General features: G+C 49.9%; 6 protein-coding genes across 44 annotated transcripts in view; 2 read left to right on the top strand and 4 right to left on the bottom strand.

Moving 5' to 3' along the window:
* Positions 1-1,205, bottom strand: part of NUP210L (nucleoporin 210 like) — a 65,828-nt gene extending 64,623 nt beyond the window's left edge. The window contains 1 exon segment of the mRNA XM_075610025.1: positions 1,000-1,205. Within this exon segment, the coding sequence (XP_075466140.1) occupies positions 1,000-1,193 (194 nt within the window). The 5' untranslated portion in view covers positions 1,194-1,205.
* A 4,601-nt stretch (positions 1,206-5,806) lies between these two features.
* Positions 5,807-51,342, bottom strand: TPM3 (tropomyosin 3). 12 transcript variants are annotated; one of them, XM_075607987.1, is made up of 10 exons: positions 50,914-51,342; positions 49,730-49,855; positions 23,815-23,948; positions 22,753-22,870; positions 22,085-22,155; positions 20,719-20,794; positions 18,839-18,901; positions 17,953-18,022; positions 15,770-15,848; positions 14,027-14,786 (listed from the first exon to the last, which is right to left on the bottom strand). In XM_075607987.1, exons 1-10 carry the CDS (start codon positions 51,325-51,327, stop codon positions 14,783-14,785), a joined length of 1,155 nt encoding a protein of 384 aa, XP_075464102.1. In that variant the 5' UTR covers positions 51,328-51,342; the 3' UTR covers positions 14,027-14,782. The 12 variants fall into 12 exon arrangements, with proteins under 12 accessions (XP_075464101.1, XP_075464103.1, XP_075464110.1 ...); XM_075607989.1 differs by lacking the exon at positions 20,719-20,794 and adding an exon at positions 19,714-19,789; XM_075607986.1 differs by lacking the exons at positions 14,027-14,786; positions 15,770-15,848 and adding an exon at positions 5,807-7,554.
* A 21,734-nt stretch (positions 51,343-73,076) lies between these two features.
* Positions 73,077-81,016, bottom strand: CFAP141 (cilia and flagella associated protein 141). Of its 3 annotated transcripts, none has more exons than XM_075607982.1 (5): positions 80,903-81,016; positions 79,113-79,169; positions 78,978-79,018; positions 78,015-78,144; positions 73,077-73,338 (listed from the first exon to the last, which is right to left on the bottom strand). In XM_075607982.1, exons 2-5 carry the CDS (start codon positions 79,161-79,163, stop codon positions 73,237-73,239), a joined length of 324 nt encoding a protein of 107 aa, XP_075464097.1. In that variant the 5' UTR covers positions 79,164-79,169; positions 80,903-81,016; the 3' UTR covers positions 73,077-73,236. The 3 variants fall into 3 exon arrangements, with proteins under 3 accessions (XP_075464097.1, XP_075464099.1, XP_075464100.1); XM_075607984.1 differs by having other exon boundaries at positions 80,917-81,015; XM_075607985.1 differs by having other exon boundaries at positions 80,890-80,994.
* A 2,094-nt stretch (positions 81,017-83,110) lies between these two features.
* Positions 83,111-87,928, bottom strand: LTAP1 (lipid transport auxiliary protein 1). 3 transcript variants are annotated; one of them, XM_075607979.1, is made up of 7 exons: positions 87,784-87,928; positions 86,308-86,409; positions 86,114-86,231; positions 85,961-86,014; positions 84,512-84,678; positions 84,063-84,121; positions 83,111-83,990 (listed from the first exon to the last, which is right to left on the bottom strand). In XM_075607979.1, the coding sequence occupies exons 1-7, from the start codon at positions 87,844-87,846 to the stop codon at positions 83,777-83,779; spliced, it is 777 nt and encodes a 258-aa protein (XP_075464094.1). In that variant the 5' UTR covers positions 87,847-87,928; the 3' UTR covers positions 83,111-83,776. The 3 variants fall into 3 exon arrangements, with proteins under 3 accessions (XP_075464094.1, XP_075464096.1, XP_075464095.1); XM_075607981.1 differs by lacking the exon at positions 87,784-87,928 and adding an exon at positions 86,595-87,760; XM_075607980.1 differs by having other exon boundaries at positions 83,112-83,975.
* Positions 87,929-88,001: 73 nt separating this feature from the next.
* UBAP2L (ubiquitin associated protein 2 like) lies at positions 88,002-129,530 on the top strand. 23 transcript variants are annotated; one of them, XM_075607955.1, is made up of 30 exons: positions 88,002-88,111; positions 92,065-92,194; positions 92,316-92,393; positions 93,409-93,519; positions 94,988-95,156; positions 95,671-95,766; positions 96,288-96,333; positions 96,549-96,655; positions 97,760-97,834; positions 100,339-100,391; positions 100,982-101,067; positions 101,156-101,327; positions 102,633-102,828; positions 103,313-103,575; positions 104,656-104,831; positions 106,983-107,181; positions 107,454-107,508; positions 108,305-108,482; positions 108,908-108,974; positions 109,846-110,044; positions 111,362-111,450; positions 111,915-111,968; positions 112,184-112,265; positions 113,323-113,540; positions 115,413-115,472; positions 116,418-116,523; positions 118,868-118,987; positions 120,587-120,654; positions 125,295-125,492; positions 128,966-129,208. In XM_075607955.1, exons 2-30 carry the CDS (start codon positions 92,105-92,107, stop codon positions 129,059-129,061), a joined length of 3,507 nt encoding a protein of 1,168 aa, XP_075464070.1. In that variant the 5' UTR covers positions 88,002-88,111; positions 92,065-92,104; the 3' UTR covers positions 129,062-129,208. The 23 variants fall into 23 exon arrangements, 22 of the variants coding, with proteins under 22 accessions (XP_075464070.1, XP_075464072.1, XP_075464074.1 ...); XM_075607957.1 differs by having other exon boundaries at positions 88,045-88,177; positions 97,760-97,819; XM_075607959.1 differs by having other exon boundaries at positions 88,045-88,177; positions 109,846-110,026; positions 111,921-111,968.
* A 1,069-nt stretch (positions 129,531-130,599) lies between these two features.
* HAX1 (HCLS1 associated protein X-1) lies at positions 130,600-141,479 on the top strand. Of its 2 annotated transcripts, none has more exons than XM_075607978.1 (7): positions 130,600-130,856; positions 133,749-133,981; positions 137,710-137,870; positions 138,141-138,189; positions 139,127-139,242; positions 139,941-140,064; positions 141,285-141,479. In XM_075607978.1, the coding sequence occupies exons 1-7, from the start codon at positions 130,807-130,809 to the stop codon at positions 141,392-141,394; spliced, it is 843 nt and encodes a 280-aa protein (XP_075464093.1). In that variant the 5' UTR covers positions 130,600-130,806; the 3' UTR covers positions 141,395-141,479. The 2 variants fall into 2 exon arrangements, with proteins under 2 accessions (XP_075464093.1, XP_075464092.1); XM_075607977.1 differs by having other exon boundaries at positions 130,610-130,856; positions 138,138-138,189.
* Positions 141,480-141,718: the final 239 nt, after the last annotated feature.

Raw genomic sequence — 141,718 nt, 5'->3', positions numbered from 1 at the left:
TTAGAACCGGTTTACACGGCCTGTATCCTTAACCCCTTCCATGCCCGATCAGACCTACAGCACATCGGAATGGGACATTGGTCCACGCCGGCATTAAGCTGCCGGGGGACAGGCCGCCGCCACTGGTCGATTCTACAATAAGGTAAGTATTAGGGTAGGGGGTTAACTTTAGGGTGTTTACTGGTTGAACACAGGCTGAACCACTCCCCCCTCTCAGAACACGGGCGGACCCCCCCCTCCCCCATCAGAACATGGGCAGAACCCCCCTCCCTATCAGCGCAGAGACTGACCCCCCCCCTCACTGCACAGGCGAAACCCCCTCCTCTCAGAACACAGGTGGACCCCACCTCCTCCTCTCTCTCAGCACACGGGCACTCCCCATCCCCCCTCTCAGGCATGGGCAGACCCCCTCTCAGCGCACGGGCTGACCCCACCTCTCACTACACAGGCTGACCCCCACCCTCAGTGCATGGGCAGACCCCCTCCCCCTCTCAGCACACAGGCTGACCCGCCCCCCCCTCAGAGCACGGGCAGACCCCCTCCTCCCCTTACAGGCTGACCCCCCCTCTCAGTGCACAGACAGACCCCCCCCCTCTCAGCGCACGGGCGGACACCCTCCCCCCTCTCAGCGCACAGGCGGACCCCTCCCCCTCTGAGCCCGGGCGAACCCCCAGATCTTTCAGCCGATTGAACGAATGTGAAATGGCAAAGTGGATATTAGATTTCAGGTGTCAATGCTTCAGCATCATTGGACTGGGCAGATATCCTGAGCTCCCACCGGTCACTACCTACTGACCAGTATTACTGTATGGACAACCCCCAGCTCTGTATCCTTTTAAGAGTCCAGCTGTTTCTCCAAGTGTCCATAGAGCCACAGAACCAGAATACACAGAGAGCAGCTCTCCAAAACGGGCGGAACATCTCACGATGACATGGAGCCGAATTGGGAACAGCATGGAGTACATGCTGAGGATATCAGGACCCAAACCCCATACTCACCAGGCGTAACATCCCTCCTCGGCCCCCAACAGGAACTCGACATTGTTCTCCTGGCAATACGGCAACAGCACCTTGGGCGCCGAGAGCTTAGAGGCCGCACCAGTACCTAGGGTCGAAAGCAGGAGGCAGAGGAAAAGGAGGGGGCAATCACAGGTGGGAGAAGGGAAAGGCAACTTCGATGGCAAAAAGCCCATGAGAGCATTCCCTCTTACACCTCCTGCCCCCAGAGCAGTCCCAGCAATCTCTGCCGCCTTGCGGCCTCTTCATGCTCAGTCTGTGACCTCACAGACGGAAGCTCCATTGTAATGACATCATTGACTGAGCCACCGGTGCTGAGGCAGGGATGTATGTCGCTTAGTTTCTCTCCGGCGGCTTCTGGAGACGCGTCGCCATGGCAACACGGAGTCACGGAATGAGGCCGCCAACGCCGGAGAAAAGGTAAGGGGGGCGGGGGAGGGAGCACGAAATATGCAGGTACTGCATCTCTACATTGGAGACCTGCAGTCTTACCCATAGGGTGCCAATGTCCTATGATGCTCCACCCATAGGATTACTGGCGCTGTGCTCCTGTAACGCAGGCTGTGCAGATAAGCTGTGTAAGGCCTCGGCCAGGGTGGCGCTGAGCGGGCGGGCGTGAGCAAGCGCTTTTAAATTTGTCGCCCACAAGCACGTCAAGTGAGTGGTTCACCCAATGAGGGCGAACCAGCTCCGTGACATCATGGCCACGCCCTCTGAATCATCCCCCCCCCACGCGCTCACCTAGCCGGCCACAAATCTCCCAGCCGAGCAGGGAGCGTGACGTCACCGTGCATGAGCGCCAGCGCGCTCGCTCCCAGCCTGGCCGCCGCCTTAGGCTAGGTCCCAGCTGCAGCCGGCGGCGATTGCGTGCGCGTCTCTCACCAGTCACTTACCACCACTGTAGCTGGCCCCGGTGTCACCTCGCTTCCTGGCGCACTTGATACTGTGACGCGTCAGCCGGCAGGGGATACAACTGGATTGTGTTCCCATGCGGCGACGCGTCACGTGGTGCGCCAGGGAGCCAATCAGAGACTGGATGTAATGTACATACACTTTCGCTCCATGCAAGTTCATGTGTCCTCTTTGAGAAATGTAACTCGTTCTCCCCAAATACATGTAAATGGGAGATGAGCGTCTTAACAAGCTCGATTTTGGAAAGCTCAGTCTTTGCTTGTACGTGGTCGGCTCTTTCCAGTTATTTATTCGGTTTGAGTACTTGAAAAGCCATGCAACCTTAAGTCAGAATGGTTTGGTTCCTGAAACATTATTTAATTGGGGGAAATGCTTTACTCTCCAAGTTTACATATTGAACGAGTGTATAGTGTGCAAAGATAACTTCTCATAGCCCCCAAATTATTTTTTTAATTCCCTTGCACCGCTGCTTCCTGTTCATTGGGAGCCCCTGTCATGGCCACGCCCCCAGCCCATTTGGCCACGCCCCCCACACCTAAAAAAAAGCTGCCTTCAGGTCGCGGTGAAGTGCCTTGCATGCACCGCCACGACGCAAGGCGGATGTGTAGCCGCGTACAGTGAGGCCTTAGCTTAATGTGGCAGGCAGAAGCTTATAGGGGTCCATGTTAAAATGGATACGAAGAAAAATGGTGATTGTCTGCTCATTTGCATGTCATTACCCAGAATCCCTGGCGGCAGTGGCAATAGATAATGGTGAAAAGCAAGGTTTCCGACCTGTCTGAGACATGGTAATATCTCCATGTAATTCGCCCCCACAGTCAGATCCATCACCATGTCACCGACAAGACTAAATCCAGAGACCTGACCCCAACCAAGCAAGCTCTCAATGCACCCAACCCATAACCCGACCATAATGTTCCCACCACAAACACAGTAACAATTACTCTATGCTCATCACATGAAATTATACACAGTCATGTGAAAAAGAAAGTACACCCTCTTTGAATTCTATGGTTTTACACATCAGGACATAACAATCATCTGTTCCTTAACAGGTCTTAAAATTAGGTAAATACAACCTCAGATGAACAACACATGACATATTACACCGTGTCATGATTTATTTAACAAAAATAAAGCCAAAATGGAGAAGCCATGTGTGAAACTAAGTACACCCTTACTTCTTCCATAGGAATTAAGATGCTAAGTAGCAGACAGGTGCTGCTAATCAAATGCCCTTGATTAATTGATCCTCAGCAAGTGTGACAACCTCTATAAAAGCCAAAGTTTTAGCAGTTTGCTGGTCTGGAGCATTCAGGTGTATGTTAACACAATGCCAAGGAGGAAAGACATCAGCAATGATCTTAGAGAAGCAATTGTTGCTGCCCATCAATCTGAGAAGGGTTATAAGGCCATTTCTAAACAATTTAAAGTCCATTATTTTACAGTGAGAAAGATTATTCAAAAGTGGAAAACATTCAAGACAGTTGCCAATCTTCCCAGTAGTGGACGTCCCAGCAAATTCACCCCAAGGTCAAACCGAGCAATGCTCAGAGAAATTGCAAAAAAACCAAGAGTTACATCTCAGACTCTACAGGCCTCAGTTAGCATGATAAATGTTAAAGTTCATGATAGTACAATTAGAAAAAGACTGAACAAGTATTGTTTGTTTGGAAGGGTTGCCAGGAGAAACCTCTTCTCTCTAAAAAGAACATGGCAGCACGGCTTAGGTTTGCAAAATTGCATTTGAACAAACAACAAGACTTCTGGAACAATGTCCTTTGGACAGACAAAACCAAACTGGAGATGTTTGGCCATAATGCACAGCGCCACGTTTGGCGAAAACCAAACACAGCATATCAGCACAAACACCTCATACCAACTGTCAATCACGGCGGTGGAGGGGTGATGATTTGGGCTTGTTTTGCAGCCGCAGGTCCTGGGAACCTTGCAGTTATTGTGTCGACCATGAACTCCTCTGTATACCAAAGTATTCTAGAGTCAAATGTGAGGCCATCTGTCCGACAGCTAAAGCTTGGCCGAAATTTGGCCATGCAACAGGACAATGATCCCAAGCGCACCAGCAAATCTAAATGAGAATTGCTGAAAAGGAAAAGAATCAAGGTGTTGCAATGGCCCAGTCAAAGTTCAGACCTCAACCTGATTGAAATGCTGTGGCAGCACCTTAAGAGAGCTGTGCATAAACAAGTGCCCACAAACCTCAATGAACTGAAGCAACGTTGTAAAGAGTGGGCCAAAATACCTCCACAACGATGTGAGAGACTGATAAAGTCATACAGAAAACGATTACTTCACGTTATTGCTGCTAAAGGTGGTTCTACAAGCTATTGAATCATAAGGTGTACTTAGTTTTTCACACATGGCTTCTCCATTTTGGTTTTATTTTTGTTAAATCATGACACGGTGTAATATGTCATGTGTTGTTCTTCATCTGAGGTTGTATTTACCTAATTTTAAGACCTGCTAAGGAACAGATGATTGTTATTATGTCCTGATATGTAAAACCATGGAATTCAAAGAGGGTGTACTTTCTTTTTCACACAACTGTATGTATGTATGTATATATATATATATATATATATATATCCCTTTGTTTTACTAACTAGCACGCAGCACCGTGGATTAGGGCACCATATAAATGTTATAAATAATAAATGTGCTCATAAGCGTTTTTTTTTTTTTTTTGCTGAACCCATGGGGGGGAAAAAAAAAATGAGCAGGATTCGTTGATTAATCACGGCTTTCCTATCCATGGCCGGTCTTACGTTCTCTTCCAGCCGGCAGGTGGTGTAGCCGCTTCATGGGAAGCCCCAGTATCACCCAAATGGAAAAGAGTATTTGGCAGGTCATGTATGGAAAAAGTAACCCGTTTTATGAACTATTCCTTCCCTTAATAGAATGGGGTCTGGGGAACCCTGGTGTCGACAAATGGCTGACACAACCTTCGAGTACGTATACAATTGCCAATTATTGCTCTATAGACCTTTTTAGCATTCACGATCCTGTTCTCGCCCATCTAAAAGTTCTAGCTTGGATGAAGTGATGCTTTCTACTATTGTATTGTCTAAAGCAGGGGTGGCCAACGCCAGTCCTCAAGGGCCACCAACCAGTCAGGTTTTAAGGATATCCCTGCTTCAGCACAGGTGACTCAATCGAAGACAGCCACCTGTGCTAAAGCAGGGATATCCGTAAACCCTGATCTGTTGGTGGCACTTGAGGGCTGAGTTGGCCAGTCAACAACTGATCCACTGATTGATATCCCTGCTTCAGCACAGGTGGCTCATCAAAACCTGACCGGTTGGTGGCCCTTGAGCACTGGAGTTGGCCACCAATGGTCTAATGCAGGGGTGCACAAACTGGGGGCGCGTGATTTTTCTGAGGGGGCCGCAGCAGTTGCAGAGGCCCCGCGCTCTTCCCCAAGGCATTTAAATTAAATGCCGGGGGATCGCGTGAGGCCCCTGCAACTTCACTTACAAGGATCCAGAAGCTCCGTGACGCATGACGCCGGTTGCCAGGACAGCAAAAGAGATAAGGGGGGGGTGCAGCTCAAAAAATTTGCGCACCCCTGGTCTAATGCATCTGCTGGATAACACACACACACACACACACGTGTGTGTGTGTGGGGTGTATAAGTGTGCGAGTGCGCTTGTACATACATACATACATACATACATCATGTCATAGGTATACTGTTGATGTCTGACTGTACCAGTCACTTGTCTGCATTAATATCAATGCATTAAAATAAAGGACAAATAAAACGCTAGGACGCAGCAAGTAGTGAGAACACACAGAAATCTCATTCAATTCATTGGAGCCCAATCGCAGAAACCACGGAAAAAAACAGAGCCGTGGCTTTCACGTAGCAGCTTTATTTTATTGGAGTAAATCAAAGCTTAAAAATGTTTTGAAAACCAGCCAGAGGAAACATACTTTCATATCCCCCCCCCCCCCCAAAAAAAAAACAGATAATGGAAAACATTGTCACGGTCCAATAATTAATTCTCCATTACACATGATTTTAATCTCCAGGTTTCCCCCCCGCCAGCCAAACTGGTTCACCAATGGGGAGCGGTTTCAAAAGTGGCACATGAAAATTATTTATTTGTTCTAAATTGCACCCAAGCAGATCCCAGATTGCCCCCCGTCACACCCTCCCCCCTACACCCATCGAGCAAGCAGTCTGACATCTAATGAAGGTAAGCCAGGAATATGCAAAGCCTCTGCGGATATGGAAACAAACATGGACGTAAAAAGCGGTGATATTCAGAAGGACTCGGGCAGAAGAAGCGTTTGCAATGCACAGACATGTCAAATGCAAGAATGTGCGGAGGCAAACGACCCTATTAATCCTTAATTAGGGGGTTTGCTATCAAAGTTTACAGGTTGCAAAAATAGCACCAGTTAAATTGAAGGGAAAATCCCAGTGAAAGTGGCAGAGTTTATTCTGCTCTGTACCCAGTACTGCCCTAGTTTAAAAGCCAGGATACTTTGGACAGACCCAGAACATATTGTGATGGGATGTACAAGCATGTGATTTTGCAGAGGTCACGTACTGAATACCACTGCTCGATGCCCTACACTGGCAGAGGGGTCTGTAATGCACAACAATAAATGGAAGGACTTCATGGGCAGTTAAGAGCTGGTATGAATACACAGCAAATCCCAAGCTCACTGCAAAGTCACATATAGACAGTGATTGGTTTCACACGGTGCAAACATGTGGGCACAGAGCGGCCAGTGCATGCAGCCGGAGCTGGGGGACAAGCTCCGACGTCTCCATCTAAACAGAAAACTTGCTAGTGAGGAACACGGGCATGACCACAGGTCCAATCCGAGGAAGAAATCCCTTTCTCTAACTTACCTGCTCACAAACCCATCTCCCACCGCAATGTGCACTAACAGCTGTCTAATAACAGAACAACACTGTAGCAAAGGTTATGAATCCCCCTATACGCGGGGTACCACGATCCCCCTCTACACATGGTACCACGATTTCCCACCTTTACACGTGGCAACACAAAGCATCCAGATGGACACTACAGAAAACGTAGCAGCAGCGTTATTTGGTCCATTAAAAAAAAGCAGTCCCCTGTCTGCAACCGCTTGGAAAAGTTCTGTAACTGTGCTAAACTCGGGGGAAAAGCTTTATATTTATTTAAAAAAACACACGGATGGTCCCATTCATGGAAAGTACTAGACAAGGAATGACATAAAATCAGTATTAGGCGCCCGACAGGTTCAGAATATTTTCCCCTCGACTACATAAAAGGAAAAAAACAAACAAAATCAAACTGAACGTTTACATCTCCGGAGGCGCTTCAGCTCAATTTACATTTTATTTCCTTTATAAAAACAAAAAATAAAAAAAAAACACACCCCCCATATAGGGCTTGACCGTTAACGGTTATGAAGGTCAATTGGCAGAGCGACAGGCTGGCAGAATTGGCAACATACAGGACTGTGCCCAGACGGTGGGAGGCGCGGGCGGTCGTGGAAACGGGTGGCAGCGAGACCAGGTCTACAAGCAGTGCAGCTCCTGCATGGTGTCGTCCAACATTCTGTGCATCTTGGCGTTCTCTTCCTTGGTGCATCTCAGCTTATCTGACAACGGCAACAAGAAAAAAAAAAAGGGAAGGGGGGGGAAACGACAATGAAGAGGGGGCAGCGTGACAGCGAGTGTGTAACACCACGGGAGCAGAGCGCCAGACTCTCTGGGCAAGCGGGTGTCAGCGAGAATAGGGGGTGAGGTGCGGAAGCTGAGGTCTGGCACGGTGCAAGCAGAAGGGCGCTTTGTATGGGGCTTTTCATTAAAGGCTCTCAATGTAGTGTCCCTGAACCAGAAGCCTTACATGTATGGGAGAAAGGTTCCTACAGCACGCCATCAAAATATATCTATTGTATAATACAGGGGGGCTCAACTCCAGTCTTCAAGTGGGGCTCAATTGTGGAAGGGTGGGTGTGTTGAAATGTTACAATGTAGCCAAGTTGAACTTTGCCTATAACAGAGACAGTGCAGTAATGGAGGGGCAGGACCCAATCCAGTTGTTTCCAACCTTTTTTTGTTAAGGAACCCTATGTGAAATTCTGAGGAACCCCCAACCCTCTCTAATAGCGCGTCTAAGATCAGATGCATTGTAAGGGACCCCAACCCTCTCTAATAGCGTGTCTGAGATCAGATGCATTGTAAGGAACCCCGACCCTCTCTAATAGCGCGTCTGAGATCAGATGCATTGTAAGAAACCCCAACCCTCTCTAATAGCGTGTCTGAGATCAGATGCATTGTAAGGAACCCCAACCCTCTCTAATAGCGCGTCTGAGATCAGATGCATTGTAAGGAACCCCAACCCTCTCTAATAGCGCATCTGAGATCAGATGCATTGTAAGGAACCCCAACCCTCTCTAATAGCGCGTCTGAGATCAGATGCATTGTAAGGAACCCCAACCCTCTCTAATAGCGCGTCTGAGATCAGATGCATTGTAAGGAACCCCAACCCTCTCTAATAGCGCGTCTGAGATCAGATGCATTGTAAATTCTTATGTATTTGGTACAATTTCAAAATTACCTGAAAATTACAGGGAACCCTTTAGGGATGACTGGGGAACCCTGGTTGCAAAACACGGCTCTAATCGCTCTGCAATGCATCGCCCCGCTGGCAGTGAAAGGGTTTAAGGCAGAGACCCTAACCAGAGTAATGTTGATCTTTGATAAAGACGAGGAGAGCCGGGGCACGGCAGAATTACACGGTTACTACCAGCTTCCTGTAGGTGTTTGAGCTCCAACGTTTTATAGATATTACCCTAAACATTGCGCTCTTGCAAGTGAATATGAAAGCATGGAGCTATATTTTCAGAGTGGCTTGTGTCGGACGTCAAAACGATATATACCGTATATATATATATATATATATATACAGTGGTCGACAAATCACCAAAAAATCTACTCGCCAAACAAAAAAAATCTACTCGCCACCTAGTACCACACGTGTGCATCTTGGGCCAATAGGAGCTCGCCACGATGTTAAATCCACTCGCCCGGGGCGTGCAAATGTATAGGTTTGTCGAACTCTGTGTATATATATATTTTTTTTTTTTAATAGGTTGGCTAGTGGTCAATGTGCCTCGATCTGCGACAGTGTCCTGTATATCAATCAGCCTTAAAGGGGATCGTCCCTCCTGGGACCGAAGCAAACTAATTCCAGGAACATGTTTAAGAAGTCTCACCTTAGGGATGCATGCCCTTTTACCCATATCTGTGACACACACACACACACACACACACACACACACACACACACACACACCTTTATAGTGTGACATGGGAGGGGTTGGATTTCCTCTGGCCGCTCCCCTATTGCTTGAGGTATGTGTTTTCAGCCAGAGCCCCCTCTTTATTAGCTAATAAGGACAGGATAAGGGGGCTCAACTCCAGTCCTCCCATTCTCCCCCCTCCCCCCAACAGGTCAGGTTTTCAGCACAGGTGGCTCAGACGACTACTGCACCAGAGGGTGTCTGGGACTGAAGCTACCTCCAGACAGGAGATGGAGACACTACAGCCATTCCAGTGGATGCTTACACCACGGATCACCTTAAATACAGATGTGCCTCAAATCTACTTACCTCTGTAAGTGTTTTTAACCGTTATTTTATAGCATTAAACCAAGATACTGCACTATGGGTTTTGCGCTTTCTTCTTTTTTTTACCACTTGTGCTGAAACAGACCGATACAGCCACCTGTGCTGAAGCAGGGATAGCCTGAAAACCTGACCTGGTGGGGGACGACGACTGGGTGGGGACGGAGTTGAAAAAGCCATTCAAGAGACCCTAAAACAAATTCAACTTGTAATTATCAAAAATAAAAATTGAAAGCAGACATTTTTGCTATTAGCATGGTTAGATTAGTTTTAGGAAGTCTATGATAAGATGTAGTAAAGTAAGTCTGATTTGTGACAGGCCAGGCGGGATTGCACAGTGACCTGGGGATAATCTCTTCCCTGCGTATCTGCAGAGGCTGGATGTACACAGCAGGCAAAGGAAATCTGCTCACACCATCTTCAGAACATGTTTTTATTAGCCTGGTACATCCCAGTCCAATGCTTCAGTGCACAGCAACATGCAGCAAACAAGGTATAACCACACGCAGTGATACCGCACAAGGCACAGACACTAGGACAGCCATAAACACGCGGGAACGTCTCAACTGAAACCATTACCCCTCGTTTATAGGACACGGCTAGAAGCAGCACAGGATGGCACATGACAAGAGGCAGCGCCGAGTGCGACGGTGGCATAGTGAGCGTGGGCGACGGCAGGAGAAGAGACGCAGGGTGTGTGAGGGACGGCAGCAGAAGCAGGGTGCGTGGGGGACTGCAGTAGAGGAGGCGCAGGGTGTGTGAGGGACTGAAGGAGAGGAGGCGCAGGGTGTGTGAGGGACTGTAGGAGAGGAGGCGCAGGGTGTGTGTGGGAGACGGCAGCAGGGTGTGTGGGGGACGGCAGGAGGCGGTGCAGAGTGTGGGGGGGACGGCAGGAGGCGGCGCAGGGTGTGGGGGGGACGGCAGGAGGCGGCGCAGGGTGTGGGGGGGGGACTGCAGGAGAACCGGCGCAGGGACAATAACACTCAACAGCAACCTTGCAAACATTACATCTTTAACCCCTTCATGAGGGTCTGCAATGCTGGGCATGCCCACTTTGGCAGAGATAATTTAAAAGGTACAAGTTGGCTGAAGATTAACCGCTTGCCCCATTAGCTCAGCTAGAGACCCGGCGGGTGTACAGCGCACTCGTATGTACGGAGAACCTCAGTCACAGAGGTCGTGAAGGGTGACCTTCAACTCGCAAGAAAGAAGCCGGTTTTTCTCCATTTGGCAGTAGAGGCGCTCTGCGAGAGTGCAGCATGGAGGGCAGGAGAGAGAAAGTAGAGTATTAGTGGGGAAGAGGAAGGTCACGGGTTTTAAGGAGAAGAAAAAAAGAAAGTGTTTCAGTTAGTTCCTCGGTTTGCAGAGCGCGTGGAAGTGCGTGTGCCAGAGCGCGTCGGGAGAGGCGACGGTCACTGCTTATTTGGGATGCTGGAAAATGCTCAGCGCATGAAGCCCGCCAGCCTCCATGTGCTGGCCCGGAACGGAGAAGGTGACAGAATTAACCCTTTCGATGTTAGCAAAAGTTAAAGGCCCCTACAAAAATGTTTCTCCTGCACTGGGCTGGCAGTCACCCCGGACGTTCACACCCCATTTACAAACCACTTCAACTTGCAATACTTCCTATTCTTCCCCCTAGAGGAGCTGGTCTCAGAACAAGGCGTTTCCGATAGCCTCTTCCAAGCTATTTGCAGACTTCTGCATTACTCTGCTGTTTCCGGAGATGCTCTTATCCGGCACTACACACTGCATCGGAAACCATGCTGGCATATTGCACATCACTTTGGGGATTATGTGGAGACACACTGACACACGGACACACTACGTGCCAAAGGATGGGACACAATCACACACACAGTCCCTAGGGCTACAGAGGGGTTAATTACAGCACCTGGGTCACCTTATCTCATCAATGCAGGGTAATCAATCAGCAGCCTGTGTGTTTAGGAAGGGAGTGTGTCACTGCATACTTGGCATAGCCGGAGCAGATACCTATTAGTCCTGATACACATACCTAGCAAACCAGCCCCGACAGGCCGCCCCCTCCCTCCCCAGACAGCATTTCTACTGGCTCCAATCTGTAGTCTAGGTTAAAAAAAAAAACTACTCCTGTAGAGATAAGGGCAGATAAGAGATAGGACTCCAGCCTCCACTACAGGAACAGCCAGGCCCATAATTAAGCCCTCGAAGGGGCTAGAAGGGGTCATTTGATGCCGGGAAAGCACTGCTTAATAAATATGGGCCATTAATCATTAACAAAAGCAGTTACAGGCAGAATGAAATGGAAAGTGAATATACGAAACCGGGTCAGCAGCAGCAGGTCTGCACAATCCCTGGGATAGCGGCGGGAATTATATTGTACATGTGTTGGGGGGAGCACCCAGTGCATGTTGCTATATTCCAGCACCCATTATTTTAGATGCAGCTCCCCTTTCCGGTCATCTCTCCAGGGCAGCAGGCGCTACGCCCAGTATTAGGAAACACAGACACACAGACACACAGACACACAGACACACAGACACACAGACACACAGACACACAGACACACAGACACACAGACACACAGACACACAGACACACAGACACACAGACACACAGACACACAGACACACAGACACACAGACACACAGACACACAGACACACAGACACACAGACACACAGACACACAGACACACAGACACACAGACACACAGACACACAGACACACAGACACACAGACACACAGACACACAGACACACAGACACACAGACACACAGACACACAGACACACAGACACACAGACACACAGACACACAGACACACAGACACACAGACACACAGACACACAGACACACAGACACACAGACACACAGACACACAGACACACAGACACACAGACACACAGACACACAGACACACAGACACACAGACACACAGACACACAGACACACAGACACACAGACACACAGACACACAGACACACAGACACACAGACACACAGACACACAGACACACAGACACACAGACACACAGACACACAGACACACAGACACACAGACACACAGACACACAGACACACAGACACACAGACACACAGACACACAGACACACAGACACACAGACACACAGACACACACACGGGAAGGCAGTACGAGCATGCTGTCTAAGTATCACACCTCTCCAATAACACCTGTTTCCTATTAATAACTGGTGCACTGAGGCATTGTAATACAGATTGTTATAGACGCAATGTGTTGTAAAGCAATGCTTACATGTTTCAAACGCGCTGTATAAATGCAGATGATGATCTATAACAGGGGCGGCCAGCGCCAGTGCTAAAGGGCCACCAACAGGTCAGGTTTTCAGGATATCCCTGCTTCCGCACAGATGGCTCAATTGAAGATTGCAACCCGTGCCGAAGCAGGGATATCCTGAAAACCTGACCTGTTGGTGGCCCTTGAGGACTGACGTTGGCCGCCCCTAGTTTACACAGTGCTCAAAACCTGTGGAACGCTTCAAAAAAACAGTCCCCAAAGCATTATGTAAGCGAGGGAAGGAGGGGAAGTTTCAACTCATAGACCTGCATTAACAGAGGCCTGTACCAACTCCACTCCCCACACATCAGGCACCAAGGTGGCATTTACATCACAGTTTGGGAGAGCAGCAGGGGGGAAGTTTAGTAAAAGTAGCCCGTGTACATCAAACATTCCTCCAAGTATCTCATCTTCTGCAGAGAAAGCCAGCCCTTTGTATGGCGCAGCCCATGTAATTGAAGGTTTCTGCCACTTCCCATGAACTGCAGAACACATTCAAGGAAATAATAATAATAATAATCTTCAAACCCCTGTTGCGTTGTGAAATCCTAGGAATGTCGCCCATCGTAACACATTCTCCAGATATCACAGAAACGCGGCGTTCTTGCAAAGACAAAAGCAGAACGGCGTGTCAATCACTAGCAGGGCTCCACATTGGCGCAGCGAGTGAAGGCTTATGGGTGATTCTTGATGTCACCGTTTGGGGAAACGGACTATGGGTGTCCAATATTTTTTAGCCTATAACGGAAGATTGTTACGTGTTAACCCTACGAGACCTGCAGGTCAGACATCGGGATAGGAACAATTAGGCGTGGCGTTGGATGGGAGGAGGTGCGACAGACAGAGATGCCAAACACTCTGCTTTCCATTGGTAGGGCCTTGCACAAGGCTGCATACATTTGGTCTTAACCCTCATCATGGATACACACAGCGCCTTGTTCCTGGCTCCGGCTATTGGACCTGTTCCTCCTCGGTGCAGGAATGTGGTGATGTAATCCGATGAGGTCATTCTTCCAGGGTGCAGCCACCCACATACAATACCTTTCCCCCGCGCTCAGCAGGGCATAAAAAAAAACTACTTTGTAAGGAGTCTGCCTCCTCCCCTTAGAAAAACTAAGTCATTCTAAAGAACACTGGGGAAATATCTTTAAACAGGATAAAAGTAGCATTTAATCACAGCTACATTCAGATACGAAAGGACGAGGCAGCAGGGTGCTTCGTCCCTGAATGAAGCTTTGATGCAATAAAGAATAAATACTTTATATTACAGGTTTGTGTCTTTATGACCTGGTATTAATACCCCATGGATAGCTATGTACCAATAGGTTATTGTGAGCACACCTCAAACGGGAGCCTTTAAAAAAGTGACAGCATGGGGGGGGGGGGGGGGGGAGGTTCAGAGGCGGCTATGGCATGCAGGTTCGGTTCAACTTCAGCCCCCCCATATCAGGTCTGGTTTTCAGGATATCCCTGCTTCAGCACACGTGGCTCAACCAGTCCTTGCTTCAGCACAAGTTGCTCAATCAGTCCCTGCTTCAGCACAGGTGGCTCAATCAGTCTTCGACTCAGCCACCTGTGCGGAAGCTGGGATATCCTCAGAACCAGACCTGTTCAGGGGGGCTTGAGGACTGGTGTTGAGCCCCCTGGGCTACAGGAAGGAGGTCAGAAGTACAGAACACACAATATCACTTTACAATTCAACTTGGTTTCTTTTTTTTTGTTTGTTTTTTTTTGCTTTTTACACGTTGTCTGCTTCAATACGTTTCTATACAATCCCTCGGATGTTGAAATTGGATTTAAATGAGAGAGAGACAGAGAGAGAGAGGGAGAGACGAGAGAGCGCAGGTGGAGACCAGCAGAAGACGTGTCAGCTCAGAGAAAGCTGGAGAAGAGTCACAGGATTTATCTGCATGAAACAGAGAGTGAGAGAAGCATTGGTTTGTCACAGTACGTGGTACTGGGTGGGGGGGGGGGGGAGGGGGCGGGTAGAAGAGAGCGAAGTCCATGCAAAGGATCTAGTGGATTCACACGAGTTAGTCAGTGAAGAGCACAAACCATCGGTTAGCTCGATATGCCCGACAAACAGGGCCCTGTCACACACCCAACCCACAGGCATGCAGGCCACACACACACACACACACACACACACACACACACACACACACACACACACACAACCAGGCCTGAACACAGACGTGCGGGCTACACACCCAACCAGATCCGACCACAGGCGTGCAGGCTACACACAAGCAATGTCCCAATGTCCATGGAGTCAGTGTACCAATACCAAGCAGTTAGCAGCAGGCAGGGGTGTGTGTCTAGATCAGGGGCGGGGAACTGCAGTCCTCAAGGGCCACCACTAGGTCAGGTTTACAGGATATCCCTGCTTCAGCACAGGTGGTTCAGTCGTAGACCTGTGCTAAAGCAGGGATAACCTGACGGCTGTTGAGGACTGGAGTTTACAACCCATGGTCTAGACCAGGGGGGCGCAAACTTTTTTCCCTGCGCCCCCCTGGCGGCGGTCCCCTCACTCCCGCACCCCCCTAACCCCCACTTACCTGCACTCCGGCGTCATGACACCACGTTGCCATAGCAACGTGACGTCACATGACCGTGCGGCGTAATTTTGACGCTGCGTTGCCATGGCGACGCCGGAAGGAAGCCGCCGGAGCCTAGGTAAGTAAAGGTTTACAGAGGCCCTGCAGCTCCTCCGGCACTTCATTTAAGTGCCTTCGGGAAACGCGCGGGGCCTCTGTAAACCCCGCGCCCCCCGCCGGCAGTCTCGCACCCCCCAGCCCCCCTGTTTGCGCACCGCTGGTCTAGACATTAAACAAATCTCACAGCAAAACGCAGCCAGCTCCCCCTCCCCAAAGCGCACACGGTATTTACATGGAAGTCATATCATTGAGGGCGTGGTCCAGCTCCTCACTAATCGCTTTGTATTTCAGCTTCTGGCCATACAGCCCATCTGGTTAGGGAGAGGGGAAGGGGTATAGGAGAGAGGGAGAGAGTGATCAGGAGAGAGACGCTGCATGCAAACCATCTCACGACTGTTCTCCCAACGTAGCGGGAAGGAAAACGGGTCCGAAGAGCCAGAGCCCAAGAACGTCAAAGGGAAAACCCGCGTACATCCCAAACCGACCCCATTCCACCTGTAAATATATACAGAGTACCCCACCAAACCCGCGTACATCCCAAACCACCCCCATTCCACCTGTAAATATACACAGAGTACCCCACCAAACCCGCGTACATCCCAAACCACCCCCATTCCACCTGTAAATATACACAGAGTACCCCACCAAGCTACAACTTAAAAAGGTGGACACGTCACCGCCACCCCAGCCACCATGTTCTATTTCCCCAATGTATTTATAAACGCTACGAAACAGAACATGCGCTGCTTCAATGGCGCGGCCGGTAGCGGAGAATGGAAGGAGGGAATATTATCCCAACATGAACCAAGACTCAAACAAGGGAGATGTCACGAGCCTCTTTAATGCGTCTTTCCTTGCTTGCCGAGCAAGCCGGACATGCGGCCTATATTCATTCGGAGTGAAGAGAACACACTTCGAACTGTACAAGCAGGTAATATGTATTCTGTCTCCATACTAATCTAGAACTTTGACGCTAGAACCAAGAACCCAACAGGAACCTGGAGATAGAACGCAAAACGTGGCCGAGTAACCTCAGGATGCAGTACTAAAGAGTGCCGAGTAACCTCAGGATGCAGTGCTAAAGAGTGCCGAGTAACCTCAGGATGCAGTGCTAAAGAGTGCCGAGTAACTTCAGGATGCAGTGCTAAAGAGTGCCGAGTAACCTCAGGATGCAGTGCTAAAGAGTGCCGAGTAACTTCAGGATGCAGTGCTAAAGAGTGCCGAGTAACCTCAGGATGCCGTGCTAAAGAGTGCCGAGTAACCTCAGGATGCAGTGCTAAAGAGTGCCGAGTAACCTCAGGATGCAGTGCTAAAGAGTGCCGAGTAACCTCAGGATGCAGTGCTAAAGAGTGCCGAGTAACCTCAGGATGCAGTGCTAAAGAGTGCCGAGTAACCTCAGGATGCAGTGCTAAAGAGTGCCGAGTAGCCTCAGGATGCAGTGCTAAAGAGTGCCGAGTAACCTCAGGATGCAGTGCTAAAGAGTGCCGAGTAACCCCAGGATGCAGTGCTAAAGAGTGCTGAGTAACCTCAGGATGCAGTGCTAAAGAGTGCTGAGTAACCTCAGGACACAGTGCTAAAGAGTGCCGAGTAACCTCAGGACGCAGTGCTAAAGAGTGCCAAGTAACCCCAGGACGCAATGCTAAAGAGTGCTGAGTAACCTCAGGATGCAGTGCTAAAGAGTGCCGAGTAACCTCAGGATGCAGTGCTAAAGAGTGTTGAGTAACCTCAGGATGCAGTGCTAAAGAGTGCCGAGTAACCTCAGGATGCAGTACTAAAGAGTGCTGAGTAACCTCAGGATGCAGTGCTAAAGAGTGCTGAGTAACCTCAGGATGCAGTACTAAAGAGTGCTGAGTAACCTCAGGATGCAGTGCTAAAGAGTGCTGAGTAACCTCAGGATGCAGTGCTAAAGAGTGCCGAGTAACCCCAGGATGCAGTGCTAAAGAGTGCCGCGTAACCCCAGGATGCAGTGCTAAAGAGTGCTGAGTAACCTCAGGACGCAGTGCTAAAGAGTGCCGAGTAACCCCAGGATGCAGTGCTAAAGAGTGCCGCGTAACCCCAGGATGCAGTGCTAAAGAGTGCTGAGTAACCTCAGGACGCAGTGCTAAAGAGTGCCGCGTAACCCCAGGATGCAGTGCTAAAGAGTGCCGAGTAACCTCAGGACGCAGTGCCTACATGTGTACAAATTAAAGCTGCTGCTTCTTGCGACCAAGGGTCTGTCTATACACTTCTTAGACTAAGTTCTACAGGGACGTGTGTGTGTTAAAAATGGTGTACACAGCACAACTAATCAAATCCAGTGTGTGGTGTATGTTTGGGTGTGCAGATACGCAACCTGTATGGTTATTGCAGGTGGCCAGACCCCAGGGCTGAATGTCAGGGGAGCGGGGGGAGGGTATATTACAGCCCAGAACTTACCTTCCAAATCATCAATGGTCTTCTCCAGTTTGGCCACCGACCTCTCAGCAAATTCTGCCCGAGTCTCGGCCTGTTAAGAGGGAGGAGAGGAACCTAGTCACAACAGTCTCCCCCTCTACAAGGCAGCCTCCCCCTCTGCAAGGCAGCCTCCCCCTCTACAAGGCAGCCTCCCCCCTCTACAAGGCAGCCTCCCCCCTCTACAAGGCAGCCTCCCCCCTCTACAAGGCAGCCTCCCCCCTCTACAAGGCAGCCTCCCCCCTCTACAAGGCAGCCTCCCCCCTCTACAAGGCAGCCTCCCCCCTCTACAAGGCAGCCTCCCCCCTCTACAAGGCAGCCTCCCCCCTCTACAAGGCAGCCTCCCCCCTCTACAAGGCAGCCTCCCCCCTCTACAAGGCAGCCTCCCCCCTCTACAAGGCAGCCTCCCCCCTCTACAAGGCAGCCTCCCCCCTCTACAAGGCAGCCTCCCCCCTCTACAAGGCAGCCTCCCCCCTCTACAAGGCAGCCTCCCCCCTCTACAAGGCAGCCTCCCCCCCTCTACAAGGCTGAAAAGCTGATTCAGCAATAAAAGGGGTTATAAGAGCCCGCTTCCCTCGCAGAGGCGCCTGCAGCACATTCCCACAAGGCCCTGTTAATGTGAAGCGTCCCCTCCTTGACATGAATATCAAAGCGAACGGGAGTAAGATTTGATAGAGGAGACGCCACGCGTGGAACGCCTCCCAGTGCTGGTGGCAGGTACTTCCAGCGCGGAGCACTGATATAGCAACTAGGGAATGTTTAGATTCGCAACTAAACGAGTGGTACTCATCAGCACTCTGTACTGTCACACGTCAAACAGAACAGCTGGTTCCCTGATAGCGGCCGAGTTAGCAGCTCGCCCGGCGCTCACCTCTTTCAGCTTGTCCGTCAGGATCTTGATCTCTTCCTCGTACTTATCTTCTTTCAGAGAGTACTGCAGGCAAAAAGAAGAATACATTATATATCCATAGTGTAAGAACACGAGGCCGCTGCATCAAAGGAACCGTGCAGTGACGCGCTGCAAGATAACAGGGAAAAGCAGCTCGGGCTGCAGAACAGGTCCCATTGTGCAGAGCAGGACTTCTTTAGAGGCACATGTGAAGATACATACGGGATATATAGTAGTGATGCATGCGTGTCATTTATTTACACACAACAGATTGGTGAGCTTTTAGCAATCCTGTGTGCACCGGAGTATATAATGTCCGTGCCGACCCCACATGCCTCCTGCACCTTCTCCATCCCCCGCTGTCACTGTGACACCAACGTAAAATACACCGCGGCCAGTGGTCAATCAAAATGTCCAACACTTCAAAACTAGCATTGTTTTCCCCATGTATATCAGCCCAGCTGCACACGGCCGGCCCCTACTCTGGCTGATCAGTTGTAGCCTCGGCAGTCCCTGCAGAGAGGGTCCGAATACTCAACACCCAAGGGCTTTACAGATACATACTGATTTTAGAAGACACCCTTTAGTCCCACACAAAAGACGGGTACGAAGTGTCTAGCACAGGGGTGGCAGACGTCAGTCCTCAAGAGCTACCGACAGGTCAGGTATTCTCCATATCCCCGCTTCAGCACAGGTGACTCAAAGACAGACCGGTGCTGAAGCAGGACATTCCCCACCACTTGCTTTCGCTATAGCATGTGTCCACGTGAGAGAGGCGCCTGTCTGCCTCCTGACATGCAGCATACTGTGCGGGTGATGATGGGGGCCGGAGACACCCCGCGTGCAGCCCCCCTTACCTTCTCCGCCTGAGCCTCCAGGGACTTCAGGTTGTTGGTAACATTTTTCAGCTCCTCCTCCAGCTCTGAACATTTGCTGAGGAGGATCGCAGGTCGTTGTTTAAGAGAGTAGAGGTGGAGCGGAAGAGAAAGGAGGGAGAGAAAGGAGAAGAGGAGAGAGAGAAAGAGAGAAGAGAAAGAATGAGAGGAGAGAGAGAGGAAAGTGAGACTAGCTAACGCGACATGGTGGGAAAGTTTGAGATTGTCGAGTGGTCCCAGAAGCCTTCACTTGCTGCACGGGGACATGCTCGGCCTATGAGGCCTTTGTCAAATACACTCAAATCTGTGCATGGCGCGAATTACACGCAAAATACGAATATCTGCACCCGAACCGAACACAAATTTAGTGCTGTAAGGGAATCCAGCACACCGCCTCCGGCGTCTGTGCGTTTAGAAACCGTGCGACATTCAAGTTACGCAGGAAACCCTGGGGTTTGGGGGTGCTTTTCTATCATTGGTGCACAATACTAGAGTTATTCAGCATGTTCTATTTTTTCTTTTTAGATCAAATTTAAAGCAGCCACCCCCTTTATTTTTGCAACATTCCCACTGCGTGCCGGGCCCCCCCGCAGCTCATCCCAACAATTACATTACTTTAAGCCTTCCACCTAAAGGGGAGGAACAAACAATACCAGTAACTACACTGGCATCGAGAATTAGGGGCCACGGGGAGGTCCGGAGCAGCTAGTAGGGCAGCTCACCTCCAAACAAGCTAAACGCTGTCAAAAATAAAGAAATAATTGTAGGCGGGACTGCCGCTTTAATACATTATACTAAAGATCAAGCGCAGGTTCCTGGGGGCTTCTGGGAAGCGTGTGACACTACGGAAGCACATGGCATGGATCACAGCTGTGCAGCCATCTGGGACCGGAGCAAGAGGGAGAAGAGCATCCAAAACGCAGAGGACAGGGAACAGCCAGGAGATGGAGGAGAGCGCAGCACACAACGGGAGGAAACAGTTAGTACCTTCTCCTCGGAGGCATTCAAACCCTTCAGGTTCTGGTCCAGAAGTCGGATCTGCTCCTCCAGCTCACGGGCCCGGCTGAGTTAGTGGCCACAGGGGAGAATGAGGGGAGAGCCAGCAACACAACGCAACACACAGCCGTGGGAGGGGGGGACGGAAGGGAAAAAAACATCATATTCAGGACATGCGAGTGACCATGGGAAGCACAATGAGTAAGCGATGATCAACAAGGCCTGAAAACGTGGCAGGGGCAGCACTCTCCCCACACTGGGGGTGTGGGCTCTCAGAAAAGGCACCAATCCTGTCCTGAGAGGTTTTAATTCCCTGGGGAGCTCACGGTATTTAAACTTATTCCCTGCCAGTTACGTTTGGGCGTCTCTGCCACCAAAGGGGCAAAACGTAACTTCGGTTCAACCTCAGCTCCGATGTAACGAGACTTTACTCCAGCACAGGGATTCGGCTGCTGCCCCTTCTTCACGACGAGATTTGGGGCAGGTATGAAAGAGGGTGGGCATCTACCGCAGGGGCAGCCAACCCCAGTCCTGCAGGGCCACCAACAGGTCAGGCATTCAGGATATCCCTGCTTCGGCACAGTGGGCTCAGTCACTATCAGCATCCCCTTGTGCTGAAGCAGGGATATCCGTAAACCCTGATCTGTTGGTGACCCTTGGGGACTGGGGTTGGCCTCCCTTGCTCTATGGTGAAGCAGGGCTCTCTGACATAACGATGAAGAACGCGACGCTCTCATGATGCAGAGATGGAGTTCCCTACAGATCTTGAACCTGGAAGAGACACTTAAGGTCTCTGCCCCTTCCAGTCATTAAAGCGCGTCGTCACCAAGAACGTACAGGACATTTCCCAAAAGATGTGCTGCAGACTATTGCGCCTCAACTGGAACACCCGGGAGTTTCCCCCAAAGCATTTCGTCTACAGATTAATAGAAGCCGCTTCCAAGACCCCTGGCCCATTTACATTGAAACCCCGCCGCTTTCCCCGACATTCTCCGTGTGTCCTTCAGCTCCCCCTGACTGGGAGGCCAGAGTGGACGTGCTGGAGTTGCCTAGTGCAGGCGGACATCTTGGAAGTGACCCATAGTATTGGAATGGTTTCTGTTAACCCTTTCACTGCCAGAGGGGCCCGCAGAGGTGGTGTCCTCTTCTGCGCTCTGCATACAGAACATGCCACCGTGGGACTGCGAGGTCACTGCTGCCGGCTATTACTAAGTTAAGAGAACTGATCCAAGCTATAAAAATGGTCAGCACGCCTGCCCTACAGGACAGAGATTAGGCAGCCCTGGCTCCCCCCTGCCTGTTTCAGGCCTTGTGTAAGGCATGTGCAGGCAGACACGGGGACACGGGGGATACTCACGACTCTGCCAGCTCTGCTCTCTCCTCTGTGCGCTCCAGGTCACCCTCGATGATCACCAGCTTCCTGGCCACCTGGAGAGGGGGGGGACGGACACAAGTGTGGTGAAGTGTCACACAGGCAAATGAACAGGAAACGCATGGAGAGCACACGATTACACACAGGAAACGGGAGAGAACAATGTTTTACGTTTCTATCCGCCCCGAGAAGAAAAAAAAATTCAGAACAGAAGGAACCAAAACGGAGCATTATAAGAATCCAATCCCAAAAAAAGAAAGTCCAGCCCGGACGTGCATGTAACCCTGGGGTGCTAAACTCCAGTCCTCACCCCCCCCCCCCCCCCTGCAACAGGTCAGGTTTTCAGGATATCCCAGCTGAAGCAGGTACTGTGAGCAACCTGTGCTGAAGCAGGGACATCGTGAAAACCTGACCTGTTGGGGGAAGGCTTGAGGACTGGAGTTGAGCACCACTGATGTAACCCTTTCACGCGGGATGTACACCACTCTGGCCACTAACAGGTTAACCCCGTTGTCTGGCTGTTATACGCATTAGCAGCTCCCCGGCATGTAATCACTGTTTACTGTGTCCCTTCGGATAATAGCCATACCCACGCAGCGAGTCGCGGGAGCGCATGTTTGGAAGGCGGCCATTAAGGGTTCCCAGCTTCTCACCTCCTCATACTTCCTGTCGGCTTCCTCTGCTATGTGCTTGGCCTCCTTCAGCTGGATCTCCTGAAGCTCCATCTTCTCCTCGTCCTTCAAGGCCCTGTTCTCAATGACCTTCATCCCCCTGGGAGGGGAGATCAGATCTCTGGGTCAGTCCCTCCTCCACACGGTGCTCCCATCGCTCATCTGCCCGCTGACCTCGCGTACACACACAAATATACATCTATGTGCAGATACACATCTATATTTCTATAACCCCTTCTCTGAAAGATGAACCAGGTCAGGTTTTCAGAATATCCCTGCTTCAGCACAGGTGGCTCAACCAGTGGCTCCCTGCTTCAGCACAAATGGCTCAATCTGAGCCACCTGTGCTGAAGCTGGGATATCCTTAAAACCTGACCTGTTGGGGGGGTGGGGACCTCTGTATTAAGGGCATCTTTGCAAATGGAGTATTACGCACAATATTAGCTGCACTTGGCATAGGAGAGTTACCTGGTTATCAGACAACGCATCCCTCACGTACAGGAGAGTCAGAAGGGAGACACCCACTTAACCCCAGTAATATTTACACAGCGCACTGCTCAAGCGCTGGGTGATTCAAGAACAACAAGTAGGCAGATAATGCAAGATAAACAGAAGTTCCTGATCCCGTAACCCATTTCCTGAAAAACAGGAAAGCGTTAAAGGGTCAGGCGCATCCTGGCCGCACATAAAGCGCGCATTTATACCAGCGCGCGCAGGCGGCAGTGGCATTTCATGGGTTAAATCTCAAGGAACGCCATTTTAATCAGGCAAGCACGTAACAATGAGCCCTTAAATGTCTACAAGCCCACCAAATACCGGGGGGATTTCTATAGTTCTGAGAGACGCTGGCGATTCTTCTTGTAAAGACTTTTCGCAGCGGCTATCGGCCAACGCAGAAAGAACGGCGCACTAGAAGCATCCGATAACTATTGCAGTGTTCCCGTTGAGAATAAAGCGTTAATTTTTCACAAGACAGTGTTACTCATTTTGCGCAAGGGGCTGGGATGGTGGGGGGGGGGGGGGGGGAATGGTTTGCTTACTCACCGCTCACTCTCATCCGCCACCTTCTCAGCTTCCTCAAGCTTCTGCAGCGCGGTAGAGAGGCGCTCTTGGGCGCGGTCCAGCTCTTCCTCCACCAGTTGGATGCGGCGGTTCAAGGAGGCTACCTCTGACTCGGCCTGCGGAGAAGACAGAGCATGGTCAGGGAGGTGACAAGGAACAAACTGCCTTGGGACGCTGATAATTCACATCACCACAGGTTTATATGTACAGCGCCGGGATGCGAGTACGGTAGCGGTAATATATTATACAGATATGTCCTACACCCACCATGCTTTGAACACCAATATATAGCACGGTTACGCGCTACCAGCGAGTTCATGCCGGGAGCTACTAAAACACTCGGCACATTTCCCTTACAAGATTTAGAAGTTATTTCACAAAGAAGGAAAGAAAGGATTCAGAAAAACTACAATTCAAAGACCCACTGCCCCATTATGGGTGCTGCTAGGTGTGCTCTGTTAGGCTGCTCTTATAGTGCCGGCGACAGCGACAAAACAAATGCATTGTCGCCGTCGTGTGCGCTTATAGTAAGTGCGACGGATTGGTCGCGATCGCTGGAAGTCATCTCTATTTGATTTTCCAGCGACCGTCGCGTCACTGGCACTATACGCGTAGCCCAAGACTCCAAATGCAAGTAGGTACCGCACTGAAAAGCAGGAGTACAAGACACGCGACACTACTTTCTGCAACGTGCGGCCGGGTCGGGGAGCGGGGTGAGGGTAAGTGTCGGCGCTTGTGTGCTGCATTTTACCTTTATCCAGGCAATCCATTTGGGGGGGGGGGGTATTTAATGACCACGTTTCTATATATTGCGCTTTAATCCCAATGGGACTCAGCACTTCAGTTACAAAAAAAGGGAAACAGATGAGAAACTGAACACTAAGGAAAGATACAATACAGGATGAGGCGCTGCTGGAGTTATTACATACCAGGCAGGAGGCAGTGGGTCGTTAACTTATGCTCAGCTTAGTGGCTCCGGGGTTCCACGGAACTTAACCACGTGGATTCCATTTCCAGGACCCCCCCTAGGTGCTGCTAAATTAGCCCCCAGGACAAAATGGCTGCTGGGTTGGCCTCGGCAAAAAACTAAAGATATAGCCACTAGGAGCTGCCTGGAGCGGGGGGGGGGGGGGGGGGAGGAGAGAGATCCTGGGACCAGTGTGGCTGAACCCCCCCAAATATCTCAACAATCCCAAAGCAAAAATGGTTTTATTATTGGTTGAGGATTTAAATAGACTGCAGCCCCGCTTCCCACCTCCCGCTCCCCAGCACAGCTCTGACGTACGGCCTTATTATAAGCCATTAAGACAGAAAGAAGAACTGAAACCCAGCATGTGTTTGGCTGTTACAACACTCCTGCCAATAGTGCCCCAAACTCCTGCTCCGATCACTCCCACCCCCCAGGTCTCTGTAAAGCTCAAAGCAAGTACCCCGCCCGTCCCATAAAACAGGGATGCATTCCTCCCATCGCCATGGAAACTGAAAGCCACAAAGAACCCCAGGCAGAGGGGACCAGGAGGAGGGGAGGCCTCGGTTTGGATAGGTGAGTGGGTGGGGACGGGACCAGGAGGGGGGAGGTCTCGGTTTGGATGGGGGGGGCTCAGTTTGGATAGGTGGGGGGGGGACCAGGAGGGGGGAGGCCTCGGTTTGGATGGGGGGGGGGCTCAGTTTGGATAGGTGGGGGGGGAGGAGACCAGGAGGTGGGAGGCCTTGGTTTGGATAGGTGGGGGGGGGGGGGGGGGGGACCAGGAGGGGGGAGGCCTCGGTTTGGATAGGCGAGGGGGCTGGGGGGGACCAGACGGGGGACGCCTTGCTTTGGATAGGTGAGGAGGGGGGGGGGGGGGTTAGGTGAGGTCCAGGCTGGGTTTAACCGCTCGCTGTCGGAACGCAGCCTTACGGCACAGACCCAGCATGGCCACTTCCTACCGGCAACCCTGCCACATAACTCTCCTAAAACCACCGGCATCTCTCTGAATCGGCAGTGTGAATACAATGCATTCATTCAACGGCGTTCAAATAAGCAATAGGATTATATATAAATATATTTATTTTTGTAAAGGTGCAATCCAACAGTCGGCCAGCTGAGTTTCTTAGGGGGCTCTGAGTGACCCCCACCCCCTCTGTCCTCATCAGAGAACAAATAAAGATAAAGGAAGGGGGGGACTGGCAGTGACATCACACAAAAGGGAGCAGCCAGGAATCAGACTCCTCCCAAGACTCACTTTAAAAAACAATTAAATGTACTTATGCCAGATTTGGACAAAACAAAATCATTTCACTGTAATTATTTCACTTTGGTGCTAGGAGGGACTGTCCCTTTAAACCCAGCCCCGAAAGTCACCGAGAAAACCTCCCCGCTCCCCCAGTTCAATGTCTCGGAGAGCGGGCAGCTAACCCTCCGCCTCCTTCCCCACTGAACTTCCACTCGGCAAAATACCACATTCCTCCTCCTAAAATGGAGCCGGAGAGATCCCTCGGCCCATCCCCGGAGAAGCATTTAACCCGCGGAGTGCCGGGTCTGCAGACTCGCCTGGCACCGACCACATGCCAGCCAGACAAGACCCGGACACAGCGAGGGAAAGCCAGCCACCCTCATACTGTGACTGGCGTGGAATGGAGACGCGTGGCTGGAACACGAGCACGCAGCGGCGTGTGCACAGGGAACCGCGCCACGCTGCTCAGACAGGACTGCACGCTTAGCCAAAGCCAGTCCCAGTCATTTCCACCAGAAAACCCCAGGAGAACGGCTTCTAAAAGGAATAACAATGGGAGCAGCTCCGTGGCAGCGGGGAGGCGCGAGTATAATTCAGTCTTGGTTACTGTAATATGGAAGGTAACACACACTGCCAACATAATGACAGGAACCTGTTACTGATCGGCAATCGTGCAACAAGCAAAAAGCAATGCTATATAGTGGGAGATATAACTGTGGCAATTGGACTTTGACAATTTATCATTTTATACTTTAACATTAAAAATTCAATCGTTTTTAAAGTTCAATTTACCAGGCCCCCGGCTGCGCTTATAGTCCCGGCTATGGCGACGCCGCCGCGTCAAAACAAGGTCATGTAATCTCTGAAGTCAATAGAATTTGATTTTTTTGGCGAACCGCTCACGGCCACACCCCCCCGGTCACCCTCGTCTCCTGCACGATAAGCAGGAATCGCCATTACAATGGCGATGGATGACGACACGTTGCCAGGACTATAAGCGAAGCCGACACAACCGTTACTCGAAACTGGAAGAATTGGAAAGCCCAGCACAGAATGCTGTATAAATGTCACACCGTAGTGTCGCCGTGACACGCACCAGTGTCACACTCACGTAGTGTCGCCGCGGCGCGCACGCACCGGTGTCGCCGCGGCGCGCACGCACCAGTGTCGCCGCGGCACGCACGCACCAGTGTCGCCGCGGCGCGCGCAAACCGACCGTAGTGTCGATGGGTGAATTCAGTGCAGACTTGGACCACTTGGATTCATTGCTAGTGGCAGATTTATGCCTCTTTGTTTGGAAACCTTGGAAGAGGCGAAGAATGTTTCTGTTCAGGGAAGGCCAGGGCGAGAGCGGCAGGGAAGGCCAGGGCGAGAGCGGCAGGGAAGGCCAGGGCGAGAGCGGCAGGGAAGGCCAGGGCGAGAGCGGCAGGGAAGGCCAGGGCGAGAGCGGCAGGGAAGGCCAGGGCGAGAGCGGCAGGGAAGGCCAGGGCGAGAGCGGCAGGGAAGGCCAGGGCGAGAGCGGCAGGGAAGGCCAGGGCGAGAGCGGCAGGGAAGGCCAGGGCGAGAGCGGCAGGGACTCCTAACTGCAGCTTGTTACAGGAGCAGGACTTAAAGGAAACATTCCTATTGATAACAGAATGGTTTGTGTATTTTGTAACAGAACACACACACACAGCCTTGCAGGGATGGGGTTAAATGACAAGCCCCCTGCTTTGCCACCCAAACACCAACCTACTCCCCACTCTTTTAGCTACAGTATCCCCCCCCCCTCCCACTGGCACAGGACCCGCGCATACATGTGTAATAAGTGCTGCCCCCAGATTCTATGGCTGAACGCTAGTGACCAGGCCATGAATCGCGTTCCTGATCCAAGCCCCACACAACCCATCACTGAGCCCATTGTGTGAAACAGCTCAGAACTGCAGGATACTGGGAGAAGCCAAGCGCTTCCTGGCAGGGAGCAGCGACACCGCGGCACACCCAGAGAAGCAAACGCCCAACACACACACACACACACACACACACACTCCCAACCACACCGGCAGCTCAGTCTGCCACAGCAGGGTTACCTTAAACACGGTTGTGTCACCGCATCACAATTAAAAAAAAGGTGTTTAAAAGAGAGACACCCCATGGTTTTAGCAATATTAAACACACTTAAATGCGCCTTAATTACGTATACTAGAGGTTTTTAGCTTCATGATCAGGGCGAAATACGCCTTCCACTATACAGAGGCGAACACATTACAGTGATTTTTTTGTTTTACACACAGAGTTTATACCACCATGTACCAGGCATTAGCTACACAAGCGGTTCTCAACACCAGCCCCGCCAACTGGTCAGGTTTTGAGGATATCCCCGCTTCAGCGCTATGCACATTAATGGCGCTATATGAATAAAGACATACAATACAATTCAGCACAGGTGGTGCAGTCGAAGACTGAGCCACCTGTGCTGAAGCAGGGATATCCGTAAAACCTGACTAGTTCTGGGCGGGGGGCTTGAGGATTGGAGTTGAGACCCCTGAATGTTCTAATACCCATCCCTGGCCCGAAATGATCCTCTCACTGATAATGATGCAGCTTTTAGGGGGGTGAGGCACACAGTAATGCTAACCCGGCAATCGAGACGGATTAAACAAGGGGCGTGTATGCAGACCGTGCAAGCTGAACTTTGCACACGCAGTCTCTGCCTCGCCTGTAACATGTGTAATGTGAAGGGGCCTCCACAGCTGCACTTCCAGGTTACCAAGAGTGTGAGCGGGTTTCTTCCAGGACTGGGGATGCCCAACTCCCGTCCTCATGGGCCACCAAAAGGCCAGGTATTGGGGACATCCCTGCTTCAGCACAGGTGGTGCAGTTGTCGACTGAGCCACCTGTGCTGAAGCAGGGACATTCTTTAATACCTGGCCTGTTCGTGACCCTTGAGGACGGATGCCCTTGTGTGATATTTTGGGCAGCGGTCTCCCTCTCTCAATGTATACTTGTATTTAGATCCGTATTGCACTAGTATTTCCTGCGTACGAGAGGGGGTGGGGGGTAGCACTGGCGTGATGAAAGTGTACAAATATTACCCCTAAAAAAGCCCTGCCTATTTTGAAAAGTACCATGTAAACGACGACATACATGTACACTGAATATCCTCATTGCCGTTATGGGTGTTGCAGAAAAACCTGCAGATTAACAGCAGAGATCCAAACAAACGCAACAGCCCCGGTGAACTGAAGTATTAACCCTTTTATACACGTCAGACGCGCTAGTCCGGCGACTTTAAATCCCAGAGCAGCCTTTAAACGTATGGAGTGTGGATCCCCAGGCTGCGTGTCCCACATACATAAAACATCGCTGCGGTGGGGATTGCACCTTAATCTGGGAATTGGAACGTTACAAATGACATCTAAACCTTGTGAATTAGTCAATTGGCAAAATCCGAAATGCACAAACAGCGAACTAAAAGTGCGGATGGGAGAGACCGGTGTGAAATGTGCCAGCGAGGTAAGTGACTTGGGGGAGGTATTCAGCAGCAGGACTCTACGTGATACTCTAACCCCAAGAGTGAATCAGGGCAGATCCCAGACCTACTTTCCTCAGTATTAGAAAGAGGAAAAACTAATTCATTTCCAGTATTAATACTATATACCTGGCCCGTTCCATGGATCACACCCTGCAGGGACCCCTCTCCCAACACTGCCATGTCCCTTCTCCACACCACACTGCCTCCCCCCCCTCTCCAGCACACTGCCTTCCCCCCTGTCTCCAGCACACTGCCTTCCCCCCTCTCTCCAGCACACTGCCTTCCCCCCTCTCTCCAGCACACTGCCTTCCCCCCTCTCTCCAGCACACTGCCTTCCCCCCTCTCTCCAGCACACTGCCTTCCCCCCTCTCTCCAGCACACTGCCTTCCCCCCTCTCTCCAGCACACTGCCTTCCCCCCTCTCTCCAGCACACTGCCTTCCCCCCTCTCTCCAGCACACTGCCTTCCCCCCTCTCTCCAGCACACTGCCTTCCCCCCTCTCTCCAGCACACTGCCTTCCCCCCTCTCTCCAGCACACTGCCTTCCCCCCTCTCTCCAGCACACTGCCTTCCCCCCTCTCTCCAGCACACTGCCTTCCCCCCTCTCTCCAGCACACTGCCTTCCCCCCTCTCTCCAGCACACTGCCTTCCCCCCTCACCACCAAACTTAATCCGCTTCTCACACCCAGATTTTTTCTTTCCCAATCTCACCACCTGGTTCTCAATCTCCCTCAGATATCCCCTTTGTCCTCCCCCCTCTCACCCCCCCCCCACCAGCCCTCGGCCTCTCTCCCCCCCCCACCAGCCCTCGGCCTCTCTCCCTCCCCACCAGCCCTCGGCCTCTCTCCCTCCCCACCAGCCCTCGGCCTCTCGCCCTCCCCACCAGCCCTCGGCCTCTCGCCCTCCCCACCAGCCCTCGCCCTCCCCACCAGCCCTCGGCCTCTCGCCCTCCCCACCAGCCCTCGGCCTCTCGCCCTCCCCACCAGCCCTCGGCCTCTCGCCCTCCCCACCAGCCCTCGGCCTCTCGCCCTCCCCACCAGCCCTCGGCCTCTCGCCCTCCCCACCAGCCCTCGGCCTCTCGCCCTCCCCACCAGCCCTCGGCCTCTCGCCCTCCCCACCAGCCCTCGGCCTCTCTCCCTCCCCACCCGGCCTCTCTCCCTCCCCACCCGGCCTCTCTCCCTCCCCACCCGGCCTCTCTCCCTCCCCACCCGGCCTCTCTCCCTCCCCACCCGGCCTCTCTCCCACCCCACCCCACCCGGCCTCTCTCCCACCCCACCCCACCCGGCCTCTCTCCCTCCCCACCCCACCCGGCCTCTCTCCCTCCCCACCCGGCCTCTCTCCCTCCCCACCCGGCCTCTCTCCCTCCCCACCCGGCCTCTCTCCCTCCCCACCCGGCCTCTCTCCCTCCCCACCAAGCCTCTCTCCCTCCCCACCAAGCCTCTCTCCCTCCCCACCAAGCGTCTCTCCGTCGCCAAGCCTCTCTCCCTCCCCACCAAGCCTCTCTCCCTCCCCACCCCACCAAGCCTCTCTCCCTCGCCACCCCACCAAGCCTCTCTCCCTCGCCACCCCACCAAGCCTCTCTCCCTCGCCACCCCACCAAGCCTCTCTCCCTCGCCACCCCACCAAGCCTCTCTCCCTCGCCACCCCACCAAGCCTCTCTCCCTCGCCACCCCACCAAGCCTCTCTCCCTCGCCACCCCACCAAGCCTCTCTCCCTCGCCACCCCACCAAGCCTCTCTCCCTCGCCACCCCACCAAGCCTCTCTCCCTCGCCACCCCACCAAGCCTCTCTCCCTCGCCACCCCACCAAGCCTCTCTCCCTCGCCACCCCACCAAGCCTCTCTCCCTCCCCACCCCACCAAGCCTCTCTCCCTCGCCACCCCACCAAGCCTCTCTCCCTCCCCACCCCACCAAGCCTCTCTCCCTCCCCACCCCACCAAGCCTCTCTCCCTCCCCACCCCACCAAGCCTCTCTCCCTCGCCACCCCACCAATCCTCTCTCCCTCGCCACCCCACCAATCCTCTCTCCCTCGCCACCCCACCAAGCCTCTCTCACCTGTTCTCTCGTCCTCTTCTCTCCCTCCACCTCCCGCTGCAGTCTCTCCGCTCTCTCCTCCGCATCGTCCGCCTGCTGCTGCAGGACCTGGATCTTCCTCTTCACCGCCTCGATACTGGTCATTCCGCCTGCCATCTTTATTCCTCCCTCTCTCTCTGTTTGTGTGCCTGCGTCTCGCTCCCTTCCTCCCTGTCTCTCCCTCTCTCTCTCTGCCTGTGCCTCTCACTTCCGGTCCCCGCGCTGCCTCACTTCCGGTGAGCCACTCCCTTAGGTCCAGCATGGGCTGCGTGGGAGAGCTGCCACCACGCGTCGGCTTCTAGTACTGCAACGCTACAATTAATGATGCAGTTCTCACAATATGACAATTTAAAAAAATAAAATAATCATTTTATTTCAAATAGTTTTTATTAGTTTGCCGCATAGTACTCATCACAGGCATCGGAGCTCCAACAAACAGCTGAGCGAACTTTCTCATACATTGAGTAGGAATAGTATCAATGAAATACTCTAGAATAATCATACAAACACTCTTAACTATGATACAGACAGTCCTCGGTTATCCAACGGAATCCGTTCTGGAAGTAGCGTTGGATAGTGAAACCGTTGTAAAGTGAGTCCCATGTTAATCAGTGGCGGTGAGCGTTGGATAACGCATTCCGGCGTCGAAAAACGGCCCTTAGGGAGGCATTGTAAAGCGTTGGATATGCCATTCGTTGTAAAGTGAAACATTGGATAACGAGGACTACCTGTATATATATATATTTTATATATATATATTCTCGTTATGCTTAAATTGTAGATGATTTGGCATTAAATCCACTTTAATACGGTTACTGTTGGAGGCTCGGTTCTAGCAGGGTGATTTATATACTATGTGCGGGGTAATAAGAACAAAGAGGAAGAATATAGAGAGAAAGAGGAGAGAAGACAACGGGGGGGAATAATTTTAAAGTAAGTTCCATATAAGTTACCGCAGACATACGTCACCTCTAAATATGTCCACTGATTTGGTTTCAATCCCACTGACGTTTACCATCAGTGCCTCATAGAGTTGAAAAGTCTCATTCATAAGGCCTTGGCCATGTTTACCGCTTGCTGGCGGAAGCGTGCTGACGCGCGCTCCCGCTCAGCACTGAGCCCTTACAGCCGCAATTAGAGCGGCTTTAGTAGGGGCTCACCTGCGCTTCCGCGCGCTTGCGGAAGAGCAGGTCTTAGGGGAATTTAAAATTCCCCCGCTTGCCGGCGCGACAGGCCGGTCACGTGAGCGGTTCGCCCAATGAGGGCGAACCAGCTCCGTGACGTCACTGGCCCGCCCCCTTACGGCGAGCAGGACAAGCAACCGCAAGGCCAGGGAAAGCACCCGCTTTCCCTGAGCCTCAGCACGCATCAGCACGCCAGCGATAAGCATGTCCAAAGCCTAAGGCTGCGGCCCCGCTGACGCTGACCGCGCTCATGCTTGAGAGCGGTGACATCACCAACTCTTTAAGCATGAACGCAGGGTGTCTTGCCTATTTCGCAAGCGCGGACAGGGGGCTTTGCGGGCAAGTTGAGCACGCTTGAAAGTAATTATTTTTTTGTTTACTCAAGCGCCAAGCTTGGGTGAGCGTGCATGCCCGCGCACGAGCGCACAAGCACGCGTGCACAGCGTGAGCAAGGACTTCCACATATAGACATATGTAAGTAAAAGCGCCAAGCGCCGCCCGCTCAGTACGCTCAGCGCCAGCGGGCACGCAGTGACCGAAGATAAGCACTCAAGCTCATGCTCTGTTGCTATGTGATAATGATTAAAATTTAATTTTGTTAATACAACAAGCTAAAATAATGGGTGTTAAAATGACAAACTAAGCGCGTGCTGGATCCTATTACTGAGTGCAGTGTATGCTCAGGATCCTGGGGATAGTAGTGGGTAACCATACATAAACAGATAAACAGTCCCTTATAGGGGTGTGCTTAACTTAAAGATAAGGAAGGGAATGTTCTGCTATTGAGCAGTGTACACGTAACCTTGTTGCTCACTGAGGAAATGAGGGCAGATTTGTATGTATCTGACAAAACACATGAAAATAAATCTTTATTCAAAGTGTCTGGTTACATTAACACTTTCATGTATTATCGCGTGTTCATTTTGTACATGATGCAGGAAACTGATCTCATGCGAGGTAAGTCCAACAGATCTGTTTTCACAGGGTGTTAGTAAATGAACAAGACCGTGCTGCAGCGTAGGAGAGAAAAACAGCTCGTTAACCCTTAATGTCAGAGGGCTGCAGTAGGTACACCGGCTTACCCTACGGGTAGTGTGGCCTCGGGCTATGGTAATTGATAGCCTGGCTTATGCTTTCCCTAGGTATGTTACTAAGTGTGAACACATAAGCAATAGATCAGGGGAGATGTGACCCGATGTAACCCTTGGGGTCACAGGATTGTAGTAATAGTCAGATAATTTTATCATAATCATGGAATTTCCACCTGTGTGCTGGGTGACCACCTAAGGGCGCACACGCTTCCTCTCTGCAGCAGGAGCGGCCAACTCCAGGCCTCAAGGGCCACCAGCAGGTCGGGTTTTCCGGTTATCCCTGCTTCAGCCCAGGTGGCTCAATCAGTGGCTTAATGTTTGAGCCATCTGTGCTGATTCAGGGATATCCTGAAAGCCTGACCTGTTGATGGCCCTTGGACACGGAAGTTGGCCGCTCCTGCTCTGGAGGAAGTCGACGGCGGCCATCTTTGATTTGGAAAATGTCTAATTTCTTCCCACTAGTGACAATGAACTCGTTGTGTTTTTTAGGTGTCACCGTTAGGCGTGTCAGTCACTGATGCTAGTTATTAGGCGTGTCACTGATCGGTGTTAGTCCGTGGGGCGGAGTGACTGAACATTCATTGGTGTCAGTCATTTTGCGCAGAGACGGCGAATCCGCCCCAAATTGTAAAATCCGCAAACGGATTTGGGGCGTTTTCAATCCGCGCGGATTCATCAAAAATCCGCCATTGGATACAACCCGCGGTCGGGATTTGTAGAAAGCGCAGATTCAGCAATCCGTGGCGTGGATTCTTACGAATCTGTGGATTGGGTTCCACGAATCCGTCCACGGGCTGCGGAATCCGCGGAGTGTATTGGTAAGAATAATTTTTAAATCCGCAAAACGCGACTCGCCCCCTTTTTCGGATTCACCTGCGGGAATCAGCAGGAACCAGCCGATCCGCTGCGGATCCAGATCCGTCCCCCAAAATGCGCCCACCTCTAATTTTGAGCGCGTGTTTCTCAAACCACGGTAATTCACTTATAATGTCCGGTCCCTAAATCTCACTCCCTGTCAGTTCTCCGAGGCCTCCCGTCTCATCCATAAACTCAGCCAGGAAGTCATCAAGCCGCTAATGACTGGCAGGTTTACAGCACAATCAATTGTTCCACTTCCAGAAATCAGTTGCGTGTCTGAGTGCCACGTGGGATTCAGCCAGATCCCAGGAAGCAGGACCACGCAGTGACCACATCCAGCTGTCACATTGTATTAGAAGACAGAGTGGGGGACGGAGGTGTGTGCAGTGGGATGACAGCGTAACACACACTTACATTACACACAGAAGACAGAGTGGGGGACGGAGGTGTGTGCAGTGGGATGACAGCGTAACACACACTTACATTACACACAGAAGACAGAGTGTGGGACGGAGGTGTGTGCAGTGGGATGACACAGCGTAACACACACTTACATTACACACAGAAGATAGAGTGTGGGACGGAGGTGTGTGCAGTGGGATGACAGCGTAACACACACTTACATTACACACAGAAGACAGAGTGGGGGACGGAGGTGTGTGCAGTGGGATGACAGCGTAACACACACTTACATTACACACAGAAGACAGAGTGTGGGACGGAGGTGTGTGCAGTGGGATGACGGCGTAACACACACTTACATTACACACAGAAGACAGAGTGTGGGACGGAGGTGTGTGCAGTGGGATGACACAGCGTAACACACACTTACATTACACACAGAAGACAGAGTGAGGGACGGAGGTGTGTACAGTGGGATGACAGCGTAACACACACTTACATTACACACAGAAGACAGAGTGTGGGACGGAGGTGTGTGCAGTGGGATGACAGCGTAACACACACTTACATTACACACAGAAGACAGAGTGTGGGACGGAGGTGTGTGCAGTGGGATGACAGCGTAACACACACTTACATTACACACAGAAGACAGAGTGTGGGACGGAGGTGTGTACAGTGGGATGACAGCGTAACACACACTTACATTACACACAGAAGACAGAGTGTGGGACGGAGGTGTGTGCAGTGGGATGACACAGCGTAACACACACTTACATTACACACAGAAGATAGAGTGTGGGACGGAGGTGTGTGCAGTGGGATGACAGCGTAACACACACTTACATTACACACAGAAGACAGAGTGTGGGACGGAGGTGTGTGCAGTGGGATGACACAGCGTAACACACACTTACATTACACACAGAAGACAGAGTGGGGGACGGAGGTGTGTGCAGTGGGATGACAGCGTAACACACACTTACATTACACACAGAAGACAGAGTGTGGGACGGAGGTGTGTGCAGTGGGATGACACAGCGTAACACACACTTACATTACACACAGAAGACAGAGTGAGGGACGGAGGTGTGTACAGTGGGATGACAGCGTAACACACACTTACATTACACACAGAAGACAGAGTGAGGGACGGAGGTGTGTGCAGTGGGATGACAGCGTAACACACACTTACATTACACACAGAAGACAGAGTGTGGGACGGAGGTGTGTGCAGTGGGATGACAGCGTAACACACACTTACATTACACACAGAAGACAGAGTGGGGGACGGAGGTGTGTGCAGTGGGATGACACAGCGTTACACACACTTACATTACACACAGAAGATAGAGTGTGGGACGGAGGTGTGTACAGTGGGATGACAGCGTAACACACACTTACATTACACACAGAAGACAGAGTGTGGGACGGAGGTGTGTGCAGTGGGATGACGGCGTAACACACACTTACATTACACACAGAAGACAGAGTGTGGGACGGAGGTGTGTGCAGTGGGATGACACAGCATAACACACACTTACATTACACACAGAAGACAGAGTGAGGGACGGAGGTGTGTGCAGTGGGATGACAGCGTAACACACACTTACATTACACACAGAAGACAGAGTGGGGGACGGAGGTGTGTGCAGTGGGATGACACAGCGTAACACACACTTACATTACACACAGAAGACAGAGTGTGGGACGGAGGTGTGTGCAGTGGGATGACACAGCGTAACACACACTTACATTACACACAGAAGACAGAGTGTGGGACGGAGGTGTGTGCAGTGGGATGACACAGCGTAACACACACTTACATTACACACAGAAGACAGCGTGTGGGACGGAGGTGTGTGCAGTGGGATGACACAGCGTAACACACACTTACATTACACACAGAAGACAGAGTGTGGGACGGAGGTGTGTGCAGTGGGATGACACAGCGTAACACACAATTACATTACACACAGAAGACAGAGTGTGGGACGGAGGTGTGTGCAGTGGGGTGACAGCGTAACACACACTTACATTACACACAGAAGACAGAGTGTGGGACGGAGGTGTGTGCAGTGGGATGATACAGCGTAACACACACTTACATTACACACAGAAGATAGAGTGTGGGACGGAGGTGTGTGCAGTGGGATGACACAGCGTAACTGTAGACGGACGCTCACAGAGGTACACAATTGGAGACTTTTGTAAGGTGAAATTATAACAAGGCTTTATTGTGCCTTTTCCTTAATATCAGGAAACCATCCAAACACAGTGGGGGGAACAAAGCTTCTATTCACTTGGGAGTATTTCTAGAGAATACTATGCAATTAATTCACAACTCCCTTAGGCCTCGGCCATGTTACGTGCTTGCTGGCGGAAGAGCGCTGAGGCGCGCTCCCGCTCAGCACTGAGCCCCTACAGCCGCAATTAGAGCGGCTTTAGTAAGGGCTCATCTGCGCTTCCGCGCGCTTGCGCGCAGGTCTTAGGGGAATTTAAAATTCCCCCGCTTGCCGGCGAGACAGGCCGGTCACGTGAGCGGTTCGCCCAATGAGGGCTAACCAGCTCCGTGACGTCACTGGCCCGCCCCCGGCCAGTGACGCGCCGGCCCCCGGCCCGCCCCCTGACGGCTGCTGACAGTGCGTGCGGTAAGCAACCGCAAGGCCAGGGAAAGCACCCGCTTTCCCTGCGCCTCAGCGCGCCTCAGCACGCCAGCAGGTAACATGGCCGAGGCCTTAGATAAGCATGTCTCCCAGCCCCAAACACATAGCATGAAAATAAGCAGATATAAGCAGTCTCTTAATAATGAAAGTCTTATCTGTTAGCTGCTGTAGAGTAAGCTTCTCTGCTCTCCTGGAACCGCACCCGTGTGTGCACAGAAAATGTCAGCATCCAGGTTTAGAAGTCTTATTTGTCAGCTCCAGAGATCTGTGTTCTCTTGGTCAGTCTCTCCTGGGAGACTCAAGAACCTCTGCTCTGTCTCCAAAGTTCAGCTCACAAGTGAGCTAAGGAGTCACTTCCTGTCTCAACAGACAGGCTTTTGTAAGCAATCTAAATCAGGCAGGTGGTGTTTATTAATTGACTACCAGCAGTTAACCACCACACTGCTAGATTAAAGGCACATTACTTGAACATGGATTACTCCCCTGTTACAGTAACACACACTTACATTACACACAGAAGACAGAGTGGGGGATGGAGGTGTGCAGTGGGATGATACAGGGTAACACACACTTACATTACACACAGAAGACAGAGTGGGGGATGGAGGTGTGTGCAGTGGGATGATACAGGGTAACACACACTTACATTACACACAGAAGACAGAGTGGGGGACGGAGGTGTGTGCAGTGGGATGATACAGGGTAACACAGACTTACATTACACACAAAAGATAGAGTGTGGGACGGAGGCGTGTGCAGTGGGATGATACAGGGTAACACACACACATTACACACAGAAGACAGAGTGTGGGATGGAGGCGTGTGCAGTGGGATGATACAGGGTAACACACACTTACATTACACACAGAAGACAGAGTGTGGGACGGAGGTGTGTGCAGTGGGATGATACAGGGTAACTGTAACAGGGGAGTAATCCCTGTTCAAGTAATGTGCCTTTAATCTAGCAGTGTGGTGGTTAACTGCTGGTAGTCAATTAATAAACACCACCTGCCTGATTTAGATTGCTTACAAAAGCCTTTCTGTTGAGACAGGAAATCCTCCTTAGCTCTGAATGAGAGCTGACCTTTGGAGACAGAGGAGTGTTCTTGAGTCTCCCAGGAGAGACTGACCAAGAGAACACACATCTCTGGAGCTGACCGGTCTTGAGCTCTGCCCAGCATAGCTGATTGCAAGACACCAAATAAGACTTCTAAACCTGGATGCTGATATTTTCTGTGCACGCACGGGTGCGGTTCCAGGAGAGCAGAGAAGCTTACTCTACAGCAAGAAACAGATAAGACTTTCATTATTAAGAGACTGCTTATATCTGCTTATTTCATGCTATATGTCTTGGGGCTGCGAGACATGCTTGACTTAGGGAGTTGTGAATTAATTGCATGGTATTTTCACTAGAGATACTCCCAAGTGAATAGAAGCTTTGTTCCCCCCCTGTGTTTGGATGATTTCCTGATGAAAAGGAAAAGGCACAATAAAGCCTATTATAATTTCACCTTATAAAAGCCTCCAATTGTGTACCTCTGTGAACGTCCGTCTACAGTAACACACACTTACATTACACACAGAAGACAGAGTGTGGGACGGAGGTGTGTGCAGTGGGATGACACAGCGTAACACACACTTACATTACACACAGATCCACTATCAGTAAGTTCATTTTAGATTGTAACCTCCTTGGGGCAGAGGCCTCAGTTTGTCTTCATTTATATGTGAGCCTCCTTATCCGGCTCTGAAGGAGGTCACGTGAAATTGGTTATACATGTGTAACGGGTTTATCCCCCCTCAATCTCACATTGGCCCGGGTACTCTTGATAACCAACTCCCATTACGTGTGTGTGATGGTGCACCTGTAGGCAACAGAACTCCTGAGTCTCCCGCTTGATGGTAATAGGGGATTATCAACAGACAGGTGGCTGAGGTAGTGGGTGCGAGTTCAACTTACATCATGTGCAGCGCCTCCACCTCATCAGGATCTATGCTTCCGCAGGGAGATGGTCCTGGTGAGGAACTCCTTCTCGGTGGTGCCATCCACTTGCGAGTAATCTCACACTCACACAGTGGGGGTATCTTTAAACAGGGCATCTTTATTGTTGACGGTGATGTGGCAGACTGCCCCATGCAGCTGCCGGCTCTAGCCGCACATAGGGATGTGCGGCTAGAGCCGGCAGCTGCATGGGGCAGTCTGCCACATCACCGTGCTGTCCCTTCGCCAGGTACGCCCTCCTGAATTGAAGTGGGGTTCCCTCTTCTCCTAGGGAGATCCTCTCTGCGCCAGGTCCCTGGACACAGAGTGGCTTAGACAGGCTGATTGGTCAACCTGGACCGCTAGTTACGTCACTAGGGTCACAAAGTGTTCCTACAATCCCTTATGCAGGACATACAACTTCTTCACAGCTTTCCCCAGCTGCTGGAACACACTAACTAACTGTGTTGTGCCTTATATACTTCAGGAGGCAGGCGCATCCCTGATGTCACTATCCAGGGACTCAGAGCATACAGCCACTCCCCTCCATACATAGGGCACCTCACCATTGGATGAGGGAAAACCTCCATAACTACTGCTGGCATACCCGTACTTACCAGGACTTACTGCCAACAGAGAGGAAAGCAATATACCATTATTATGCATGGCTATACATGTGAGCAGTGCTCAGTCTCAGGCCTTCGCAGGGCGCTCAGGGTGACCATATTTATCCTGGCAAAAAAATGGAACAAATGTCGCGCATGCACACAAGCAGCCGGCAAGCGCCGATCGCGCATGCACAGCCAGCGGGATGGAAAAAAGGGACCCCAAAAAGTCAGGACAGAGGCCTAAAAACCAGGACATCTGGTCACATTAAGGGTGCTGGGTAGGCGTAGGGTGCTGGTAGGCGCAGGGTGTTGGGTAGGCACAGGGTGCTGAGAAGGTGCAGGGTGCTGTGTAGGTGCTGAATAGTTGCAGGGTGCTGGGTAGGTGCAGGGTGCTGGGTAGGCGCAGGGTTCTGGGTAGGCGCAGGGTGCTGGGTAGGCACAGGGTGCTGAGAAGGTGCAGGGTGCTGTGTAGGTGCTGAATAGGTGCAGGGTGCTGGGTAGGCGCAGGGTTCTGGGTAGGTGCAGGGTGCTGGGTAGGTGCTGAATAGGTGCAGGGTGCTGGGTAGGCGCAGGGTTCTGGGTAGGTGCAGGGTGCTGGGTAGGTGCATGGTGCTGGGTAGGTGCATGGTGCTGGGTAGGCACTGGATAGGTGCAGGGTGCTGGGTAGGTGCAGGGTACTGGGTAGGTGCAGGGTGCTGAATAGGTGCAGGGTGCTGGGTAGGCGCAGGGTTCTGGGTAGGTGCAGGGTGCTGGGTAGGTGCTGAATAGGTGCAGGGTGCTGGGTAGGCGCAGGGTTCTGGGTAGGTGCAGGGTGCTGGGTAGGTGCATGGTGCTGGGTAGGTGCATGGTGCTGGGTAGGCACTGGATAGGTGCAGGGTGCTGGGTAGGTGCAGGGTACTGGGTAGGTGCAGGGTGCTGGGTAGGTGCATGGTGCTGGGTAGGTGCAGGGTGCTGGGTAGGTGCAGGGTGCTGGGTAGGTGCAGGGTACTGGGTAGGTGCAGGGTGCTGGGTAGGTGCAGGGTGCTGGGTAGGTGCATGGTGCTGGGTAGGCGCAGGGTGCTGGGCAGGTGCATGGTGCTGGGTAGGTGCAGGGTGCTGGGTAGGCGCAGGGTGCTGGGCAGGTGCAGGGTGCTGGGTAGGAGCATGGTGCTGGGTAGGTGCAGGGTACTGGGTAAGTGCAGGGTGCTGGGCAGGTGCAGGGTGCTGGGCAGGTGCAGGGTGCTGGGTAGGTGCAGGGTACTGGGTAGGCGCAGGGTGCTGGGCAGGTGCAGGGTGCTGGGTAGGTGCATGGTGCTGGGTAGGTGCAAGGTACTGGGTAAGTGCAGGGTGCTGGGTAGGTGCAGGGTGCTGGGTAGGTGCAGGGTGCTGGGTAGGTGCAGGGTGCTGGGTAGGTGCAGGGTGCTGGGTAGGGTCAGGGTGCTGGGTAGGCGCAGGGTGCTGGGTAGGTGCAGGGTGCTGGGTAGGGTCAGGGTGCTGGGTAGGTGCATGGTGCTGGGTAGATGCAGGGGGCTGGGTAGGTGCATGGTGCTGGGTAGGCACTGGATAGGTGCAGGGTGCTGGGTAGGTGCAGTGTGCTGGGTAGGTGCATGGTGCTGGGTAGGTGCATGGTGCTGGGTAGGTGCAGGGGCTGGGTAGGTGCATGGTGCTGGGTAGGTGCATGGTGCTGGGTAGGTGCATGGTGCTGGGTAGGTGCATGGTGCTGGGTAGGTGCGGGGTGCTGGGTAGGTGCGGGGTGCTGGGTAGGTGCAGGGTGCTTTGTCAGTGCAGGGTGCTGGGTAGGTGCAGGGTGCGGGTAGGTGCTGGTAGTGCAGGGTGCTGGGTAGGTCCACGGTGCTGGGTGGGTGCAGGGTGCTGGGTATGTGCATGGTGCTGGGTAGGTGCAGGGTGCTGGGTGGGTGCGGGCTAGGTGTGAATAAGTGGATAGGAAAAAGATGGGCGCCAGAAACTTTTATAAAAACAAAAAGTGCTTCATTGACATACGGTGCATGTGGACAGAACTCGTAGCAAACAATAATATTCTGGACTCCATCCCCTGGCAGCCTTAACACATTAATATACACACAAACGTATTTACAGAGCTCACACTGAGGACCCCAGTTAGAACTCTGAAGAACCTGCTTCTAGAACATAAGGGGCGACTATATATACCATTACAGTGACATCACATGATGTGAGAGGAATAACCTGAGTGAGCCCACACAGTTAACCCCTTCAGGCATTTAACCCCTTACAGAACTAGGAGTCCCCCATCCCACATTGTACCGGTCTGTGGAAAATGTTGGCGACCATACAAATAAAAGATAGTAATCAGCATCAGGTTAGGTGTTCCCCAAAAGTCAAACAGCATTGACCCGGAACCAATCCCTGCTATGCGGACATCGAGCAAGGGGAGAGTTGATGGGGGAAAAGGGAGATACTGAAGTCTATTAGGGAGGTGGTGGGGGGTGGGGCGGGCACGACAGAGGAAGGGATGAGACGTTCTTAATAAAGGGTGAGACGTTCCTTGCAAAGGGTGAGACCTTCCTTGCAAAGGGTGAGACCTTCCTTGCAAAGGGTGAGACATTCCTTACAACGGGTGAGACCTTCCTTACAAAGGGATGAGACCTTCCTAACAACGGGTGAGACCTTCCTTACAAAGGGTGAGACCTTTCTTGCAAAGGGTGAGACCTTCCTTACAAAGGGTGAGACCTTCCTTACAACGGGTGAGACCTTCCTTACAACGGGTGAGACCTTCCTTGCAAAGGGTGAGACCTTCCTTGCAAAGGGTGAGACCTTCCTTGCAAAGGGTGGGACCTTCCTTACAACGGGTGCGACCTTCCTTGCAAAGGGTGAGACCTTCCTTGCAAAGGGTGAGACCTTCCTTGCAAAGGGTGAGACCTTCCTTACAAAGGGTGAGACCTTCCTTGCAAAGGGTGAGACCTTCCTTGCAAAGGGTGAGACATTCCTTACAACGGGTGAGACCTTCCTTACAAAGGGATGAGACCTTCCTAACAACGGGTGAGACCTTCCTTACAAAGGGTGAGACCTTCCTTACAAAGGGTGAGACCTTTCTTGCAAAGGGTGAGACCTTCCTTACAAAGGGTGAGACCTTCCTTACAACGGGTGAGACCTTCCTTACAACGGGTGAGACCTTCCTTTCAAAGGGTGAGACCTTCCTTGCAAAGGGTGAGACCTTCCTTGCAAAGGGTGGGACCTTCCTTACAACGGGTGCGACCTTCCTTGCAAAGGGTGAGACCTTCCTTGCAAAGGGTGAGACCTTCCTTGCAAAGGGTGAGACCTTCCTTACAAAGGGTGAGACCTTACTTGCAAAGGGTGAGACCTTACTTGCAAAGGGTGAGACCTTCCTTGCAAAGGGTGAGACCTTCCTTGCAAAGGGTGAGACCTTCCTTGCAAAGGGTGAGACCTTTCTTACAAAGGGTGAGACCTTCCTTGCAAAGGGTGAGACCTTCCTTGCAAAGGGTGAGACCTTCCTTGCAAAGGGTGAGACCTTCCTTGCAAAGGGTGAGACCTTCCTTGCAAAGGGTGAGACCTTCCTTGCAAAGGGTGAGACCTTCCTTACAAAGGGTGAGACGTTCCTTACAAAGGGTGGGACCTTCCTTACAAAGGGATGAGACCTTCCTAACAACGGGTGAGACCTTCCTTACAAAGGGTGAGACCTTCCTTACAACGGGTGAGACCTTCCTTGCAAAGGGTGAGACCTTCCTTACAAAGGGTGAGACCTTCCTTACAATGGGTGAGACCTTTCTTACAACGGGTGAGACCTTCCTTGCAAAGGGTGACCCCTTCCTTGCAAAGGGTGACCCCTTCCTTGCAAAGGGTGAGACCTTCCTTGCAAAGGGTGAGACCTTCCTTGCAAAGGGTGAGACCTTCCTTGCAAAGGGCGAGACCTTCCTTACAAAGGGTGAGACCTTCCTTACAAAGGGTGAGACCTTCCTTACAAAGGGTGGGACCTTCCTTACAACGGGTGAGACCTTCCTTACAACGGGTGAGACCTTCCTTACAACAGGTGAGACCTTCCTTGCAAAGGGTGAGACCTTCCTTGCAAAGGGTGAGACCTTCCTTGCAAAGGGTGAGACCTTCCTTGCAAAGGGTGAGACCTTCCTTGCAAAGGGTGAGACCTTCCTTACAAAGGGTGAGACCTTCCTTACAAAGGGTGGAACCTTCCTTACAACGGGTGAGACCTTCCTTACAACGGGTGAGACCTTCCTTGCAAAGGGTGAGACCTTCCTTGCAAAGGGTGAGACCTTCCATACAACGGGTGAGACCTTCCTTGCAAAAGGGGAGACCTTCCTTGCAAAGGGTGAGACCTTCCTTAAAGTAACCATTTTACTTACTCGTATCTTGGTAAAAATGAATATGTTCACTGATTTCAAGCACATTAGCTGTTATCTGTTTGGAAAAAAAGAGTCTTCTAATGCCGCACTATTCAGAAGTAGGTCTCTTCACAAGTACTTTTTCCCCAGTACTACTTTTGGTGGCAGAAGTGGGATCCTGGCTATACTTCAAAGCCAGCACCAGCACACTCATTTAGAACTCTAGTCACCCGAAAAGAAAAAGGACTGTGGTGAGATCAACCTTTACCTTTACTGGTTATCTGTTTTGGTAATGATGGCTTCGTAATTACTTTGCAAACAGAGAGCAGAGCAAAAAGGGCAATTTATCTCTGTCTTTGCAGACTGAGCAGGGGGGAATTCTCACAGCACTGGTAATGGGTATGGGGGATCGATCAGTTTTATCAGATCTTTGTGAGATCCCTCCAGTCTCATCACCAAAAGATAAAGACGGTCAGTTTGCGTTTACCAGGAAATGTTAATAGTTTTTTAAAAATCTGACAAAATATTTGAAGTTGTTTATTTAAAGACAAAACATGTGTAAAATAAGATACATTTATCCTGTTAAACAGATCGCTGCTGTAAATTAACTTTCAACCTAGGAGGGATTTTCCCTTTAACAGTTAGGATCACCCAATTACACACATCCCTTATCAGAGTAGGATTTAATAGGATCGCCCTCTTACACACATTCCTTTATCTGTGTGAGGATTTAATAGGATCACCCAATTACACACATCCCTTATCAGTGTAGTATTTAATAGGATCACCCTCTTACACATGTCCCTTATCAGTGTAGGATTGAATAGGATCACCTTCTTACACACATCCCTGGGTGTGGGTGCTGGGTAGGTGCAAGCTAGGTGTGGGTGCTGGGTAGGTGCAGGCTCTGTGTGGGTGCTGGGTAGGTGCAGGCTCTGTGTGGGTGCTGGGTAGGTGCAGGCTCTGTGTGGGTGCAGGCTCTGTGTGGGTGCTGGGTAGGTGCAGGCTCTGTGTGGGTGCAGGCTCAGTGTGGGTGCTGGGTAGGTGCAGGCTGGATGTGGGTGCTGGGTAGGTGCAGGCTGGGTGTGGGTGCTGGGTAGGTTTGTGTGCTGGGTAGGTGCAGGCTGGGTATGGGTGCAGGCTTGGTGTGTGTGCTGGGTAGGTGCAGGCTGGGTGTGTGTGCTGGGTAGGTGCAGGCTGGGTGTGTGTCCTGGGTAGGTGCAGGCTGGGTGTGTGTCCTGGGTAGGTGCAGGCTGGGTGTGGGTGTTGGGTAGGTGCAGGCTGGGTGTGGGTGCTGGGTAGGTGCAGGCTGGGTGTGGGTGTTGGGTAGGTGCAGGCTGGGTGTGGGTGCTGGGTAGGTGCAGGCTGGGTGTGGGTGCTGGGTAGGTGCAGGCTGGGTGTGGGTGCTGGGTAGGTGCAGGCTGGGTGTGGGTGCTCTGTAGGTGCAGGCTGGGTGTGTGTGCTGGGTAGGTGCAGGCTGGGTGTGGGTGCTGGGTAGGTGCAGGCTGGGTGTGGGTTTTGGGTAGGTGCAGGCTGGGTGTGGGTGCTGGGTAGGTGCAGGCTGGGTGTGGGTGCTGGGTAGGTGCAGGCTGGGTGTGGGTGCTGGGTAGGTGCAGGCTGGGTGTGGGTGCTGGGTAGGTGCAGGCTGGGTGTGGGTGCTTGAATGTAACATGGGAGGGTGCCAGGAACTTTTAGAAAACATATAGGGCTTTATTGGTTATCATCTATCAATAATGCTTCCCTGACACACCTCACTGACTGATAACTGGTGGCAAATAAAAATCTATGTAGGACTCATCCCCTTTGTAGCTCTCAGTCTTACCCTGGGGAGGTACTTGGCTTGTTACCCGCACTAAGGGTTAAATTGGCAGTCTCTTGCATAGAGTTAGTGATGCCCCATGTTAAATGGACCTCTCGGGAACACACTTCAGGCCGCTGAATTTGGAACCCGCTGCTGTGTACCACATACTTCTTCCATAGCTATCTGATCAGGATTGCACTAGGGACCTTCCGGTTGGGCCGATCCAACACGCCGGAGTTACTAACACTGAGAACGCCTTACTAAATCATGCTTCCCGTAGTGAGAACAATCTCGGACCCATACTACTGGCGCTTACTTAAAAGGAGCACGTTCCTTAACTGAAAACAACAAAGGGTGACAGGACAATCTCAATACATGAATCTATACACGCAACCCTATTTACAGGACTCACAGTGAGGCTCTCTGCAGAACTCCAAAGGAACCTGCTTCTAGAACATTGGGTGGAGCTATATATACATGTCTATCTCCCTATGGTGACATCACTGGTCAGAAGACATACAAGGGAGGGGCAATCCCTTCTGCATAGTAATTCTACATCACATGGTGCGGAGGGGCAATACCAGAGTGAGCCCACCCAGTTAATCCATTAAGGCCGTTAACTCCTTACATTAACTAGTAATCCCCAGAGGGGGGCTACACACACACACATCACTTATCTGTGTAGAATTTAAAAGCATCACCCTCTTACACACATTACTCAGTGTAGGATTTAATAGGATCACACGAATTCTCCCTTTGGACTTTGCAGGATCCTGCTCTTGCACATATCTCTCTGCAAACTTAAATAACATAATCCTCTTATCAACCCCACTCATAAGTAAATCAATAAGTAGGGATTTCTGTCCTATAACTGCACTTTAAACATTCTTCAGTGCAAGCTGGCCCCACAGGGAATCCCTGATGGGGTTAAGGTGGGGAATTACTTTGTAGATAATATGTGCAGAGTAGGTGAGTTCTCTTGCACTTAAAATACTAGCCTTTGAAGTAGGGATGCTGCTTTAAGACACGTCTTGTATGTCTGGATTCAGGCTTAGGGGAGATCCCCAGCAGCAGAAAGGAGTAGATAGAGGGTGTGAATAGAGAATTTGTGTGGGTGTTTTTTATTGAGGGGTAAAGAAGTTGTTGGGAGAGAGGTGTATACATAATGGTGCAGTGGGGAAGTTGGAGAGAACAGAGACGTTCACAAAGGAGTGAGGAAACCGTAAACAGAAAAAGCAATAGGGAGGGCATAGTGAGATGCAGGAGGAGAGACTTCCCAGTTATTGCAGGATAGGAAGAGTACAAAGAATCACAGCTTTTGTTGTGCAGAGTCCAGATCTTCATCTAATCTTCACTCCAATTTCAACTTCAAAATTAACTCTGCAGACACTTAAAATGTGACACTAAAGGTGGGACTCACAGCCAAAAGGTGTGATGGACCTTACCTGTGCGGGGGACATTATCTGTGTGGGGGATATTAGCCGTGTGAGAGACATTACCTGTGTGGGGGACATTACCTGTGTGAGGGATATTACCTGTGTGAGGGACATTACCTGTGTGAGGGACATTACCTGTGCGGGGGACATTACCTGTGTGGAGGATATTAGCCGTGTGAGAGACATTACCTGTGTGAGGGACATTACCTGTGTGAGGGACATTACCTGTGCGGGGGACATTACCTGTGTGGGGGATATTAGCCGTGTGAGAGACATTACCTGTGTGGGGGACATTACCTGTGTGAGGGACATTACCTGTGTGAGGGACATTACCTGTGTGAGGGACATTACCTGTGTGAGGGACAATACCTGTGTGAGAGACATTACCTGTGTGATAGACATTACCTGTGTGGGGGACATTACCTCTGTGAGGAATATTACCTGTGGGGGGGACAGTACCTGTGTGAGGGACATTACCTGTGTGGGGGACATTACCTGTGTGGGGGACATTACCTGTGTGAGGGACATTACCTGTGTGGGGGACATTACCTGTGTGAGAGACATTACCTGTGTGGGGGACATTACCTGTGTGAGGGACATTACCTGTGTGGGGGACATTACCTGTGTGAGGGACATTACCTGTGTGGGGGACATTACCTGTGTGAGGAATATTACCTGTGTGGGGGACATTACCTGTGTGAGGGACATTACCTGTGTGTGGGACATTACCTGTGTGGGTGACAGTACCTGTGTGGGTGACAGTACCTGTGTGGGGGACATTACCTGTGTGGGGGACAGTACCTGTGTGAGGAACATTACCTGTGTGGGGGACATTACCTGTGTGGGGGACATTACCTGTGTGGGGGACATTACCTGTGTGGGGGACAGTACCTGTGTGGGGGACAATATCTGTGTGGGGGACAATATCTGTGTGGGGGACAGTACCTGTGTGGGGGACATTACCTGTGTGGGGGACAGTACCTGTGTGGGGGACAGTACCTGTGTGGGGGACATTACCTGTGTGGGGGACATTTCCTGTGTGAGGGACATTACCTGTGTGGGGGACATTACCTGTGTGGGGGACATTCACTGCTGCAGCCATGTAATGATGGCACACATATTTATATATTTCATACATCTGTGTATATGTATGTATCAATAATTATATGTGTGTGTATGTATACAAAACACAGAACCCCAGCAAGCTCTTTTTGGAAACCCCTGAGCCCACACAAAATATATATATGTATATGTGTCAAAATGGAGTGCTATTGAGCATGGCATATGTATACAACAGATGACAGAGAAGCCCAATGCTACATCCAACATGACAGAAATACACAGTAAAATACTTATATATTCTCTTGAAATAGGGTCATTTAGTTTAACCCTTTGGCCAAAGCGTTGTAAGCTTGCGAGCCACGTCAAGGCAGACACCTGTTCGCAAGTCCTAACACTACCAGATAAAATACTAATATACCTCTAACACTTTGTTAATATACTTTTTGTGTATGTATATGTGTATGTGTATGTATATATATATATGTGTGTCTTATAATATCAATTGTTAGTCCAAATAATAAAGGTATATCCCCTAAAACTGAAGTACCCATTTACTCTGCACTATCGCAACTGGACTAACACGGCTACTCCTAGACATAAACACATACATTTGGAAACACATAATACAATATGATATATATATATATATATATATATATATATATTTCGGAGCAGGTAAAAAGGTGCACATGTACATACATCAGCAGCTTTCTTTTCTGCAACCTCCAATTTCTCCTGAGCGTCCTTCAGAGCCTCTGAATATTTATCCAGCTCGTCCTCAGTTCCTTTCAGCTTCTTGTGCATAGTGACCAGCTCATCTTCCAGCTGGGAGAGGCAGGGAGAGAGAGGCAGTGATGCTGGGACTATCTCCATATATCCACATTGTCATTGTATATATCCCACGAGGCATTGTATGAGAGGCTGCATGCATTGCCAGGCGTATGTCATCAATAAATCGCTTCTTACATAGATGGATATAGGGCCATATTTATTGAACGTGCTAAGCACTAAGGCACCCTACGGCCCATTAACTTGAGCCTTGGACCAAAAGGTGAATTAGTAGATATGGTCCATAGTCTCATATTGAATTTGTTGTGAGTTCTATTGAAATAAGCGAAGTTTAGAGCTTCCCTGTGTTGGAGAGGCAGCTTCACGGCATATTGAACAGGGACCATAGAAAGGTACATATATATTAGGAGCTCTTCTTCAAAGGGTTGGCCATCTGGGGTTAATCTCATTTCATGGGAGAACGTTGCACAGTCTGGATATAAATATACATTTTAAGTTATTTTCACCCACCATAACTTAAAATGTGTATGGTAAACCTACCCAGCCTTGAAAATTGAAAAGCCAGTACAACCAACCTCAGACTGATGAGACCCATAAAGGTCGAAACAGCTGTCTGTGAGTGGTTTGACTGGCTTTGCATCTAATCCCATGCTGTGCTTAAAAGCTGTGTGAACAGCAGAGCATTGCTTATAAGGGTTCCATGTAAACATGGATTTCAGGCAAAAAGTGACAGATTGTGTGCTCATTTGCATGCCATTTTCCAGAATCCCTTGCTGCAGTGGAAGCACTGTGTGCTGGGTGATGATGGTTGAAAGGCAGGGTTGCAGACCTGTCTAAGACATGTGAATGTGGTCACAAGTGATATTCTTTATTCTTTATAGGGATAATATATATATATATAGTGGTCGTGTGGGTGTGAAAATAAAAAGTAGCGGCCGTGTGGGTGTGAAAATACAAAGCAGTGGTCGTGTCGGTGTGAAAATAAAAAGTAGTGGTACTCTGCACACAATAGCACCATCACATCCTGAAAAGAGTTCCCCTATATTGGGCAGAGTGGCTGCCCTCCCTCCTCCACGACCACGCGCTCCCACTACCTGCTTGCTCTTGTCCTCCACGTGTTTCTGCTCGGCCTCCGCTTGTTCTGCTCTGTCCAGCGCGTTCTCCTTGTCCAGTTTCAGCATCTGCATCTTCTTCTTGATGGCCTCCATGTCTGCAGTGTCAGGGCGACGCGCAACGGGTGCTTTAAAGATGGAGGCGCTCTCGTCCTGACGCAGAGCTGCAGTCTCTGAGCTCTCTGTGCCTGGCGCTGTTATATGCTGCTCCCCCGGCCCCTGTCCTCGGGTGTTCTGGTGACCCTCCCTCTTACCTCCCAGACCCCCTATCACTGCATTGTTATGCTTGGGTGGGAAGGTGATGGCAGGTCCATATTTGGTGTCCTCTGAACAGCTGGATACTGAATATAAAAGTCTGACATTATGCTGGTGCGTTCTTTGGTTACCGCAGGTCATGGTGTGGGGGGGGGTGGACTCGTCATTGTCATCACGCTTGTGTTAGCGCCCCATCTCTCTTTAAATAGACTACCATGCACTGATACCCAATCTCTGCTGGGCTCTCAGGGATGGCATGAAAGGAATATGCACACTGAGTGTGGCGGTACCGTGGCACTTCCAAAACAGATACAATAAAAAGTTATGGTGGGTGCAAAAAATGGCCGACTTGAACCAAAGACGAGGAGCCCGTGAGTGTATCTGGGTATGTGTCACATTTCACCACACAGTGACAGTGGTCAAATGGCTAAACATGGGAAATAGCATGTAGTGTGGGTGTCTAGAGGAAGAGGGACTGACCCATGTGTGTTGTCCTTGTCTTAGCGGAACATGGGTGGTTGGAGCAGATGGTGCCAGCTGGGGCGTCCGGGAATACGCCGTGAAGGGATTAGTTTGCAAACACCCTAAAAGTAAGGGTGGTATTATAAAAGTATTAGGGGTATCAATAAGACCACTAAGGCTTCACTGCAGGTTGGTAAATGGGCTTCCCGGGGCTTCAAGAATCAAGCTAAAGAAACGTTTGACGTGCTGCAGTTTTTGTTATTATGTTGTCTCTTTCTCAGGTGCGTTCTCTGTGCTACATAAAGGGCGTTCTCTGTGCTACATACAGGTGCGTTCTCTGTGCTACATACAGGTGTGTTCTCTGTGCTACATACAGGTGCGTTCTCTGTGCTACATACAGGTGCGTTCTCTGTGCTACATACAGGTGCGTTCTCTGTGCTACATACAGGTGCGTTCTCTGTGCTACATACAGGTGCGTTCTCTGTGCTACATACAGGTGCGTTCTCTGTGCTACATACAGGTGCGTTCTCTGTGCTACATACAGGTGCGTTCTCTGTGCTACATACAGGTGCGTTCTCTGTGCTACATACAGGTGCGTTCTCTGTGCTACATACAGGTGCGTTCTCTGTGCTACATACAGGTGCGTTCTCTGTGCTACATACAGGTGCGTTCTCTGTGCTACATACAGATGCGTTCTCTGTGCTACATACAGGGGCGTTCTCTGTGCTACATACAGGTGCGTTCTCTGTGCTACATACAGGTGCGTTCTCTGTGCTACATACAGGTGCGTTCTCTGTGCTACATACAGGGGCGTTCTCTGTGCTACATACAGGTGCGTTCTCTGTGCTACATACAGGTGCGTTCTCTGTGCTACATACATGTGCGTTCTCTGTGCTACATACAGGGGCGTTCTCTGTGCTACATACAGGTGCGTTCTCTGTGCTACATACAGGTGCGTTCTCTGTGCTACATACAGACGCGTTCTCTGTGCTACATACAGACGCGTTCTCTGTGCTACATACAGACGCGTTCTCTGTGCTACATACAGACGCGTTCTCTGTGCTACATACAGGTGCGTTTTCTGTGCTACATACAGGTGCGTTCTCTGTGCTACATACAGGGGCGTGCGTTCTCTGTGCTAAATACAGGTGCGTTCTCTGTGCTACATACAGGTGCGTTCTCTGTGCTACATACAGGTGCGTTCTCTGTGCTACATACAGGCGCGTTCTCTGTGCTACATACAGGTGCGTTCTCTGTGCTACATACAGGCGCGTTCTCTGTGCTACATACAGGTGCGTCCTCTATGCTACATACAGGTGCGTTCTCTGTGCTACATACAGGTGCGTTCTCTGTGCTACATACAGGCGCGTTCTCTGGGCTACATACAGGTGCGTCCTCTATGCTACATACAAACACGTTCTCTGTGCTACATACAGGCGCATTCTCTGTGCTACATACAGGCGCGTTCTCTGTGCTACATACAGGCGCGTTCTCTGTGCTACATACAGGCGCGTTCTCTGTGCTACATACAGGCGCGTTCTCTGTGCTACATACAGGTGCGTCCTCTGTGCTACATACAGACGCGTTCTCTGTGCTACATACAGGCGTGTTCTCTGTGCTACATACAGGCGCGTTCTCTGTGCTACATACAGGCGCGTTCTCTGTGCTACATACAGGCGCGTTCTCTGTGCTACATACAGACGCGTTCTCTGTGCTACATACAGGTGCGTCCTCTATGCTACATACAGGTGCGTCCTCTGTGCTACATACAGGTGCGTTCTCTGTGCTACATACAGGTGCGTTCTCTGTGCTACATACAGGTGCGTTCTCTGTGCTACATACAGGTGCGTTCTCTGTGCTACATACAGGTGCGTTCTCTGTGCTACATACAGGGGCGTTCTCTGTGCTACATACAGGGGCGTTCTCTGTGCTACATACAGGTGCGTTCTCTGTGCTACATACAGGTGCATTCTCTGTGCTACATACATGTGCGTTCTCTGTGCTACATACAGGGGCGTTCTCTGTGCTACATACAGGCGCGTTCTCTGTGCTACATACTGGCACGTTCTCTGTGCTACATACAGGCGCGTTCTCTGTGCTACATACAGGCGCGTTCTCTGTGCTACATACAGGTGCGTCCTCTGTGCTACATACAGACGCGTTCTCTGTGCTACGTACAGGCGTGTTCTCTGTGCTACATACAGGCGCGTTCTCTGTGCTACATACAGGCGCGTTCTCTGTGCTACATACAGACACGTTCTCTGTGCTACATACAGGTGCGTCCTCTATGCTACATACAGGTGTGTTCTCTGTGCTACATACAGGTGCGTTCTCTGTGCTACATACAGGCGTGTTCTCTGTGCTACATACAGGCGCGTTCTCTGTGCTACATACAGGTGCGTTCTCTGTGCTACATACAGGTGCGTCCTCTATGCTACATACAGGTGCGTCCTCTGTGCTACATACAGGCGTGTTCTCTGTGCTACATACAGGTGCGTTCTCTGTGCTACATACAGGTGCGTTCTCTGTGCTACATACAGGCGTGTTCTGTGCTACATACAGGTGCGTCCTCTGTGCTACATACAGGCGTGTTCTCTGTGCTACATACAGGTGCGTTCTCTGTGCTACATACAGGTGTGTTCTCTGTGCTACATACAGGTGCGTTCTCTGTGCTACATACAGGCGCGTACTCTGTGCTACATACAGACGCGTTCTCTGTGCTACATACAGACGCGTTCTCTGTGCTACATACAGGCGCGTTCTCTGTGCTACATACAGGCGCGTTCTCTGTGCTACATACAGACGCGTTCTCTGTGCTACATACAGACGCGTTCTCTGTGCTACATACAGGTGCGTTCTCTGTGCTACATACAGGTGCGTTCTCTGTGCTACATACAGGTGCGTTCTCTGTGCTACATACAGGTGCGTTCTCTGTGCTACATACAGGTGCGTTCTCTGTGCTACATACAGGTGCGTTCTCTGTGCTACATACAGGTGCGTTCTCTGTGCTACATACAGGTGCGTTCTCTGTGCTACATACAGGTAAGACTCTTCTGAATAAATGTGCAGATTTCCACGGAAGGAGGATTACAGCCACGGAGAGCTGGCAGAGTTTGATGGAAACCAGACGCAGAATTTGATACAGGTACTTCCCCGCCCCTCCCTGACACCTCCGTTCCCCGCGAGCTGACACGCACAGTCTCCCTGGAGTATCTTTCTCACAAATCAGAACGTTTCCTCTAAGTACTTTTTTTGTTTGTTTCCAATGTCACTTACTAGACATTGATAGCCGGGGTTTAGGACCATATCTGCTAAGCAGCGCTACTCCATAACACACCTTGATATGCCAGGGGTCTACTTACTGCCCATTAGTGGTCCATGGAATATCTTCAACATGGTGTCCAATAAGCAGATAAGCAGAGAAGTCTTTGGGGGACCCAGGAATCCACTAATCACACCCATCAACGTGACCCCCCCACCCCTCCCCTCCCCTGGTGAGTGTGGGGACCCTCCCCTCCCTTCAGCAGCCGGTGTGTGAGCGGCTCTCGGATTCCAGAGCCCCCAGGCTGGGATATTTGGGATGGATGAGGTGTCACCCCGCACCTGCTGGGCTGCCGCTTTTAAGAAAGGGATTATCATGTCCCAAAGCGTCCTGTGTGCTAGTCCTTCTTTTGTTACAGATGGGGAGGGCGGGGGGGGGGGGGGGGGCTGTTCTCAGAGGTTACAGAAAGGCCATGATTTGGCAGCTCCCTGGGGGTGGCTGCATGCCCTGGATCTCCACTGGTTCCCTTAGGGACAAATGAAGTGGGGGTGGGGCAGTAGAAGCCAGTTGCCCCCCTTCCTGACACATAAAGGGGTCCGCAGCTTGTTCCTATCAGTGATAATCCATTGTGTATTTTCAACGGAACTTCAATAAACCCTCCTGCTGGAGACGTGTATATAAGCTGCATACGTGTGTGTAGTTACGCTGAAGTATGCATGAGTGCTGTGTATAGTTGTGTACAGGTGTGTATGTTTTTATGCACGTGTGTGTGTGTGTGTGTGTGTGTGCGCGCGCGCTGAGAACAAGGGTGAACATAGTGGGTGACTGTGTACACTGCATGTTTCCTAACACCAGTCCTCGAGACTCCATCAACAGGTCAGGTTATCAGGCTATCCCTGCTTCAGCAAAGGTGGGTCAATCAGTGGCTCAGACGACGACTGCACTAGCTGTGCTGAAGCAGGGATATCCTGAAAACCTGACCTGTTGGGGGGGGGGGGGGGTCTTGAGGACTGGAGTTGGCAAACACTGGACTGTACGGGATTGGATAGTTGTGTTCAGGTGTGTATGTGAGGTGTGGCTGTGTACAGATGTATATATGTGGTGTAGGTGTGTACAGATGTGTAGGTATGTAGGGACGTGTGTATATTTTGGGTGTGTAGAGCCTTGCATGCGGCCTGGCTGTGAACAGATTTGTACAGGTGTGTACAGGTGTGTCTGTGTTCTCTGCATAGGTGTGTACAGGTATAAAGAGGATACAGCTGGTCTGCATACATACAGCTATCTTCTCCCAGTGGACTTTGGACTGGTCGCTGCCCGCACTTCTTGGCTTGGAGTGGCAGCTGCAGATAAATCAAGGTGCTGTAGCAATATGTATGATATTTAGTTGATTTTCAATAAAACAACCTAATATCAAACATATCAGACAGAACCAAGGAGAGATCGCATGTCCCGGAAAAGAGCTGCAAAGCAAACACTCGTTCAGGTAACATCTGAAAACCCCACTGTTTAAATGCTCACTACCCTGCCCCTTCCAGGATCCCCTATTCTCTGTCCCCCGAACCCCCCCCGTCTAGTGATCGCTATCATTTTCTATTCACTTCTGCGTTCCCTCTAACACACCGCTTAGATTGTAAGCTCCTGGGGCAAGGCATTCCTTTCTCCCAATGTTTACTTTTGATATCTGTAGCCTCTTATTCCTATATTCATTATCTGTGTCTGCTCTGTTGCTGCAAAGTGCTGCGCTGCTGAAATAATAACACATATACTGTGCATTTATAACACCCTAGTCCTGATACAGACTGCCCAGCCTCTGCTGTTTCCCCAATATTAGCCCCCGCTGTAACTTAGATTGCAAACCGGAACATGTCCCCTTGGTTTGACCCTCTAGGACGGGGGTGGCCAACTCCAGTCCTCAAGAGCTACCAACAGGTCAGGTTTTCAGGATATCCCTGCTTCAGCACAGGTGGCACAACAATCGAAGACTGAGTCACCGATTGAGCTACCTGTGCTGAAGCAGAGGTATCCTGAAAACCTGACCTGTTGGTTCTTGAGGACTGGTGTTGGCCACTCCTGCTATAGGAGTCTCAGACACCCCCTGAGAAGCCTCTCGGTGTTTCCCCACGTCCCATTCTTATCTAGGTTTTACAAATGAAGTTCAGCAAAATGTTGCACCAGGTACAAAGTGCAGGAGAAGGGGGTGTCCAGGGGAAGGGGTTTCTGGAGAGAGATGAGGCTGAAATACAGAGTGACAACCCTGAACTATCTCTCTATAACACCAGTGAGGGTAGATGTGGAATTAAATGTGCCCCATTCAGTGCAAGAGCAGCTGACATTGAAAGAGGTTTTTTATAACTGACAGCAGTGACTGTCATCTCTGTCCCTGCCCCGTGTCCCCTATGCCCTGTGTCTCAGTGACTGTCCTCTCTGTCCCTGCCCCGTGTCCCCTATGCCCTGTGTCTCAGTGGCTGTCCTCTGTCCCTGCCCCGTGTCCCCTGTGTCCTGTTTCTCAGTGCCTGTCATCTCTGTCCCTGCCCCGTGTCCCCTATGTCCTGTGTCTCAGTGACTGTCCTCTCTGTCCCTGCCCCGTGTCCCCTATGTCCTGTGTCTCAGTGCCTGTCCTCTCTGTCCCTGCCCCATGTCCCCTGTGCCCTGTGTCTCAGTGACTGTCATCTCTGTCCCTGCCCCGTGTCCCCTATGTCCTGTGTCTCAGTGACTGTCCTCTCTGTCCCTGCCCCGTGTCCCCTATGCCCTGTGTCTCAGTGCCTGTCCTCTCTGTCCCTGCCCCGTGTCCCCTGTGTCTCAGTGCCTGTCCTCTCTGTCCCTGCCCCGTGTCCCCTGTGCCCTGTGTCTCAGTGCCTGTCCTCTCTGTCCCTGCCAAGTGTCCCCTGTGCCCTGTGTCTCAGTGCCTGTCCTCTCTGTCCCTGCCCCGTGTCCCCTGTGTCTCAGTGCCTGTCCTCTCTGTCCCTGCCAAGTGTCCCCTGTGTCCTGTGTCTCAGTGACTGTCCTCTCTGTCCCTGCCCCGTGTCCCCTATGTCCTGTGTCTCAGTGACTGTCCTCTCTGTCCCTGCCCCGTGTCCTCTATGTCCTGTGTCTCAGTGACTGTCCTCTCTGTCCCTGCCCCGTGTCCCCTATGTCCTGTGTCTCAGTGACTGTCCTCTCTGTCCCTGCCCCGTGTCCCCTATGCCCTGTGTCTCAGTGACTGTCCTCTCTGTCCCTGCCCCATGTCCCATGTGTCCTGTGTGTCAGTGCCTGTCCTCTCTGTCCCTGCCCCGTGTCCCGTGTCCCCTGTGTCTCAGTGACTGTCCTCTCTGTCCCTGCCCCGTGTCCCCTATGTCCTGTGTCTCAGTGCCTGTCCTCTCTGTCCCTGCCCCGTGTCCCCTGTATCCTTTGTCTCAGTGGCTGTCCTCTCTGTCCCTGTCCCTGCCCCGTGTCCCGTGTCCCAGTGGCTGTCCTCTCTGTCCCTGCCCCGTGTCCCCTGTCCCCTGTGTCTCAGTGGCTGTCCTCTCTGTCCCTGCCCCGTGTCCCCTATGTCATGTGTCTCAGTGCCTGTCCTCTCTGTCCCTGCCCCGTGTCCCCTATGTCCTGTGTCTCAGTGACTGTCCTCTCTGTCCCTGCCCCGTGTCCCCTATGTCCTGTGTCTCAGTGACTATCCTCTCTGTCCCTCCCCTGTGTCCTGTGTCTCAGTGGCTGTCCTCTCTGTCCCTGCCCCGTGTCCCCTATGTCCTGTGTCTCAGTGACTATCCTCTCTGTCCCTCCCCTGTGTCCTGTGTCTCAGTGGCTGTCCTCTCTGTCCCTGCCCCATGTCCCCTGTGCCCTGTGTCTCAGTGACTGTCATCTCTGTCCCTGCCCCGTGTCCCCTATGCCCTGTGTCTCAGTGCCTGTCCTCTCTGTCCCTGCCCCGTGTCCCCTGTGTCTCAGTGCCTGTCCTCTCTGTCCCTGCCCCGTGTCCCCTGTGCCCTGTGTCTCAGTGCCTGTCCTCTCTGTCCCTGCCAAGTGTCCCCTGTGCCCTGTGTCTCAGTGCCTGTCCTCTCTGTCCCTGCCCCGTGTCCCCTGTGTCTCAGTGCCTGTCCTCTCTGTCCCTGCCAAGTGTCCCCTGTGTCCTGTGTCTCAGTGACTGTCCTCTCTGTCCCTGCCCCGTGTCCCCTATGTCCTGTGTCTCAGTGACTGTCCTCTCTGTCCCTGCCCCGTGTCCTCTATGTCCTGTGTCTCAGTGACTGTCCTCTCTGTCCCTGCCCCGTGTCCCCTATGTCCTGTGTCTCAGTGACTGTCCTCTCTGTCCCTGCCCCGTGTCCCCTATGCCCTGTGTCTCAGTGACTGTCCTCTCTGTCCCTGCCCCATGTCCCATGTGTCCTGTGTGTCAGTGCCTGTCCTCTCTGTCCCTGCCCCGTGTCCCGTGTCCCCTGTGTCTCAGTGACTGTCCTCTCTGTCCCTGCCCCGTGTCCCCTATGTCCTGTGTCTCAGTGCCTGTCCTCTCTGTCCCTGCCCCGTGTCCCCTGTATCCTTTGTCTCAGTGGCTGTCCTCTCTGTCCCTGTCCCTGCCCCGTGTCCCAGTGGCTGTCCTCTCTGTCCCTGCCCCGTGTCCCCTGTCCCCTGTGTCTCAGTGGCTGTCCTCTCTGTCCCTGCCCCGTGTCCCCTATGTCATGTGTCTCAGTGCCTGTCCTCTCTGTCCCTGCCCCGTGTCCCCTATGTCCTGTGTCTCAGTGACTGTCCTCTCTGTCCCTGCCCCGTGTCCCCTATGTCCTGTGTCTCAGTGACTATCCTCTCTGTCCCTCCCCTGTGTCCTGTGTCTCAGTGGCTGTCCTCTCTGTCCCTGCCCCGTGTCCCCTATGTCCTGTGTCTCAGTGACTATCCTCTCTGTCCCTCCCCTGTGTCCTGTGTCTCAGTGCCTGTCCTCTCTGTCCCTGCCCCGTGTCTCCTGTGTCTCAGTGGCTGTCCTCTGTCCCAGCCCCGTGTCCCCTGTGTCTCAGTGACTGTCATCTCTGTCCCTGCCCCATGTCCCCTGTGTGTCAGTGCCTGTCCTCTCTGTCCCTGCCCCATGTCCTGTGTCTCAGTGACTGTCCTCTCTGTCCCTGCCCCGTGTCCCCTGTGTCTCAGTGACTGTCATCTCTGTCCCTGCCCCATGTCCCCTGTGTGTCAGTGCCTGTCCTCTCTGTCCCTGCCCCATGTCCTGTGTCTCAGTGACTGTCCTCTCTGTCCCTGCCCCGTGTCCCCTGTCCCTCAGTGACTGTCCTTTTAACGTGTCCTTCCCTTTCTGGCTGCATGTGGGAGATGATGATGTGTTGGTGGGAGGGTTGGGAGACTAATCTCCCTGAAGTTCAGGAGGAGACGGGGAAACAAAGCGTCTCTCTGTCCCTGCATATGGTGTCACGGCTCGCCCCCCCCTCCCCACCCCCCCCCCCCCCCTCCCCCGGCAGGGGACAATGACACTGTGATATCAGGGCTGCGAGCGGAGCGTGGAAACTTTCCGTGCTAAATGTACAGTGCACAGTGACACAGGGAAGTGACAGCAGATAAACCTGTATACAGTGTGGGGAACACGGCCTGTCCTGCAGTCATCCCTAAATATATCAGCTGCTACGTTACAGCGTGGAGAACAGCTTCAGGGGTATCTTTCTCACCCTGGGGTATCTTTCCCACACTGGGGTATCTTTCCCACCCTGGGGTATCTTTCCCACACTGGGGTATCTTTCCCATCCTGGGGTATCTTTCCCACCCTGAGGTATCTTTCCCACTCTAGGGTATCTTTCCCATCCTGGGGTATCTTTCCCACCCTGAGGTATCTTTCCCACCCTGAGGTATCTTTCTCACCCTGAGGTATCTTTCCCACCTTGGGGTAACTTTCCCAACCTGAGGTATCTTTTCCACCCTGAGGTATCTTTCCCACCTTGGGGTATATTTCCCACCCTGAGGTATCTTTTCCACACTGGGATATCTTTCCCACCTTGGAGTATCTATCCCACTTGGGGTATTTTTCCCACCCTGAGGTATCTTTCCCACCTTGGGGTATATTTCCCACCCTGAGGTATCTTTTCCACACTGGGGTATCTTTCCCACCTTGGGGTAACTTTCCCAACCTGAGGTATATTTCCCACCCTGGGGTATCTTTCCCACTTGGGGTATCTTTCCCACCCTGGGGTATCTTTCCCACCCTGGGGTATCTTTCCCACTTGGGGTATCTTTCCCAACCTGAGGTATCTTTCCCACCTTGGGGTATCTTTCCCACCTTGGGGTATCTTTCCCACTTGGGGTATATTTCCTACCCTGAGGTTATCTTTCCCACCCTGGGATACTCCCCCCCCCCCCTGAAGTATCTTTCTCACTCTGTGGTATCTTTCCCACCCTGGAGTATCTTTCCCACCTTGAGGTATCTTTCTCACCCTGGGGTATCTTTCCCACCGTGAGGTATCTTTCCGACCCTGGGGTATCTTTCCCACCCTGGAGTATCTTTCTCACCCTGGGGTATCTTTCTCAAAGTCTTTCTAAGTGATTTATTTAATGTCTGGGGGGGTAATTGTATATATTCAGGAGCGGCCATTCTGTTGTTTTTGTATGACCCGCCCCCATTAAAGTAATGTGTGTGTGTGTGTGTGTGTGTGTGTGTGTGTGTGTGTGTCTGTGTGTGTGGCCCTCTGTCTGTGTGTGTAGAAGCGTGTGTGTGTTTGTGTGTGTAACCCTCTGTCTGTGCCCCCCCCCTGCTTTGATAAATGTCACCCTGTATCTCTCTGCCATTCTGTGGGAGGCTGTCTGTCTGTTCCTGCCTCTCTCTGTGTGTATCTGAGCCTCTGCCCCTCTCTCCCATTCTCTGCCCCTCTCTCCCATTCTCTGCCCCTCTCTCCCATTCTCTGCCCCTCTCTCCCATTCTCTGCCCCTCTCTCCCATTCTCTGCCCCTCTCTCCCATTCTCTGCCCCTCTCTCCCATTCTCTGCCCCTCTCTCCCATTCTCTGCCCCTCTCTCCCATTCTCTGCCCACCTACCTGTGGATTACTCTGCTGGCTGTCAGGACTTGTAGCAGTGGGGCAGTGAGGGGCTCTGGTTTATAACGCCCTGCCTTGCTGTGGGGGTATAGACCCCACCCTCCTGCTGCCAGCATTCCCAGCCTGTGCTTCTCATCCCATTAATGACAAACCAATCGATCTGTTCCCATCCTTACCTCAAATTATCCAATCAATACTCCCCACTCTGCGCCGAGCTGTGTGTGCTCTGCCCCGGGGAGAAGGCTCCAATTAATAAAACCTTATTAACTGTCCGTGTTATCACGAGTCCCAAAATACCGCGCGGCCTCGCCAGCTGTGTGTATCTGGGGGTGTAAAGTGCGTCCCAGTCCTGTGTGGGTAGCACATCGCTGCCAGCAATCCCTGTAATTCAGGGAGATCTGGCAAATTCGGGCAGTGTCAAGGCCTCCTTTCATATCTCTGTTTACTCCTCAAATCAATAGAGGAAAGAAACTGTACAGAGAGGCAGGAGCCTGAGAAGGAGCGGATCAAATGCTGTAACATATCGACAATGTTTCTAAGGCAGGGGGGCTCAACGCCAGTCCTCAAGACCCCCCAACAGGTCAGGGTTTCAGGATATCCCTGCTTCAGCACAGGTGGCTCAATCTGCCCCTGCTTCAGCACAAGTGGCTCCATCAGTGACACAGGCTTCGATGGAGCCAGCTTTGCTGAAGCAGGGATAGCCTGAAAACCTGACATGTAGGGGGGGGGGGTCTTGAGGACTCCTGTTCGAAGGGATTTTCTCAAAGGAAGAACCCATGGAAGTCACTGTGTGTGTGTCGGGGTAACAGTGCAACCCTGGGGCAAACTTGAAAACGAGAGGTAACTGTCAATGTATTACTTCCTGGTAAAATATTTTATAAATAAATAAACCTCCCTGTATGATGTGTATCAAAGAAACAAATCCTGTGCAAATCAATAGCATTTTTCTTTAATACACCTGGGACGAGGTGCCCGGCCCGCAGAATCGCTCCACTTCGCCTTGGTACATACAGAGGTAGCCACGAAGCATGGACTCCCCCCCCCCCCCCCTCCAACAGCTGGATCCTGGCAGACACGGTCCCGGGGGACGCGGACTTTTGCTCTTTCGACCGCGGCGCCAGGGACAGCGCGTTTGCTACATCTGTATACCCCGGTGTGGGCATCCGAGGGTTAAAGCAGCCATCTACACTGCTCAATTAAACAAGGGCACGCGCCTTCGTCTTTAGCCGCCTTGGAAACACCTGTTCCTGATGCGTTTCCAATATCTTTGGGAGATATCCCATCCCTCGGATGGATGAGAAGCAAAGAGCGACTTATTGCGAGTGCTCATTTGCATGTCCTTACCCAGAATCCCTGGCTGCAGTGGAAGCACTGTATGCTAAGAGATAACGAGGAATGGCAGGGTTGTAGCCCTGTCCGAGACGTAGGGGATGTGCTCACACGGGATATTTTTCTTGCTATTCGTCAGGTCCTAAGGCCTTGCCCCCGCTGCCTACTACAGCGTCCGCTGTGGCGGACGCTGTGCGCACGAGAGCCCTCCCCTCAATGGCGCCGGGCCCGCTGCGAGGGGGGGCCGCAGCGCTGGGGCGAGAGCTGCTGTTTACATCACTCTGTTCCCCCTTTGTACCGCGCCGCGGAATGCGTTGGGATCGCTGCCTGCAAAGGGATATCCTGACTTTAAAAGGGGCGATCCCATTGAGCTGCATAGAGTACATAGGAGGGATTATTAGGGAGACTACGTAGCAATGTGATGGTCTGCAGAGGTATGCGATAATACAGGGTTTTACTTAACCCCTACAGACCCAGACGCCCTAATACACAGCTGCCTGTGGCATCGAATGAGGTTGATATATACTTGAGTTGAAATGTCCCTATGGCTAAGCCCCCACTAGCGCTGAGCGGGCGGTGCTTGCGGAGGAGACTTACATATATGTAAGTCCCCGCTCATGCGGTGCGTGCGGCACTCGTGCGCGGGCGCACACGCTCAGCTGCGATCGGCGCTGAGGTAAACAAAAAACCTATACTTACCCGCGCGCTCAACTACCCGCAATGCTCCTTCCCTGCCCCGCACGCGCGTACATGCAGGACACCCGGCGCTCATGCTTGGAGCACTCCCCAAGCATGAGCGCGCTCAGCGCCAGCGGGGACTCGGCCTAATGGTATTCAAAGCAACTTTTAAAATGGTCTTCACATCCGAGCCCGGTAACTTTGCAGAAACCTGAATCCGTTCTGTTCCTGCGTCCCGCTCCCCGGCTGGGTAACTCCCGCTCCCCGGCTGGGTAACTCCCGCTCCCCGGCTGGGTAACTCCCGGTCCCCGGCTGGGTAACTCCCGCTCCCCGGCTGGGTAACTCCCGCTCCCCGGCTGGGTAACTCTCGCTCCCCGGCTGGGTAACTCTCGCTCCCCGGCTGGGTAACTCTCGCTCCCCGGCTGGGTAACTCTCGCTCCCCGGCTGGGTAACTCTCGCTCCCCGGCTGGGTAACTCTCGCTCCCCGCTGGGTAACTCTCGCTCCCCGGCTGGGTAACTCTCGCTCCCCGGCTGGGTAACTCTCGCTCCCCGGCTGGGTAACTCTCGCTCCCCGCTGGGTAACTCTCGCTCCCCGGCTGGGTAACTCTCGCTCCCCGGCTGGGTAACTCTCGCTCCCCGGCTGGGTAACTCTCGCTCCCCGGCTGGGTAACTCTCGCTCCCCGGCTGGGTAACTCTCGCTCCCCGGCTGGGTAACTCTCGCTCCCCGGCTGGGTAACTCTCGCTCCCCGGCTGGGTAACTCTCGCTCCCCGGCTAGGTAACTCTCGCTCCCCGGCTGGGTAACTCTCGCTCCCCGGCTGGGTAACTCTCGCTCCCCGGCTGGGTAACTCTCGCTCCCCGGCTGGGTAACTCTCGCTCCCCGGCTGGGTAACTCATTCATGAAGTTATCGTGGGTCCCAGCTGTTTAATACACTGTTATCCGACGTCCCTCCGGGCCTGCCCTGTGTCCTGCAACTAGATTGGTGAAATTGCTCTACATTGGGGGACTTTTTTCCTCCTACCAAGCTCTTTCCGCGCTGGATGAAGAGTGGGACTTCTTTGAGCCATGTTGTATGTCCCTGCACACACGTGTTTGTGTAAGCGTGTTGGTGACGGGAGTGAAAGAGACAGAGTTGTAAATGAATATTGATCTCCCTGTGTTTGCCCCGAGAGATTCACTGACCTTGGGAGAGGAGTCGCAGTGCCAGCAACGAGACTACCCCCCAAAATATCCAAACAGCCATTCTGACCTTAAGAGTCAAATGTGACAGTGTCCGGAGTTTTAAGAAGTATGTGGCTCTGTCCATCGCACATTGTCCTATTGTCCCTGCTCATTGTAAAACTCTTAAATCTATTTGATGTCAGAGTGCCTTAGACCAGGGGGGCTCAACTCCCGTCCTCAAGCCCTCCCCAACAGGCCAGGTTTCCAGGATATCCCAGCTTCAGCACAGGTGGCTCAGTCAAAGACTGAGCCTCTGTGCCACCTGTGCTGAAGCAGGGACTGATTGAGCCACCTGTGCAGAAAGCAGGTACTGATTGAGCCACGTGTCCTGAAGCAGGGACTGATTGAGCCACCTGTGCTGAAGCAGCAATATCCTTTTTAAGAGGAAGTTGACCAGTACAATTGTACATAAAGTAGCTACACTGTGATTGTAAAGAAGGGAAGTAGTAGTACCAGCGCACCGCATTCATTTCTACCACATCTACTGGGAGGCTTGTTTGTGCATCCACTACCCTCACTACCCCGAGTCTGTCCCCCTCTCTGTCTATTGCATGGATCTACTTCCCAAAGTCTCCCGGCTGCAAAACGGTTCCAGATTTAGCGAAAGAAAATGTTGCATTGCTGTATTTATCTATAACAGGTTTTACCAGGAAAAATACATTGAGAGTTACCGCTCGTTTATAAGTATGTCCTGGGCGCAGAGTCACGTGACAACATTACAAGTTACAGACATGTTTCAAGTATGTAGCCCCCCCATGCTAGAGACTACTATTTCAGTTAAGGGGTTAACGGCCTTAAAGAGTTAACTGTAGGGGATCACGCAGGACAACACCCGTCTCCTATCACATGGTGTAATGCAGGGAGGCCCACTCCAGTCCTCAAGGGCCACCAACAGGTTAGGTTTTCAGGATATCCCTGCTTCCGCACAGGTGGCTCAATCAGTCCCCGCTTCAACACAGGTGGCTCGTCGACTGAGCCTCTGATTGATCCACCTGTGCTGAAGCAGAGATTTCCTGCAAACCTGGAGTTGGCCACCTCTGGTATTGAGTGACTTAGCAGGAAAGATACCACTCCCACTTTCTGCATGGTGACCAGTGATGTCACCATCAGGGTATAAATAGCCTGATAGAAGGTTCTAGAAGCAGGTTCCTCGGAGTGGCAGTTAGAGGAGCCTCACTGTGAAGTCGTGTAAATAGGTTTCAGTGTACAGAAAGGTATATTGATATTGTGCTGTCCCTGTTTGTTGTCTTGTAGTTAGGGAATGTGCCTTATCCAGTGAGCGTCTGCAGTAATGGATTTAGATCGCTCTCTACATTCGCCAAGAGGAAGATTATGTCCCAATGGGGCTCTCCTAGCAGAGGCCCTGGGGCATAGTCTGAGCGGCCAAACTGAGAGGTCAGCCGCTAACTCAGACCCAGTGTGCCCAGAAGAGGTACCAAGTATTCTGCACTGGGAGACTGATCCCAGTGAGAAAGGGAGCAGGGCTAATCCCAGGGGGTGGCCCAGTGGAAACGGAGTATAATGGACGCTACACAGGAGATGGGCAACATAGCTAACACGAGGAGGTACCAGCCCAAGTACCTCCGTAGAGTAAGAAGAGTGAGCGTTACCTAGGGGAGAAGCAGTGATATACAAACCCTGTAATGTTACCAGTTTGTGTGTGTGTAACGGAAGAATATTTTTTTTTATGCTTCAGCACAGGTGGTGCAGTCAAAGACTGAGTCACCTGTGCTGAAGCAGGGATATCCTGAAAATCTGACCTGTTGGGGACCTTGAGGACTGGAGTAGACCAAGCCTGATTTATGAAATATAGCACCAACAGTGTATATAGCGCTGTACAAAATTACAATACAGGGAAAATAAAGAACAAACAGTGGGGATAAGAGAAGCAAGCAAATGGCAGCGGGAGGCCCAGGGATCTGAAATAGAGAGTAAATCCTGGTTACTAAATAAATACATGTTCTAAATATCTCTTATTCACGTGTACACAGCTTCCCAAACCTCACAGGTCTCTTCTTCACATGTACACAGCTTCCCAAGCCTTACAGGTCTCTTCTTCACGTGTACAGAGCTTCCCAAACCTTACAGGTCTCTTTTTCACATGTACAGAGCTTTCCAAACCTCACAGGTCTCTTTCACATGTACAGAGCTTTCCTGACCTCACAGGTCTCTTCTTCACATGTACAGAGCTTCCCAAACCTCACTGGTCTCTTCTTCAACGTACAGAGCATCCCAAACCTCACAGGTCTCTTCTTCACGTGTACAGAGCTTCCTAAACCTCACAGGTCTCTTCTTCACGTGTACAGAGCTTCCCAAACCTCACAGGTCTCTTCTTCACGTGTACAGAGCTTCCCAAACCTCACAGGTCTCTTTTCACGTGTACAGAGCTTCCCAAACCTCACAGGTCTCTTTTTCACGTGTACAGAGCTTCCCAAACCTCACAGGTCTCTTTTCACGTGTACAGAGCTTCCCAAACCTCACAGGCCTCTTTTTCACGTGTACAGAGCTTCCCAAACCTCACAGGTCTCTTTTTCACGTGTACAGAGCTTTCCTAATCTCACAGGTTAAGCACACATCTTGTGCTCATCTAAGAGTCTCTTGTTGGTTCATTAAAAGGTATCAAAACCTGAATTGAATGCAAGGCCCTTTGTGCGCTGCCTCCTGCCCTGCCCCAGTAATCACCCTGCGTGATGTGATCGCAGCAGACAAGCCTCCCCTGGCTGCCTCGGCCGTGTCCTGCGGCTGAACAGACCAAGGTCAGAGCTGAATGCCTGGAATGGGGGATCATGAAGGACACCATGGTAGTGGGAAAGGTAGGAGGAGGGGCTGTGACCCGTGTCCAAGGACACATGGAGCCAGCAGCAGAGCACAAACACTCCTTCCCCAATGTTAATAAATGATTCTTCTATAGTACTGACAGTGTGCACAGCCCTGGGCGTAGCATAGCTTACAAGCCCTGTCTCAAAAAGCTTACAATCTAATTTTGAAATGAGATATGGTAACCATTTATGATTGGATGTCAGGATTCGCAGTGTTAAAATGTATTATTTTATCACATTTTTAAAAAGACGAAGAAACGAAGCTACCCAAAGTATGTTTCATTCATGCTGAAGGAGCTAGGGCTGGTTCTCCCACCTCAAAGACTGTCCATATCAAGGTAAGGACAAAATGAGACCTGTGACCCATTAATAGTGGGGACCCCTGACCGACCAATGTGGCATAGTGGCAAAGAGTCTAAATTTTCCCTTCCTGCCACACGGGTGACACGGGGGCCGAAGTGACCCCTGCCCCAGCGAGTATGTAGTGTGACAGTGTGACCGTCATAACAAGGGACCTAAAGTTCACAACTTTAATACGCATTTCGACAATGTTTTGTAAGGAAAATAATTAAGAAGACCGTGAAGAATACTTACAAATGTGGGGGAGTAGCTGCCTGTTACTCTGTTAGATTTAATTACAGGCTTGTTTCATAATGCACAGGTGTGGCACAGGCGGGGCACAGGCGTGGCACAGGCGGGGCAGGGGCAGCTCCCTCTATAGGAATTCTCAGTTGTGATCTCGCCAGTTATCTCAGCGTGGCCTCTGCGCCCAATATTGGTATTAGCTGCTCTTAGCGAGTGCAGCTATTCTCCTGGCATTTAATGCTCTGTATCAGGGGGGCTCAACTCCAGTATTCAAGACCTTCCGCCCCCCAACAGGTCAGGTTTGCATGATATCCCTGCTTCAGCGCAGGTGGCTCAATCAGAGTCAAAGATTGAGCCACCTGCGCTGAAGCAGGGACTGATTGAGCCACCTGTGATCAAGCTGGGATATCCTGAAAACCTGACCTGTTGGGGTTGGGGGGAGGGAGGCTTGCGCCCCCCTGCTCTGTGTTTCAGGAAGAAAACGTGGTCAGAGCAATACTTAAGGTCTGGCATAGTCACCAAGTTATAACACCCTTCCGTGGCTGGGAGACACCCGCTTAATAAATATTATATGACCCAGAATACCTTCACGGTCTCGCCTCCCGGCTTCATGCAGAAGCATCGAAACAGCGAGGTCTGGCCTGAGGTGCCACATCTGTATTTTCCAAATCCAGCGGGTGCGAGAAAGAAAAAACAAGAATCAACTTTATCACAGAGAAACCGCGGGATTGGAAGCCATCGGATGTTATTGCTTCTGCGGTTCCTTTCTTTTCACCCCTGCGTCCTTATTGCTCCCGTTTTGCAGGAAGGAGTTGGAGGAATATACCATAATCGAGGGGCTTCTCCACTCCAGTCCTCAAGACCACCCAACAGGACAGGTTTTCAGGATATGCCTGCTTCACGCAAAAGTAGCTCAATCACAATCAGTCTATGCTTCAGCACAGGTGGCTCAATCAGTGGCTCAGTCTTTGACTGAGCCACTGATTGAGCCACCTGTGCTGAAGCAGGGATATCCTGAAAACCTGACTGTTTGGGGGTCTAGTGTTGAGAACACCTGCCATAATCTACCTGGGCCTGATTCTGTATGTCTTGAAGCCGTCTCCCCTTTGCTTGGGGGAGATTTCCGCCCCGTTTGTTTGGATGGAAGGGTAGAGGGTTGCACATCATACCGGAGAGGCGCGTCTGTCCCCGGCTTCTCATTCCAAACTGACCTACTTTGCCAGCTGTTCAGGGAAACTTTTCCACGCATGAAAACCAAACCCGTCGGTGTCACAGAGGCTGCAATGTGCAGTACTGCTCATCTCTGGGGACAATTAAACCCGGCGAGACAGGCAGATGCAGGCAGTTCTGAGCGATCTCTTTCCCCAAACGGGATGCAAGAGCGGCCCGGTGAATAAAGGCCCGGTGAATAAAGGCCCCGGGTAGACAACAATGATACAGAGCCTGCTTGGAATCCCCGCGTCCAGTGTCGGATATCCCATTAAGCCCGTTAGGCCTGGGCCTACGGCAGCAACATTTTGGGGCGACAAAAATGTCCACCCCCATTTGACGCACTCTCGGCCTATCGGACCGTGATGGGACGGGACTTACTTACCTATGCCGGTCGCCTCCGTTCTGCCGCCCTGCTTCTCCTTCAAAAATCGAGCGTCGAATGACCCAGCGGACGTCACACGGCGGCTCGTTGCCATGGCAACCGACGTCACATTGGTGCCCTCCGCGACGTCATTTGACGCTGGATTCTGAAGTGGAAGCAGGGCGGCAGGCACAGGCGGCAGACACAGGCAAGTGCCTGAGGGCGGCGGAGTTGAAAAACTGCCGCTGCCCACGTCCTTGTGAAAATCACTTTATCTCTATGTGCCTCGGGCACCCCCATTAGAGTGTAAGCTCTGCGGGGGCAGGGACTTCTGGTGCTGGCGAAATTCAGACACGGTCAGCGCTAGATTTTATTATTATAAATGGCTCTGGAGGGGCCACGACTCCCAGAATAAGCTGAAGTTAAAAGCAGAATAGAATCAACCTGTCCTGTTCACATTAGCAATGATACTCTGGCACTGAGAGTTAAAGGAAGGTCGGAGTGAGTGAGCGGGGGTTTTCCTTGCAGTAAAGGGGTTACTAAGTCCTCTTCCTTCCTCTTCATATAGTATAAATATATATACGCACAGTGTGGAAACTTCTCCTGCATTGTAATGGCAGATGTCGCTTATTTCATTGGCTTATCCCAGAAACGTCTCTCGGGACGCATCATTGTCCCGTATTGTAGCGCCTTGGCGTGAAATGTCTGAACTTGTCTGTCGTGAAATCAGTCCTGAAAACGTAATGGATTTCTCTGAGAGTGTAATCGTTCCCTTTCCCGATAGATGTCGCCGTACTAAATTATAAAAATAATGTTAGGACACTGCCCGGTATCTCCTAATACCCTGACCTCCACCCCTATAGGCGTTACTCGTTAGTTCAGCGCGTCTTTCCCCGCCTGCCAAGCGCCGAGAGGAGAAACTCCAAAGCATACAGCGGTCACGCGGGAGAGACCATCCAGCTCCGAGAATTTGCAAATCCCTCGTTATGATGTCACTTTCATACTGGATTTCTGCGTCCCGTATTATAAAAACGTAACAGTGGCCACCCTAATAATGCCACTTAGACCATGCTCCATGTCCCACGTGGCTCCCCCCATCCCCCCGAGCGTGAAAACAGGGGGCTGCGTGGGCTTCCCCTGAAACTCAGGAAGTCGGCAGTAACAGGAATAAGAAGCGGGTTTCTGCCCACGCAGCTCTGTATTTCCTGGCTGTATCCTCTCTCTGCAGATATCTGCAACACACATCCGCTGAAAGTCCCGGGAACCCCAGGCAAGGAATACCCAGCAGGACGAAGCCTCCTCAGTGTCAGGGCTGCAAGCCTCAATTCCCTTTCACATTCAGTTATCATACTGCACTATGGAAGGGGTTTACCCAGCTGGCCCCCGAGTGGCGTGTAATAAACCCTTGCTGGTCACTTTGTCTATTCCCCCAGTCACCCTCTGCAATAATTATCTAATGCAGGGGTGCTCAACTCCAGTCTTCAAGCCCCCCCCCCCAAAACAGGTCAGGTTTTCAGGATATCCCAGCTTCAGCACAGGTTGCCCAATCAGTCACTGTTTCAGAACCTGTGCTGAAGCGAGGATATCCTGAAAGCGTGACCAGTTGGGGTGTCTGAGGACTGAAGATGAGCCTCCTGCTGTAATGTGTCAGTGCCCGGTTTTGTCACACACAAAGTCGTATGTTCCCTAAAGGAAATCAGCGGAAGGTGATGCGATATCTCCTTTTCCAACAAAGGGTTCCTTCTATATTGTCCGAAGCTGACGATTGGGCCGTTTCCGTCCCAAAATTCCCCATTTTTGGAGGGTTTTGTCCGAAAACAGCACGGCTGCGTCAAACTATATACAATTCACCTCTAAATCTCTTGTATTGGACGTCGTAGTATGATCTAAAGCAGGACTGGGCAACGCCAGCCGTTCAGGGCAACCAACAGGTCAGGTTTTAAAGATATCCCTGCTTCTGCACAGGTGGCTCAGTCAGTCAGCCGTTGACTGGCCAACTCCAGTCCTCAAGCCAACCGACCAGAGTTTACGGATATCCCTGCTTCAGCACAGGTGGCTCAATCTGGCTCACAATCGGTGCTGAAGCAGGGTTATCCTGAAAACCCGACCTGTTGGTGGCCCTGGAGGACTGGAGTTGCCCACCCCTGGTCTAACCAGACTATTTAGCTGCACGCCGTAATTTGTTCAGTGGGTTACGAGAACCTCCAGCAAAGAAGTTAAGGCTGCGTCCAGGGTGAATCCAGCCGGGCGGAGGCGCGCTGAGGCTGAGGGAAAGCCGGTGCTTTCCCTGGCCTTAGTCCGTGCGCCGTCCGTGGGGGGGGGGGGAGCTGTGACGTCACGGAGCTGGTTCGCCCTCATTGGGCGAACCGCTCACGTAACCGGCCCTGCGCTCCCATGAGCGCGAAAATCTAAAATTTTTCTAAGACCTGCGCTTCCGCGAGCCCCTGCTAAAGCCGCTCTCCTTGTTGCTGCAGGGGCTCACTGCCGAGCAGCAGCGCGCCTCAGCGCTGACCATGCCTGAGGCCTAAAACAAAAAAAAGGTGTCTCTGTAAGTTTTTCCATTCTTGTTGCAGTTTTGCAGGAACCCAGCATCTTGTGTTGCCCCCTGCTGGCTCACACTGGTCTCTGCGGGGTCTCCCAGCAGCCGAAATAAACTCATTTCATTTCCCGGGACACGGGTGCATCATAGGTCCCCTCTCTGGAACCCCATGCACTGGAATGAGCGTTAATTTGGTGCTAGCCAGCATTAAATAGGGGGGTCGATGTACAAATCTCGCAGCAGAGAGGAAACCCTTCCCCCCACACTGCTGCTCAAATGTGTGGTCCGCTCACTTGGATACAAAACGAGTGTCCCCCCTCCCCCCCATTTTAACACCCTCTCCCACCCTGCGGTTGCATCACTAAGATTCGGCTAGGAAGGTTTTACTGTACAGTAACCATTAACCCTTTCTGTGCAGAGCGACAGAATCCTGCTATTCCCGCAGTCTGTGCGATTCCACATGTTCCTTTATTGTTACATTAAACAGATGTGGCATTAACCCCTCGCTGCACGAGGCCCCTGCATTACACAGCAATGCCAGTAAGAGTGATGAGTAGACACTGGTGGGGGTGATCTATGGATCTCCTGCGGTGACCACGCGGTGACCTGTCACAGCCTCTCCACGTAGAAACTCTTCCCCAGCCGGTTCAGTTCCTCCTGGTAATGGCGATGCTCGTCCTGCAGCAGCTTCTGCAAAGCCGCCCTCCGGACCTGAACAAAGACACACAGCGTTGTGAGCTCAGCACGCGTCATACCGCGCAGCGCTGTGATCTCAGACTGCGCCATACCGCGCAGCAATGTGATCTCAGCGCACGTCATACCGCGCAGCAATGTGATCTCAGCGCACGTCATACCGTGCAGCAATGTGATGTCAGCATACATCCTACCGCACGGCAATGAGATCTCAGCACGCATCATACCGCGCAGCAATGTGATCTCAGCGCGCGTCATACTGTGCAGCAATGTGATGTCAGCATACATCCTACTGCACGGCAATGAGATCTCAGCACACGTCATACCGCGCAGCAATGTGATCTCAGCGCACGTCATACCGTGCAGCAATGTGATGTCAGCACACGTCCTACCGCACGGCAATGTGATCTCAGTGCGTGTCCTACCGCGCAGCAATGTGATGTCAGCATACATCCTACCGCACGGCAATGAGATCTCAGCACGCATCATACCGCGCAGCAATGTGATCTCAGCGCGCGTCATACTGTGCAGCAATGTGATGTCAGCATACATCCTACCGCACGGCAATGAGATCTCAGCACGCATCATACCGCGCAGCAATGTGATCTCAGCGCGCGTCATACCGCGCAGCAATGTGATGTCAGCATACATCCTACTGCACGGCAATGAGATCTCAGCACGCATCATACCGCGCAGCATTGTGATCTCAGCGCGCGTCCTACCGCGCAGCAATGTGATCGCAGCGCATGTCATACCACGCAGCAATGTGATCTCAGCACACGTCATACCGCGCAGCAATGTGATCTCAGGACACGTCATACCGCGCAGCAATGTGATCTCAGCGCGCATATCGCGCAGCAAAGTGATCTCAGCGCGCGTCATACCGCGCAGCAATGTGATCTGACCGCGCAGCAATGTGATCTCAGCGCGCGTCATACCGCGCAGCAATGTGATCTCAGCGCGCGTCCTACCGCGCAGCAATGTGAGCTCCGCACGCGTCATTCCGCGCAGCAATGTGATCTCAGCGCGCGTCCCATCGCACAGCAATGTGAGCTTCGCACGCGTCATTCCGCGCAGGAATGTGATCTCAGCGCACGTCACACCGCGCAGCAACGTGAGCTCCGCAGATTTATTCATTTATTTATTTATAACATATTTTACCAGGAAGTAATACATTGAGAGTTACCTCTCGTTTTCAAGTATGTCCTGGGCACAGAGTTAGGACAAATAATACATGGTTACAAGTACAGTTACATAAATGAACAGGGTATACATTATATACAAAACAGTGCGTGCACAGTTAATGAAAATATATATTATGGGCGAATGAAACAGTTACAGACCAGATTAAAATGTGAGACAGCCTTAGATTTGAAAGAACTTAAGCTGGTGGTGGATGTGGGAGTCTCTGGTAGGTTGTTCCAGTTTTGGGGTGCACAGTAAGAGGAGGAGCGGCCGGATACTTTGTTGAGCCTTGGGACCATGAACAGTCTTTTGGAGTCTGATCTCGGGTGATAGGTGCTGCATGTGGTAGGGGTGAGGAGCTTGTTCAGGTAGCGGGGTAGCTTACCCATAAAGAATTTAAAGGCAAGACAGGAAAGGTGAACTTTGCGCCTAGACTCTAGTGATGACCAATCTTGTTCTTTGAGCATTTCGCAGTGATGTGTGTTGTAGTTGCATTGGAGAACAAAACGACAAATTGAATTGTAGAGGGTGTCAAGTTTGCCAAGGTGGGTTTGAGGTGCCGTGCCATATACTATGTCTCCATAGTCCATAATTGGAATTACCATCTGCTGTGCGATACGCTTTCTGACCGGGAGACTTAAGGAGGATTTGTTCCTGTAAAGTACCCCTAGTTTGGCATAGGTCTTGGTTGTCAGGGTATCAATGTGCATCCCGAATGTTAAGTGGGAGTCAAACCATAAGCCCAGGTATTTAAAACTAGTGACAGGTGTTAGGGTGGTGTTAGCGTTGGTTCTAATCTGGAGCTCAGTCGCTGGAAGCTTTAAGAATTTAGTCTTGGTCCCAAATACCATTGTTACAGTCTTGTCAGTGTTTAAAAACAGTTTGTTTTGGGAAATCCAGTTTTTGAGTCTCAAAAAGTCAGACTGAAGTATGTGTTGAAGGTCAGAGAGGCTATGGCTGTGTGCATATAGGATTGTGTCATCTGCATACATGTGTATTGAGGCTTCCTTACAAGCTGTGGGAAGATCATTAATGAACACTGAGAAGAGTAGGGGCCCCAGAACAGAGCCTTGCGGTACACCACAGGTGATATCCAGGGGGTTGGAGTTAGAGCCTGAGATGGACACATGTTGGGATCTTCCTGATAGGTAGGACTGAAACCAGTTTAAAGCATGCTTCACTATTCCAGAGCTCTGGAGTTTGTTGAGCAGGATAGCATGATCAACAGTATCAAAAGCCTTTGCAAAATCTAGGAATACTGCACAAGTGAGTTGTCCCCGTTCCATTCCACACTGGATTTCATTGCAAACTTTTAGCAGGGTAGTTACGGTGGAGTGCTCTGCCCCAGCGCCTCAAGCATCATACCACGCAGCAGGAGGAGGGGCGGCCAACTTCATGTGACCGAAAGGTTAGTCACTTTACCTGCCCGTGCCAAACTTTAGATGGGGGTTAAATAGACCCGTCAGTGGCGGCAGTTGGGGGTAAGTGCTTGTCCTTGCCAGACGAAGCTCGGGGCTGATGAAACCCGGGGGGAGTGGCAAGTGTGCGGGTTCATCTGGACGTGACTTCCGGGAGCCAGGATCGCCTCGTATCTCCGGGCTACGGGTTTACCTAGTAAAAGTCCGGGTGGCGGCAACCCTGGGCGGTGTCTCCCGGCATCTTCATCCTGCAACTCTTCTCAAAATGGCCGCGTGGCGTCAAATGCCATGACAACGAGACGCTTTGTGACAACATGACGCAATGCGGCGCCTCACGTGACGATTATGCACCATAAGGCGTCACGTTCACATGGCAACTGGACACCGTGTGATGTCACGTAAAAAAAAAAAAAAGCTGTTTGTGCTGTGCACGCGCATAGTAAGTGAAATTTCTTTGTGTGTTTTCGTAGCTCTAGAATGAGCACGATACTCACACACTGTGTTAGTCTTAGCCATTTTTATTTTTGAGATAATTTTGAACGTAATTTTATTTCTGCGCATAACTGTGAATTCCTCCTGTGTGTGCGAATATGTGTGTGTGTGTGACTGTGTGTAATAGTGTGTGACTGTGTGTGATACAGGGGGTGTGGGTGGTCAGCGCTCCGTGTCCTCTTCACATCTGGTGCTGCTGCTGCCCATGCGTGACGCGCTGCCAAGCTCCACAGGCCTCTGCGCATGCGCGCCAGAGACCTCTGCTTGTGCACTGGGCTGAGTATTCTTCTGCGCATGAGGATACGGCCGTCTCTGCGCATGTGCAGGGGGAGGATGATGCCTCTGTGCATGCGCTGGATGTGCCGGGCGTCTCGGCGTATGTAGTGGATGCGGCGGGCGACTCTGCGTATGCGCTGCCTCGCAGCAACGGCCGATTGTGCGCATGCTCGCACAGATAGCTTCCTGGCTGGTATCGATGGACGCATTATCGCATGAGGGACCCGGCGGTCACATCTGCGCAGGCGCATCTATCCAACTCCCATGTCTGTGCGTGCACGAGCCAACAGTCTCTACTGGCAACAATTAAATCACACCAACGGCCTCTTCTGCCGCCATCACTACTGCGCATGCGCGGCATGTCAGCGGGCATGTGGGGGGGAACGGCGGCCGTTAGCAGCGGCGCCGGCGGCTATCGCCGCGGCATATGTCATCGGCCGTGTGGGGGGAGCGGCGGCCGTTAGGAGCGGCGTGAGAGGAGCGGCGGCCATTACGTGACGTCATTTCCGTTTCAAATTTTCGTCTCCATGTCTCCAGTTTTGTCCCATCAAAACTGACTAGGTGCCACTAAAGAAGTTTCCCTTCAAAAAAATTTCTCCGGGTTGGCCTTCAGTAGAAGGCGGTAACCCTGCCGGGAGTCCACTCGCAACAACAGCCGGGTCACGTGGGCCCGGCCAGAGGGTTACGGGGTCAGCGGTTCAAGGACCGTCTGACCCTTCACCCATTAAGCGAGCACTCTGGCTGGGACTGACAGGTACTCAATGATTTAATAAAGAAGCCGCGGCCCTTTATCCCTCCAGACCCCGTCTCTGTCATTATTTGGATGTGTATATGTGGGTATTGGGTGGGGAGGGGAGCTCCCTGGCCATGTTATAGTCCAACCCAGTCCAATATTATGTGCTGGGAGCCAGCAGTGCTAAACTGCTGTGTCATCATGAGACTGAAAGCCAGTCCTGGTTCTTCAAGTCTCCATTTTACATACAAATGTAGATTACTGAGACCTACATTACACTGGAATTAGAGCAAGAAAACACGGACTGGATGAGGATCCACTAGAGATCATGTAGAACAGAGGCACTCAACTCCAGTCCTCAAGGTGCCCCCCCCCAAAACAGGACAGGTTTTCAGGATATTACAGCTTCAGCACAGGTGGCTCAATCAGACAGAGCCACCTGTGCTGAAGCTGGGATATGCTAAAAACCTGACCTGTTGGTGGTGTGGGGGGGGGGGTAAAACCTTGAGGACTGGAGTTGAGCCCCTCTGATGTAGAAAAACAGGCGTTACATGATGTGACCTCTCCCCCTCCCCCCCCCCCCCACTCACCAGCACAATCGCCTTATTTGCCATGTTTCTCTCCTGCCTCATCTGGATCTGTTGTTGTTTTCGGGCGCGGGCGAAGTGGATTCCACCTACATCCTCCGTCCACCCGTACAGGAACTCCCGCTTCTGCTTGCTGCAGCCAGGGAGGAAGAACAGATTTCGGGGTGAAGGAAACGCTGGGTCGTGTGTCAAAGTGATCAGAAAAACACATCGCAAATAAGAAATACGAACACGTGCTACTCGCAAGGTAAATAAGCATGGACGTGTGAGAGCCACATCCCAAGAACAACTTTACAACCGAGAAAACTGAAAGTAGACAAGAATTATTTAGTCTGCTTATTCGCCACCTATAGGGCACCTATATCCTGACCCTGTAGGAATTCTGTGCCTATCCCAAGAATGTTGTATTTGTCCCATCTGCTGGCAGTGCTGGGAGACTTCTCAAAGTCACTCCTAGTCCTTTTCACCCTCTACGTCAGTGGGTCTCAACTCAAAACCCCAACAGGTCAGGTTTTTAGGATATACCAGCTTCAGCACAGGGGGCTCAATCAGTTCCTGCTTCAGCGCAGGTGTCATAATATGTCCCTGATTCAGCACAGGTGGCTCAGAGGCTCAGTGGAAGACTGATCCTCTGATTGAGCCAACTGTGCTGAAGCTGGGATATCCTGAAAACCTGACGTGTTGGGGGGGGGGGGGGCTCGAGGACTGGAGTTGACCTCCCTGCTCTACTGAACAGGAACTGGCTACCCCGAAAGCGCCCTTTCCCCCACAGCCAATTTGAGTGAAAAAAATGTGGATTTCGTTTGGTTATGGGTTAGGTTACCTTTTCATGAACAAACAATGCTTCACATTGAGACCTCGCAAGTCTCCTCTTGTACCAAAAAAAACCTACCACCACCTACAATGCATCGATATTTCTCCAGATACTACTAGAAGCCCAAGGATGGACACAGAACATGTTTTTACCGTTGGATTTCCTCTTTTGCAACTCGAAAATGTTCATTTTTCTGAAAGAGAAAGAAAACATGATCCGAGTCTGAAAAAAAGACGTTCCCCGGGGCTTTCCGGTAACAGAACCGATCAAGACCACCCTATACTCACCCGGGTGGTCCTGATCTCTTCTAGATCTCTCAGGGTCCTGCCTGGCAGCATCACAAACTGGTGCAAAGAAAACAGAGCCAGGCGTTAGTGATACGGAGATCTGCAAGGTGAGCACCACATCAGCATGTACATAATCAGGGAGACACACACGGATGCGTCTGGGGGCATTTCTAGAGAGCAAGTCCGTGCTCTAATCAAATGAAAATTGGTTTGCAATCTGCTGCAGAGGGCATGTAATGGAAATGCAATGTAGGCCCTGGCAGCAAAAAACAGGCGAATATATATATATATATATACACATATTAATATCAGTGTTACTAGAGTTAAAATTGGAGTTGACTTGAGTGAGAATTACAAGAGAAACTGGACTCTGCACTTCGTCAACTCTTCAGCGGTGAGAACCTGGCTTTCTAAATTATCTTTTTTCACATCTAAAGACGAAGATTGCGGCCATGGTGACAGCGCGCTCGCGTCCGTGCGCGTGACGTCACCCGTTTTTTAGCGCTAGTGGTTTGAGGCCAGGGTAGAAGCGACAGGGAGGCGTGTCGGAGGGCGTGGCCGTGACATCATGGAGCAGGTTCGCGCTCACTGGCTGTGGAAACAAATGTAACAGATTCCTCGCGCGGTCTATGGCTGCGATCATTGCCTTAATGCATTGTAATCGCACCGCGCGCGCCTCCGCACCATCTCCCCGACCAGGGCCGCAGCCTAACTTCCTAACAGTGTAACCTTCAGTGCTACACAGCCCTCCTAGACCTCATTTTATACACCTCTCTCACCTCCTACTCCTCATCTCCTCCAATACCTGGGACCTCTCCCCTCCTACCTCTCTCCCTGCTCCTCATTATGCCCTCCCAGGCCTGATTTATACACCTCTCTCACATCCTACTCCTCCTCATCTCCTCCAATACCTGGGACCTCTCCCCTCCTACCTCTCTCCCTGCATCTCATTATACCCTCCCCATTTGCTTTTTCTGTTTGCGGTGTCCTCACTGCTTTGCAAACATTTCTGATCTCTCCAACTTCCCCACTCTCCTCCTATCCACATTTCTTCAACTCTCCTCCCCTCCACCTATGCCCATACACTGCACCACTATGTACACACCTTTCCCAACAACTTCTGCCCCCCTCAATAAAAAACACCCCCACAAATCCTCTTCTCTCTCTGCCCTCCCTGCTGCTGGGGATATCTCTCCTAATCCTGGACCAAGCAATATCCACACCTGCTCTCGCCCACGCCTCCCTGCCACCTCCTCCACACCTGCACCCACCCACCATCAAGGCCAAGCACTGCCATCTACTGCACCTACCCACCATCAAGGCCAGGCACTGCCATCTACTGCACTTATCCCTTCACCTGCTGTTTCTGTAACTCTCCCATCAGACCGCTTAGGCCTTGGACATAGTAGGCGCACAATGGCGCTCCTAACGCCCGCGCGATCTGTGGACTGAAATCGCTTGTGACGGGGAGGCGTGGCCGTGACGTCACGAGGCTGGTTTGCTGTCATTGGCTGAACTGCTCACGTGACCCGGCCGCCACGTGACAAATTCCTGCGTCTCCTGGAAACGCCGCCGCCGCTGCGCTTCATCGCGCGCTCTATGGCCGGCCTTGTAGAGGTGCGGCCTGTTTTTCAGGCCACACGTTCGCTCGCACTATGGCCGTGGCCTTAAATTTTAAGCTCTCCGAGCGAGGGATTTCCTTTCCTATTGTTAGTATTATAAGTTCCTGTACTGACTTTGTAAAGCGCCGAGTACACTGTCGGTGCTATATACATACAAACTCTCCTGACCTCTGCACACTTGCCGATTTATTGCCTCTTCCTTCTTACTAGGTTAGGCACTCATGTGTATCTCCGTTACCATGGTAACTACCAACCCCCGCCATTCTAATGAAGCCACTTCCGGTTCAGTGAGGTTTTTTTTTTTTTTTTAAACTAACTTTATTTAAAAACAAATGGCAATTTTTTACAGGGTGTTATAGGAGTAAGACAAGCTTTGCACACCTGAATGTTGCAGATGGGAAGGTGTAATACAGGAGTGAGACAAGCTTTGCAGAGACCTGAATGTTGCAGAGGGGAAGGGACCATCTTTATGTTGTCCACTTACTTGAAAGTGAAACTGCACAATAAAACACACCTCCTTAATAAAGCATATGAGTAGCTCCGTGGCTGATACTTTACACCTCATACATTAACCTTGGCCCCCTGCAGACGCACTTACCAGAACATCCTCCTGTCTCTGTACGTTCTTCCTACCAACCAATTCGATTGTAAGCTCTTCGGGGCAAGCACTCCTTTTCCTAAATGTCACTTTTATGTGTGTGTGAAGCGCATCTTCCTAGGTGTGTGTGTGTATATATATATGCAAATGTAACTGTGTGTGTGTGTATATATATATATATATATATACATATATATATTATATACATATATATATATATATATATATATACACACACACACACACACACACACAGACACAGACACACACACACGTGTGGTAGGGAGGGACTTTATTCATAAGGTTCCCGATTGAGCAAGGAGTGCAGAGAAAATGCATCAGCTGATAGACAAGAAGCAGGAATTCTATAGTAGGCTTATGACCTGTGTGTCATCGATGGTGAAAAACTCTAGGAACGGTTTCCATACAGCGCAGTGTTACATCAGAAAACAGGAATCATTTTAGATCAATGTTGTGTCTGTCACAGCTTTAGATGATAATCAATGGAAATATGGATGGATTTCTGACAAAAATGTGTTTTACAACTCTGGCTTCATGCAGCAAGATGACTTGCAATATCTTATTTTACAGACGCTCGGTCACCTTCTTGGCTAATAAATTAAGTCCTGGTCGGTCTAAACAGGGGTGGCCTGCTTCGGCCCTCAAGAGCCACCATCAGGTCTTCAGGATCTCTCTGCTTCAGCACAGGTGGCTCAGGCAAAGACTGCACCCCCTGTGCTGAAGCAGGGATATCCTGAAAACCTGACTGTGGCCCTTGAGGACTGGAGTTGACCACGCCTTGCCTAGGCACAGTAATGGGATGAGAGGTGGGCATAGCTTTAAGAAAGGCTCCTGCATTCTTTTAGCATACAGCAGAAATCGCTTGATGGTTTAAAGGAACAGCAACAGTCTCCTTGTTGTAAATCAAAAAGGGTGTCATAAATGGGAGACTAATAATATGTTGGCATATCCGTTAAGCATTTGTATCTCATTAATTAACGCAGCAGCAATGTTGTAGGTCTGGGATGGGCGTCCTCTCCACGTGCGCTAGTACAGAGTTTTTGGGTGAGCATCGCGTTACAAAAAAAATAAATAAAAAAGATAAAATCAAAATAAATGTGTTAATTCAGTGTCTATTTAATACTGGAAATAAGAAGACGTTTTCTGCCCATATCTCAGAACACAGAATATCAAAGTAAAAACACAGGTGGCCTGGGTATGATGTGGGCCGTGCAGTGCTAGATATAACCCATTCCTTCGGAATAAGAGTCTTTAGGCTAAAAGCCAACACAGAACAGGAAATGTCAGAACACTATAAAGATGAATGAAGGAACAAAGGGCACTGCGGATTTGAACAAAATAAACTCATTTATTGAGCCAACACGACGTTTCGACCTAAGTGGTCTTTTTCAAGTGACAATGGCATAAATACATTCCACAATAGTAACATATAAATAGTGCCCCAAATCCCCACAATGCAGCCTGTCCAATTAGTGTAGATGAAGTTCATATGCTGAGACAGTCCCTTTAGCCAATCTCCAATCTGTGCTCCTTTACACCAGCTGTTGGTGCTCCACGTTAGTGTAAAGGAGCACAGATTGGAGATTGGCTAAAGGGACTGTCTCAGCATATGAACTTCATCTACACTAATTGGACAGGCTGCATTGTGGGGATTTGGGGCACTATTTATATGTTACTATTGTGGAATGTATTTATGCCATTGTCACTTGAAAAAGACCACTTAGGTCGAAACGTTGTGTTGGCTCAATAAATGAGTTTATTTTGTTCAAATCCGCAGTGCCCTTTGTTCCTTCATTCATCTGTCTTGGACTGATTGCAGGCTTTCGTGCAAACACTGGAGCACCGGTAATTGTATGTTTTTCTATTTTTGAGGTGTGCAGCATCACTCTATTTGTTCAGAACACTATAAAGAACACACGCTTTGAGCCAGACACAAAAGCTGTAAAACTAAACACAGCGCATCTGGTCTTCTCCTCTGGCAGCTGCACAGGAGTGAGGGGCCTTCCCAACATGAAGTATACACATTGCTGTCTGTTTGCAGGGTCTTCGCTTCACAGGTGTAGGTGCTCATATGGCAAGAAAAAAGCAGCGAAGGAGTTGCTGTAAATAGTCTCCTCCTAGCAGTAAAACCCATGTAACAGCAGGTCACACTCCTACATGTGACTATCAATTGCCCCCAGATCAGCTCTGTGAAAGCGCCAGCAGCATCTCTCTGCGAGAGACATACAGAACAGACAGTGGGCCTGGCCCAGAGATCAGGATTAGCGTATGAGCTCTGCTCAGTATGTCCTCTCTGTTTGCAGGTACTGGAAATCTTAGGGAATTGGTCAAAGGATTCTCAGTTGCTCCAGTTAGACCACAAACAGCGCACTGGTTCTGACCAGTGGATGCTCGCTGGTAAAAGTACGATCACTGAGTTCTATTCACAAGGTGCTCTCCAATGTGTTGTAATTGTCTTTAAAACTCTTTAGCTCCAGGAAGTGTTTGGGCCGCTTGCTCTTCTGGCTGGAAGGCAGGTAAGTGACCTGGATGGTCGGTGTTCCAGGGAGATCTGGTGATCCAGTCAGGTCTTTGGCTGCAGAGTGGCGCTGCCTCTGACTTCCAGCCTCACGGGCTTGCATGCTGGGAAGACAAGATCTTTATTAGACGGGAGGCTAGCTTTATACTGTATGGGAAGATATGATAGTTTTTACAATACAAAAATCTTACATGGTTGACAGCTCGCTCAGCGCTTCCCTAAACTTCTGGTGTTCTGTTTTTCCATACATCTGAACCACAAAAACATAAGAGGCATAGATTATAATAATGTACCAATATATACTGCAGCTGGAAGGCCCTATTCCAAAGACTTTACAATGTAAAGAGCAAGGAGTGGGTATTGGGAAAAAATATATAAAATAATCACACACACACGTTTCTAAAAAAAAAAAAAAAAAAAAACAGACTTGTAAAACTGGCAATATGTTGAATTATGGCGTCATTCCGCTGAACCATATAGAATACATGTATATTGATTCCTGAAGAGCTCTAATTTTTAGAAGCTGAAGCGACTTCTACATAGAAAATAAAACCAGGCCCCTTTAGAGAGTAGAGCACTAACCAAATGGTTCAATATGATACAACATATCCCCCGATCCCAAAGCCACGTGAGACCTTACCCCAATGCCGTATCGAGCTGCGTCATACCCATCCAGCAGGCCCTCTAATAAAGTCTTGCGAATCCCTTTGTAAGGGGAGCTGGAGTTGCGAAGCTCCAGCAGAAATGCTCGGAAATTCTTTCCTACTAGAGGCCTGGGGTGTTTGCCGCTCTCCTGGAAGGGGATATCTGCCAGAGAGAAGAGGGGCAGCTATATAAAACAAAAAACACACAAACTACATAGAGGGGAGCAGATAAAGCGTCCTGCTACGCTTTCTAGTGTGAAGAACTCATTCAAGTAGGGCACAAACACCCTGTTTACTAGGCTCTGTTAATGCGAGAACATGAATTATCATAAGAAGAAAAGGCAGACCGATAGCAGGGTTGATGCAGAGATCTCCGTGCTGTTCCTTGGAATGGTTAGATATATATAAACGGATACTATCTGCAAATTGTAGTATAGCAGATATACCCTGCTCAAGCGAATGAAGAGGGACCAATACACCAAACAGTGTAGAGGAGGGGTGGTGCTCACAGGGAGTAGATAATAGACTAAGTGAGAGGAAAGGCAGAATCCCTATATTGTGGCACTAAGAGAGTACACCCTAATTAAAACTTAGTATTTATTATATATTCTTAAAATAAAACTGTTTGGAGTAACCATAAATGCAGGACAAAAAGTTAATAAAATAATAAAAGACCGGAGAGGTGGGGTAGTACATAGGGTAATTATATATAAACCCTATTGTCAGTCTGTTTAACCCTTGGATGGTCTATAAGTGTAGGAGAGGTGTCATACAGGTAAGTATAGTAAGGATATTGTTATATCACTAGTCCCTTGCAATCAAATCCTAAAAAGAGGCTGAATGGGGATAACTATAAACTTACAGGGAGTAAGAGGGGGGATAAATGAATCCTAGCTGTATAGATGAATATCTATGTCTACAGCAGCCGTGTATATAGCCCTAGCTCTACCTAGGTAGCTAACCTCTTACTAAATGAACATGAACACAGACACTTTATTAAAACAAACTGACACTGAAGTCTGGGTGCTCTTGCTGCCCACGAATGCAGTCTACGAAGCACCCAGACGGTACACAAGCCCACACCACTCCGATGAGCCGACGTCACGTGATGGTGACGTCAGACGTACCCTCTTTTTAGGATTCGATTGCAAGGGACTAGTGATATAACAATATCCTTACCTGTGTGACACCTCTCCTACACTTATAGACCATCCAAGGGTTAAACAGACTGACAATAGGGTTTATATATAATTACCCTATGTACTACCCCACCTCTCCGGTCTTTTATTATTTTATTAACTTTTTGTCCTGCATTTATGGTTACTCCAAACAGTTTTATTTTAAGAATATATAATAAATACTAAGTTTTAATTAGGGTGTACTCTCTCATAGTGCCACAATATAGGGATCTGCCTTTCCTCTCACTTAGTCTTTGGAATGGTTACCTGAATCTTTGATGGCATCCAATGTCTTCATTCTGTATAAATAACTGTAAGACCCTAGAAGACAAACACAGAATTGTGTATGAGATCAGAGGCACGTGTGCAGAACTGAAGCAGAGTGCTGATTTGGGTCAGCTAAGCTCTGGGTTTTGGTACCTTCCTTTCCTGGCTTCTCCAGCTGAAGCATTCGATCATCGCCCTCTGCCAGGAGCCGGGGCTCAAACCTTATGTCCTGAACCTTGGAGAGTCGTATATCTATCTCCTCCTTCAGCTCCTGAAAGGTAGAAAATAGATAAACACACCGAGCTGCCAGTTTGACACCTCCCTCCATGGTCTGTGCAGGTGTTTACCTTTGGTGCATTGTGTCCCACCGGTACGTGAGGCCCTCTCCGGGATTTCATGGCAAAGCGCATGATCTGTCTCTTTACGAAGATGAACAGCAGCACAAACACCTAACCAGACAAGAGAGGGTATCAGAATAGAGATTTTACACCGTCACTGAGAGGCCTCCAAGACTTTGCAATGAGCTGCAAGTCCCTGCTGCAGCAAAATTGTTACCTAAAGAAACCACTGTCCTAAGATATTCAGGACATCAATATATGATGCAAAATGATAAACAGACAACAGTCCCACTTACTTCCATAACGAGGAAATACTATTTCTAAATAACCCCAATATTCCATTTAAACTCAAACAAAACAAAGACCCGGGGAATATTTCTAAAACTGCTCCCTTAAAGAACCAGTTAGCCATAATGGTGCCCGCTGTCCTCTCACAGCAGCACAGCTCCCATATCCGATGATAAGGCTACGCTTTACTGGCAAAGTAGCAGCCACTTTAGGGGAATTAACAATTCCACTGCCCCTCACTACCACCTGGGGATGTTGGACCAACACACATGGACAGGTACTATCACATTGTGGACATACACAGGCAACACCACACTGGGGACACTGACACACACAAAGGCACATAATGTCACACTAGGGACACTGACACACAGGCACAATGTCACACTAGGGACACTGACACACAGACACAATATCACACCGGGGAGACTGACACACACAAAGGCACATAATGTCACACTAGGGACACTGACACACAGACACAATGTCACACTAGGGACACTGACACACAGACACAATATCACACCGGGGAGACTGACACACACAGGCACATAATGTCACACGGGGAAACTGACACACACACACACACACACACACAGGCACATAATGTCACACGGGGGAACTGACACACACACACACACACACACACAGGCACATAATGTCACACGGGGGAAACTGACACACACACACATACAGGCACATAATGTCACACGGGGGAAACTGACACACACACAGGCACATAATGTCACACGGGGGAAACTGACACACACAGGCACATAATGTCACACGGGGGAAACTGACACACACAGGCACATAATGTCACACGGGGGAAACTGACACACACACACACAGGCACATAATGTCACACAGGGGAAACTGACACACACAGGCACATAATGTCACACGGGGGAAACTGACACACACAGAGACACATAATGTCACACCGGGAACACGGACACACACAGGCACATAATGTCACACCGGGAACATGGACACACACAGGCACATAATGTCACACCGGGAACATGGACACACACAGGCACATAATGTCACACCGGGGACACTGACACACACAGAGACACATAATGTCACACCGGGAACACGGACACACACAGGCACATAATGTCACACGGGGTCACTGACACACACATAATGTCACACACACACACAATGACATAATGACACACGTGTCCTCACCAGGCTCCCGTAGGCCATTACCAGCACCACATTCACCCCGGACAGCCAGTTACTGGACGCCATGTCTTCCGCGGTAGGTGACGTCACAAGACTCCTCCCCTCTCCTCACGTAATGCAGGCGCCTCCATTTTTTTAAAGAACCTGTTGCGTCGGAGGTGACTTAACTCCCAGCCAATCAGCATCGAGCTGAGGAGCGTAGGCCGAGGCGTGGTACGCAAGCGGTGCACGCGCAGGAAGGGAGAGGTGGCGCGTGCTGTATCAGGCCAGTGTGTGAGCGCGCGCGCACGCTGGAGGTCACGTGAGGAGGACAAGGTGGCGCCTGTAGCCGGTGAGTGAGCGCGCGCGCACGCTGGAGGTCACGTGCCGGGGGGAGGCAGAGTCGGAGGAGCCGCAGGTGAGGACGGAGCTCGGCCCCGGGCGCTGATAGCGGGACTCGGGCGGGGGCAGAGGGAGGAGGCGGCGGCACAGCTAGGCCCAGGGAGGTAAGGCGGCGGCGGGGAGACAAAGGGATAACCAGGAGACGCGGTGGTGTGTCTCCGGGCTGCGGCCTAGTAGGCCATGGGAAGCCTCGGCCTAGATTGGGCGAGCACGCTGGACTTTCTGACCCGCATCCCCCGGGCCGAGTTCCGCGACACCGCCTCCCTCCCGTCACATTCTATTTATAGCAATTGGGTCAGGTTATTCTCAGGAATAGGCATCGGGAATCAGACATTACTTTATTTGGCTTCCATAATAAACTGTCTCCTTATCAGTCTCACACACTCACCGGGGCCACAAGTCACAGACACACACACACCAGGGCCGCGAGTGACAGTTTTACAGTTAATGGAACTAGATGGTTCCATTGCGAATGCGCTTCTCATGCAGGAACGGGAGCTGGGTGTTTGGGGTTACAGTCCTAATGCAGGGAGTCGAGCCTCCCTCTCCTGATTTCTCCCCGGTAGTATTTGGGAGTCACCGATCTAATACAGGGAGTCAGACACCCCCCCCTTTAGTATTTGGGGTCACAGATCTAATGCAGGGTCAAACCCCCGACTCCTGCCTGGTAGTATTTGGGAGTCACAGATCTAATACAGGGGGTCAGACCCGACCACTCCCCCCCCCCCCCCCATCCCTAGTATTTGGGATCACACCCAACTCCCCCCCCCATCCCTAGTATTTGGGATCACACCCGACCCCCCCCCCCCCCATCCCTAGTATTTGGGATCACAGATCTAATACAAGGAGTCAGACCCTGCCGCGACTCCTCCCTGGTAGTACTTGGGGTCACAGATCTAATGCAGGGTCAGACTCCCCCACCCTGACTCCTCCCTGGTTGTTTTAGGGAGTTAACCCCCCCCCCCCCCCCCCCCCAGTGTCACTTCTGCTCCTTTTAGATACATTCTCAGCACATTCATGTCATATTTTGCAGTGTTCATTGTCTTCTGTAGTTGCTGCGAGTTTGAGTGTTTGAATTACTGTATTGGCCCGAATACAGCGCGGCCTCGCACATAATACGATCCTAAAGTTTTGAAGGTGTTCTAAATGAAAAATAAAAGGTGTTGGGCTGCGCATGTAATGTGAGGACAGTTTTTGGAAGGACATTTTTAGGAAAAAACAGCACTATATTCGGGTCAAGACGCTAGTTGGCTTCTGTTCGTGTGCCCCCCCCCCCTTATTTTTGTTTTTAATTTTTTTTTATATATAGCAGTGACCCCGCAATTTTGATTTCCTCACAGAAATTTTCAGTAAATGGGAGTAACTTGGTAAAGAAAAACATCAATTGTTAGGCACTCAAGGCTTTTCCTTTGATAAATAATGTTTTATAGAGCCAGCTTTGAAGTCACCTAAAGCAGAAATGTAGTTTGTTAATTAACCATCAGCCTGACACTCGGGTATCATTTGTACTAAACACTTGTTCTTTTGTAGACAAACCAGATTTTTAAAACCTGAATGGACTAATTTGTTACATTTACTTTTTAAGGGCTTGGTCTCCCTATCAACTTGCCTGCTTGTTATTGTCAGAGTGAAAATACCCATTTGTACTATATAAGATCACTGAAATTTACCCTCTGAATGTTTTTGCACCTATTCCAACATCTTATTTGTAACTTTAATTGAACGAGTGAGTGTGCCCTTGCCAAATAATCGTGGTGACAGCGGGCACACACACAAAGTTCCACAGCGACTTGTTCTCATTTTGGGAGTTGCATTAATTGGTGTATGGAGTGCAGTTAGATGTGGTATGTACTGCGTGAAAGGAAATCCAGGGTGGCTTTCCTGACAGATACAACTTCCAAAATGTTTGTTCTTTTGACTATAGTGTTCCCAGCAGTAAATTTAATATGTCAAAATCGATCAGGATTTATCAGCTGGAAGTGAGGGATGGTATTGCTATAATCTTGGGTAGTGGAAAGTAAGGCTGCGTCCACGCTGCCGCTGAGCGTGCTCATGCTTAAGCGGTGACGTCGCCAACTCTCCAAGCATGAGCGCGCGGCTGTACTTCTGTAATTTGCAAGCGCGGGGGCGTTGCGTTTAAGTGAGGGGCGTGTAATTGGCTGGATCGGAGCGTGTTATTGAAGGAACTATCGTGATGTAATTGTGGGTCATGCGACCCTTCTGAGCGCTTGGAAATCAATTTTCCATGTCGCTCTGAGCAATGCCTAGTGTGTGTGTGTGCGCACGAAGCGTCAGCGTGGCCATGCTCAGATTACATTAAAGTGAGCGCGCTCAGTGGCAAAGTGGCCGCAGCCAAAGGCTGAGTCCATAGGGACTTCAGTTGTGCGGAGGCTGAGGGAAAGCGGGTGCTTTCCCTGGCCTTAGTCTGTGCGCCGTCCGGGGTGGGCCAGTGACGTCATGAAACTGGTTCGCCCTCAATGGGCGAACTGCTCGCGTTACCAGCCCATCGCTCCCCTCAGCGCGCAAATTTAAATCTGACTGTCTCCTCTGCACGCCTGCGGAAGCGTGCGCGAGCCCCTGCTAAAGCCGCTCTCATTGTGGCTGCAGGGGCTCACTGGTAAGCGTGAGCGCGGCTCTGTGGGTAAGCGCTGACCTTGCCCTCGGCCCAAGTGCTGCGTTGCAGATGTGAGATTTGGGAGCTTCCCCACTGGCATCCAGTCCTAACGTTCATGAACAAAACCTCCCTGTATATGACTATCTCCTTGTGCTCCTAAGAATTATCTAGTTATTGTTTGCATGTTGGTGTATACTTGTTTTGGGTGTTCATTGTTTAAAGCAGCAGTCTAAGCTGCGTTTAAAATTAAAAAAAATCCCCCTTTAATATGTGCATCAGTAAAATGCACACAGTAAGTAATTAGCTAAGTTGCCGATCGATCCGTTCTCCTGTGATCGATGGGCAAAGATTCTGCTCGGGGGTTCACTAAATGGCTATCAGTGCAGCAGAAGAGAACAAAAAAATGCCAAGTTCTGTGGGGAAGATCATGTGACCAGGCAGTCACTAGATACAATCGGTGCACTGCTAGAGAGAGGGCAGGGCTCAAAAAGGGGTGTGCCAGAGCCTGTTTCAGAAGAGGAAGGGTGTGTGACTTTGTAAATGGTTGCTATAGAAACAAAAGATGCTTGTTACATTATAATACATTAAAAATGTAATTCTTAGTTGTCTAAAAAAATTGCTATAAGTATTTTCTCAAACTGATTTATTAAAACAAAACACATGTTGGATATTGCTTGGTCCTTGTTTAAAGCACCAGTGCTTTCATAAGAGCTCCTTTTTGTGAAGAGAGTAAAAGGAACTATAACTGGGCCACTGTGCCGGTCGTGGGGGCGGAGATAAAGACTTTTAAGATATACTGTGGCAGGCTGTCCAACACATCATTCCCAGTATGATGCTGCCTGCTGCGCTTAGCAGATGTGGTTCTTCAATGCAACAGTGGGTCCCATTGCCCCAATCTGGATGCCCTTCTATAGTGCTCCAGTTCCTATAGTGGCATCTCCCGTTTGCCATGGCTTTGCATCCTCCAGTAATTGTTCTCCCCCTTTCACAGTCGGATGTTAATAATTCAGAATTGGTTTCTATTTATAATAAGCACTTGAGCGATTCAGAAAGTGCATCTGTCATCTTATCAAAACAAACGGTCACATATCAGACCGTTAATGCCGCAGAGTAGATCCTTATTGAAGCAGATTTGAATCTGGATGTAATATTAGTTACCATGCTAATTATTTTGGGGGCTCTGCAGATTAGCCAGCTCGATGCTTCCACACACGTTTGCTGCAGGATATAATAGCGACCGTTCCCAGTTTAACCCACAGATGTTTCTTTTTTTTCCCCACTCCCTGCAGAGTTCTACCTTGTAAATACTGTTATTTGTATATACTGTAAATGATGACCTCGGTGGCTACTAACCGAGCCCGGGGCACCTGGGAGCAGACCCAAACACAGAATCAGACACAGCACAAGCAACGGCCACAGGTAAGCGCCGAGCCCCCTTAACGTCGCTACTGTAGCGTTTATTTTTAAAAAATAACACGCGATTGGGTGACATTTCTGAGCAGCATAACTGGTTTATCTATATTTATTTTGGGTTTTTCAGGCCACTGCAGAGCAGATTCGACTTGCACAGATGATTTCAGATCATAACGATGCTGACTTTGAAGAGAAAGTGAAACAAGTGAGGTGTCTGTGTGTCTGTGTGCGCCTCTCTCTCTCCTTTTAGACTAAATATTGGTGCAGAATATCATAATATATCTGAACTTATCACCCCATAGAGACCTGTGCCGCCTGCTACATCTGTACGTTCTGTATACTGTCTGCTTTCTCTGCTCTGTTAATGCCCTTCTGTCCAAATGCTGAATACCATTCTTCACCAGGTTTGGGGGGGGGGGGGGGGCGGGGGTGTCGGTCAGTCACACATTATAACTTTCCTCTCTGGTTATTGCAGCCTTTTAATGACCAGTTAGTGCTGTATTGTGGATTGGAAGCTGCTGCCATTTGAGACTCTCACCTGGGATGTTTTCATGTCTCTTGCACAACCCCCCGCCTCCCCCCCCCCCCCCCCCCCCATATTACACTGTGTATGCTAGTTATATAATCCCTGAGCCTGGCGCTTCCGGGGAGATAAAATGATTGGTGATATTTAAGTGCCTCTCTGAGGTTTGTTTGCATTCTCATAAAGATCTGACGGGGGGTTGCCACGGCAGCAGTAAACTTTCAAACTGCCATGTTGCGTGTCCATGTGAAGCCTCCAGACGGGTGAGGACAAGTTGCTGCACAAACAGGCTTGTTAATGGTTAGCGGTGCTGAACCTGGCTGCTTGGCCATAGTAACAGTTCAGTCACAGGTCGCCTGTTACCTACATGAGGGGGGCTCAAGACCCCCTCCCCTTCCCCCCAACAGGTCAGGTTTTAAGGATATCATCCCTGCTTTAGCACAAGTGGCTCAATCAGTCCATACTAAAGCACAGGTGGCTCAATCGATGGCTCAGTCTTCGGTTGAGCCACCTGTACTGAAGCTTGGATAACTGTAAAACCTGACCTGTTTGACTGACGTTGCGCCCCCCCCCCCCCCCCGACCTGGATGATTGGAGAGGGTGCTGTGTGTTGGAGACGAGGCCTTGGTGTGAGATCTGCAGAGTGTGATACGGGGTGTGAGTGCTCTGCGCTAACGGTGGCCCCTTCCCTGTGCAGCTGATCGACATCACGGGGAAGAATCAGGACGAGTGCGTAATCGCGCTGCACGACTGCAATGGAGACGTCAACCGAGCAATCAACGTTCTGCTGGAGGGGAATCCGGACACGGTAATTACTTCCCACGTCTCGCAGGCGCTTTTATACCAGCTTTCTCTCTGTATACACTTCAAAACAACCCTGCAACTGTGAGAACGTGACTTGCTAAATGCTGAGATTATTTGTACTCTTCCTTTCTTCCAATACCTTGGAAGTCTCCTCCTGCATCTCCCTGTGCCCTCCCTATTGCTTTTTCTGTTTCCTCACTACTTTTTGAACGTCTCTGTTCCCTCCAACTTCCCCACTCCCCTCCTATCCACATTTCTTCATCTCTCCTCCCCTCTGCCTATGCATGCGCCCATACACTCCACCATCTCCCAACAACTTCTTTATCCCCCAATAAACAGCACCTTCACAAATCCTCTATTCACACCCTCTATGTACTCCTTCCTGCTGCTGGGGATCTCCCCTAAGCCTGAACCCAGACATACACATCTGCTCTCACCCACACCTCCCTGCCACCTCTTCCCCTGCTCATGTTGTTAACTCATCTGATTTATACTGACCAACCTTAAAACTCACCTCACAAATCCAGCATCCCAATAGGCTGCACTCATGGCTACTGTCCCACAGCCACTCCTACCCACCATTGTGACCAAGCACTGCCATCTACAGCACTTATTCCCTCATCTGCTGTCTCTGTAAATCTCCCAACATACCACTTAGATTGTAAGCTCTTTGGGGAAGGGATTTCCTTTCCTATTGTCTGATCTTGCTGCACTTATTGTGTTATTCCCTGTATTGTATTGTCTTTGTGAGGCGCTGAGTACACTGGGTTCTATATATATATATATATATATATATATAAATCTATACACACCCAAGTCATTATTTCTTTAACAGCATTTTAATGAAAGTGCCCCCTGGTGTATCTTTTTAGTTCCCGGTGGAAATAAAACTTATTGAGATGCTTAACGGTTTTAGTTGCCGGTCTTTCTACTCCCTTTAGGGAAATCAAAATGGCCGCCACGTCTTGTGGTCCCCCGGGCCAATGGAAAGTCGCCTTTTAATCGCAGGGGTTGAAGTTGTTGCTTGCAGTCGTAGCAGCCATATTTAAAGGTCCCTGGAATCGGGTGTCTCCGTTGGTAAAAATAGCACGGTTCAGCCCCTGGGGACACCACCCACCCACCAACCCCAATTCAAGCTCGGTAAAAAATATATATCTATCTATATCTCTGATAGTACTTCTATTACTCTGGGGCAGGGGTGGCCAAGTCCAGTCCTCAAGGGCCACCAACAGGTCAGGTTTTCAGGATCTCTCAGCTTCAGCACAGGTGGCTCAGTCTCTGACTGAATGAGCAGCCTGTAAGAGTTGGCCACCCCTGCTCTGCGGAATGCTCCAGGAACAGCAAGAGTAATGCTAGATCAAGGTGTGCTTATCGTGTCCGGTTAGCTATGTATATGTCTCGTCTGTGTGCCGGCAGTACCCGTTCTTCTCTCTCGCAGCGCCCAGAACTGACCCCTTTCTCCTCTCCCGCAGCATTCATGGGAGATGGTGGGGAAGAAGAAAAGCGTATCGGGGCAGAAGGAAGCGGGACAGGCGGAGCCCAGCGAGGAGGCGCGAGAGAACTGTGACAGAGAGCGAGATTACAGCCGGAGGCGTGGGGGGACGCCCAGGAGGGGCCGAGGGAGCAGTCGTGGGAGAGAGTGTATGTACAGGCCGCAGAATACCTTAACCCAGGGGTGGCCAGGTTTAAAGGATATTACTGCTTCAGTAGCTCAGTCGAAGACTGCACCACCTGTGCTGAAGCAGGGATATCCTGAAAACCTGGCAGTTGCACCCGATGCCCAACGACCTTTTATTTATATATAAATGAGGAAGTGCAGATAACTGTCTTTTTAAAGTAGGTTAAATATAATTTTGCAGCATTGTATATTTCTTGGGGTATATGTGTGGCCTTGTGAAGTTTGAATGCACTGCGAGTGTTTATATGCTCTATGGGTTCTCAGTTTGCAGTGTTTAGAGTTCTGCTCCCTGTCGCTACATACAAAGACACAGCTGCCCCTGCCACCTGCCGCAGTGACAGTGTCTCATTCATGCGGCGGTCTCTGACACGGCTGCTAGCGGAGCTGGCTGTCCCTTCACACTGCAGGGATTCCGGGGCATTTATATCGGCCGTGGATCGCCAGCTGTTTCTCAGCATCCCACCTTCTTTCTTTCAGTCCGGGCGCAGGAGAACGGTTTGGACGGTGGGAAGAGTGGGGGATCGTCTGGAAGAGGCACGGAGAGAGGGCGTCGGGGGCGCGGGAGAGGCAGAGGTAACCCCTTCAGCTGCATAATGCTGTGATACTATATCTGCATTGTGGCTGTAATGTTTGGCGGTACCCACGCTGCGCCGGGGGTGTGGTACAAACCCGGCGTTGATCCGGTGGGATGTTGGCAGACTGTTCCTGTCAGTGGCACAGTATATTCTGCGGCCGGTTGCATGTTTTTATTATTCCTTTATGAAGGTTGCTGGGGCAGTGGCAGAGTTTTCTGTTCTCACATTTAATGTTACACATAGTGGTGTGAGTATATTCACAACCCTGTTTTATGTAGATATACTGTGCTGTTGTGCAAACCTTATACATGTTACGGGTCTGTATTAAAGCTTCTGTTCGAAGTCTGCCTATGTAGGGGGGGGGCACGGCGGCGGTGGGAGGAATCCACAGTGGGGGGGGGTAGGGGCGCGTGGGAGAGTTCACGGTTGGGGGCGAGTGTGAGGGTACATGGGAGTTGGGGGACGGAATGGATGGGTATGTTGGTGCTGTATACTCAGTGACGTGTCTGCTACCTGCAGGAGGCTCGGGAAGGAGAGGAGGGCGCTTCTCTGCACAGGGAATGGGGTAAGTCTCCATCACATTCAGATATATAGGGGATAGTCATTCAACTGCAATAGTGCCGAGCGGAGCAGTAGTGCAAGGAAACTCCTAATCTCACACATACCTGACCCCTAATCTCCGCTGGTCTCTCAGACTGAGAACTGGATCACATTATAATGGTGTGTAATATGTCTCAGTATTGGGGGTTAATTAGTCCTCTCACACGGTTATTCTCACAGGACCTTTAACCCAGCTGACTACGCCGAGCCCTCCGGCGCGGAGGACGGTTACGGGAACAGCAGCACGTGGAACAACACTGGCAACTTCGAGCCCGACGATGGAACACGTGAGTTTCCCCCGAGGTCTCGCGTGCGTCTCACGCACGGTTCCGACCCCTATACGCGTAACCGCATTCTCTTCCCAGCCCGCTCGCCCCAAACACACAGAATCCATGTAACCTCATTCATGGATCCAGCGGTCTGAAGGCTGCGCAGGAAAAATGCAATATTCTCTTCTAACTGGAGTACAGAGATTATACAGCATTATAAAAAACAAAGTCCTACAATACGTGTGTGTGTTTGAGCTGCGGCTCGTTGTAGTAGGCAGAGTGACCGTTTGGGAATGCTGTTATTATATTGCAAGCTCTTTGGGGCTAACAACAAACCCCCCACTAAGTTCATCTCCGTTATCTGTATATAGCGACTGTTCTTTCTGCCAGTTAATAATACAGATCTTGGTATTTTGTGGTGTCTGAGCGATTACAGTATTAATATGCCACAATCTGTCCGTGTGTGTGTCTCACTGCCACTTAACCCCGTCTCTGCCTGAGGCAATAGATTGTTTAAGGGACTGTGCTGGTTTCCAATGAAGAGCCCGGAACAGGAAGATGCCACAGTACCTGCGATAATAAACATTCGTTCCATTTTAATGGTGCAATCGCCTGTAATCGGATTATTATTTAACTTTTTTCATATTGCGCTTTTCTCCCAATGGGACACAACGCGCATCACAATTACAGCATTGCGCACGGTAAGCAGCACATATGTGTACAGACAGTCTCTGCCCCGCAGAGCTTACAATCTGTTGTTGGTGCCTGAGGCACAGGGAAATAAAGTGACTTGCCCAAGGTCACACGGAGCTGACACTGGGATTTGAACCAGGCTCCAGTTATCAGTCAGTGACACGCTGAGCCACACCATCCCACCTTCAGTGAATCTCCACGCTGTAAACCGTAAATCTCAATTTCCTAATGTCCATTTTTCCCATCACACCTTTAAAGGCGCGGCAACATTAATTTCCCTCCTGCAGCTTGTACGTGATCAGTCTGTCTCCCGTCCCCCACGGGGGCACTTCGTGGCTCAGCGAGGGAGGAGAAGGTTTCGGATTTGTGAGCAGCAGACTCTTCACCTCGATCTGATTATTATTTTTTTTTTTTTTTCTTTTGTTTTAGGACTTGATTACATTGGGGGCGAGGGGTCAAATTATCCCCGAAAATATTCCGCTGCTCCTGGTATGAAACATCAAGGTGCATAATCTGCCCCCCCTCCACCGATACCCTGCTTATTTCTGCTACTCTTATCTCATCATTGTGTGTTAATGACTGTGACCGTCCAATCCAGTGGCTTGCTGTGAACTCTGCTCCTCACCGGCAGCTAAAGCGCTCTTCCTGGATAGTATCACAATGATCCTTGCACGGAACTATCGCAGGTCATCCAGACTATATAAGGGCGGCCCGTTGTTGGACAATGTGAGGTGGTGCATTCACCTTCTTCCCAATGGCATCAAATATATTTAGTTGCAAAGGAGGCCGAAGCCAGAGGCAATAATATTAATGAGCTCCATGCACTTCTGCCTGCTATTGTTAGAAATAACATTGCGGTAAAAGGAGCAATTCATGCAATATCCTAAAAAAATGTTTTTAAATAAATCGTGTCTGTATTATTGGATAATACTAGCTTTTTTAAATTTTAATTCCACTCTTAATGCCATTTTTAATGAGTTTTAATATACTATGCATCTTTTGATTTTCTTTAGCACACTTCCCCAGCAGTGCAAGGTCTTTGTAATACTTTCCTGTTTGAGAAGATTTGTTGCCAATGTTCCCAGCAGTTTGAGCTGCGAACTGTAATAATAATGTTACCGTAGTAATATAAGGATACATTGTAGCTGCTGAGTTACCCTGACTGAAGGATTGATTTGAAACTGAAAAAGCACCCATTTAGTGAACCCTGGGAAGCAGGATCTTTCCTGATCGATCACAGGAGAACCAATCGATCGGCAGCTTAGGTAATTGGTTTTCAATAAAGTTAATCAAAGGCTGCATATATTAAAACAAACAAACAAAAACATTTTTATAATTCTATATTTTTTTTAATTTAAGCTGCTTGGACTGCCTCTAACTTTCTTATTTTATCCTGTACATTTCCCACTTTTCTAAGCGGTTTAGGAAAGCCTGTAGCAGCGGTGGCCAACTTCATTCATCAAGGGCCACCAACAGGTCAGGTTTTCAGGATATCCCTGCTTCAGCATAGGTGGCTCAGTCGAAGAGTGCGCCCCCCTGTGCTGAAGCAGGGGTGTCCTCAAACCCTGCCCTGTTGGGGGCCCTTGAGGACTGGAGTTGGCCACTCCTGGTCTATGGCTTCAATTAGAGAAATCCGAATGTAATGTTTCCCTCCAGCTGGCTGTGATCTCTTCATTTGAACACTGACACCACTGTTATGCAGCGGCTGTCCCTGGCCTTCAGCTGCACAGGGAGCAATGAGCGTTGTGATCAGGCGTGAGCAAGACCAATTATAACTAGTCTGACATTGACCAATCAGAATACTCCATTCCAAAAGGCTCCGCATCTCCTATTTCCCATAGCTGATGCCGGGCTCTTGTCATTAACCTGCCTCCACCCTCCGCAGTCAGAGCAGCTCTGGGGAATGTACCATTTATGCCGACTTAGGGGTCTCAAAGATAAACAGACAGCCCACCAAGGTATGTTATCAAAGTGCGTTTGTATCAAAATAAAAAACATTTCTGAACTTACAATTAAGTGCAGAGTCTTGCGTTTTAAATAAACGCCGGAATACACAAAACTTACTCCTCTTCAAGTGGTCCGACCCACCGCCTGTGGTAGTCTGTGAGATCGGGAGCAAGAACCAGAAGCACCTCTGTAATCCTACGCGTTTCACCCATTGGGATAATGATTGACACATGACGTGTGAAATGTGTCAGGATTGCAGGGGCGTCTATGGTCGATCCCGCAGAAGTTATCGAGCGCAGTGGTGCTGACATCTCTGAGACGAGATGATATTGGGCACACGCTGTTTTCCTGGCATTTATTTGGACCACCTATTGTGTTTATTTTGATATAAATATACTTTTGATACTGGGTGCACTCTATCCTTCTGTTTTTCTTTGAGACTTTCACTATAAGGATCTCCAGTTGTTCTTAAGAGTGGGGCTTGGCATTGTCCTACGCTCTGTGTAGTGTATTTTATCTTGCTGGTTTAGAATTCCTAGAGCAGTTCACTACATTTTAAGGTCAAATGCACAAATTTCCCATTTATTTTCTAAACTGAGTGCATGGTTCATCCCAGGGGTGCTCAACTCCAGTCCTCAAGTGCCCCCCCGCCTCCCCCAACAGGTCAGGTTTTCAGGATATCCCTGCTTCAGCACAGGTGGCTCCGAAGCTGTCTTAAGACCGAGCCTCTCATTGAGCCACCTGTGCTGAAGCAGGGATATCCTGAAAACCTGACCGGGGAGGAGGGCTTGAGGACGAGTTAAGCACCCCTGGTTTATCCTACACTGATGGGGTTAGAAGCTCCTCTTTTCTGACAATAGGGTGTTAGATTTGAATGACCTCTGAATGTCAGCTCTGTCACTAATCACTACCAAAAATTCTGTGTGACACCATGTTATCACATAAGCAGATCCCAACCAGTAACCCTCTGGCCTAGTCGCATGGAAGAATAGGAGCATGCCAGCCAGTTTTTTTTGGTGGGAGGGCTGATTAAAACCCCTGTGTTCCATCTCGTTTGCCAGGTGCATGGAGGACCGCTACAGAAGAGTGGGGGACGGAGGATTGGAATGAAGATGTAGGTATCCTTTCTTTGCAGTAGATTTGTTGGCTAGTCGGTCCCAAGATGGGTAATGTGAGGGGGCGAGCAGAAAAAGGACCATACGGGGAATTGTGGAGAATAATCAGTGTAATAGGTAGGTCTAGTATCCATTAAGTTAATCCCCCTAAAGCAGGGGTGGACTATGCCAGTCCTCAAGGGCCACCAACAGGTGGTGTTTCCAGGATATCCCTGTTTCCGCACAAGTGGCTCAATCAGTGACTCAGTCTTTGACTACACTCCTTGTTTTGAAGCGGGACATCCTGGAGACCTGATTTGTTGGTTGCCCTTGAGGACTGGAGCAGGCCTGCCCTAAAGCATGTGTCTTTAGCAGAGCCGCCTATTTTGCATTAATTGTTAGTGGAGGCCTCGCTGCTTCTTGGGAGTAAATCAGAGTATCCAGCCTGTCTAGGCCGCGGTTTATTCTTCTCTACGCGGCCCCCAACAGTCGGCCCGTTTCTTCACATAGAATGTTCTGGTGTCCTGATTAGACGGAGTGCTGGTTTCTTGCGGTGTGGCATGGTGTCACTTTCTTTGCTCTTTCATCTGTTTTTGTTTTCTCCCTCCAGCTTTCAGAGACCAAGATCTTCACAGCTTCCAGCGTGTCGTCCGTGCCTCTACCTTCTGAGAGCGTGACGATCACAGCCGGACAGAGGTGAGTACCTGGCGGCGGGGTTACTTGCGGGGTGTTGGCGCTGCGCCAGCGGGATATGTGATTATCAAAGTAACTGTTAATTCCGCAGGATTGACTTGGCGGTACTGCTGGGGAAGAGTCCGTCCTCCTTGGAGAACGAGGCGTCCAGTCTCGAGACATCCCAGAACGCCCCACTGTCTCAGCCTCTCGTGTTCAGTAACTCCAAGCAGAGTCCCATCTCGCAGCCCAGCCCCGGCAGCAGCTTCTCTCACCACGGCATGGTAAGCACACCGCGGGAGGACAGCCGCAGAGACGCAGCAAGCCAATGATCTATCCACATAGGGTGTACAGCTCTTAGCGGTGGCTGAAATGAATACTAATATCTAACCCCTGAAGAAGGTCCCCAAACTGCCCGGGATGTCTGCACCATGTCTCCTATTCTTTTGACTTGCCAAATGTTTTGGTGGTCGCCCTTTTGGTGTGCAATGGTCTTCTTTTGAACTCTCAATATAACGGGCAGTTACTTTTGCAGGGGGCTCTACCCAGCTGTATCCCTCCGATGTTGCATTGGAAAGGTTAATTCATTTCCCGAGGACTAAAAAAAAAAAAGTGTGTGTCCACCCATGTGCGCGTATTGTGAACCGCCTCAATTGATCGCCATTGCAGTTGTCCGTGATTTGAAAAGCGCATCCAAAATGGCAGACTAGGTGCCACCCTATGTATAAGCTGTGTATCCTACCACGCCCCTACCCGTGGCCTGCACTCTGCTCAGCGCTGCCTCCTTTCTGTCACACCTGTGCCTGCACCTCCATGTGTAAACCCTTTACCTCCCAAGCTCCTGTGATACCGCCCTCGTTGGAAGGGCGTTGGGAATCCCGGAATGACGCTGTGCAGATGTATATTTGTAACGTGAAGCACCATATACATGGTCAGCAGTAAAGAGTTCATTTCCGCTCTCAATGTCCTGCTGTGGTGCTCCCCCAGCAGGGCGGCGCTGCTGCATGCCAGTAGACCCTTTTGGCTGTGTCTGTAGCCTTAAAGGGGGGACAGTGCATGCAATAGTAATGCGACGCTTGCAGGAGACGCATCAGATGCTTCTGTTACTCTGTCTTCCTGCTGTGGTCACACAGTTTGCTATAGGGAGAAGTGCGAGCAAGCAGAGAAAATCTATGCCAAGGGTAGCCAACTCCCGTCCTCAAGGGCTACTAACAGGTCAGGTTTCAGAATATCCCTGGATCGAAGACTGAGCCACCTGAAGCAGGGATATCCTGAAATGTGTGTGTTCATACATAATCTCCATCTATCTTATCACACACCTCGTATTAAGGGGTATTGGTAAATATGCATTTTTGGCCGACTTACTTGAAAATCATACCCGTGATTAACCCTTCAGTTTCCCAGCTGCACCTTCACATCACAGTGAGCACAATGTTATTATTCAGGGACGCTCCGAGCCAATGTCCAGTGGAGATATATACCTGACCGCAGAAATGTGCTGTTACATGTTACATGGTTCTGGCTGCTCCAGTTGCTTTAAAGGGGATGGCCAGTGTATGGTACACTAAGGTGGTGTCCCATATTCACAGGTCAGCATGTTAAGCAAGAGCTTTGGCGACGGCGAGCCCAAGGGTGTCAGCACCACAGGATCCCAGTTCCTGGAGCAGTTTAAGACGGCGCAGGCCCTGGCGCAGCTTGCTGCTCAGCATTCCCAGTCAGAAGGAGCGAGTAACACCGCCTGGGACCTTGGATCCGCATCACAGCCACCTTCGCTTGGGCAGTATGGTGAGCTGGAGCCTCCTACACGACCTTAAAGCTGAAGCTTGTAAAGAGCTGTATGGAGTTCTGAGCAAGAAAATAATAGTTGGAATCTGTACTATTTCCACATCATTCAACGTTATCCATACAGCGTCTCCCACTCCTTTCACAGGCACTTAGAAATGACTATTTCCTGCACTCCTGGGGGGGGGGGCTGCATGCCAGTAGACCCTTTCTGGCTGTTGTTGTAGCCTATTAAGGGGGGACAGTGCATGCGATAGTAATAAGGCGTTGGCAGCAGATTTGTCAGACACTTCTATTGTCCGATCATCCTGCTGTGCCCAGACAGTCCGGTTACCCACATGTAAGACCAGGGCTTACGTTTGGTGTGTGGGAGCCTCTTAATCCTAGTGTGCGGTAGTGGAGGTTTTTCCTAGCTGTTGCCTGTAGATATAGTAAGGGGGGGGATGCTTTCCTTATTGCTGGGCTCAGTGGGCTGTGTGTTTTGCAGAACTAAAGAGCTCATCAGAATCAATCGGCAAACGTCCGAGCTTCCCCCCGGCCCCCACTATGATGGAGGTGTTCCTGCAGGAGAAGCTGCCGGCGGTCAGTGCACCCTCGGCTGTGCCAGTTTGCCCGTCCTCTCCCTTGTCCGGCAAGACCAACCCCCCTTCCCAGATGTCGCCGGGATCCTCTGAAAATCAATCCGGCAGCCCCCAGCCTGCTCAGCAGAGGATGAAACCGCAGAAGAAGAAAGCTTCTCTGACATCTAAGGTATCCAGAAATGCACATCCTTCTTTCACCCATCAGACCGTAAGGCATGGTAGTGAGGATGGTGTGTAAGGTGTTCTTCCCTAGGGTTTGTAAGGTGTCCCTGTCTCTTCCTCTTGATAAGTGTATTTGAAGAGTGGAGGGCCCCTGAGCCCTGGAAATGGTTAGCTATCCACAAGGACATTCCTTCTGTCCCTTCCCTCCTCTCTCTGCTTCGACCTAAACCTCTTTCTTCCACCCTTAGCTTCTTTTCTCTGGTTACAGAGTTGGAAGTGTCTAAACTGATCTTCTCCCTCTTACAACCACATGCCCTCTCAGTCCTATGCCCTCACACCTTATTCAAACTCTTAGTCCTGTCTTAGTCCCCACTCTCAGCCACTTAATTTCCTCCCTATCCTCTGGCACTTCTCCTTTAAGCATGCAGTGGTCGCACCTATTCTCAAAAGCAACCTTAGACCCCCACATGCCTTACTGACTACTGCCCTGTATCCCTCCAAACTGCTAGAACTTCTCATGTTCTCCAATATGATAAACTTTCTTAATCCCGTGCCCTCCTGGGCCTTTTACAATCTGGCTTTCGTACAGCTCGGCCTCCAGAGACTGTACTTGCTAAAGTAGCCAATGATCTACATGAAGCAAACTCCCATGGTCACTTTTCCGTACTAATCCTACTCGATCTCTGCTGCTTTTAGCTACTGTCCCTTTCTTCTCCATATTCTAAACTCGCTTGGTATCCGCAGTGAGCTCTATCCTGGTCTTCCTCTTACCTCTCCCATCGCACATTCTCTGTCACAAACATGTTTTCATCTCCTGTTGATCTGTCTGTTAGTTTTACTTCAGGGCTCTGTTCTCGGACCTCCCTCTCTCTCTCTCTACACACCATCACTTGGTCTTGGGTATCATCTGTATGCAGATTTTGCTCCCACCCCATTGGGAGGGAGATTAGAGTACATTTAGCTATTCTCTGTATAGTGTACGGGGTTACATTGTAGCTTCATCCTTTAGGTACTTGTTTGGGTTAGTTATGCGACTTGTCTTCCCCCAGCGTGTCTGTGTGTAACCGTTCCCTTCCCAAATTTCCAGATCCCGGCTCTTGCGGTGGAAATGCCCGGCTCCTCCGACATATCCGGGTTAAACCTGCAGTTTGGGGCGTTGCAGTTCGGCTCTGAGCCCGTCCTCCCGGAGTACGAGCCGTCGCCCACCACCAATGCACCTATGAGCCAGTCTCTGAACAGCTTGATGTACACCAGCCCTGCAAGGTAGTGTGTGAAGCTGGTGCTGGGCCCCCTAACTGCTCTGATGCCTCTGTGTGACACAGCAGTGGTACCCGCTGTGCTCCCCAGACTGCGCTCTCCTGCAGTCTGTGCATTCTTTATCAAGAGTTGAGTTTTAGTTTATTTCCAGTATATTTTAAATATGTTTATTTATAAAAAATGTTTTGCCAGGAAGTAATACATTGAGAGTTACCTCTCGTTTTCAAGTATGTCCTGGGCACAGTTATCACAATACATGATTACATTAAAAGAACAGGGTTAAATAGTCATTTCACAGACATGTGAATCCAATGCAACTACAACACACATCACTGCGAAATGCTCAAAGAACTAGATTGGTCATCACTAGAGTCTAGGCGCAAAGTTCACCTTTCCTGTCTCACCCTCAAATACTTTCTGGGCAAGCTACCCAGCTACCTGAACAAGCTCCTCACCCCTACCACATGCAGTACCTATCACCTGAGATCAGACTCCAAAAGACTATTCATGGTCCCAAGACTCAACAAAGTATCCGGACGTTCCTCCTTCTCCTTCCGTGCACCCCAAAACTGGAACAACCTACCAGAGACTCTCATATCCACCACCAGCTTAAGTTCTTTCAAATCTAAGGCTGTCTCACATTTGAATCTGGTCTGTAACTGTTTCATACGCTCATAATATATATTTTCTTCAACTGTGCATGCAATGTCTTGTATATAATGTATACCTTGTTCATTTATGTAACTGTATTTGTAACCATGTATTATTTTGTTTTACTCTGTGCCCAGGACGTACTTGAAAACGAGAGTTACTCTCAATGTATTACTTCCTGGTAAAATATTTTATAAATAAATAAATAAAATGTCATGGACAGATAGTTGGAAAATTGGGTACAGGGGATAAAGGGCGTGTGAGTTTCAGATTGAAATAGTGCAGCTTTAACATCACCAAATAGCTCACACCCTTTGGCTGCGCCAAAGGCTGTCCGCCTTTGGGGCAATGCAGATGTATACTAGGGTGGTTGAGATTCAATGCAGCTGTGAACATTCTATTGTCCGATCATCCTGCTGTGCCCAGACAGTCCGGTTACCCACATGTAAGACCAGGGCTTACGTTTGGTGTGTGGGAGCCTCTTAATCCTAGTGTGCGGTAGTGGAGGTTTTTCCTAGCTGTTGCCTGTAGATATAGTAATGGGGGGGTGATGCTTTCCTTATTGCTGGGCTCAGTGGGCTGTGTGTTTTGCAGAACGAAAGAGCTCATCAGAATCAATCGGCAAACGTCTGGGAAGTTCATAGAGTATATGCTGTATGTATCAAATATATATTGATACTGATGAGGATTGTGGAAGGCCCCCCCCCCCCCCCCAAATTGATAAACATTGCAGTTGTCCATAATATGAAGCGCATCCAAAATGGCAGACTATGTGCCACCCTATGTATAAGCTGTGTATCCTACCACGCCCCTACCCGTGGCCTGCACTCTGCTCAGCGCTGCCTCCTTTCTGTCACACCTGTGCCTGCACCTCCATGTGTAAACCCTTTACCTCCCAAGCTCCTGTGATACCGCCCTCGTTGGAAGGGCGTTGGGAATCCCGGAATGACGCTGTGCAGATGTATATTTGTAACGTGAAGCACCGTATACATGGTCAGCAGTAAAGAGTTCATTTCCGCTCTCAATGTCCTGCTGTGGTGCTCCCCCAGCAGGGCGGCGCTGCTGCATGCCAGTAGACCCTTTTGGCTGTGTCTGTAGCCTTAAAGGGGGGACAGTGCATGCGATAGTAATGCGACGTTTGCAGGAGACGCATCAGATGCTTCTGTTACTCTGTCTTCCTGCTGTGGTCACACAGTTTGCTATAGGGAGAAGTGCGAGCAAGCAGAGAAAATGTATGCTAGGGGTAGCCAACTCTCGTCCTCAAGGGCTACCAACAGGTCAGGTTTTCAGGATGTTTCTGCTTCAGCACAGGTGGCTCAATTAGTCCCAGCTTCAGCACAGGTCTTTGACTGAGCAACTGATTGGGCCACCTATGCTGAAGCAGGGATATCCTGAAAACCTGACCGGTTGGTGGCTCTTGAGTACAGGAGTTGGTCGCCCCTGATGCACTTCTGCAGTGTGGTTACAGCATGTCAATAGCTCCCTGAAATCTCGTGTTTCTTGCAGTGAAACGTCGAGCTCTGTTGTGACGAACCAGAGTCCGGAGTGTGGTTACCAGGGCAGCACCATACAGGCAGCAACGTATACCTCTCCAAGCAGCGCTCAGGGCCCTCTGTACGAGCAAAGATCCACACAGACCCGGCGCTACCCCAACCCCATCACCTCATCATCCTCTTCCCCGCAGAAGGACATCGGTCAGTCCAAGGTGAGCCCATCAGGGTCGCTGGAAGCTTTCATTCGGTTTGGTCTCTGGTATCGAGCTCTGATCTGACGAGGGATTGGCTGGAGTATGAAGTAATGAGACTTTCTAACCCCTCCACTGGAGGAGAGGTACTTTGTGCTGTACAGCAAATATGAACTCTGCATCGTATACGTTAATGATGTTTCTGTTTTAGTTGAACACGGATTATAGGAGTCCGTCAGATTGAAATGATCTGCTGATGGAATTTACAGCCCTCTCCCCTCTCTCCCCTCTAGAATGGTTTTGTCTCTGTGCAGGCCCCCACATTACAGACGGCTGGATCAGGGGAAGGTGTGTATTGTGTCCTTTTCATAGCATGGGCTCTAACTGATCGTATCCTAAAAGTTTATTCACACGTGGTATACAATAAATCTACAAACAGGTGTCTGACAGGCTTAATTTTTACTATTTAATTCCCCTGCAAATGAATGCTACGGATTGTATGGAGTAGCACTATGCTCTCTCCGCCATGTTCCCTGACCATTACAGGACCGTGACCCTGCATGCCAGTAGACCCTTTCTGGCTGTTCCTGTAGCCGTTAAGGGGGGACAGTGCATGCGATAGTAATAAGGCGTTGGCAGCAGAACGATCAGCCAGCTCTGACTGATCATGCTGCAGCGCCACAGTCTGTGTATATTGTTTGGATTACGGTTGTGGAGTTTCTTCCTGAAAGTTCCAAATAGATAAAGAAATCCTCAGTCCCCTGAAAATAGTGCTGCTGCCCTTAATATGTAGTGATACTTGATATTAATATATCCAGCCCCATGGCACTTTTGGCAGTGAAGGTGTTGGCATTTACTTGTCAGCAGAGGGAAGTCTGATTAGTTTGACCTGCCGCCTCCCCTCTGCCCGCTTCCTCGCCTGCCCGCTTCATCGCCTCCCCTCTGCCCGCTTCCTCGCCTGCCCGCTTCATCGCCTCCCCTCTGCTCGCCTCCCCTCTGCCCGCTTCCTCGCCTGCCCGCTTCATCGCCTCCCTCTGCCCGCTTCCTCGCCTGCCCGCTTCATCGCCTCCCTCTGCCCGCTTCCTCGACTGCCCGCTTCATCGCCTCCCCTCTGCCCGCCTCACACTCTCTCACTTATTTGCAGTTCCCTCGGTCCCCACAGTGAAAGCGGATTCGCCGCCTGCACCCAGCATCGCTCCCCACAGCGACCCAGTGTCTGCGACCTCTCTGCTGTCCCCCGCTGGCCAGCATTCCTCCCAGCTGAGTAACATGAGCCACATCGAGGAGCTGCAAAGCGCCGGTGCCTCCACGCAGCTCAGCAGGTAGCCGGGGATGTCCGGGTGGCAGTGGGAGTTACATCTGTGGCCGCTGATGTTTGGTGATTTCTGATAAGTTACAATCCTTGGGAGCTAATTAAACAATGTAACAGTCAATCTCTTATGTAAATGTGCTTATGTTTAGCTACTTTTAGTTTCTTTGGCAATTCGGCACAAATCCTGGGCCTCATTCTCTCATTACCCCTCCCCCCTCAGTGCCCATAAAAGTAGGAATGTGGGGGAGAGGTGGTCACATGTTGAACGCAGTTCTATTACACACGGGAGTAGCCAGAGGAAATCACACTCGTCCCAATTATCCGCTCACCAGGTTTACAAAGTGACTGTTTACGAATAATTGGTATGATTTTACCCAGATGTTAACCCCCTTACTCATGGCCCCAAACTAACATGGCCATCTCTTCCCCGCCTAGCACGTTACCTTCCCAACATCCGACATCTGCCTCATCCGCTGTAAGAACCTCGACTTCTACACCTCTGGTGAGTACAGTCCGGGGGCGGCCGAGTGGTCACTACATTCTGAATGCCGGGAAAGCTTCTAACCGGATTCATCCGTCCCCAAAGCCCTGCACTGCAGGACGCATCCCTTCATCTCATTGATGACGCATGCCAGAAGACCCTTTTTTGGCTTGTTACTGTAACCGTGAAGGGGGGACAGTGCATGCGACAGTAGCGTGGCGATGCCAGAATGCGTATCGTCACCTTTTTTGTTGGCTGATCATCTTGCTGCGTTCGCTCTTTGTGTAGGTGAACAGGTTTAAAGACGTGTAAAGAAATCGTGAACATTTTGCTGCAATCTTCACGTGGCGTCCTGACACGGTTCTGGGCCCCACCACTGAACCCATTAACATTGTGTGTCCCAATATGCAAGACTGCACATGCTCAGCTGTGTTTTGCGACCATGTGAGATCAGGGCACAGAAAGCAGAGCATTTGTTCAGTAACGGCTACTTGAGCAGGGGTGGCAAACTCCAGTCCTCAAGGGCCACCAACAGGTCAGGTTTCAAGGATCTCCCTGCTTCAGCAGATGTGGCTCAATGAGTCACTGATTGAGCCATCTGTGCTGAAGCAGGGATATCCTTGAAACCTGGCCAGTTGGTGGCCCTTGAAGACTGGATTTGGCTGCCCCTGCTCAAGTAGCTGTCCTGGAGAGGTGTGAATTTGTTGTGATACTCTGTAATGCACCAGCAAGAGGTTGTCTAGTGTGTGTGTGTGTGTGTGTGTGTGTGTGTGTGTGTGTGTGTGTGTGTGTGTACAGCGCTTTTGGGAAACCTCCCAGACCTCCATGTGCATGTCCCGCGTACCGTGCATGTGAAGTGCTCACGTTTAAGTTCTGCTCTGTCTGCTGACAGCACACCAACGTGGAGACCGAGACCAGCCTGCTGCATCCATCCGTCGCCACCTTCTCCACGGCCTCCAGCACCGTCCCTTCTGCTCCGCCGGCCTCCGCCAGCCTTAGTGTCAGCAGCCTGGGTCTGGGCAGCAGCTCTGCTATGGCCCCTTCAACACGTAGCTCTGTCGCCACCACTTCAGGTGCCATCCCTTGGAGAGGTTAATGCAACCAGCATAATACATAATCGTGGCAGTGTTGGGGGGAGCGGGGGGGGGGGGGGGGGAATATCGATCACACGTCCTGTGTCTGGTTCGACCCGAGTGATCAGGAATTAATTGCGATTATCCTGTAGAGCTGGGGGACTCGACTCCAATCCTCAAGATGCCCCAACAGGTCAGGTTTTCAGGATATCCGTGCTTCAGCACAGATGGCTCAGTCAAAGACTGATTGAGCCACCTGTGCTTGAAGCATGGATATCCTGAAAACCTGACCTGTTGGTGGATCTTAACTGGAGTTGAGCGCCCTCCCCCCCCCCCCTGGTGTAGAGAGCTATATATAGTAAAACAAATGAAGGGGCATGGAAAGCTATGCAAATGACGATGACCAGGGGATACCGCAGTTGAAGAGCCTTTTGTGTGGAGGATCTTTAAATGCCGGTGTTTAATCGGATTAATGCAGCAGATTTTCCTGCTCTGTGGAAACCCAACTCCTCTGCGTAGAAGTAAAATCCCCCAGTGTTCTCGAGGATGGGAATGCAAACAGGAGCTGAGCGGCCATCACTGCGCTCACCTTCATGTTGGGCCAGATTTTCAGCCACACAAGGTGGGCGTGTAGCATGGCTTATTTAAAGGTGTATTCCCCATCAAATGACCTGAATTGAGCCCAGTGTGATGGTGTAAAGCGGGGTTCCCTTTATTTTTGTTTTTTGTAAACGCCGTTTTAGATTTTATTGAAGAATGATATTTTTTTTTAACCTTTTTGATTTGGGCCCAAAGCCGGCAGTAGCGGCATCTCCGGCTGTTATTCCCACTTCCTTCATCCCACCAGGCCGGCCATTTAAACAGCACGCAGGCTTTAAAGACGCTGCATGACCCTGAGCTTTTTATACGAGGTCACTGACACAGAGGGACTTTGTAGGCCGTTTCATTTAGGCTCGTTTTGTGAGGATAAAATACATCGTTCTAAGTAAAATCAGTGAGGGGAATAGAGGTGACACTGGCCATCCTATTGCAGGGGTGACCAACTCCAGTCCTCAAGGGCCACCAGCAGGCCAGGTTTTAAGGATATCCCTGCTTCAGCACAGGTGGCACAATCATTGACTGAGCCAGTGTTTGAGTCACTTGTGCTGAAGCAGGGATATCCCTAATACCTGGCCTGTTGGTGGCCCTTGAGGACTGGAGTTTGCCAACCCCGGTCCTAATGTCTGGTGAAGGAGTCTTAAAACCATAAGAAATAAACGTGCAGCGTAAGTAGCTCCCCGGGAGCTGAGCGTTACATGGACTGCTTTATTCATCATTTTCCTCTGTCTCTCGCAGGTAAAGCGCCTCCAAACCTTCCCCCGGGAGTTCCCCCGCTGCTACCAAACCCATACATAATGGGGCCCGGTCTGTTACACGCCTATCCCGTAAGTGCCCGCTTGGGGGGCGGAGGCTGGGATTGGGGTGGTGGGGTGGGGTGCGGATGCTGGGATTGGGGTGGGGGGGGCGCGGAGGCTGAGATTTGGGGGGCATGCCAGTTGACCCTTCCTTGCTCTTTCCTGTGGCTAAGAAGGGGGACAGTGCATGCAACAGTAACGCGGAGTTGCGATTAACGGGGCAGATCGTATCGGTCTGACCTAGTTCAATCTGACTCCCACACTCGGCACGTTCAGAGTCATTAGTATTAGATATTGCCTGTAGCTGAGGACAACCGACTTGGTAAAGGACTGACGAGACCTTAAAGGACTGTACCACATTGCAAAAGGCTGCCTTGAGTAGATCATTTCCTAAGGTCGCTGATGGTCAGTAGGTCAATTAGGGTATAAGGGGCTCTTGTACAGTTGATGGGGTGCAATCTGCAATACGCGCTAACACGCGCTCTGTTTTATAGCCACAGGTTTATGGTTACGACGAATTGCAGATGCTGCAGACGCGGTTCCCGTTGGTAAGTATAATGTCCGTCCTTTGTTGGCGCGCCATCATATTCCACAGCGCAGTCCTACTGACTGCTCGCCTGCGTTGTAGTATGACCAAGGACAGCTTGGGGAAGATGCCATAAATTGTGTTCGTACGCTGTGTGGGGCTTAACCCCTTCAGTGCTATGAAATGTGGTCGTTATTGTGTCCGGACGTCACAATGTACCTGATCTCCCTCCTGTAGGATTATTACAGCATCCCGTTTCCCACTCCCAACACTCCACTGACTGGGAGGGACGCCAGCCTGGCGAGTAACCCTTACTCAGGTAGGTCCGGCGCTGGCGAGGCTGGGTATGTGAGGAGCTGGTGATTCAGTACCAGATGTAACAGACCGGGCTCTGGTAAATAACCGTTTCACCACTCTGCTACCTTAATGCAGAACATGCTCTGCGGGAGACTGCCATGGGTGTGCTGTGCGGCTAAGAGGGGAATAACAGGTGGGCCGGCCTGGTGGCACAACAGTCTTAATCCGTAAGCAGGCGAAGAAATCTTGTCCCTGTGAGAATGTGTGTGAGGAGGAGGGGGGGGGGGTTTAACAGCGAATGAGAGGGGCCCGATTTAGGTTTGGGGAATAGAGGATTCCTGGTAATTATCTAGCTCAAAGAAGCTGTTGGAAGGTCATCTCAATGACAGAGCAGGGGTGGGCAACTCCAGTCCTCAAGGGCCACCAACTGCACAGGTTTTCAGGATAGCCCTGCTTCAGCACAGGTGGTTGTCATCATGACTGCGCTAAACAAACGATTCACTGGATACATGATCCTGATACTGTAAAGTCAAAAGGTACTAGTGGCAGGTGTGTATATTCTCCTGGGGGGAGCCCACGCGTTACATTCCAGTTGATCCTTTGTGGCTTTTCCAGTGGCTTTGGGGAACAGCGCATGCCACGGAAACCTGGAGTTGCGATTAAACTGCAATGGGGCATGACTGTGCAGTGTGGCAAGGCCAGCTCCATCTGTGTTCTGAGCTGATGCTCCACCTGGAAATACAATACTACAGCCCTTAGAGCTGGGGTGGCCAACTCCATTGCTCAAGCGCCACCAACAGGTAAGTTTTCAGGATATCCCTGCTTCAGCACAGGTGCACCACCTGTGCTGAAGCAGGGATATCCTGAAAACCTGACCTGTTGGAGGCCATTGAGCACTGGAGTTGGCCCCTCCTGCCTTAGAGCAAGCACACAACCATGTTTTGCATGATGGAAGCGAGGTTAATTGATCAGTTATCGGTAAATATTTCGGCTTTATAGGAGTCATGCCGTGTGTCTCTTTCTGGCTCTCTCCCTTGGTGCTAATGCGGGCGGGGGCATCTTCTCTCTCCTGTGTGCAGGTGAACTCGCCAAGTTCAGCCGTGGAGACGCATCGTCGCCAGCTCCGGCCACAACACTGGCGCAGCCACAACAGAGCCAGACACAGGGTCACCATACCGCCCAGCAAACATTCCTTAATCCGGCGCTGCCGCCCGGATACAGCTACACCAGCCTACCCTACTACACCGGGGTACCGGGGCTCCCCAGCACTTTCCAGTATGGGCCCGCCGTGTTCCCTGTGAGTGCGCATTTCCAATAGTAACGTGTGACATCCAGGCGAGGGGAGGGAAGGGGGCGCATGTGGGGAGTTTTTGGGGGTTTTTCCTGGAACGCTCTGCGAAAGGAATACATATCAAACCTGTGGGGTTTCTGCAAATTCAAGGTTCACGTGACTGGATTATTTCCCCCCCCCCCCCCCCCCCCCTGCCCGCACTATTTTGGAGTGAGCCCGTCTCTTCTAGTCCTGCGTTCTGATTATCCGAGAGGTCTTGCTCTTCGATCCCCCTCCAATATTAATTATTTTCATGGGCAGGATCATTGTATTATTTTGGGGGATTGTACATGATATTGGATCCCACTGTGTGAAGTTTCCTCACCGTGCACCATTATAGCAGACCTGCCTTCAAGGTGTCTGTTAATGAGTCTGCTCCCCAACACCACTGTATCTCCCACCTCCAAATTATAATCTTCCAGGGGTGGGAACAAAGACTTGGAGACTTGCTCATAGAATTGATCTCTGGGACTCGGTGGGTAGTCGTGTGATCGGGCAATGCTCTGCAGGGCTCACAGTACAGATCTTGCTACTGTGGTATAAGGCAGGGATGGTCTACACCAGTCCTCAAGGACCACCAACAGGTCAGGTTTTCTGAATATCCCGGCTTCAGCACAGCTTGCACAGTCAACGACTGAGCCACCTGTGTGGAAGCAGGTATTTCTTTAAAACAGAACCAGTTGGTGGCCCTTGAGGACTGGAGTTGTCCACACTGGTATAAGGGCTACAATGATCAGTGTTGCCTGCTCACATACATTATGTAAATGGTTGTCTGGAGAACCATTGTTCAGGCCGAGGTGTGGGAAGCTTCTTCTGCAGCCACCACGTCTGTATTCTATCCTCCCACCATCTGCCGTTCTCCAGTTAACTGTAATTACGGAGGAGTTGTATTGTCGCTGCAATCTAATCGCTTGCAGTTAGTTCTTTGGAGAGCTGCAGCGTGTGTCCCCTGTAAGCCGGCAGCTGATCGGTGGCACTGCGGTGCTGGAGGTCATGGTGGTAGGAATGTATTACTGAGCTTTGTGCCCTATGCTGTCTTGCTGCCTGAACACCGTTTCACTCCCTGCTGTTCTCCCCATGCTGTAACGTCTTGTTTTTTGCCTGATTGTAAATATCTTCATGCTTAATAAAAGGATTTTAAATAAAAGTTACCCATGCTGCTCTCTTAGAGCTCTCCTTGTTACCACTGGGCTTGGCAGTGTTTAGTGCTGCTCCAGGCTCCATTAACTGAAACCTCCCACTCCTACCCTCGCCAACCCGCCTCCCCCCCCATACCATACAGTTCTAACAAACAGATACTGCTTCCATTATGAAAACAGAGACCCCCGGCCAAAAAACACAGTCCCTGGCAATTATTTCAGCTTCCTATGCCAACTGAAGCCCCTGTAATTCCCACCACCCAACTCTGAACATGAATAAAGCAAGTCCATAATAAGGTGTGGGGGGTGGGGAGGAGGAGAGAGTGTGACTGTGTCAGTCAGGGGGTAGCAGGTGAGGCCACCAGACAGACGGGGAGTTAATAAGGATCTGTGTGTTTGGGATGTGCTAAATGTTTCGTTTTTTCCTTATAAGCGGATTGGATGAGTTGGTAATGAATGTCACTTCCAGCTGAGGGTTAAAGTTCCCCCCACCCCCCCCCCCCCCTATCCCTGAACACACAGAGCTGCTTAAGCTTTCCTTGCCACCCCTAGTAAAGTGCAGCGCTCCCAGTCTGCTCCTCCTCCCATTCCCAGCCTGTCCGGTTCAGCCCCCCATGTCACCAGCTCCGGCGGATGCGATAGTGAGACAGATATGTCCCTCCAACTTACCTCTGACTTCCCTGCCTCTGCGCACTGCTAGAGTCTCCAGGGGAACGGGACAGCAGCGGAGACGCTCATTTATCTTGGGGAGACCTTCCAGGTACGTCCCAGAATTCTCTGTGGTGAGGTCTGTGTTCTCCAGGTCTGGCACTGGTCTGGGGGTGTCTTGTATTTTGCCACTGCTTACTGGTTGTCTGTAGGGAATGTCACGCAACGAGGCAGCAAGCCTGCATCTTCCGCATGTCTTGGTGAAGCCCGAGCGCTATGCACCTTGGGAGGGGGAGATCATTGGCGCCTCTCTGTAAAAAAGGAACCCCTCACAATCCTGTTACCGCTTCACTGCTGAGGGAGTCTGCAACGCAGAACAGCGTGCCTGTGTGCACGTGTATCAATAAAAATACATCATGTACATGCATGTAGATATATAGATGGTTATATATATTCATTCCATGTTTATTCTTCTCGTGTATACATTCCATGAGTCCAAAGAAGAATGGTCCGCTCAAGAAAAACATTTGCTGGAAGTATATCCTGGGAAAATAACCATGAGAGAATCTGGTTTGGATTCAAGGATCAAATACTAGATTGGTATAACTAAACTGTGAGGGGGGCACCCTAGGGCAGGGGTGGGCTTCTAATCTGGAGCTACCAACAGGTCAGGTTTTCAGGCTATCCCTGCTTCAGCACAGGTGGTGCAGTCTTCGACCACCTTTGCTGAAGCAGGGATATCCTGAAAACCTGACCTGTTGGTAGCTCTCGAGGGCCGGAGTTGGCCACCCCCTGGCCCTAGAATATCCGTAGTGGTAATTTAGTTAGCCTTAAGAAGGTGACGGATCGGGCACCGAAGGTAAAGCCAGCCTCCCGCACCTGCGTGCACACACTGGTAATGTGTATACCTCGCGCTCAGTGTCTGGTTTTGGAGCCCTGTGTTGCAGTCCCCTTCAGCAGTGAGACTGCCCAGTCCTGGGGGTTGGATGAATGTCCGGCTCCGGGGGTCTGGCTCACACACAGTCTGTGTTCCCCCCCCCCCCCTTTTCTCACCCAGGTGGCTCCTACCTCTTCCAAGCAGCACGGGGTGAATGTTGGCGTTAACACATCAGCCGCTGCTTTCCAGCAAGCTCCCAGCTACGGCTCCCACGCATACAATACCGGTAAGGGAAACCCAGGAGACCCCAGATACGCTTTATTGTCCAGTTCAGAAGAGACTCAATTCCATTACTTTAATGCAGGGGTTCTCAAGCCCCCTCCCCCGGTTCAGGAATTAAGGCTATCCATGCTTCAGCACAGGTTATGACACCTGTGCTGAAGCAGGGATATCCTGAAGACCTGTTTGGGTGGGGTCTTGAGCACTCAGAGTTGAGCACCCCTGCTTTAATGGGAGCATTGGCGGACATCGAGTGTCCTAAAGCCATTACATTTAGAACCCGGTATCGCTGGCGTTCTACAGCATAGAAAGTAATGGAACGCAGAACAACCAAGCATGAGCTAATTAAAAGGATGTCGCTGGTAATTAGTAAGCGGTTCTATGCCATTGGACACCTTAGGGCAGCGAGACGGACGTACAGCCCTTTCAAGTGAATAACCCACGAGGTGTCTTGCGGCATAGCACTACTGGGTAAATATGGGCCTATCTCGGCAAAGAATGTGTATTGTTAGGTTCCAGGTTAATGAGCCCCAGGTTTGAGTCCGTCATTACCTAGGATATGCGCAGGGGCTGTGCCTCTTGTATTTGCTGCTCCCCAGAAGCACTTCATGTAAATATTAATGTTTAACGTATTGCCAAAAAGACCGTCCCTGAGATCACGATACCGCCAACTCTGACATGAGATCACGCCAGATGGCTCGGAGTTTGTGTTTCCGATGGATGGCGCAGACGACCGTGTCCATGGCAACATTAGCAAATGCACAGCCGCTACTTAAAGCACTTGGCTCAGGACTGGAGCAGCCACTTTCTCTCCTAGTTGTCAACAGCTGACTTTTGAACATATGCTCTGGTTAGCAGGGGCCGGAGCAGAATCTCTCTAAGCATTGTCACTTTACCATCGAGGGAAGCTGGGGGTGCAGACACAGGTGTATAGAGAGCCCTGCAGCCCCCTGAGGACCCTCGCTGGGTATCCGTATCAATCCGGAATTGACTTCATTGTATTTACCCAAGAGCAATTATCCGAGGTCCCTAACACGTGTCCCTGTACAAAGTCCAAACATGCAGGCAAAATGTTAGTGCAAGAAATATACTTCTTGTCTGCAAGACAAATGGTTCTGAATTCCATTATCTCTGGGCTAGAGAAGAGACTAATTTAGCAGCTGTAGTAGGAGGAATCCTGCTGTGTATTTATCACACAAGATACTCCAGCACCAACATTTTAAGGCGCTGGACAATGCAGAATGCAAACTTAACTAGATTGTGGCTTTATGGGTTGCCGATTCCGTAGTGTTTTATGTTGGAAATGAAGAGCTGGTGCCACAGGTAGCAGAGCACGGATTCCTTTACACAGGTGTGCGGCCACCCGTGTGCACCAAACGGTATCTTAGAGGGGTGTGTTGTTGCCCGGCTTACACTATGGTTCTGTAAAAATCCCCTGAGGTCCATGAAGTAAAAATTCCAGACTTGTACCTGGCTCTCCTGGTGACCCCTGACCTTTCCCCTCTGCCCTAACATGGAACGAGTCTCCCTTTTCCCCCCCCCCCCCCCTTCCGGCTGAATGCACTGGTCTTCCCCTCGTCCCCTCCCCCCTTTTTTGTGCCTCTGTCCTCCGCCTTTCCCTGCCGCAAAGCGTCTGTGCCCTCTGGTGGTCTGAGCAGCAGCAGGGCGGAAGCTGTGTGCAACACCTGAGTCACATTGGGGGTCCCACCCTTCCCAAAAGAGAGAGGCCACTTCTGCCTGTAGTCTGTGTTTTTGTTGATGGCAAATGATTGTAACAAACCTTGTGCTTATGAGCCCTTACGCTGCAGCTATAACAGGGGTGGGCATCTCGTGTCCTCAAGGGCCACCAACAGGTCAGGTTTTCAGTATCTCTGCTTCAGCACAGGTGGCTCAATAAGAGGCTGTCGTTGACTGGCCAACTCCAGTCCTCAAGAGCCACCAACAGGTCAAGTATTGGCGATATCCCTACTTTAGCACAGGAGGCTCATTCTTTGACTGAGCCACTGATTGAGCCACCTGTGCTGAAGCAGGGATATCCTGAAAACCTGACCTGTTGGTGGCCCTTGAGGGCACACGTTGCCCACCCCTGAGCTATGAGCTGCTTGTTCATTCACCATGGGAAATACTCGGGACCAACTTGTGCGATCCCTGATATCCACTGGTTTAGAAGCCCCCTGCATTACAGTTAGTGGGGGGTGGGGGGGGGGGAAGAGATGCACAGCGAGCGACACATGGCTTAGTGGCCGTTGGTAAGGCGCACCCTCCGGGGGATTGGTCTCGCTGCTTGGCTGTTTGTCGTAGTGTGGGTGAGCGAGTGTACCTTCTGAGGCTCTGGCTGTGTCTGTTTGCAGGCTTTGATGACTTGGGCCAGGTTACCAGCGTGGGGGATTTCTGTAAGGGTGCATTTAGTGGGGCTTCTGCTGCTCAGGCTAAACCTACTGCTGCTGCTGCCACCACGGGACCAGCCGCTGGTAAGTGCGCCCGCTCTCTCTCTCTCTCTCCCCCCCCTCTGCTTCCGGCTCGACTACCGTTTGTTCACCCCCTTTTCACTGCTCCACTTAAACCTTTGTGCTTGCCAGCACCCCTTCCCTCGCCTGCTCATGCTCCCCCCGCCTCCTCCCCTCCCCCGGCTTTGTACCTCCCAGGGTTTGGCTGCCAAAACCTTTTTGATTTGTAAAATCTGTCATGGCAAGTACTTTAAACTATTGGGTGAGGGCAGCATAGCTCAGGGGCGGGCAACTCCAATCCTCAAGTGCCACAAACAGGTCAGATTTTCATGATATCCCTGCTTCAACACAGATGGCTTAATCAGAGTCTCAGTCGAAGGCAGCCTCTGAGCCACCTGTGCTGAAGCAGGGATATCCTTAAAACCCTGACCTGTTGGTGGCCCTTGAGGCCGGAAGTTGGCCGCCCCTGGTATAGAGTGTAATGTAATCCCTGCCTCCCAGATGTGTTGGTGCTGCTCCCCATTAATAGATGCCAGTGTTAGTGAGATCTCGAGGCTGAGCGAGACTCCTCCTTCCTCCTGTGTGTTTGTATATAAACATGATGGTTATTGCAGTGGTCCTTACACACACAGAACTAGTGGGACATTTTTACAAATAAGGGGGGTGCAAACAGTAAAAGTTCTCTATAAAGGGGAAGAAAATCCCAGTGAACACATTCTGGGCAGATGGACGTTTCAAGCCGTGGCCTCCCGAATGCGCTGGGGACGCCACGTCCAACACTGCATGCGTTTTTAAGGTGTAGTTCTAATCCAGGAGCGGCCAACTCCCAGTCCTCAAGTGCCACCAACAGGTCAGGTTTTCACAATATCCCTGTTTCTGCACAGTTAGGCCTCGTTCAGGGTGCCAGAGGCAGGAGTTGGAGGAAGGGCGTTCGCGAGGGCGGGCGGCAGTCTGCTGGGCGATGTGTGTTCATCCTCCCAGCAGACTTTTTCAGGAGTTGGGGAGGGGGCGGGGCTACAGACGTGGGGTTAGAGATCCAAGTTGCAGAATTGAAATCATTCTCAAGAATGATTTCATTGGCTGCCGAGGTCCCAGTGACGCTGCTGCAGCTTCAAAAAACTAATTTTTTGTTTATTGAAACTAGCCAGCGTCAACTCCGTACTTCGGAGACAGGGCAGCTGCTACCCTGACAACCACAGTTCACTCTAAATACATTGTATCCCACGGCCGCACGCACGTCAGCACGCCCGCCCTCCGAAGCCTGCACCCTGAACGAGGCCTTATGGTGCAGTTAATCGCTGAGCCACCCATGCTGAAGCAGGGATATGCTGAAAATCTGACCCGTTGTTGGCCCTTGAGGATTGGAGTAGTCCGCCCGTGTACTAAAGCGGTGTTAGTGTGATCTGCATGACTTGCTTATCATTTATTTTTAAATATTTTCTTTAAAATGATCCATTGCCCTTTTTATTTGAGTTGTCTTTGATTTTTTTTTACATGTGTGCATTAAGCTCTTAGCCACGGTTTCAGGGTCCCCCCTCCCCCCCGGTCCCTGCCTCCCTCCCCCCTCCACTCACTCGCACACATCGCCCCCCATAAAACACTTGCTGTGCTCTTTCCCCACAGGTGTGTCGGTCACCTCGAGTAACACCGGAGTACCCGATATTTCTGGGTCTGTCTATTCGAAGACGCAGGTACATGTGCAACACCTGGGCGGGTGATCACAGGAGGCAGAGGAGCTTCTGATGGAGTGTGGGGGAGAGGGAAAGAGAGGGGCGGGGTGCTTTGCGTGTGCGTGATTGGGAAACCATTGATGTGTGTGCGTATGTTGTATGTCTTGTTTGTTCCCAATGCGTTCCATCCCATCTTCATTCTCCTGTTGATGTCATTCAAAAGGTTCCCACCCATTGTTACTTGTCGGTCAAGGTAGACATGGTCTTCAACGACTTCTAGTTCTCTAACATTTATTTTGATCGGTGCAGAGGTGACACATTGGTTGAACATCACTTTGGTCTTGCTGAGGTTCATATGATGGCCGTCTTTCTTGCTTCGGCGAGTTCTCAGATTTGTTGCTGGAGGTATTTTGAGCTTGTGGCAAAAATAAGTCATCTGCCAAGCAGTAGGTGACCCCAGTATTCACCATTGATTTTGATTCCTTTTTCTTCCCAGTGCAATGTCTTGAACCAGTGACTGAATTACTGTGGGTGCTCCTGGTTCAGATGAACCAGGCACCCATTGTCCCACCCGCCAGAACAGCGCTCCAGTGGTTTTTCTTCAGTACCCCCTACCTGTGGAAGCAGGGAATCGGGGGTCTTACCTGACCAGTGCCGGATGGAGCCCACCCAATCGGTCCTAACATGGATGTAGGCCATGTGGGAATTTGGGCTTAACGTCCGCAATCCCCGCCTGGGTAGGCTCCCTCCGCAGTGCCGGGTAAAGCCTTGCTCCAAAGATACCGCCTGGAGGGGGGGTGGTAAACCTACACAGGGACCCACCTGTCATTAGTTCTGCTCCTGTCTAGAACAATTCAAGTGCTTCCGTAAAAAGCTTTGGTGACACTGTGTCTCCCTGCTGCACTCTCTTGCTGATCCTGGTGACATGGTGTCTCCCTGCAGCGCTCCCTTGCTGATCCTGGTGAGATGGTGTCTCCCTGCAGCGCTCCCTTGCTGATCCTGGTGACATGGTGTCTCCCTGCAGCGCTCCCTTGCTGATCCTGGTGAGACGGTGTCTCCCTGCAGCGCTCCCTTGCTGATCCTGGTGATATGGTGTCTCCCTGCAGCGCTCCCTCGATGATCCTTATTTTTCCTATATCTTCATGTTCTCTAATGCTTCATATGGCATTCTCTTGAATGTTCTTTATAATATCCATGTACACTTCAACATTTTATCTTCGTGCATCTAGGACCGTGGAGGTATAGACAGAATCAAAGCCTAAATCCTAAGCGAAGTGGCCGATCGTATTCATTACTTGGGGAAATCACTTGTACGTCTTTGATGCGGTACATTTTGTATACACTGAAAAGTCTGTAGTTCTTGCAGTCTTTGTCTCCTTCCTTGTGGATGAAGATTCCTATGGTATTACTCCATTGCCCTGGGATTTTCCTGTTCTTAAAGCAGCATGTATAGTGTTTTGCAAATATATATATTTTTTTCTTCTTCCCCGGCTTTCAAGATTTCAGTGTTTATTCCATCTTCCGGGAGCCTTCCCGTTCTTCATGGATTGTATTCCTTTTGCCACTTCTGGAAGGACACATGGTGATCTGTCGTTTCTTCTAGCTTGCCCTCTCCATTAGGCCCCGTGTTCTGTGTTCGCATACAATGTCTCTGCTGGTAATCGCTATCTGGTACATGTCTGTTGTAGACGTGAGTGACTGATTAAACACGGGAGGACAAATAAAATGCACGGTACTGCTCCTGCCTCTCCCGCTGCTGTTATTGAGGGAGATTAGGTAAGCGCAGGAGAGCGGATCTGGTTTACTTCTGATTATTTATTTATAAAATATTTTACCAGGAAGTAATACATTGAGTTACCTCTCGTTTTCAAGTATGTCCTGGGCACAGAGTTAAGACAAATAACACATGGTTACAAATACAGTTACATAAGTGAACAGGGTATACATTATATACAAGACATTGCATGCACAGTTGAAGAAAATATATATTATGGGCGTATGAAACAGTTACAGACCAGATTCAAATGTGAGACAGCCTTAGATTTGAAAGAACTTAAACTGGTGGTGGATGCGAGAGTCTCTAGTAGGTTGTTCCAGTTTTGGGGTGCACGGTAAGAGAAGGAGGAACGGCCGGATACTTTGTTGAGCTTTGGGACCATGAACAGTCTTTTGGAGTCAGATCTCAGATGTTAAGTGCTGCATGTGGTAGGGGTGAGGAGCTTGTTCAGGCAGGCGGGTAGCTTACCCATAAAGAATTTAAAGGCAAGACAGGAAAGGTGAACTTTGCGCCTAGACTCTAGTGATGACCAATCTAGTTTTTTGAGCATTTCGCCGTGATGTGTGTTGTAGTTGCGTTGGAGAACAAAACGACAAATTGAATTGTAGAGGGTGTCAAGTTTGCCAAGGTGGGTTGAGGTGCCGTGCCATATACTATGTCTCCATAGTCCATAATTGGAATTACCATCTGCTGTGCGATACGCTTTCTGACCGGGAGACTTAAGGAGGATTTGTTCCTGTAAAGTACCCCTAGTTTGGCATAGGTCTTGGTTGTCAGGGTATCAATGTGCATCCCGAATGTTAAGTGGGAGTCAAACCATAAGCCCAGGTATTTAAAACTAGTGACAGGTGTTAGGGTGGTGTTAGCGTTGGTTCTAATCTGGAGCTCAGTCGCTGGAAGCTTTAAGAATTTAGTCTTGGTCCCAAATACCATTTTTACAGTCTTGTCAGTGTTTAAAAACAGTTTGTTTTGGGAAATCCAGTTTTTGAGTCTCAAAGTCAGACTGAAGTATGTGTTGAAGGTCAGAGAGGCTATGGCTGTGTGCATATAGGATTGTGTCATCTGCATACATGTGTATTGAGGCTTCCTTACAAGCTGTGGGAAGATCATTCAAGCTGCAGTTCAGGCAATATCCTGCATGTGTGTTTTTTTTTTAATAAATCAGTTCTGTAGTAAGAAAATACTTTTAGCATTTTCTGTTTTTAAAAAAACAACTTTGAAAGACCCATTTTCTTGTATTCTATTTTAACAGCCATTTGCTAAGGCACTGCCCCTTCATGCCCTGGCACACCCCTTTGTCAGCCCTGCCCTCCCTCTAGCACATGTCAGTGCAGGAGTGCTCATGAATATTCATGAGCTTCCACTGACTGACAGAAGCAAATAAAAACATATGCCAGCTCTAATTATGTCACCAAATTTCGCCTATCAATACATGGAGAACGAATTGACCTGCAGCTATACAGTTCTTTAGGTAATTAGAGATTGCACACATGAAACTATTGAAGTAAAAAGATAAATAAAAAATAAAAATAAAAAAGACTGAACTGCAGCTTTAATGAACACTGAGAAGAGAAGGGGCCCCAGAACAGAGCCTTACGGGACACCACAGGTGATATCCAGGGGGTTGGAATTAGAGCCTGAGATGGACACATGTTGGGATTTACCTGATAGGTAGGACTGAAACCAGTTTAAAGCATGCTTCCCTATTCCAGAGCTCTGGAGTTTAAGCAGGATAGCATGATCAACCGTATCAAAAGCCTTTGCAAAATCTAGGCACATTGCACCAGTGAGTTGTCCCCGTTCCATTCCACACTGGATTTCATTGCAAACTTTTAGCAGGGTAGTTACGGTGGAGTGTTTGGGACGAAACCCAGATTGGAATTGGCTAGGGAAATTTGTCTTGGTATAGAAATCGCTTAATTGGGAGTGGACACATTTTTCCATGACTTTGGATAGAATTGGGAGAAGTGAGATTGACCTGTAGTTTGAGACAGTGTTTTTGTCCCCACTTTTGAAGATTGGCACAACTATGGCAGTATTCCAGGTCTTAGGGATATGGCCTGCAGACAGGATAGAGTTGACTATGGAAGCAATTGGTTTGGCAATGGCTGGGGCACCAAGTCGTAGGAACCTAGATTGTAGCAAGTCAGGTCCGCATGGGCTGCTTAGTTTTAGTTTGAGGAGCCTTGTGTAATCTCCTCTTCAGGTACTGGGCCAAATTGAAAATTGTGGGCAGTGTTGGGAGGGGGTGGGGCTATGTGGGTACTCCCAGGATGAGATTCAGGTTTGTGGTTTGGGCTGCGTTTCGCTAATAAGTTAGTGGCACACCCCACAAAGTAATCATTGAAAGCATTTGCAATGTCAGTGGGGTTTGTCAGAGTAATATCCCCCTTAGTGATATTACTTGGTTGTTGATGGTTAGGAGGCTGGAATATATTGTTGATAACCTTCCAGAAGTTAGCTGGGTTTGATGTATTTTGGTGGAGATTGTCAGAGTAATATTGTGCTTTTGCGTGCCTTGTTTGCCTTGTGCACATGTTCCGCATGCATCTGTAGTGATTGAGATCCTTGGTAGTGCCAGTTACTTTGTAGCTTTTCCACAAGGTATCCCTGAGCTGGTAGAGTGCAATAAGGTCAGTTGTAATCCATGGAAGGTGGGCCCCCCGTACCCTTATTTTGCGTAGTGGAGCATGGGTATCGCAGAGTTTTAAGAACTCTGATTGGAAATAGTCGAGCGCAGAATCGGGGTCGGGAATTAAATCGATTCTGTGCCATGGGCACATGATATATTTACTAAAGCCGGGAATTACATGTTTGTTTGTATTTGCAGCCCCTGTGCTGGAGGAGCGCAGAACTCACTGTCTGTTTCTTCCGCCTCACTCAGCAATCTTTCGAGAAGCAGGGATTTCACACTGGTACCCCAGCCACATCCTTCAGCCTGCCATCAGCCCTAGGAAGTGGGGGTCCCCTAAACCCAGCGACGGCCGCAGCTTACCCCCTGGCTCCCTTCATGCACATCCTGGCCCCGCACCAGCAGCCTCACTCCCAGATCCTGCACCACCATCTGCAGCAGGACGCTCAGGTAATCCCCGCATAGCGCTCTGCCTGGGGGGGTGGGGGCACGCACGAGGGGAGGGACAGCTCCGGTAACCCTGCATAGTGCTCTGCCTGGGGGGGAGGGACAGCTCCGGTAACCCTGCATAGCGCTCTGCCTGGGGGGGGGGGGGGGAACTCGGGTAACCTCTGCATGGTGCTCTGCCTTGGGTGGGGGGTACAGCTAGGGTAACCCCCCTGTAGCGCTCTGCCTGGGGGGGAAGAAAAGCCCTGGCAACCATCGCATAGCGCTGTGCCTGGGGGGTGAGGGACAGCTCAGGTAACGCCCCGCATATCGCTCTCCCGGAGGGGGAGAGGGGCAGTTGGGACAGGGTAGTCTTTCTCTTCCCGTTTATAAGCGCGTCACGTGGGGGGCTCCTTGCCGGTCTAGGATGACTTGCCCCTCGCCCCCTTCCTCCCCCCTCGCCCCCTTCCTCCCCCCTCGCCCCCTTCCTCCCCCCTCGCCCCCCTTCCTCCCCCTGTCTCGTTACAAAAGTACAGAAGAAATGCTTCTCCCTGCTCAAGCCTACCTTTTAAACTATGTGCTGCCTGGGAAATGCATACGTAGAAAACATTAAGTACCTAGAAGTACTGAAAAAGAACCCCTATATTGTGCACTATAGACTCATTGTGTTATGAATTATATTTAAAACGTAACTGTTAATAATATACATCTTAAGAGAAAAGGCGCCTAAACAAAATGTGCAACTTAGAACCAGTACTAGGTATGGAATATATATAAACCTGTCTGGTAATAAAACCCTGCCGTTTGGGTGTATCCTCTATACTGGGAAAGCCTAAGAATGTATTACTTGTTTAGGTATTTCCTAACAGTGCAGCAAAAATAATTGTCTGATCATGTCATTTTAGTCACAATCTATTGTAGAGAGTTTTAATCAGACATTGATAATTAAACTTAAGGATAATAGTATCGCTGCATATATTGTGCTTATAATGATGTACATTTAATATCACCATTCAAGCCAGCCCTGTTGTTGTATTGCAACCTTCAAAAACCCAAAAACGGTTAGTCATTAGTACTCATTTAGTTTTTTAGTAGTGCTATTAGCTCCTAATATCACAAACAGATCATTATATAAGCACAATATATGCAGCGATACTATTATCCTTACGTGTAATTATCAATGTCTGATTAAAACTCTCCACAATAGATGGTGACTAATGTAAGATGTATATTATTAAAAGTAACGTTTTAAATATAATTCATAACACAGTGAGTCTATAGTGCGCCGTATAGGGGTTCATTACAAAAGTAACCCACTAACTTTATCCCAAAAAAAAAACAAATGTTAACCCCTTACCCTTAAACCCTAATGCTAACACTAATCTTCACCCCAAACCGCTTACCCTAAACTTAGCCCCTTAATACCTTGACGACGAGTTGGCTGCAGCAAGTTGTCCCTTCCGCTCCCAGCTCAGTATCGGTGTGATTTGGAAGCTGCCAGCGTACGCTGCATAGGGAACAGGATCTGTGCTATTCCTACATATTGGTGTTTATTCTCTCACTGATTCCCGAGATACCGGAGAAGCTGCTGCGGGTACTTCATGGAGATTTGTAACCTCTCCGGCACTTGGGCCGTCTGCCCGCATGCTGCGGGAGATTTAAGCCTCCATTCTGTTTCCCCCGGAAAGTTACGGCAGGGGGTTCCCGGAACTGAAATAACGTAGTTCGGTTCCCGGAGACCCTCTGCTGCCTTTATATGTCAGGGAAAAAAACCAGCAGGTGGAAGCTCTCCCTTAAATACACACTTATTTAATTAAACCACTGAAAATCGATTTTAAGACAACGGTGGGGGTACCGCCGGTGCCGTTTTTAGTGGGGGCCGATCACCGGTTGTGATGGTTTTTATTTTCTTTGTGATGTATTCTTTTTAGATCTTTAATTCAGGGAAATCAAGGATCCAAACATTTCTGGGCCCAATCCCGGTCTCAGCCACTTACTTCCCTTTTGTGTGACCCTATTGAATAGCCCTCCCTGTTTACACACCTGTAACGGAGTGATGTATCTTTGCATCCTCCCCACTTTTCTGCTGTGCACACCAGAGCTGGTACCAGGGTTCCACCCCGGCAGTGGCTGCATGAATAACTGGAGTTTCATGCTTGTGTTTGAAGAGCTGCAACTCCTCACAAACACAAACGCTTTGTTTGAACACACTAGATCTTTACACACACATGGGGAGGCCAACTCCAGTCATCAAGGGCCCTCAACAGGTCAGGTTTTCAGGATATCCCTGCTTCAGCACAGGTGGCTCAATCAGTCCTTTCGCACAGTCTTTGACTGAGCAACTGATTGAGCCACCTGTGCTGAAGCAGGGATATCCTGAAAACCTGACCTGTTTGTGGCCCTTGAGGACTGGTGTTGGCCCCTCGTCTTAACAGATGTCTTTCAGTTGACTTGAAATCGACAAGTGCACTGGTACTTTTTTGCCCGCTGTCGCACTGGTGGCTCGGACCCGTGTCCTCCCGTGCCTAAAAGTCTGTCCCTTTATTTTGCATATCCGGCCACTGGGCACCAGCTGCCATATTTGCAGATTTTGTTACCAGCTGCAGCAGGAGGATCAGGTAAACATGTCCTAGCACTGCCCCTCCCCCCCTGCACATGGGGCGGTCTCCCCGGCCCTGGTGGAAAGCTGTGCACATGCTCACAGAGACCTCCCCGTGCACATATTCTCTCACTGGTTGGTGGCTGTTTTTTGCATATTTTGCCCCTATACCTTCTGATGCCTCTGCATGTGGCTGTAATTCCTTTAATAATTCCTCTGGTTATTTCCCCAATAACAGACTTGGTTAGTTGTGCTAAAGATGCTATGTGGGGATTGTAGTGTGTATTGGAACCAGATCAATGTTTCAGAGTACAGGTCCCACCGTATTCTCTGCTCTCCTATACCACAGTATGATTGGATTAAAGGCAGTGGATCCGATAAGTGATGTACTTGATCTTTGAATACACTGTGAACTCGGATAGTTCCTTCTATTTCCCTTTTTAACGAAGCGATAGAAAAAGATAATAAAAACCCAGGTCAGGTTGTAAGGCTAGCCCTGCTTCAGCACTTGTGCTGAAGCAGGGCTAGCCTTACAACCTGACATGTTTGTGGTCCTTGAGGACGTGTGCGTGTTTGTCTGTCTGTGTGCGTGTCTCTGTCTGTCTGTGCGTGTCTCTGTCTGTCTGTGTGCGTGTCTCTGTCTGTCTGTGTGCGTGTCTGCGTGGCTGTCTATAAACACCCATAAACGATTGCTGTATGGGGAATTCAGCAGGGTATGTACAGCACAGATTATGCATGAAACATATTTCAAATTGAGCACTAATCATGAGATTAAGTATGCCGTGTAAATCCTGGTCTCACACTTAAACAAAGGGTTTACATGCGTTGGTAGGACGTGGCCTAACGGGTGTGGGAGACAATGCCGCACATGCTGACGAGTTTAATCTCCCTCCCACAGAGTGGTGCCGGGCAGCGCAGCCAGGGAGCCTCCATGCCACAGAAGTCTCAGGCCACCAAATCGGCTTACAGCAGCTACAGCTGGGGAACCAACTAGCTCTCCCGCCCCAATGAGGGTGTGGAACAGAGGGCATGACAAGAGCAGCACACGTCAAATCCCCGCCTGTAACAATGGAGAGCTGCGGAGAGCTCCGGGCGGCCGGACCTCCATCCTTCTCGTTATATGTAATATAGAATTTGTATTTTTTTCTCTCCATTTTCTGCAGTCAGATTATGAAATGCTCGCTGTTTTAGGAGAGGGTCGGTTGTTTTTTGTTTTGTTTTTTTCTGTATTTTGTTTTTCTTTCCCTGATTCTCCCACCCCCCCCCCTTCTTACTACTTTTGGCAGAGGTAAGGGGGGGCAGGGGGAAGCCCACCCTCTCCTGTGAGCAGTCTCTGTATACCTAGGAAGGATTGCTATGAACCTGCATTGTATGATGAATTAGTTAACGTGTTTTTGTACTGTGTTCTAAATTTAATGGATAAATGTGTCTTGTATATATAAAAGAAAAACTCCACAGCTGCATTTCTGAATAGCCTCATATTTATTTGTAATCCTGTCGGCTCCTCCCTCGGCCAAGAGCTTCATCTGTAGCAGGAGTGCTCCACCAGGCCTCAAGATGCCCCCAACAGGACAGGTTTTCAGGATATCCCAAGCTCCAGCACAGGTGGCTCAGTTGAAGACTGAGCCACTGACATCTTGAAAACCTGACCTATTTGTGGGTCTCGACTGGAGTTGGCCACCCCTCATCTGTAGGTTATTTAGGTACCGTTTTCATGCTAGAACCTGCAACTCTCACCACGTACATCCTACCTAAAACGGATATTCCCAGAGCAATTCCTGGTCTGTTTTCTGCAGCAGATACGGTAGAAATCCTGTTTACTTTACACTTCATACAGCATGTGGTCAATAATTCACACGCCGCAATTTCACGCATTCCCGGAAGACGGCCTCATACTTTTTGACATATGGGAGGTTCTTTATCAAAGTCTCTTAGCAGACTAACACAACCGCCACCAGGTTTATTGAAGAAAAAAACACCAGAGAATTTAGCATTGTTCTGTTTTCTTTAAGTGGGGATGGGAAACTTCCCTAAACAACCTAATGATTCAGGGTCGGTGGAATTGGCTGTAATCTGTTACATTGTATAAATCCCATATAGACTAGTAACCTCACAACGGTTTTGTGGTTTTTTGTTTATTGCACCAGCACATTCATTTGGGTGGAACTCTGATAAACCAGTAGATGAACAAATGTAACCCCTTCAGTGCCTACAAAGCGAGGGGTTAAACGCCTCCCCTTACCTTCAGTTCTTAAACATTATCACAGTAATTAATTATACTTCCCCGTTAAACCTTTGACTAGAAGAGAATAGACATGCAGCGGAATGGGTCTCGCTGAATACGGTAAACAAGTTAGGCGCCGGGTTCATGTGACAGCGCTTAGGTGAGCAGCTGCTGTTAAATACCACCCACGTGGTACAAGGTGAAGCAATAGGCCGCCATTTTTACCTCTGGCAAATATCCCTTACCAGGGTTTGGGAATGACGGGTGCTCTCCACTTTGCCAAACCGTTCAGATAATAATAATCATCCTACTCGGGAACGCGGGAGATTGAGATAATACACATCGCTTAGTGGCGTTTTACAGCTAAGGGCGGAAGTGGAGGAAGTTTACGACGGGAAAAGGCGCTTTCCGGCAGAGGGGCGGAAGTGAGCGCTGGGGGTTGTGTCGCGCACCTTCCAGCTGTGTCCGTCTCACAAGGGGAGAGAGGGGACACCCCGGTACAGGGACCCGGGGACATGAGCCTGTTTGACCTGTTCAGGAGATTCTTTGAGCCGGCGGGAAGAAGGTGAGATGGTGCACACCTCACACTCACAACAGAGACACACCGCACTCACCCCACACACCACACACACACACACGCAGTAACAGACAGACAGACAGACACATACAGAGTATATGGTTTCACTATGTGTATATTTTTTCGTGTGTGTGTGACACACGTATGTATCTATGCGTACATACATGACAGGCACATATAGTACAAGTGTCCCATACTGCTGGCCACTTTGTCATGTATTTGCCCGTGGGGACCGACACGTTGGGTGTGGGTGTGATACAAGCTTTAATACAGTCTTATCTTTATTGAAGATATAATTTCGGACATAATGTGTCAAACACAAATACAATATGTCTCTGAGGTTTAGCTTTTTATGTCTGTCTCCACTAAGCAAAGAGGATCCAATGGCTTCAACACCCAACAATAGTAAAGAAGTAGGGTCCTTATTCTGTTTGTCCATATTTATTTATTTATTTATTTATAAAATATTTTACCAGGAAGTAATACATTGAGTTACCTCTCGTTTTCAAGTATGTCCTGGGCACAGAGTAAAACAAAATAATACATGGTTACAAATACAGTTACATAAATGAACAAGGTATACATTATATACAAGACATTGCATGCACAGTTAAAGAAAATATATATTATGAGCGTATGAAACAGTTAAGGACCAGATTAAAGTGTGAGACAGCCTTAGGTTTGAAAGAACTTAAGCTGGTGGTGGATATGAGAGTCTCTGGTAGGTTGTTCCAGTTTTGGGGTGTCGAGACAAACTGTGACTGTACTGTAGACTATGAATTTGTATGATGTTCCAAAAAAGCGCATACTCTGTCCGTCCTATATATTGACGACCACATGGACAACTAATACTATACACAACAAATTTGGATAGACAATTGATCCTACCTTGTACTGGATGTATAGACCCATTTGCATGAGAAATAACTTGGTCCATTTTATTAGGGTGCTTGCATGTCAAACATCTTGTTCTCCCACATGAGAAATTGCCATTGCAAAGTTTCCCCAGTTTAGTGTTCTTTTTAATATTTTTTTTTTTTTACTTACTTGGTGCTATCAATGTTTTAACACTACGTGCTTTTTGAAATACTATTGGCATCTTTGAAGGCAATTCTCGACCAATGATTGGGTAATTTAACATAATGGACCAATGTTTATTTAGAATTAATTTAATTTTCCAAGCTGCATTTTTGAATTGTGTAATGAATACTGGTGATTAAAAGATGGTACTCTCTCCCGTCTCCTGAGTTTTATTTTATTTTTGTCATATTTTTTCTTTTTTGACTTTGCTAAAAGGCTATCGCAGTTTATCTGACCTATTTCTTTATATGTTTTGAGATCATTTTTTTTTTTTTTTTTTTTTTTTTAAATAGCATTTAGCTACAAATTTATCAACCAGGATCTTTCCCTGGACCTGAAAATCATAATCCAGGGGACAATTCCTTCTAATCTGGGAAAACTGGCCCCTGGGAATATTGTCGAGCCATTTTTTGTAATGCTTGCTACTATTATGAAAGTAGCTATTTGTTGCAACCTGTTTAAAATGTGTCTTCGTTTATAATTTTATCATTATCCTCTATTCTAAATTCAAGGTCTAAAAAGACAGCTTTTTCCTTATTTGTCTCATATGTAAAACGTAGTCCCATATCATTTTTGTCAAATGATGACAGAATTTCCTCTTCTCCATCCCAAATTAATAAAAGGTCATCTATGAAACGGCCATAAAACACCAGACCCGCCCCCAGCCGCACATCACCCCATATATGCAGATCCTCCCACAATCCCATGTAGAGGTTAGCGTAACTGGGGGGCGTATCTGCGACCCATGGCTGTTCCACAGATTTGCAAATAATACTGAACTACCTATGTTTGTGTTTTCTCTGGTGCTGGTAATCATTTCTTATGAAATGTTAAAATATATACACACTCTCTCTGTCTCTCTGTCTCTCTCTCTCTCTCTCTCTCTCTCTCATAGATTTGTTTGTGTCAGTTGGTGTGCCGCTGGGAGCGTGACTGTGTCCCACAATAACCGGAGAAGCCCCAACACACATCCAATATGGCTATATGTGTATATATATATATATATATATAATGTGTGTAAATACAACTGTATGCTCATCTGCATGTCTTAGGCAGGTCTGCAACCCCGCCTTTCCCCATTATCACCCAGCACACAGCACTTCCACTGCAGCAAGGGATTCTGGGAAATGACATGCAAATGAGCACACATATATATATCCTACAAAGAGAAAGAAAAGGGGTCCCTATAAAAGCACTCAAGCAAAAATGATTAATACATTGATTTATTAAAAAAACATGATTTACACAAAAATAAGATAACAGTCGCCGAGGTGCCCCTACAACATGAGAACTAACCTAACCATAGAATATAATAACTATTATGTGGTCTGTGAGAACACACATAAACCTAGACTAATAGAATGACCGTCGCGCAGGGGGGCGTGCTGCCCAACATCCAGACCATGCTGCTGCCCAAGAAGAGTGTGTGTGTGTGTGTGTGTGTCTGTGTGTGTCTGTGTGTGTCTGTGTGACACACTGTGTGTCTGTGTGACACACTGTGTGTCTGTGTGTGTCTCACTGTGTGCCGTGCAAGGTGGAGGACAGTGATGTGGGGGGCAGGGGGGGGAGACCACAGCCATGAATGAGGAGGGGTGGGGGCCCGAGCTGTGAATAGGTCTCTCAGCTAGTGTATATATAAATATATATATTTTTTTTAATTATTTTTTTTGCACAAGTACAGGATCATTTAGTTGAATCCTTTGGCCAAAACATTTCAAGCTGCAATAGCATATTGTGCATTCACTCTGCTGTAATAAGTTTATAAATTGGTCCCGTTTGTTATCTTAAATGCTTTTCTAGAGATCCGTTCTTTGGTGGGATGACTCAAGATGATGATGATGACGAGGATGATGATGATTATGATGAAGATGAGAACGTGGGTAACCCATTTGACCGGGTGCCGGCACACAACTTTGGCTTCTCTTTCGGGCCCGGCGCCACTCGCTTCCATGATGCTTTTGGTTTCCAAGAATTGTTCCGCGATTTTAATGAACTTTTTGCCGACTTTGGGGCTATAACTGTGAGAGTGCCAGGTAAGATATCGCTGGGGAAAGGGAGCAGCTTTGGATTAACCTTTTCTGTGCCAGAGGGGCCAGCAACAACTTTGCTCTGGGTAATCGGTGCGCGTTGGTACTAGCACAAAGCGAGTGCCCGTGAGACATGCTGGCCGGACTCGGGACCCCTCTTGGGTTACCAGCCGTAAGGCTGATGCACTTTGCAAGGAAGCTGATACAAGATTGTGCTGGTACAGATGTCCAACAAAGATTTTATTAGCTAACGTTTTGATCCATGAAATTATCTTCAGGGCTCATGGAATATCTGGGACAGTGCGGGGATCTCCTGTGTCTCCCAAAAAACCTTATTATTTTTTTGGCAGCAAACAGTACTTTAACGCAGCAATCCTTCTGAATGCTTTGTTTGTGTTCCTACTATGGTATGAAGATATGGCAGGTACAATAGATTTGTTGTTTTTAGAAAGGAAAGGTATACAGGGATATACCAAATAAGTAAACATGGGAAGGATGTTGATCCAGGGAGTAATTTGATTGCCAATTCTTGGAGTCGGGAAGGAATTTAGTTTCCCCTTTATGAGATATCATTTAAAATTATGTGAGCTTGGGGATTTAATTGCCAGTCAAAGGGACAACAGATGAACCCAGATAAAGTGTGTTTAGCATTCCAGGGGAAGGCATGCATGTATGAATGTCCGGGCTTCTGAGATATCCTGTGGAGATGACTCCAGGATGTATACAGAAGTCCGGAGTTTCAACCAGCTTAAGGGTGAGGTGCCGGTAATTGAATTAAAACCATCTGCCCAGCAAATGGTGAGGTTATCCTGACGAGGGCCAGGCATTCTGTCACTGGGCAAGGGCGTTTGGCCAGGTATGCTAAGCGGGTGAAGTGTGACATTCACGCATGACCCTTAGCCTGCCGTGACGCCTTTTGCCCGGTTGCAAAGACTACTGGCAACCTTGCGATAGGGTAGAATTTGGCTCCCATGCCAAAGATTGGTTGCCCATTGCCCAGATAGGCTTGTGAGGGTATTATAAGCCCGTGCACGCCGTCGGGATGGGGGTTCTCTGCTTTTACATCAGGAAGGATAGCGGGCGGTACCAAGAGACGTTTTCATCATCACCATGGATTTGTACCCCGCTCAGGATTTCGTTAGATCTAAGGATTTGGAAACAAATTCTGCAAGGGCAGAACAAAATTATTTTATTTGGCGAAGATATATTTATAAAATATTTTACCAGGAAGTAATACATTGAGAGTAACCTCTCGTTTTCAAGTATGTCCTGGGCACAGAGTAAAACAAAATAATAAATGGTTACAAATACAGTTACATAAATGAACAAGGTATACATTATATACAAGACAATGCATGCACAGTTAAAGAAAATATATATTATTATTATATAGGGGTGACAAGTTGCGCCCCTAGCCAAAAGACTGCTTCGCGTCTTTTACTGTGTATTAACCCGCTCCTGGGAATTGATACCTAAAGTCTTGATGGTGTGGAATTTCGTTCATGAAGCAATTTATTTTGTTTTTGCCCATCCCAGTAAGTGTGTATTTGTGATAATTTTGTAATTCAAGCTGTGTGTTCTTTATGTAAAGAAATACAAGTGTTAATAAGCTTGGTCTACCGTGACGGTCACAATACCAAATGGAATTGACTCCTGGAAACCATTCCAATCCAAGAACAGGAAGAACTAAGGATATTTATTAGATGAACCCATAACATTTGAGGTCTACATTTAAAAACTGATACCCTTTCTACAAGAGATATATAGGTATTGCACTGTGTATTTTTGTCACAATGGAAGTAGCTTTGGGCATTTTTGTTCTTTGTTGTATACATTTAGCCACGCTCACTAGCACTCCTTTTGACACTTATATATATATATATATATATATATATATCTACAAAAACACAGAAAAAACAGGCGCACTCATAGTGTAAAAAGTATAACAATATATTTATGGAGTCAAGGATTTAAAAATGCACACTCACAAACATAGCTTAATAAAAAGCATTTTTGAGTATAACTCAGCCAGCCAGACGCAGGAACCCGGTAGCAGATGACTTTGGTATAGTGTCCGGTGTAGGTACACTGCAGCAGCCTCTATGGACACCTCCGGAGCCCGGGGAACACGAGGGACGCCGCCTTCCTCTCAATCCTGCGCCACACAGTGAGTACTCAGCTCCAGATACCGCGAGAACTCAGTGACGTCAGTGGATTCGACCGGAAAAAGTTCCCATGTATGCAACGAGTGGACAGCTGAGAGTAATACTTCCAAAAACGCAATAAATTGCTGTAGCAAGCCAGTGAGTGGAAATATAATAAAACTGGGCAGTACACCTCTACACAACACTCTACGCGTTTCGTCTCAGAGACTTCATCAGGAGATGAACTCTCAGCTGTCCACTCGTTGCATACATGGGAACTTTTTCCGGTCGAATCCACTGACGTCACTGAGTTCTCGCGGTATCTGGAGCTGAGTGCTCACTGTGTGACGCAGGATTGAGAGGAAGGCGGCGTCCCTCGTGTTCCCCGGGCTCCGGAGGTATCCATAGAGGCTGCTGCAGTGTACCTACACCGGACACTATACCAAAGTCATCTGCTACCGGGTTCCTGCGTCTGGCTGGCTGAGTTTTACTCAAAAATGCTTTTTATTAAGCTATGTTTGTGAGTGTGCATTTTTAATCCTTTACTCCATAAATATTGTTATACCTTTTACGCTATGAGTGCGCCTGTTTTTTCTGTGTTTTTATAGATATCTTCAAGGAAGTGGTGTTCTCTTCAATCGGGCTGCAGAGACTCTTTTGGATAGCAATTGGAGCATTTTTTAGGATTTGTATATTTTTTATTATATATTTTTTCTGGACTTTTCATCTGTTATTTTTATATGTTTGTGTATTGTTTGTACTATGTTTCTCCACCTTGTATAGTATAGGGTTTTTTTCATCATTTATATTCATTTAGTGGTTTAGGTTGGCGCCATTTTTTCTTTTTGTTGTGTTTATATATAAGAATCTGTGTATTTTACCCTGCACTTAAAGTTGAGATTTGAAGTTACAAGTTTTAATATTAAATTGAATAACGGAACATTGAACCATATAGAACTCAAAGAATAAGAAGGCAAATAGCTATTAAATCATAACAAATTGGAACAAGGAAACATGATATAAAAGTACTAGAAGGGGAAATAGATTAATAAGATGCAATTAGAAAGACAAGAGAAACGGTTATAATGTTCATTATTTAAATCTATTGTATAAGGATTGCATGTACAACGACGACGTATTATAAAAATGTTAAAGATATCGTTCCTCTGTATTACACAATGTATAATATGTTTTGTCAAAATATAGATATTTGGGAGGGAACATTTAAAAAAAAAAAAAAAAGGTCTAATACTACAGAACTGATTTATTTAAATATAACCTCACATGTAGAATATTGCTTGGATTACATTTAAAATCCCTGTCTATACCATGGTCGGACACAGCTGGCACCCTTAGGGGGGCTTCCTTTATGCACCCTTTGCACACCCCGGAAATCGGGGGAGAGTGGAATATCATGGAAACGCATCGGATACATCACCGGTTTCATCGAGGTTGCGGGTGGGAAAGTTTTTCGTAGAGCAGCAACACTAGAGTTCATAATCCAGAGACTTCCCAGCTGGATGGGAACTGAGCCCAAGTGCTTATTATCTGTTGACCTTTCCCATGTTTGTCTGTGTTTTGCCCCCACAGAGCTTCCAGGCATTGAGCCCCCATCTCCAGTTCCAGAAGGAGCCACATCGCGTTCACCCCGGGACTCCATGCTGAAATATCCTGACTCCTACCTCCCCAGAGAACACTCCCAGGACAGACCTAGGCTTCCTGGGACAACGCCCTGGGGGAAATTCCACTGGGTGCGTTTAAGCCACCGCAGGGGGCGTGCCGCTGGCGTCTGGGTTAGAATCATATAAACCACATGGAGTATTTGTATTAAGCGAAAAGATGCAGTAACCCCTTTGGTGCTGGAGGTCACAATGCAAAAGTGTGTGCGTGATTTGCAGTCCTGCGCAGGGTTATTATTATAGAGGCACGTTCTGTGATGGTCCTGGGACATGCAGGGCCGGAGCGAGTCAGGAGTCTTTCTATATAGTCAGTATGTATCCCATACTGTGTCTTAACAGCAGGAAGACCATGCCGGGAGCATCTCTCAGAGTAACGTGCGGCAGGACAAAGGTACAGTACCGAGCTGTGTGGCGACCTCATCACTGACCGCTACATTATACCCTGGCAGGGTAATCATGGGCAAGACCAGATTCTCTCTGTGCTTTTCGGTCTCTGCCCCTCTGTCCGGTCTCTTTATCTCTCTCACTCTTTATTGTTCTGTATTGTCCCTCTGTCAGTCTCTGTCCCGGTCTCCTTGTCTCTCTGTATTGTCCCTCTGTCAGTCTCTGTCCCGGTCTCCTTGTCTCTCTGTATTGTCCCTCTGTCAGTCTCTATCCCGGTCTCCTTGTCTCCCTGTAATGTCCCTCTGTCAGTCTCTGTCCCGGTCTCCTTGTCTCTCTGTATTGTCCCTCTGTCAATCTCTGTCCCGGTCTCCTTGTCTCTCTGTATTGTCCCTCTGTCAGTCTCTATCCCGGTCTCCTTGTCTCCCTGTAATGTCCCTCTGTCAGTCTCTGTCAGTCTCTATCCCGGTCTCCTTGTCTCTTTCACTCTGTATTCCGTTTTCTGCCTCTGTCAGGCTGTCTTTCTGTAGATCCATCAATTATTTAGTGTTTCTGGTCTGTCTTCCTTCCCTATTAGTGTATCTATCAGTCTGTCTGTGCGTTATTGTTCAATGGGGGATTGTTCATTAAACTGCGATAGTGCCGATCGGGACACACTCGCAAGTAAACGCCTACTGATTTTAATAGGAACTTCTCTGTGCCCTAATCAGCACTATCCTAGTTTAATGATTAAACCCCCAGTGTGTCTTTTCAGCCAGTCTGTCTCATTTTCTATCCATCTGTCTCTAACAGTCTCTACCTTCCTGGTTATTCTCGCATCCGTCTCTGTTTTTCATTCTGGTTTCCTGGTCGGTTGGTCTGTCTGTGTCTGTCTGTCTGTGTCTCATTGGTCTCTCAGTTGTATCTTCGTCAGTCTGTCTCACACACCGCTGTCCCTGTCTCTTTAGACTTGGACGCTGAGGTTTCCTCTCGGGGTTTGGACACCATTCTGAGACCGTCCGAACCGAAACCTTCATCCTATTTCCAGAGTGTCTCGGTCAGCAGGGTGACTAGACCTGATGGGGTGAGTCCTGCAGGTTACAGCATGCTGGCAAACTTCCAGCAAGAGTTTCACATAGACCCGACGAAACCGACACACAGAGCACGGGACGGGGAAGATATGAAGATACACGCGTGTGTCAGCGTCTGTGTGTGGTGCAACGCTTTCCTTTTTTTTATGCATGGAAGCATGTTCTGGCATGTTGGGTTTGTTGGTATTTTTATTCTGTGTGTTCACTCAAAGCTGTGTGTGTATGTGTGAGTGTACTCTTATCTATATGTGTAAATGTGTGTGTGCACTAGCTGTGCGAGGCATTATGTGTGCACGCTCCTGTCTGTGAGTCGTGTGTGTTTGTGTGTGCACGCCCTCGTGGCTGTACCTGTGTGATTGTGTGTGCTCCTGGTTGTGCTGTGTGCTGTTGCTGTGTGTGTGTGTGCACGCTCCTGACTTTGCTCCTGTCACTATACGTGCCCTCTTGGCTGTGCGTATGTCGTGTATGCGTGTGCTCTTGGCTGTGCACTTGTGTTTGCGCTCCTGACTGTGTATGTGTGATCCTGGATGAACACGTGTCGTGTATGTATGTGTCGTTTGTGTGTGCACTGCTGGCTGTGTGCCTGTGATTTCGTGTGCATGTGCTTCTGACAGTACGCGTGTGACTGCGTGTGCACTCCTGGCGTGTGCTGATGGAAGGAGCTGAGTTTACCCGTTGCCTCTTCCCACAGACAGTGGAGGAGAGACGATCTGTGCGGGACAGCCAAGGTCACACAACGTCCACTGTGACCCTCAAGAGAGGGGAGCAGATCCTCAGCAGCACAACTCAGGACCCACCAGAGGGGACACGTGACGGTGAGTGCGCACATGGGACCACGTGATGGTGAACGTGCACATAACACGTGACAGTGAACGCGCACATGGGAACACGTGATGTTGAGCGCCAACATGGGACCACATGACAGGGAGCACACATGGGACCACGTGAGGGAGAACGCGCACATGGGACCACGTGACGGTGAGCGCATACATGGGAACACGTGGAGCTTGCATACGAACACGTGACGTTGAGTGCGCACATGGGAACACTACAGGGTTACTCATTAAACTGCGCTAGATTTGATTAGGGCACTAGTGCACGGAAACTCCCATTGATGTCAGTGAGCGCTTCAGTGCGATAGTGCCTTGATCGGCACTATTGCAGTTTAATGAATAACCCCCTTTGAGTCACATCCGCACGCCAGGGTTACAGCCCCTCCCTACTTTGTACATGTCATTAATAACACGGGAAGGTAATGAAATCGCAAACCATATACAATAAATACCAGTGCACGGCCATCTTTAAAGCTGCCGGGACGGCTTGCCATTTTCCATCTTTTCTTTTTAGCATAATTTACATCACACATTACTAAGTTGACCATTTACCCATCTCTGCTCCTGATAACCCCCTCTATTATGAGCTGAATCCGTCTCCTATTTGATTACAGTATAGGGAGGGCTAGATTTTTGTTGACCCAAGATGTTTGGACACGGTTTTCCTTGTGAGTTTTATGCACACGGAGCCTGCACGGGAAGCGGGTCAGGAAAATGACCCTGAGGAGCTTTCTCAAGGCTGTGTTTGATTTCATGAGAAAAGTGTTCATTCTGAATGCACCAAGCTTCCAGCTTTTGGGTATAGTCCCCGACACCATCAGATTACCCGCCTGCATGCGTGTAGCATAGCTGTTCTGTTCTCTCCCCTCTCTGTGGGATACTGGCTTACGTAGCACCAGAAATGTAATGTCAGTGTTTCACCCTCAGAGGTGGCTGCATCAGCTCTACTGAAGAATGAGTGTAAATAATTTCTGCAATATCTTTGTTGTGCATTTGTGTTATTTATGAAACTCTAACCACATGTACAGCACTTTAAAGGGATTTTGTGCAAGGTATAATACAGGTGAAATAGTGCAAACAGGGGGTCTGTGTATCACACGCACCGGCAAACCCAAGGCTCCGGATCTGGGCTACAGTCAGAGCAGAGTCCAGTTGTAAGTAGAATTCAGCTCGGAAGATCACGCACATGTCTCTCCCACCAGGAGACCGGACCGGCGCCACCCAGGGGAAGATCGGGAGCCCTGTAATGGACTTATCGGACTCGGAGACTGTCCTGAACAGAATCCTGCAGAGATTTTTCTCCCAGAGATAGGAGCTTCCCAGCTGCTCTGCATGAAGCTCACGTATTTGATATGGCTACTTTTGTGTCTGATGTAATAAATAATGTTTCTGTCCAAGCTGTTTCTCGTTTGTGCCGGCAGCTGCCGGAGACATTTATTTGGTAGCTAATGTGCCGCAGAAAAGTGTTCCTCAATAAAAGGAATCCCCAGCAATAAATGGGTGGTGATGTGTCCTGCGTGTTGTGGGATGAACGGCCGCTCTGATAACGTAGGCGGGAATGGTAATTATAGCAACACTCAGGGGAATTTATTGACCTCAATAGAGCTAATAATAATCGGGTTAGATACCAGCCTGG

The sequence above is a fragment of the Ascaphus truei genome, chromosome 7 (assembly GCF_040206685.1).
Source record: "Ascaphus truei isolate aAscTru1 chromosome 7, aAscTru1.hap1, whole genome shotgun sequence".
NCBI classification, from domain to species: domain Eukaryota; kingdom Metazoa; phylum Chordata; class Amphibia; order Anura; family Ascaphidae; genus Ascaphus; species Ascaphus truei.
This window is presented reverse-complemented; position numbering and strand designations above follow the sequence as displayed.

Coding starts and splice junctions, on each gene's coding strand:
- CFAP141 (XM_075607982.1), bottom strand. CDS start 79,163: ATGCTGCCAGGCAGGACCCTGAGAGATCTAGAAGAGATCAGGACCACC. Junction 78,145..78,977: donor GCAAAAGAGGAAATCCAACG/GTAAAAACATGT, acceptor CCCTGGCTGCAG/CAAGCAGAAGCGGGAGTTCC. Junction 73,339..78,014: donor CAAATAAGGCGATTGTGCTG/GTGAGTGGGGGG, acceptor GTCTTTGTTCAG/GTCCGGAGGGCGGCTTTGCA.
- HAX1 (XM_075607977.1), top strand. CDS start 130,807: ATGAGCCTGTTTGACCTGTTCAGGAGATTCTTTGAGCCGGCGGGAAGA. Junction 133,982..137,709: donor TATAACTGTGAGAGTGCCAG/GTAAGATATCGC, acceptor TTGCCCCCACAG/AGCTTCCAGGCATTGAGCCC. Junction 138,190..139,126: donor TAACGTGCGGCAGGACAAAG/GTACAGTACCGA, acceptor CTGTCTCTTTAG/ACTTGGACGCTGAGGTTTCC.
- LTAP1 (XM_075607979.1), bottom strand. CDS start 87,846: ATGGCGTCCAGTAACTGGCTGTCCGGGGTGAATGTGGTGCTGGTAATG. Junction 84,679..85,960: donor GGATGCCATCAAAGATTCAG/GTAACCATTCCA, acceptor TCTCTCTGGCAG/ATATCCCCTTCCAGGAGAGC. Junction 84,122..84,511: donor CAGCTCGATACGGCATTGGG/GTAAGGTCTCAC, acceptor TTTGTGGTTCAG/ATGTATGGAAAAACAGAACA.
- TPM3 (XM_075607986.1), bottom strand. CDS start 51,327: ATGACCTGCGGTAACCAAAGAACGCACCAGCATAATGTCAGACTTTTA. Junction 23,949..49,729: donor CAGAAAAGAAAGCTGCTGAT/GTATGTACATGT, acceptor TCTTCTCCGCAG/GCCGAGTCAGAGGTAGCCTC. Junction 22,871..23,814: donor GTGGCGGATGAGAGTGAGCG/GTGAGTAAGCAA, acceptor CTCCCCTCCCAG/GGGGATGAAGGTCATTGAGA.
- UBAP2L (XM_075607955.1), top strand. CDS start 92,105: ATGATGACCTCGGTGGCTACTAACCGAGCCCGGGGCACCTGGGAGCAG. Junction 111,451..111,914: donor GTCTGTTACACGCCTATCCC/GTAAGTGCCCGC, acceptor TCTGTTTTATAG/CCACAGGTTTATGGTTACGA. Junction 125,493..128,965: donor ATCTGCAGCAGGACGCTCAG/GTAATCCCCGCA, acceptor TCCCTCCCACAG/AGTGGTGCCGGGCAGCGCAG.